Source organism: Dermochelys coriacea, chromosome 3 (genome assembly GCF_009764565.3).
Source record: "Dermochelys coriacea isolate rDerCor1 chromosome 3, rDerCor1.pri.v4, whole genome shotgun sequence".
NCBI classification, from domain to species: domain Eukaryota; kingdom Metazoa; phylum Chordata; order Testudines; family Dermochelyidae; genus Dermochelys; species Dermochelys coriacea.
Genome location: NC_050070.1, coordinates 173,784,179 through 173,928,357, shown reverse-complemented (window position 1 = coordinate 173,928,357; position 144,179 = coordinate 173,784,179). Strand labels below are relative to the sequence as shown.

Genomic DNA, 144,179 nt, shown 5'->3' with positions numbered 1-144,179 from the left:
GTTTTAAGGCTCAGGGCCTGCACTACAGACAATCCAGTTTAATTCTCTTCTGCCTCAGGTCACCAGAGCTATTTCTGTCTCAAGACTTGAATCTGGAATTTAGGGTTAGGACTCTCAAAGCAGTGAAAGTAGCCAGGTATGGTAATATTTCTCAGCAAAGCCAAGCCCTGCAGCCTTAATATAATTACACATGTGGAATTTGGTTCTGAACTTTGATTTTCTTCCCCACCCTTTTTCTAAATGTGTGTGTCAAATATCCCACAAGTAATTGGTGAAAAATGATGTATCAGAGGTGGGAAAAAACACCCCGTCCCAACTTCTGGCTGGAGAACTAGCCAGAAAGTATGGTTTGTGGCTTAATAGTTTGCTCCATTATTTATCTCTATTTTATTTTAATTTTACAGATGGAGAACTGTCATTTGACTCCCCTCCCCACTCGCCTTTTTTTTTTAACTGTGAAATGCAAATTTTGTCATTAAGTACAATGCCCATGGAATGGGATCTATCTGGGCAAGTGCCCAGACACAGAAAAATACAGTGTCCTTTGAAATCAAAGAACTTCTGGACCAACAAAATATACTGCATGGCCTTCATGTGTTGTTATAACATGGAGATTGGTAAGTTTTGTGAGTTAAAGGCATCATGCAAAGTCTATTGAAATTAATGGAGAAATTTCCATTGAAGTCAAATGGGTCCTAAGAGAATTTTCCAAGAATGTCATGTAAAGTGAAAACTATACCTAAAGGGCCATCTAGCAATTTCACAGTTCTTATTATGGGACACATCATAGCATTCTGTACTTAATGGAAAAAAGCTGGAATAAAACTCAGATCTTTTTGTATGAGTCCCAACCATTTGGACTAAAGAGAAAATCTCCATTAGCTGTTGGAAGTGCAGAAACTATGACATACAGTTGAGCAGCTCTGATTACATCTAATAAAAGCCAGTGATATACATACATGTTAGCCAGTTTATTATAGTCAAATGATTGGTCATCAGATGGTAAGTAAGTATAATTTTACTATCTTTGCTCTGCTAGAAACACTAGCAGTTTGTAGCCTAGTAAAGTTTTACTCCTGATTTACTGCTGTCTTGTATCATCAGACTTATGACAGAAAGTTAAAGAAATGTGGCTGTGGAACCCATTCCAATAATATCAGAACGTTTGCATCTAACTTTATAATACACTAATCAGTTGCAGACAGAATTTTTCTGTCTTTGTTTATTATGCCAAGGAAGTGACTGTCTTCTCATGGGACACTAGCCCATCTGTTAGAGAGTCAGACAAGATCTGTTTTGTTAGATTAAAGAAGGCAAGACCTTATTTTCTAGCAATGTTTTTTATGTCCACTAAAAGTAATTGACAATGCCTTACCAAATTCTCTCAGCTGAACAAAAAACATGCCAGAAAAGTTACCATACCTGGTAAACTACTATATATAGACATACTCTATAGTTAAGCATAGTTTAACAGATTGGACTAGTCCACAGAATCTTTTAACATTCAATTTCAACATGAATGTGTGTTAATAAAAAGGACTGAACTCATTAATTAAAAAACAGTTACAAAATACAGCTGGATAGAATTTAAACCACAGTCTCATCCACATCAAGACTTGTCCAATTAAGGGAAGAAGCCCTTTGCTAAAATTGGGTTTCCTTAGCACAAAGCTGGGCAACAGGAATGTAGAAACACAGTGAAGCTACAAAGCCCTATTCTCAGAAGAGATCACATTTTTCCTTTTCTGGAGGGAGCAGGCATCCTGGGAGATAAAAGATGGTCCAGTCATTAAAGGGATCTCTGGAGTCTCTAGGTACCGAAGTTCAATTCCTTGCTCTGCCAGTCTTTGTGTGACACTGGACAAGTTGTTTAGTCTGTCTGTCTGGATGAACAAAAGGAGTTGGGCATCTAAGTCCCAGTTTCAGGACCACCGTGATGCACAAAACTCTCACTGAACAGTGTAGCCCCCAAGCGAGTCTAGGTGCTTAAGATTCTGCAGTAAGAGTTCCCTAGGGTATCTAGGTTTCTGCCTCTGGGCAGGCACACTGAATGAGGGTCTGAGTTAGGGAGGAGCATAGGAAAGAAAAGTTTGAAATACTTTCTACCCTTAATATAACATTATGGGCTTAAATTTCCATCCTGACTCTTGACTTGGAGAGTAGATGATAGGAACATACTCAAATCCATCCTACTCTACTTATAGTAAAAGCCTTATGGGATGAATCCTGCCCACATCACAAGAGCCCGACTCTGCAGAATATTGAGGCATGCTGCAGGACCTACTGAGAGTCTCTACACAATTTAACTTATTGACAGTCTTTGCTCAGGAGAAAGCTAGGCTCTGAATAGCAGACAGTGGTGCGGGTGAGAACTAAGGTCCATGAGCAGAGTCATGTGGTGGAATTATATTTGCCTAAACTGTGTTGGAATTCAGCCAGTGATATTGAAGGAACTGACTTAAGAAGAAAGATTAACAGACCTAAAAGTGCAAAGCTAAATGGATACCTAAGGGCGGGAAAGTGATAACTATCTATGTGCATAACTTATGAAGGATGAAGACACCAGTGATACAGGGAGGGTGGGCTGGTGTTACAAGAAATACTGAGATTAAATTAAGAAAGATAAAATTTTTAGACTAAATATAGGGAGATATTCCTTATCTATTAGACTGTATAGTAGTCGGTCCAGGTAGATGGTGTTAGACTCATTTGGGACAACTCAAACAAGACTGGAAAAAGCATTAGAATGTACACTGTAGGGAAGAATCCAGCACTGGCAGGAAGATGGGTTATATCAGTATCTCTCAACCCATCTGGCATGATCTTCAGATCTACTGAAGGTACTGTGCTTGCTAAAAAATAAAAGCTCAGAACCACATGGTTGCTAGGACCCAGTAGGAACCAGGGAAGGGTGCAACATGATCCTTCCCTCTTTCTCCTGCTGCTACTGACCCAGTGCTCCATCTTCTCCAGTCCCTTAAAAAAACAAACAAAAAAACCCAAGTGAAGTGGAGCTGTCCCCTTCTCTTACCCACACAGCCCACAAGTAAACATAGCTTTTATTCTTGGTCATCTGAGTTCAAGTCATGTGATGAAAAAAGAAATGCACAAAAATACCCTGAGAAGGAGGTATGCAGTTGTGCCTGATGAGCCCGAGAGGTGGACAGACAAGCCAATGCTCAAGAAATGGGTGTGCAGCTTGCCCTTATCAAAGCAGTGAGCTAGTACTTGTCATAAAAGGTCCCAGACTAGGCTCAAATTGATACCCAGAAGAAGTGTGTGAATCAGTGCAGGGAGAGCTTTGTAGCACAGCACACATTGCTCTGGACAGCAGGGATGTAGGAAAGAGAAACAGAGCAACAGGAACTACAAGTACCCACGCTAACCGGCAAGAGTCTTCAGAACACACAGTAAGCCCTAAGTGTCTTATAACTTACAATATAAAACTCCTCCCCCACCCCATGTGCCCACCCAGCCAGTCACAGCACACACAGCTCCCCCGACACCCCCCCCACACACACACTCTATTCAGGTTCTGCTCTGAAATGTGTACTACCCTAGCACAGGCAGGCAACACATTTTTGTAAGGACAACATACACCCCCGTAGCCATGACTCTTTTCCTCCACACCGTGCCCACTTTTTTCATGATACGGTAGTGGTATGTGTTACTGCAGTGCATTGCTAGCTTAAGTACAGTGTAAGCACAAACATATGAAAGTAACAGCTCCTTTATTTCACGCAGGCTTCATATTTACCCAGGATGCACAGTGCAACTTCTACCCTTTTTAGCTGCTCATTGGCGATTTGAGGACTGGGCCGACAGACGACTGACGGCTTATTGAGATTGCTTGTGGAATACCTATGAAGTAGCTTTTGAAGCAGAAGAAACTGGTCAAAGGTTTGGCAGGGAGACTACTGCCAGGCAACATTTTTCAGACATCTGAAAGGAGAGTTTATTCTTTAGTGTTTTACTATTTGTTTGTTACTACATACAGATTGGCACGTTCATCTCCAAAGCATGCTGACAACATTCTCTGTATTTTGGATATCAGTTAGGATTGAAACCATCTCTAGAAAGATACCGTACATAACAGAGTTGGCACAGAGTGAACAGTTGTCTTGGGCACAAGTACTTTTTGAATCAAGGCTTCAGCATTTCTTTAATCAGAGAGCCTGTTCTAAGGAATGCCATCCATATTGAACAGATGTTCCATTGAAGAACACACTGGATCTTTTGCAGAATATGGATCAGGCCCATTTCCACTCAATGGTTGGACAGGGCTGATTTCTTTATATTAGGAAAAGAGATATAAAGCTACTTCCCCATGCAAAAGTTGTTCAGCTATCTATAATGAAGGAGGAGATATTTTCCAATCTGGGATTTAGAATTTCATTTTCAAATAGTTCACGTTTCTGTACAGTTTTCCGCATGCTAAAGGGCATCCTTAAAATAAAGAATATAGTTGGACATATACAAATTCTTTTTAATGTATAAAATAGCTGGGTAGTAAATTTGAAAAAAAAAATTGTCCAGTGAATTTAGGCCTTTTTTCTGTTCACAAGTTGTCTACAATCAGGATTTGCTACAGATTTCTTCGGTATAACTCATGGTTAGAGATTTTATGCAAACAAATTTCACCTTATTCATTATGTACAAACGGCTGATTGTAAACATTCCTTTTAATATTTAATATGTTCACTAGTTGATAGCTTCAGGCTGTGCAATTGGTTGTCTAAGTCACATGGTATTGTTTATGTTCCCTCAGTGCTTCTGCCCTTAATGATTTCCATATGGTAATGAAATAAACTAAATAAATTGTTTTGTAATTAAGTAACTCTTGACTCATCAAAATTCATTTTTCAGGAACATTCAAATTAACAAAAATTCCATGAAAAAAGTATGTTTGAAGGGGGTATGAGCACATTCAAAGCAAAGTTCTATTTAGAAAGTGCCAAATATTCCAATATTTCCCCCCTTACTGTTTTACCAGCCATGATAAGTTTTTTTGTGTCAGCTCCCCAACTATCTTATACAGTGATTGTATTTATTTTAATGTGTCTATATGTAAGACGTGTGTGTTTTATATAAATTTGCACAAAATGTAATTTCAGTGAAAACCGAATGTATAAACTCACAGCACAGTTTGCCTATAAATATTTCCAGGGGCAGCTGTTTGTCTGCCAACAGTAGACAATAAATTTGTTGTTTCTACTTTTCTAGGAAAGCAGTTTTCTCTAAAACATAAACTTCACACTATGTGTTGTTTGCTATCATTTCAAGGCCACAACTCCAATGGAAAAGAATGTGTTAAATGTAGCATTATCATGCAGGTCAGGCAGGGCAGCCTGGTACACATTTTCCCACAATCTCTGCTCATTAACATCTAGTTCCCCCATTGTGCAGATTTTTGGCTCTGTTCCACCAGGGCAGAGATGAAAAATGTTTACAATATGCAAACGTGGAGGGAGGGGAAAAAAGCTTTGAAATGTTAGTCCTTTGGGATGAAAAGTTTCAGAAGGGAAGGTAAGTCAAAGGTTACTAACGGGATGTCAACAACACCTGCTTTTTAGTGGAGGTTTTCATAAACAAGTTTTACTTAAGTACAGCTTGGGCCATACAAAAATATCAACCATATATCCCTGGCTAACCTGATCAGCCTAGTATCCAGAAACAAAGGTCAGGCTTTCAATACCCTACCTGTAATGAAATTGTCCTGCTCGCCATGTTAGACACATTGCTTTTCACACCCTAGGCCAGAGGCACAGTGTGCCCAGATTCAGTGGGGGAAGACTGGGAAAGAGGAGATGCTAAATCTAGCATCACTCTAGTAGAGACCCCTTGTGTCTGAGCAAGGAGTCACAGTGACATATGAGAAAGTTGTTACCTTAAGTTTCCTAATGCAGTTGAATAGCTTCTATGCTGCACACGGCTTTTAATTACGGTGAGCAAATTTCAGCATCAGTCATCATCTCATACTAAGTCACAGCCACTTGTTCATTTTTTCATTAAATTAATGGCCAAATATTTTCAAGAAGTTTTGCCTAGAGTCTACAGAAGTGTAAGAGCAAGAGTGAAATCTACCTGGGAATACACAAATCTCTTATTGCTGTGGCACCCAAGCACTTCACCATTTTAACAGTTTTTATCCTCAGAACACCCTCATGAAGTAGAAAAGTATTCTCCTCATTTTACAAATGGGGAACTGAGGCATGAGGTAGATTAAGGGCAAATCATTTTTTTTGTGACTGACTCAGGAACTGAGCCCATTTCTCCTCAGACAGGGTCCAGCACCTGATCCAGTAGACCAACCTTTGTATGCTAAGAAGCATGCAGTGGCTTCCAAAAGGACTTACATTTTAATATAGCTAACCACTGGAAGCAGAAAAATAGACTGGGTAATGTTTTGGTGCTTGGGTCACGTCAAATACATGATGTTTGATGCAGATTTTGAAACTTTGTTTCATCTCCACTTATATCGCAATGAAGGTTACTTACAGAAAGTGGCTTTGAAAGCATGAGGTTCAGTGAACAGAGTGAATTTTCCTTGAGTATAAAGGTTATTTAAAAAAGTGCTAAAACCTTCTGCATCTCTATTCTCAACATTTCTATGTTTCTGACCGCTGGTATCTAATAGAGTGGCCTAAGCAAGTGCTGCATTATTAACAGTCATAAAGTAATTTTTTTTTAAAAAACATACTTCTTGTATGTACCATCTGTTAAGAAGGAATGAATACAAGGATGGATATTGCAGCAGGTACAATAGATTGTTATGTGGGAGCCTTTCAAACACTAAAGGAAGATACTGTTCCTGGCCAAGACGTTCAAGAATTACCACTAGTGTCGGGTGCCCAACTTGAGGCATTTTTAAGGCAGCCTGAGCTGTGGAGGATGAGCGTTCAGAATGATCGGGTTGTGGGGGAGATCAGATCCCATGAGTGTACTCTATTTGAGCACTGAGTCACTTTAGAAAATCCTGGACTGTTTAATCATGGAATCCTTAGCATTGTGTTAACCACAGAAGTAGCATGGCTGAGTGCCTAGGGCTGTGTATGTACAAACCTGTTACTAATTTAGTGGGTGGAAGCACATAAGGTGACATTTTTAGAAGTGCTTAAGTGATTTAGCAAAAAGAAAAGGAGTACTTGTGGCACCTTAGAGACTAACAAATTTATTTGAGCATAAGCTTTCGTGAGCTACAGCTCACTTCATCAATTTAGGTACTTCTAAAAGCTTTACCCATAAACTTCAGTTTAAAAAATAATATGAAGTTCCCCTGGTAATTGTAAACACAGGACTTGATCCTATTTTCAGAAATGCAGCTATTACAACTTGATAAACCTGATTTTTCCAATTACCCAGCCCACACATCAAATTACAGTTTCGTCCCCTTTCAGCAAGTGGCAGGTTGAAGAGAGTTACTGTATTAAAATAATGGACCAACACATGCCTTTAACGTGGTTTAGCACTTGCAGTAACTTTTTGTTTTACATGAAGAATATGCATCTGCGCACTGGGGTAAACATGAGCACACTGCATGCCTTGTAAACGTAATCTAAACAAATCTGTAAATACACTAGAAGCTAGAAAGTATCTGTAGTAAGCTATTTGCTTTTCTTTTCCTTTACATTTGCAAACGTGAGAATTTAAAGTTCAGCTGGAGAATCATAACGTTTACACAATCTGTGAGCCTGGCTCTGACCTTACCCAAGACTTCCAACAGCATAACTTTGTTGAATTCAGGGAGTTACTCCTGCTTGTTACCGGTGAGAGATCAAAATAATGCACATTGTAAATGGTGTGTGTACATATGTTTAGAGCCATGGCCAACCTTTTGAAACGCAAACTCCGCTTTTGGTTACATAATTACATGTTATGCAGAGTTAGTTTCCTATTTTATTTTCCTTCCCTACCTCCCATACCACCCATGGCTTTTACTCTCTCATACCACTCTGTCTCTTTTCCACTTCATATTGCCGTTACAGACGGCTCCCTGCATTTCTTTTGTACCAGATTAAAGAGCGTGTGATATCTGTTTGAAATTCCTACTTTTTGACTGTAAGGACATTCAGTTGCCAGTAGGACTTTAAGTTCAGGAGGTAGCTCCATCCAGGGTGATGGGTTCACGGTAATTTCAGTAGTGTGATGAGAGAATCATTGAAGGAACCCAAGTCCTGGCTCAGCTTAAACCATTTTGTAGGCCTCTTGCAACTGGAGACTAGTTCACAAAAGAGGGCTATATCCTGCCCTAATTCAATCCCAATGAAGTCACAGGAATCATATGGACTCTAAGACAGCACAGGATTGATTATAATGTTTGTGCCAATCTCATTTGGCTCAAAAATAACTTTTCTTAGTTTCCCCCAGCCTTAACTTTTCTTAGATTCCCCCCTAGATAATAGGGAGATAAAGGGGTAATTTCCCCAGAACTCTAGTTTAACTGCACAGCTATAGACTGAAACTGACTCCTGTACAGAGGTCTAGTACCAATCCCCTGCACCACTTAAGTCTCACTTTTAAACCCTCAGAGGAGGATACGGGGTGAATAGACCTTGGGCTGGTTCGCACAGCAAAGTAAATTTCACCCATGATGGAAATTGATAAAAACAACCTGTTCCATGAATTACTGAAGGCCAGATATTACTCAATAAACAACCCCAAAAAGCAGTGATCATTATTCTGGTAGCTACACCAGTTAAGAAGTGGGTACTAGTGAGAAATGGAAGATTATTTCAGCATGTATTGAGCTGGATAGGTTATTTCCATTCAGTAACTACTGTTTGTTTTATATATATTTGCACGGGGGGGGAGGGGAGGATGCTGTTGAAATGGGCCTAAAAGTAAAACAAATATATGGCTTGGATGGTCAGAATCAACACACAAAGGCTAGGCTTTTCAAAGGAGCCTAAGAGAGTTGGGCACCAAGCTTCCTTAGGCCAAAAATATCAGCCATAGCACATTGGCAGCATGTTAACTGTAATGGCCCCGTGTTTCTGATCACAAGAATGCTGTGGTCAACAAAACAGTGAATAGACTTCTCTTTAACAGTGATGATTTGCTTTGTTCCAGCTAAGTGCGAAACTGCTGACAATATTAGGGATAACATCCTCTTACATTCATGTAGTGCCTTTTATTCAGAGAGATTACAAAGGAATTTGTTACTTATACAGTGTAACTATTTTGCTAGGTGTGAGTCAGGAGCAGAGAGGGCCGGGGTTCAGTTTTTTAGTGGTTCCTTCTGAAAACTTAAACACCAGGTCAAGCCCCCCACCCAGAAACCTGGGAGACTGTATGTGTATCCTCCTGGACACCCTTTTCCCCACTTGCAAGCACTGAGTCCAGGGGTTTAAAAAACAGAACTTTATGAGGCAGGACAACAGAATAAACTTTGAAAAGCCAGCTGTTAATTACCTAATTGTATATATTAGGTTAGACTCCAACCCCTCTGCTACTCTTAACAATAATCCCAACCTCAGGTCTCCTCTGGCAGTTGTGAGTGCCTGGTGCATTCTAGCCACTTCCTCCCCTGCTCATCACTCACAGTTTGCTGTCCAGGGCGGGTGGAATCCAAGATTTCTCACAGGTCTATCTCTAGCCCTTAAGGGAATCGCAATCTGGGCTGCTCCACCACCTGGCCCATTGATTCCAGATTTAATTGTTGGGTAGGGAGGCCGACTCCGGCATTCTTCTGCTCTGAGGCTTCAGCTCAAGCCACCTCAGTGTTGTCCACTGCCTCAGCTCAGCTCCGCCTGCAGGACTGTGGATGGCTTCAAGGCTGAAGCTGCATCGTGTGGGAGAGAAATCAGTGGTAGAGGGCATTCTTACTCTCAGAGAGGCACTCCCAGGAAAAGGTAGAAGCCCTCTCCCTCACTCTGTCCCTGTCCAGGCTCCCTTATCCAACAGTGCCTGAATAGGGCCTCAGTCAGGGTGATTCCTCACCACAGTCAATTTGGTGCAGTTCTCTTGTCCTTTCATTTACCAACTGGGATAAGAGCATTTTATTACTCCCAGCCTTAAAACTTAACTGAATTTTGACCAAATTATGCCAAATGTCACATAACAGAAGCAATTCAATCATTTCCTCTTGGTCACCATCTCAAAAAGTTCTGGGCTGCTCTTCTAGACATTCACCAACTGGTGTCAACATTTAGCTCTCTGCTCCCTAGGATTTCAGGTCTGGCTAGGGCTAACAATAGCAATCAACTCACTGACCACTAGAATAGAGCCATGTCTGTGATAGAATGTAGCAGCTAGTATGTAATAGTGTAAGACAGAACAAGTAGAAGAAAATCCTATCTAATTAAGACTGAGGGAGGAACTGAAGAACACCAAATATAAATTACTCTAACTAGAAACATGGGTGGGGACACTAGGGCTAACCCTGAAAAATGTTCTGGGACTGTAGTGAATGATGTGCCAAGCAAGAATGAACTTTTGGGACCAATATGCCAAGCAGTCTGTTTGGGGAGCTCTCTGGGTTGGTGAATGCAAAATTCCCCACTTTTAGTTATGCAGAAACCCAGCCTTTTGAAGCTATACCCTGAAGTATACCATTTTCTGCTGATTTCTTGGAGTCTCAAGATCAAAGCCATAAGCTGCATAAAGGAAAGACTGAACTATTTACGAGGGTGCTAGTTCTGAGAAAATGCTGTTATGAACTCATAAACCACAAAGAAACCCTTTGTGGGGTTTGAAAGATTGACTCCTTCCAGAGACCGTATTGGACTTGGGGGTGATTTCTGGAAAGTTTATTAGCATGGATGTTTTCTCTGTAATGCTTTCACCCTAAGAATAAACATGCTTGCTTATAAAGAGGTATAGTGCGATAAGTTATAACTGGTGGCAATTATAACAGTTCATAGCCTTTGAACAGAAAGCAGAGCACAGATGCTGGCCTGTTTAGACTAGCTTGCTGGAGACATCACAGTGTAGGCAGAGAACTGTACAGCCCAGAAAAACCCCAGTCAGGAGGAGGGAGACAGACACATGTCTCTGCCCAAGAGAGGTGATAGCTGAGGAGCTGGGAGCCTAAAATGGGTGCCCTTGACAGATCACAGAGGGGGAAATACAGGTGCAGTTGCCCTGAATTGTGACAGTCAGGACCTTCGTTTTAGCGCTGATCTGAAAGAAGAAACTCCAACTACATAGTACCCCGTAGAACCTGAATAGATCACAGCCCAAGGTGGCACACGTACAAGCTAGAAAGTTGCATATCTTTATTTCTCTTCATATTCAGAGTAATCTCACACCTGCTCTATCGATTCTCCATATTTTCAAAGTAGATTCTGGAGCATCTAATATATTTTGGGGAGGGGGAAGTTAATTCAGTTAGTTACTCAATTTTGATCAAATGTAGAACTCAGAAGTGTTAAGTGTTTTATGACCCCTTCAATTTTTACAATTCCTGAGGTTTTGCAATCTGTTATACTTCCATAGATTTCCCATGGAACAAACTATTCGTGATTCCTGGCCCCTGCTGTATTTATCTATATACCTTCAGTCTGTCCTTAATCAAAATAATATTAAAGGATCACTCATAAAAGTTGTATTGTGTAATCCATTCCCATATTGGTTTTTTAGCACACACAAAAAACATAGTACTGTATTATTTATGACACCCTTGAATTGCAAAACAGGATCAGACTATCATCTAAGACAGTTGCTCTCAAACTTTTTCCACAAACCACTTGAAAATTGCTGAGGGTCTCGGCGGACCACTTAATGATCTTTCCAAATGTTGTTCATACTGTTAGCTAACTATTGTAAAGTGCTTGGGATAAAAGCACTATATAAAAAAACTTTAATAAACTTTTTGTTCTACAAATAAAAGCATACAACTAATATTTTAATATCAGGTTTCAGCGTAGCAGCCGTGTTAGTCTGTATCCACAAAAAGAAAAGGAGTACTTAGAGACTAACAAATTTATTTGAGCATAAGCTTTTGTGCATCCGATGAAGTAAGCAGTAGCTCACAAAAGCTTATGCTCAAATAAATTTGTTAGTCTCTAAGGTGTTACAAGCACTCCCTATTTTAATATCAGTAGACTTATCTTTCTAATGCAATGGATGTGCCCTCTCTTCCCTGCTGTGGCAGCCCCCGAGCTGGGGCTGGGAAGGAATGGGGTTGGGGGGTCCCTCTGCAGCTGCAGCCCTGAAGCTGGGGAAAGTTGCCTCTTTCTCTGGACGCCTCAGCCCTGCATGTCCCAAATTCGCTCCACCCCCTCTTCTCACCCCACTGTCCCCTCCCACCTACCCCCTATTGACCCCAAGGCCACCACCTCATCTTACATGTGTGTCTTCTGCAGGGTCCAGGCACCTAATTAGTGGAGCCACATCTGCGTGGCTCCACTAATTAGGTGGGTGGCCCTTCATTCTCTCATATGCAGCCACCCTGGCACATACTTAGTGGGAATTTAGAGGGACCACCTGAACGGAGCTCGCAGACCACTAGTGATCCACAGACCAGTTTGAGAACCTCTGAGCTAAGACATAACCCTGTTGTCTAGAATGTAAAAAGGAACAACCCCCTCCCCACCACACACACACAAAATCCCACATCCCAGTGTGCCTCTGATGCAGCAGCACATTCAGGGTAACCTCCACCCTCTGTATTTCAGATATTTTAAATGGATTCTAATTCAGTGCAAGACTTGGGTGTATTATCTTGCTCATCGTGCTTTGTATGAATTAGCAGACAAAATATTTAGTGTGCAAAGTGACGTAAAAAAGCGTAAGTATAGTTTCTTGGGCCCACTGGAAGGTCTGAGGCCGGAAGTCTTCTCAGAGGGACTGTGCATAATAAACATTAGCCAAATAGGGTAAGGGCAGATTCTGTGCTAAATACACTTGTTTCTGGGTTCCTGCACCAGCAATAAGCCCCTCCACTTGAGCTCCCCTGGTGAAGATTACTGTAATGTTGGGAGTTACTAACTGGTTCACACTGGTATCAGCACTACTTACACCATCTTCCCCATGGTCTCCAAGAGAGAGCTTTCTTGAGATCCAGCCCATGATTGTGGAATCTACTCCTACAGGAACTAAGGGCCATTACCACCTTCTGCTCCAAGTGCAAGGCTCATTTCTTTTACCTTGCCTTCTACAATACGAACATGTAGCAACAAGACACTCTGCTGTACACACTTCTCCCCATGGGGAGAAGATGAGAGAACAACCGTGACAGATTTTAGTCATGTTGTTTATTGCACTACCGCAAGGGACTCAGATACAATAATGAGCACAGTGTAAGAACCTATATACAATATAGTAGAAAGCATGACTGGAGTAATCCTAGAAAGGTGAAGTTCTGGCCACAGTGTGCTGCAGTTCAGCAATCTGACTGGGAGATACGGCCTCAGGTGTATCCTTGAGGCTTCTCTATACTATGCTAGGCTGCAGCAGCCATTCACTCAGCATTTTCTGAAAAATCAGGCCCCTAAAAGATGTTATACGCTGGGCACTCCGAAACTGAGGCATTGACCTCACACCTGGTAAGGCAATTCCAATCTTTTCATGTATTTATACCTGCTCCTGTATTTTCCACTCCATGCATCTGAGGAAGTGGATTCTAGCCCATGAAAACTTATGCCCAAATAAATTTATTAGTCTCTAAGGTTCCACAAGGACTCCTCATTATTTTTACAATGACTAGTTATCTTTGGAAATCTGGGCCACACATCTATATCTCTAATATATATAAAGTCACAACAATATATATTTTCTTTATTATCCTTGAAAGAATTCACAGCTGACCTCCTATGATGCTACTGATTTATTTTGTTTAGATTTCTTTTTCTGTATTTTTAACATAAATTAAATGCAGGTATTTAAGAGAAAATTTAAATGACCCAGCTTAAAAAGGCACTGAAATAAAACTATCTGCTGTGTTCAGATATATACTCTTACTGTCATTAACATAAACCTGTGAAAACCATCACAATGTTTTTGGAAGAGTAACAGCCCCCCTTTTATTTTTTTTTTAAATGCTGTTTGCATTTTGACAGCTGCTCAGCTATAACAAATGAAGCTTAAAAGGGTGTGTATCAGCATCAATACAAGATGTTCTTCAAGCTTGAAAATAAAAGCAGAGCTGGATTAAGTTCAAACATTGGTATTAGATGAAAAAGAGGAATAGTGTTTTTCCCTCTTGCTTTTCTGGAGACAGACATTATTTGCCAAAGAATGTAAAATTCAATTCCCCGGGGAATGCCAAAAGCCTTTGGCAGACACTCTGAAACTCAAGTTGACTCTTTTCTGTCAGAACGAACATTAGAAGGAAAAAAGAAGAGGAGGCATAATTACTTCAGTGTTTACATGGCCATGGCTTCTTGATTCTGAAAGAGTATCTGACTACAAGGACTGGAATTAATCTAATTTTAAAGAACTGCCAGGTGAAGTAAAACTACCCTTAATTAGTCTAAGTGAGTCTTTATTTGTATATCGTAATTCTTAGAATAGTGATGGGAAAGAGTACTCAAGATTATAAAGGCAAGTGCAGTAACTTTTTTCCTCATATTTGTACTGTTCAAACTATACAGTCTAACAATATCAGCTTTAAACCTAGAAAGACCGGTAATGATCCTATCTTCAGGGTGGGAAAATATTTCATCACCACCATCTCTCCAAACAGCATTTAACAAACATGTTCCTGTTAAAGCTGAACAGACTGAAGAAAAATTACTGTTGTGGGGAGCAGAATACTTACATAGACATAAATCACACAGGTGCTTAGGAATTGGAGTAATCAGACTCAGGAGAATAGATGTTGCTATTCATGTCCATGATATAACCCGGTCAGTGTAATCGCATTCCAAAGCCAAACTCCCACCACCGTAAGGAGATGTAGACTAACAATGTTCTTGTATATTCTGGACATACACATTCTTTCTTACATGTTCATGTAAGTCTCGAAAAAATGTGTGTTTTCAATTGAAAGAAATTCCATACATGGGTCAAAACCTCAAAAAGTTGAAACCATGATAACCATGCCTCTCCCAGAGTTTTATTTCATTTTCATAATTGAAGACCTCTGAACTAATGGGATTTTTAAAAGGGGTGCAGCAACGGGTTGGAAGCCTTCAGAACCATATTTCACACTATCATGATATTCCAAGTCAGTTCTCTCATCCCTGCTCATAGTCACATACGCCTATAGAAATTGTAAAGAAGATAATCTGCCTTTGAAAGCAACTCTGATAGCAAAGATACTAGAACTATAGAAATCTGGTTATCTGCAAATGGATGACTCAAGGGATTGGTAACAGGATATCAAGTCTTTTAAATCTAGGTAACCAGTTTATATCTATCCCAACTCAGTGACTAAAAGTAGCGACTGAAAGTAGTTACCACCTGATCTGGTTTAATGGCATTTGTGAAATCATTTGCTGGTCTCAGATCATTTCTCAATTAACAGATGGTCAAATGACCAAAATAAAAGGTGTCATAATTGGCAAGAGAAGGGAATAATCAAAAAGATTTGTCCAAAAAACCTGGGTTTGGTTCAGTTGTATTAACTCTTTGTGCAAGTAGCTCATGAAAGCTTATGCTCAAATAAATTTGTTAGCCTCTAAGGTGCCACAAGTACTCCTTTTCTTTTTATAATATTTGTAACAAAAAAAAGCAATATTCTTGTGAATCAGTGTGAGACTTCATTATGGGTGAATGTGAGTGAATATTGAACAACCATTTTGGGGGTAAAAAACATATGAGCTGCCATCTTGAAAACTCTGATCTATGAACATGCAGAAGTTTTTATCATCCCTACAAGGAAACATTACCATATAACTTGATAATCATATGCCAAGAATAACTGATAAACAATTAGTACACAATTAAAGTGAATAACCAAGAAGCTGAAAGTGGTTCCCATAAACTGCTCATTGAATAGTGTAAAATAAGAAACTAGTTGATAAAAGTGAAAGTCTTGGGATAAACTGAATAGTCTAAACAAAAGAGGTCTCAATTTGTCAAATAATTTACAAATAGTTCCGCCATGTATAAGGGGGCCAATTGATACACTTGTTGGTAGTCTCAGCAGAGACTAGGGTTTGATCAAGAGTAGGGCAGCTAGGGGAAGCAAACAGAGTGGCTCCTGTATCTGGTAAGCAGTATGTAGATAATTCTGGAATGGCAGTTCCAGCACTACCAGTTGCCAAGAAGCATTTCTGAGGAAGAAATAGTAGAATGGCTATTGGACATCTCAGAGCACGCCACCAAGTGAACATCAGTTCACACAGAGAAGAAAATAAGAGGCATTTGTTATTCTGGTCCATCTTTAAAATCAGCATAAGAAAGAAGAGTCAGACGTGTTTTCTGTTGTTCTCTCTGACCAGCTATAGAAATCTTTTGCTCTTGGGCTGAAAATTGTACCACTACAGTACAATTCTTAGTTGCCAGAATAATGACATTATAGTGCAATGTGGTTGGATACGCAAGCTACACAGATAGCAAACACATTCCTATTTAATCTACCAACCAAGAGGAGCAGGAGAAGAAAAGAGTTTCTTTCACAGACCCTGATGAGTTTACAGGCCTATCAGTTTATTCTAGCTACGTAGTCAGGGTTACTACACTAGGGATTCATATATTTATCAGTTAATCTGTCCCAAAGCCATGGAAGCTAATTACGAGAGAGATAGTCAGGCATGGCTTCAGGCAGTAATTTAATACTGCCCTAAATCTCTGCATGGGCAAACCCACTAGCCAAAGAGGAAATGCATACTGTACAAGGACACTTGTGTTCTCAAACATGATACCCCATGGAGTTTTCAGATGAAGCACTTTTCCAGTGATTAACTCTGTACATTTGAATTTCATTATTTAATGCCATAGGAGAGTGGTTATTTGTAGTGCATAGAGGAAAACAAGTTTCCCCGTGAATACAAAAGACCGATACTTAATGGATAAGCCATCTTAGGTCACTCAAAGCTTCATTGTCCTTTGCTGATCCTGCTGGAAGGATGAAGTCACTGCTCTTATTAAATGATTATTTATATAATAATGTTGTGCCTTTTGTACATTCTAGAATAATTGGACCCATAAACAATATCACTTGATCTATATACTAGGACAAGAGTGTGCTTTCCATACTGCCTTAGTATGTAAATACAGTTCTCCCTTTGGGGTAGCTCGGGCATGCATTGTGCCCTCCCAAAACTCATGGCCATGCAATGACAACACCCCGACTACAACAGCTTTTAGAATGGTGTAGCATGCGTCCTTGCTCTGCTGACCTGTATGTGGGAGAGGGAAGGGAAGGGCCCGGCTTATATCCTCTCCACCAGGGTGTTTTGCAGCCTTCTTGAGGAAAGCTGGAGTAGTTTATTTAAAAATAATACATACACCCATCTGAGACACAAAGTGAAGTCATCTTCTGGGGGGATTCCCAAGAGAGGCAGCCTTAGAGCCAGTGAAGAATTTGCATTCTCTGTTGTGTACTTCACTTGTATATTTATAGTTATACAGAATTCCATAGTCTGTTAAATGATGCTTCTTGTATATTCAAGTCAATTAAGCAGTGTATAAATTTTTTTTCTATTGAAAACATCAGAATTAACCTAAACTCAGAAGGTTTAAAGTTTTCAACTGTCTTCTTACTCCACTGCTTATACCAATATAACATGTGTCAGAAATTATCCAGATTTCCCTCAGTAAAAAAGAAAGCCAAAATATGCTTCTATCTAGCAGCATACACAGGCCTGAATTTTCCAAAACGATTAGTGATTTTGGACAGTCCATTTCAGGTGTTCATTTTTCAGAAGTGCTAGGCACCTACCACCTGAAGATCAGGCACCTTTATGGTGTCTCAAGTTGGGCACCCAAAACACTGAGATACCCAGCTCACAAAACATCCTAATGTACATTTTCATTTAATGTAGAAAGCTTGATGACAAGAGTTCTCAGCCATTTAGCCTCTTTTGGAACAACATTAGAAACCCCAATTGACACTGTGAAATAGAACTGGGTGAATAATAAAAAAAATTTGTTGACTAACTTATTTCATTAATATTTGACTAGGTGGGCCCCAGGTAAAGGTCAGCTTCAATAGATTTCTATTATTCAGTAAGAATAATAAGCAGCAGCCAACAAGATAAAGAGTATGTTTTTAAGCAATATTCATCTCAAAAAGAATATAATCACACAAATGCATGTTTTTGTTGTAGATATACATGTTTTGTTTTTGTACCATAAACCAGATGGAGGACTTGCCATTGCAAATTACAAGTGCTTTAAACATGAACTGTAGTCTGCAAAGGACAACAGAAAGAGTAATTTCTCACAGCAATCATCTCCTTAGAAATATGAAAAGGAAAACTGGATGAAAACATAACCTCTCTTCTCCCCTCCCCCCCCCCCCCAGTCAGTCAGTGCAAGGTATAGCCAATTGCTATTGATTGCAAAATTACCACTTTAGCGCTAACAGCTTCATGGCTCTGCCATATTTAAAAAGCCAGCCACAAAATGGCATCCTCATAAAATGTTTCTACAACAGGGTAACTCTACAATGGAGCAGCAGGAATTCACCAGGGAAGATGTTTCTGATAAGGGGCTTTTTGTTGTTATGACTATCACCACCACAATTTCCCAGTTTAATGCAACCAAGAGCACAGTTCAAATTCTCTCCGTTCCCAAGAAAATTATCTAATTGTTTTTTGTTTTAACAACGAGGAACATCAAACATGTTTTCTGGAGTACTCCTTGGAAGAACAAAATGAGACAAAAAGATATCGCAATAGAAAACTGGAGCTCAGGTTTTGGCCTGATCTTTCCTACTCCAGTTCTTTAGGCCTCCAGCAATTCCTTCAAATAAAGCAGGGAAGATACTTTCTCCATATTTCTGTTGTAAGAAAAGGAAAACAAAAAACTCAAGCAGACGACATTTTCCCCCCTTTCTTTCTAATTTTATATTTTCTGGTTCTCTTTATTGGCGAGGATGATAAGGGAAGACTTTCAGTTCATAGAGTGCTTGTTCTTTATTTAGTCAGGCTAGATCTTCAAGTAGTTAGTGTGATCGCTGCTATCCTGGCTGACATACTGGGGAATGAAGTGGGGGAACTCCAGAGCTGAAAATGAGAGTCTGCAGGGCTTGAGCTATGGAGTCAAGCTGTGTATCTGTGAGCTATAACAGACTCACATTTGCTAACACAAATGGACCAGTGGGCTTCTTCTCTGGAGAAAGAAAGCTTATTCTGAGCATCTGAGATTCGTAGCAGTTCGAACCCTGGTTGGGCCCCCACTCATATGACAGCTGCCATCTTGGCTAACAGCAGAAATTAAACTGGGGCCTTGAAAGCTAAAAACATCAGTTTCTTACAGCTTGAGTTAAAGAGCCAGGCTCTAAAGTAGTGAGTGGTACAGACTCACATCTTCTGTGGATTGGGCACAACACACACTGATCAGGGTCTTACGTCAGCACCCACAATCCACAAATTAAAGGTTTTAATTATATATTGCTACAGCTGCAAAATCAGGAGCTGGGTTTTGCTCTCAATGAAGTCAATGACAAAGCTTCCATTAATTTCAGCGGGCTAAGAGTGGGGCCCTGTTTGTTATAATGGATATTTTGCACTGAGAGAAGCCAACACTATACTAGAGAATTAATGACCGTTTGAGGTTTAAACTGAAAAGTATTTTAAAATACTGAGACAAGGTATAGCAAACAAATGTTAAAGGGATTGTCTATGACCTTGCATGATTTAGCTTCATGCTTTTCTACCATGAAAGTTGGAGCTGCTGCTCCTTACAATTAAGCTAGGTCCTGTATTTTTCACACAGCCATTCTTTTTCTCCTTGTGAACAGGTGATCACTCTAATGCTCAAATAAACTAAGTTCAGTGTTTGGCCACATTGCATTCTCAGCTGCCGTTTACCCTCTGCATTCTGCATGAGCTTGGAGGCAGAGACAGGTCAAGTGACTTGTCCAAGGTCACACAAGAAATCTGTGGCAGAGCAGAGAAATAGTCTTTCTAAGTCCTAAGTCAGTGCCCTAAACACTGGACCATCCTTCCTCTCTGCCAAAACTGGTCTTGCAGCCTTGCCAAGCTGGGTCTCAATGACAGGTTTGATCTGGGTGGAACTCCACAACACTGCATATAGCTAGCTTTCCTACCTGGCTTTACCCAACCAAATGATCATGCAAAAGAAATGCACATTAGCAGTCAGACATTGGACACATGATTTTTTTTTCCACTAAGAAATGATGGTTGTGTTGTATTCTGGAAGCAGGAAATACCAGGGATCTTGCCAAAACCCCTTTTCTTGTGAAATTTCCAGCTCAGTTTTGCAGCCAAGAAATTCAGATAAACTTTAGATTAGCATCCAAACTAAAATCAAATTTAAAACCTTTTGAAGTTCTCTCCTCACTTCTCAGGTCCTACATCAAGGTCCACTAGCATATACCGCACACCTGTGCAAAGTCAAGTGTGGCTCTACATGTGGCCAGGAGTCCACACTAGCAGGTACTGATTCTGCATTTGGATCTATGTATCATATTTTGCACTGATATATGAGGTTAAAAACCAGCATCAAAAGCATTTCTCTTTATATTTCCTTTAAAGAGGGTTTTAAGATTATTTTTTCTCTTCTGCCCTACATATGAGGGGCCCAATCCAAAGGCCATGGAAGTCATTGGATGCCTTCACACATTTCAATGGGCTTTGGATCAGGCCCTAACTACCCGTTATCAGAATGTGGTAGTTTGAGCCTGTGCAGATATCTTTAATTTAACACTGTTTTCAGGGGCCTCATTTCACTTTCAAAGATCAAACAAAGTCAGACTGCACTGGCAAAATTAACTCGGGATGTCAGCCACATCACACATTGACCACAAACAATATTAAATATTTTAAAAGACAAAGCAACACAAAAGAAATTCTATACTTATCCATTAAAATGTGAGATTTTCCAGTTCCTAATGCTTATATTAAAATAGCCATGCTCAAGATCTTTAATTTCTTAGATTAATAAATAGCATCCTTCTCCATTCCTAAAGGTTTTTTTTTAAACATTCTACATTTTAGGATATGTATATATAATACTGAGTATTAGCCCCAGATAACAGGCCCGTCATAGCTACATCTGTGTTTAATGAGGCTATATACAACAGTGCACATTAATTTTTCATGTTGCCAGCAGAATTTCAGGTGAGTTTAGCCTAAACCCTGCACTGAACTTCATGCAAGTGGACCCTGTTCCTGTGCAAAGCCATGCAGCAATCATGCACACAGAGGGGTATTGCAAAGCCTTAGTCAAGTCAATAGCTCCATGTAGGGGTCGAGCAGAGTAAAGATCTTTATAGGGCTAAGGCTTTTGTGCCCCCAAGAGTTAGTTCTTTGTTTTACCCCGTGCCTTGCAAACTGCACAGAACAATATTGCGTATGCAGAAAGCAAAGCTTTTGAAAAAAAATACAACTGTTTGGTTTCTAATCTGACAGGGGATTTTGGTTCAGGGATTTTTTTTAATCATCACTGGTTCTTTCAAAGCTTTACATTGCTGGGGACAGGGGAGGGGATAATTTACAGTAACTACAAACAGTTGCTCCCTCTCATTGAGTCAGCTGCTGATTTTGAAAGCTTGTTCTGTCTTACTCATATCGAAGGTTGACATCAGCCACAAGGAACACATGGCAGGCTTTAAAAATGACAACACTTTAAGCCTGCACTCATTTCATAGCTTCAATATGTAAAAGCCCAGCCATCTTGCTTATTTAATTCTTCTGGAAATAAATATTTCCATTTACTCCATCCCAGCCAATCTAAGCAAGGAATCTTACAGATACATAGGGGAAAATATGTCATAGCAATTCTAGCTAACTCTGCTTTTTGTATCATCAATACCTTTTGGTTTCAAAATGAGCAGTCAGGGCCGTATCAATTCAAAATGAGGCTCAAGAAATGCCAGAACATGGGTCTCAAGAACACTCTGACTCCAACCCCAACACAATAGCCCTTCCCCCTGCCACAATCCCCACTGGGAATGGTAACCAGGGGGGTACCATCCCTTCACAGGCAGACAGGGGAGCAGCCTGCCTCCTAAAGAAAAGAGCCCTCCTCAGGAACAGTAGGGATAGTTGCAAGGGGGCCCTGAAACCAGAATGTATCTGCTTGGGTGGGTTGGGCCTGTAGCACTCTTTTCCTACTGTATACTTCTGCAGAGGCGGTAATGGGAGGACTCCCTCATGGAAATGAATGGATCAGTTCACAGAGGTATTGTTTCAGGCTTTGAATAGGCTAGTCACCTCCTTTTGCACCCGGTCATGGCATAAGTTCACACTGCAGCATCCTACTTCAGTTTCCCCACTTTCAGGGCTCTTTCTCAGTCAAAATACTCAAACTCTTCTCATTCAGCAACACCCCTCCTTGGGGGTGGGGTTATTAAGATAACAAATTTCAGCATGGTAGCCGTGTTAGTCTGTATCAGCAGAAAGAACGAGGAGGACTTGTGGCATCTTAGAGACTAACAAATGTATTTGAGCATAAGCTTTTGTGGGCTAAAAACCCACTTCATCCAATGCATGCAATGGGAAATACAGCAGGAAGATATATATATATACACACAAAGAGAACATATGAAAAAATGGGTGTTGCCATACACACTATAATTACCTTAATTGATCACTCTTATTATAGTGTGTATGGCAACACCCATTTTTTCATGTTCTTTGTGTGTGTGTATATATATATATATATATATATCTTCCTACTGTATTTTCCACTGCATGCATCTGATGAAGTGGGTTTTAGCCAAAGAAAGCTTATGCTCAAATACATTTGTTAGTCTCTAAGGTGCCACAAGTACTCCTCATTTTGTAAGATAACAAAACATTTCTCAAACTCCATACTGCCCATCTTTCCCACTGGGGTCTCCCAGGCTTTCCCTGCCTGGAGTCTTTTCCCTGAAAACTCAAGGTTCCCTTTGGAGCCTACTTATTCCTTCACAATCTTCCACAGTTCCCACCTGATACCTAGAGGTTCCCTGCTGGAATACTTAGTCCCAGCAACCATTCCTCACTTTAGCAACCCCCTACCACAATCCCTCTTCCCCACCCTTACAGCTTCCTGCTCCTCTACACAGAGGAATTGGCTCCTGGTACCCAGCTGGTTCTACTCATTAAACCCCACACCCCATTCCAGGTGTGTCAGGCAAGGTCAACTGGAAGGGGTTGGCCAGCTCCAGCCTCTGGCTCCTAAAGGAATAGGCCACCTCATCACACAGGCTTTCTGCAGACTCAGGTAAACATCACTGCAGTTATGCTCAGTTCACATTTTCAAGCTTCACTTTCACAACCATGTGTGCAAGACACTTACCTTCTTTTTAAATGGAAGTCTGTCTCCACTGGCCTATAGTGCCTATGCTTTATTCCAGCCCTGGGGCTGGATTTTCAGGAAGTGCTGAGCATCTGTCCTCTGCTTAAACTTGCTTCACCCTCTCCACGTCACATCCCTGTGCATAGGCCTACTGCAATCACAGCCCGTATGCTCCTCTGACCCCAAGGAGTACTCTAGGCTCACACTGCTGCCAGATTCTCAGGAGAGGTTAGGGAGTGGATGGGACCATGCTTTGACCCCTCTATACTTAATAGTGAAACAATTATTTCCTTATGGCACAGTTCAGCCCTTCACCTTGCTGTATCTCATTTTACCCTATTGTCAAATGACAATTTTGAGATTGTCAGTTCCAAGACTGCATAAATGCTAAATTTTAGCATGTAACAGTAGTAAGTAGTAGAATTAGGCACTCGGTAAAATAAGACACATGTTTAAATAACAAGTCAAGTTAAAAACCCTGCTACAGATTTCAACAAAGAGATTGTTTCCAAAAAATAAGCCATCAAAGTGAGAAAAAAAGCTGACAAGCTGGTATTACTGTGGTGACCATGTGGTTTCCGCATATGCGTAAAATATGTACATCTTATTAGAATGAAAACTAGAAGATGCTCCGGATACTTCCTCAGTTGTTGCTTAATATATCTGGAACATGTTAAAAAGTTATATTCAGTTATAACTGACATATTGAACATGTGTCCTGAGTGATACTCTGCACATATAAGATTAATATATACTCAGGCCCAGTTTTGGAAAAGGGCATATGCCCCATCCGTGTGCCACCTCACCCAATGTGCACATACCTACTGGGGTTGTGTGTGTGTGTTTTGACTGCCTGGGAAATCTGAGCCCTAATTCAGGTTAGGAGTGAGGATTCCTTCCCTTTCTGTCCAGGTTCCTTGGCAGTTTTTATTCACATGCACAAATAAATCCCCATTATCCTGGAAAGAGTCAGAACTGCTACTCACCAAGCTTGATCCTCCACTCAGTTCCAGCAGCTTTCCATTAGCTTATTTCTATTGAAGTCAACAGTGTAAAACTGATGCAACCGAGTGGTAGCTCAGGCCACTGGGTGTTTCTGTAAATTAACTAGCACTGTCAAAGTTCCACTTTGCTCACATGGCGTTAATTCGTGGCCCTATTGAAATCAATGAAGAACTTCTGTTGATTTCCAATAGTTCCAGGATTTCAAGCACAGGCTCAGGATTAGACCTCATATTTCAAGAACATAATGTATGAACACTAGGAACACATATTCTGTAGCCACCACATTTTTCTACTAAAGATGCACTGGAAAATAAGCATCATATAACATACAAACACACTACATCCCAGTGTTTTACTCCCTACGAAGATTTCTACTTTTCTGTGAAAGGAGAAATTGAAGGACACAGTTGTTTAATGACTTGAATCATTTGGCTCTGGCTTGGCCTCAAACCTGAATCCTAGATCAAACCTATTTATACACAGACCAGAAAGAGAGCATCCTCCTTGCCTAACGCTAGTGCACACTGGTCAAAGGATCCCAGAACAGCAATATATGTTCCTCTTAGGGCCTTATCCACCTTCCATACAAATAAAGGGAAAGATGCTCACTGACTTCATTGAGGGGGTGGATTGGGACTTTAGGCCCAGATCATGAAAATTGTTTAGGTATCTGATTTCCCATTGAAAACAGTAGGAATTGGACACCTAACCTTTGAGGATCTGTGCTTTCATGACTTCTGGAATTGTATCCAAAAGGCTAATGCCATAAACCTCCACTATATTTCTTTCTTAAATTTATCCCTCTTGCCCACAACAATGTTATCTCACACATAAACACACCCACCCATTGAAAACTGCTAAGCATGCATTCAATGCCTTATCCCTATAGGTTTTCCATACATTTAGGCAGTACAGTTAATCTACCCATCGATAAAGTGCACTGGAAAATATTCCTCTCATGATGAGCAACAAGAAGAAAGAGCAAAACTACTAAACACATTGCAAGTCTATTGTAATTATTTATTTTTCCCTTTCAACAGTTTTATTATTTCCTTGTTATTTAAGTGCAAGCCACCTTAATAAAGGCAGAAAGTAATAAAGCACTCTAGTAGTACCTGCGAACATTTAACATTAAGTTGGCAGAAGCAATCTATTTTTAATAACAGTCTGTTTTGATAACCTTGTATTCTGACCTTGTATTCACCAAGGTGAAAGGTGAAGATTAAATCTTCTCCACCTTTCTGAATGCAGCTGCTGTGCACACAGACTTTAATTGATGTGAGACCCAGCTTTGTAACTCAAGACCATCTCCCGCCTGCAGCACTGAAAACATGCAATTCAAGGCTCAGTTTCAGCTGATAACTGGTCCCTCTCAGCTGATGGTCTGGACAGGAGAATGAAGTCTTTGTCATTATCTATCCTCCATCAGCATAGCTCTTTTTTCATAACTCTGGTATTCAAGTCAGGCCTATAATGATGGCCTCTCAGCAGGAAACATGATGAAGTGAAACAAAACTAAAAAGGGGATAAACTTAACTCACTGCTGAACAAAGCTGTAAGATGGAAGCAGGAAACTGGCCCAACTGAAAGTTGTGAATTTTTTTTAAAATCTGCACAGCCCGTGATTCATTATGTTTTATTCCTGTATAAAATAAAAATTCCATTCATTCATTGCACTATACTGTTTCCAACATAGCTCCATGACTTTACAGTAATTTCTTTTCTCTCCCCATGTACTATTGGATCATTAGTACATCTCAATAACTTATCTGGGTCCTGTTATAATGGGACTTCTGGTTAGTTTCTTTGTGGGAACCAAATCTGGGATCTCTGGTCTTTACCTAGGTTTGCCAACCCTCCAGGATTGCCCTGGAGTCTCCAGGAATTAAAGATTAATCTTTAATTAAACATTATGCGATGGGATGAAACCTCCAGGACTACATCCAACCAAAACTGGCAACCCTAGCTTTGCTGCTTGAACTAAAGTGCTCAGTCTCTTATATTGACACTAGCAACAAACTCTTCAAAGAAAATATAATGACATTTTGGATCCAGTCCTGCAAGTGCTTAGATGTGGAACTGCCTCTCAAATCAATGGACCAAATTCAGATGTGAGGTATAAAGTAGTGTAAGTTAGCCTCTCTTAATGAATTTAGACTTCCTTAAACTTACATCAAATCTACTGATGTGTAAGGTTGTCTAAATAAGGAGTGACTAATTTATACCACTTTACATTTGACATCTGATTTGGATTAACAAATATGGAGGGCTTTCAGGATTGGGCTCTTAGCGTCTTTCCAAGGACCCAAATATTGCCATGCATGATGATCCACTCACAGAATGCATCTCTAGCATATGGCAGCCAAATATGCATTGTTGAGTTTAGATTCATATTCTTGATGGAGAACCAGCATTTGATATATACATTGGACTCATTATTTCAAAACTTTAAAAAAATGGGTGTTTTAATCTGTTTTACCAATGTTGAAAATTGTGCAAGAGTATTCCCACAATACCACACTAGCTCTTTATATAAAGGACTATAAAGTTATCATATTTAATATTCTGCATGATCTTAAATATCTGTATACATTGGAAAAAGCAAGAAAAAAGCAAATGAGAGCTTCCCCCCCCCAACTTAGTCTTTTTAATACATGTCCTGATAGCTCTATTTATTTTAGAGTAGCCTCGCCTCTATTGTCCTGTGGTTTTAATTCCACTACTTGGTAAAATTTAGGTTTCCAGTCACTGGGTAAATTCACACAGGCCAGCTCCCAAATTATCACAGTGAATGTTTTCACCCTCCTGCTACTAAAGGTGATGAGAACGTATGTGCTATGTGGTTTATATAATTCCCAAAAGTCTGTGTCACTAGATAGCATCATGGTTAAAGGCTCGTGTAGTGTAAACTGTGCTTGAGCTAGGGCGACTTTTCTGATGAGTCTCAAACCACTCTAGTAATCCCTAGATACCCCAGATGTTTTCACAGAGCTGCATTACCAAAGAGTCACTATAGGCTTAGCACAGGCAGTTTAGAAGTGCCTTTTTTTCCCCAAATGGAATGTTTTCATGTGGAAATTACAGAACCTTTTAAAAGAAATCATCCAGTGATGATCCCTTATAATATACTAGCTGAAAACCCATGTTGGTGCATGGATGTAATTCATAAAATCGTATGTGTAAAAAAGCCAAAAACTGCTGAGAACTTTGCTATGTATCCAAGCGTATGAACTGACTCTATCCATGTGCTATGAAGAGATTCTACCTGGCTGCATGTGCATGAAGATAAAACTCTAATTCCTCTTTCTGTTCCTTGAACAACAGCATGCCATAGAATGGGATTGATCCCGCAGAGGGTCTGACATTTTTGTGCTGTGTAAAGTTAGAAAGAACTGACTCATTCATTGCTCTCCTACTTCTCACCCTAAATGGGCCAGTCTTTTGTTTATTCCTTAATTGAAGACAGGATATTACATTTTTAGAGAGGAAAAGTAAATACACCCCTCTCACCCAAACAATCTACCACAGAAATGTTCACTGTCATTTGCGGGGTTTTTTTTAACATTCTATTTGTATTAAAATACAATAAAAGAGCATGCCTGATTTCCATGGCCTTGCTCAATCATAGTTCTCTTGATGGGGTTCCAGACCAGATTCTACCTTTGACTCTCTTTGTGACCTCAGGCAAATCACTTAGGCTCAGTTTTGAAAAGTGGTCTCTAATTTTGGGCACCTCAGTTTTTAGGGTGTCCAAAGTTAGACATGTATTTCCAAACTCTGGCTTCAACTTGCAGTTATAGGTATCTGTCATGACTGAAAACCAAGGCCTGGGTATGTAAAGTTGGACACCCAAAACACTGAGACACGGTAAAGACACTTTTAAAAAGGTGAATCTTAACTCTCCTGGTGCCTCTGTTTCCCCACCAGTGAAATGGGAATAATAACATTTATCGACCTTTGTAAAGTGTAAATAATAGAATTGCTTGCCTTTTATTTTGCATATTCAAACAGTCATTTAAGTGTGTATGTTTGTGCTAGCTATGCACAACATGGTTTCATGCCCACGTTTGCGGGAAGAATCACATATACACAAGAGGGCAAGCAAAATTAAAGGCCATTTAGAAGCTATACAGGTTGCCCTCTGTTTCTATTGTGAAATAAAATGTGACAGTTTGTTAAAGAAGATATAAAATCTCACATGCAATGAAGGAATATTAAGTTTTTGCTGTATCAAATTAATTTGGACCCGGGATTAATCTATGATGCAATATAGCGAGATGCAAACTAAACTCTTTTCTGTGGAGGAAGCTGATATCTGCATCAGAGTCTCTTGCCTCTCAACTCTTCATTGACTTAAAAATGTACTTTGACTGCTTTATTCAGAAAGAGACTTTGGCATGAAATAGCATCTTTGTAAGAGGATTAGGAAAATTCCATTCTTTCAATGACCGGCTAGGTGTTTGCTCTTACCTCTCACACTCTCTGGCCGTTATTGTTAATTATCAGGGCAAATGCTCTCTATGAAAATGTAAAAACAAAACAAAAATAAATTGTGAGTAATCTATCATTTCATCCAGGGTTTTCTTGAAAAGTTCCTTATGACATTTTTGGATAATTTATTTTTTTAGAGATCCATTCAACTAAAGCCTCAGCCCCACACGTGTGGAGGACACCTTGACCACTCAGCCTCTGGAAAGTCCCATCACTACTCATGCTGCCAAAGTTCCATTGCACTGGCCCAGCAGAATTAAGAACTTTACTGGATGATTGATTCCCACCTTTCTAGTCCAATGAAGCTTAACACAAAGTGTCTCTCCTATAATCATAGATGGAATATGGCCAATCTGCAGCATGTTGCATGACCCAGCTGATGATACTTAGGGAGTTCTTTGATATAGGTGGCCTGATTTTCAAAAGTGCTGCAAATCTAGCTCTCCCATTGAGACCTCTTCTGGGTGCCCAACAATTTTGAAAATGAGGCCAACTGTTTATGTCTCTAAAGATGGATTTAGGAGCATAACTTTTGAAAATCTTGCCCAAGATTAATTTGGTCCATAGTGCTTAGTCCTATATTACACGGTAGGAAAAACAGCCTTTTAAAAGTGCCTAGATGAGGAGTTATAATTTAGAAAAAAGCTCTGAAGAAACATTTGTCAGGCTAGTGTGTACAATGCAGGTTTACATAAAGGAATTAATTGCAAGGGCTCTGCTGGAATGATTTCATTCAGGAGAGTTATTCGAGGTATTGAAAGAGGGATTTCACATCTGAAAGAAAGGATTTTTCCTGAGACTGGTGGAAGTAAAACACATTTAAATTTCTTAATACAGTACTTCTGCCTCAGTGGGACTATTGTTTTCATGTCTTGAGATTGAGGAGATACCTTTATTCACAAATCTATTCAGGAATACCTTTAAAACATTCAGTGCCTTCCTAACACAGGTGTTTAACATCTACAGGTGGCAAAGGAGTACATTTACTTGTTAAAATGTGAGCCTATTGAGTTACAAAGAGTTACACAGAGGTGTGTCACATCCCTACAAAGGTAGGGATGTAGAATAAATAGAAGAGGTGTTTCTAGCATGCAAGGAGGATTTGGGCCTTTAACAGGTCAGATTGAAGAGACAATAGAAAAGGTCAGATGGTGAAAATAGAAAAGATCGGAGGTCAGTCACTGGAACAAGGAAAAGAAATTGAGGGTCATCATTTCAGCATTCAAGGCTTTATTTCCGAATGCTAATGATGACCTTTAATATGTAAGTACAGATTTTACATTGGGGTTCTGCAGTATTCTATATAACATTTTATTCTAAAATATGTTGAAGCAGACCTTTTATGATCTCTATTGCTTAATATTAACACCATGGGGCAGGGGAAAGGTTTTACTTTCAGTCCATCTCCTACCAATGTTCTCTCATCCTCTGTCTTTCTGGGAGAAGGTAATTTTTACTTCTCATTGCTTCTTTTATGATTGCTTTTAATAGAGATCCTAGTTATTTAGAGAAAACCAAAAACATTTTGCACATTTGGGATTTTGTCCTAACAAGATTCTCTAACATCCAACTACTGCATAGCATAAGAACAACAGTGTTGTTGATATCTGGCAACAGCAAGTGTGAAATCTCTGTCTCAACATACTTTATAATAATGTTTAGAAAACAGTTTGTGATTCCATATGGCTACCTCTCTCACGGATGGCGTCTTGGCCAGTAAGCTTTGCTGATGATTAGAGAGCTAGTCTTAACAGACAGGAACAAATTACATGGCCACAGATGCAATAGCACGTCTGATGTGCTCAGAAAAGGAACAGGTGGGATGAAGGTCCCAAGGCTCTGACCAAGACTGCATCAAATAAACAACAGTAGATAGTGTGACATGTGTAAAGAGTGTGAGGCAGTACAGTTTGACATCTTTGCCATAAGGACTAGCTGGGCCAATTGACAGCTCGTATCTTTTCCCCCCTCACAGCTGCAGTTGCCATATTGTATGTATTCTTTCCTTAAAATTCTGCTCAGTATTCAGTTTGCAAACACAGCAATCTAAGATCTAAACAAGAGGTACATTTTTAGTGCATGCTGGAAATGTAGACACAAATTCTGATTTTTTTACAGGATTAATATCCCACTCACCACATGGAAACTTTACCCATTATTATCTAGACCTTCATTAGATATTTGCAAATACATGTTCCAATATAGTCAATTCCAAGAGCTTTGTGTATGTGCCAATGTGTAAAGTGTTCATTTGCCTACTGCTTCTTAGGCCATAATTTTCCCCAGGAGGAAAAAAAGGTTAAACCATACTTCTTAATTAGTAGCCTAAAGTGTTATTATGGTCATGGTCATACTAAAACTATCAGAAACCGAGTTATCTCTGCAGTGTGATTTTAAAAAAAACAACAACATAATTATGATTGTCTTTTGGTAGCAAGGTAGGTAATTATACTCTGTATTTGTGCCACTTGTAATTCTACACAATTTGTTCCAATTCTGTTATTTGACAAGTGTAGGAAAGGAAAACCACAGGTTGATATTTAAGGGAGTGTCTTGGGAACTGTCAAAAGGTAAATAAATGTGGTGTATCCCTATCCCAGATGGCTGAACCAATCTTCAGAAACTGGGCTCCGTTAAACATGGGATTCTTGCCAGCAACAAGCCACCCGTAGTACCATGAAGAGCCAACTTGCTTAGAAGAAAACAATGTTGCAAAGGAACCCAAGGAAACAGTCTCAGCATGCAGAAAATGTATTTATAGTTAACTTTTTCGAGGAGGGTACAAATTCATTATTTAATATATTTTTGTTTGATGCAAGGGGGAATAAGTATTTTAGGAATTTTACTCTCCTAACATGGATTTTCTTTAAAGGATTCCAAACATTAGAAAAAGAAGAAAAATTAAAGTCCATGTATCTCAAGGGTTTAAGTTACATTATAATGTTAGACGTGACATAAAACGTCGACAGTTCCTTTAAAAAAATAAAAGCTTTAGAAAGAGAAGACAACTGGTGTCGTGTTACTAGAAAGAATTCTGCAGCTAGTACATTTTTAAGTTATGTTCCATTGGAATGTAAAAGTAGTGCACATATTATATGGATAGATTAAAAATTACCCTGTATTACTTTGTTTATAACATTTCTCTTTACATTCCCCAAAGAGAAAGAGAGCTTGTAGCACTTTTGATATGTACTTTATGACTAACCTGGGAGGTTAGTTCAAGATCTTGTAATCCCAACATATGTCTTTCTTAAGGAGCTGCAGACCAAAGCACTGAAAATGCCAGCTGGAAAAGGGGTTTGAATAAATCTGTTACCAGTCCAAATGCAGTGATGCATATTCAATTTCTTACTGGGCAGGGACAAATATTCAATATGGGCAAAATGCACCCAGGCTGCACCATGCCGCAGTCCCAGATTGTATAACGAGTAGCTACCCAAAGTGCCTAGGCCACAGAGCATAGAGAAGCCTTCATAAGACTCATATGCTATTTCCATATGGGAGAGGATGGTAAAAATCTGTGAAACAGCATAAGCTCTAGCTCTAGTCCTCCCCTCCTAAATACCTCTCTGTCCCCAGAGGCTGAGCAACCATTCCCTATTGTGCACTTCTATTGTCGGGGGAGCCCCCATAGATGCAAAAGGCAAAGATAGGTTTTGTGCTAAAAAAATCCCAACAAATATTAGAATACAGCCCTTCCCCTTGTCCTTTGTAATATAATTGTTTGTAGACATTGTGTTAGTGAGTTAAAATGTATTGATATTTAGGCACACAAATGGTCCAGATTGGGTACTGCCCCTTCTGACTGTAATTTCTTCCCATTAGGCTTTTGGCCTACATGACCTGGTGTGATGGTCATTGTAAGACCTCGGAAAACAAGTCATGTTGGTAGTAAAACTCCATTTGGTCATAAGACTGCTATGTACATACTTTACACATGAAGTGGGAAATAATTTTCTGTGCCCTGTGTACATCTTATTTGATGTATGAACTGGTTTTAAAGCCACCAGCATTCCAGTGCAGCATTCTCCCACGTTGCTTAGAGTGGTTGATGAGGGATAAGACACTTAAGAACACCAATAGGACTCCTCACTGAGAAATGACAATCCATATTTTTCTGCATACTTGCCTGTGGTCTGCTAACAGTGACTGGAAACATCAGCACCATAAAAATGGATCACAATGATAGCTGAGTTATGGTACTTTGCGTCTCTAGCTTGATTACTCAATGCAGTTTCAAAATAATCACTCTTCAGTGTCAGGCAATGAATCTTAAATCCTGTAAGCAGAAATAAACAATGCAAATGAACAAAGACCCAGCACTACCCCATTAAAAGACTCTTTATCCTCAAAAATGTTGGGGTTTTGGTTGTCAAAACAAAAAAAAATAATTAATTTTTGACAAAAACCTGAAAAATGTCATCAAACAATGGAACAATTTTCATGAGAAAGTTTCCATGTAATCAAAAAGATGTTTTTCATTAAAAAAATTATGATGAAATATTTTCAACAAGTTCTACTAACCATGTCTGAATTAATATTTCTCTCATATGGGAAGAATTTACACTTTTATGTCAACCTGCAAATCCAACAATGGAGAAAGTGATAAATATAATCTAGTTCTAGTTCATCAGCATATAAAATATAATAAAACAAGGGAAAGAGGGGACTTGTATCAACTGCTCAATGTTTTTGTAAAGTAAGTAAGGCTAAAATGACCTGTAATCCCCTCAGGATAGGAAACTTTTTATTCCTAGAAATATTAAAGTGCTATTTAGGTGAACTCTTTTCTCTGTACTGGGTTTTCCAATTTCCTACCTTAACGGATGTGCTGTCAAGATAATGGATTTTTCTAATAGTTCCTCTGTGAATTACTGATACCATCTTGGCTTAATTAAATAGAGTGTTTTGATAAATCAATTTACTTTACACTGTTAATTCTGTTGGTTTCTTTTGCATTTTGTTCCTGTGTAACTAGTTTGCTCAGTCTTATTTTTGTTCCAGGTCAGTTTCTAGCCAGTCTCAATTTCCAGTAATTGTGCATTAGACAGTGTTGTTATTTTGGGCTTTCCAGCACTGAGGAAAAGTGTTTACAGTAAAGGAATGCAACCAACTTGAAAATCACATTTCTGTCTGGAAGTTTTGTACCTACTAGAGTTACAAGCAGGACCTAAGATTACTAAATTGAGCCTTTAGGCTCAAGGAGCCATGACATGCCAGGAGGAGCACTGAAGGGAAGTAAGTTACTAAAATGCTGAAAAGCTTGAAGCTTACTTACCACTTTGCACCCAACAGCACTTTGTGCCAATTTCACAGTTCCTTCCCTATGTCCCGTTAGCTACACTGTTTTCCCCTTGCTGGAAATACCCTTTTATCAAGGTTTCAGTTGTGCCTATTGGGCATATCCTGTGTTGTGAGGAATGCAGGGTACTCTGCCTCTGTAGATACTCTCCATCATACAATACATAGCAGAGGATCCAGGCATGAAGAAGCAAAGCTCCCACTCCCCTGTAGTTTACTATTCCTCCCCACTACATAGCCAGCTGACTCTAATGGCCAGTATGTTGGTGAGGTGGAACCATGACCTTACCTTCTTCTCAGCCTCTCCCTTTCCTGGATCATGAACCACCATTGGTGGAGTAAGGGGAGGCAGCCTCTCTACTCCCTCGATCACAGGGGCTGGGGCTGCAACTGTGCTGGATCCTAAGGGCACACATGGGAAGACCCCTTATTTCCTACTTCCTCCCAGCTCCCTTGTAAGAACCTGACAGAATGTGATCTCAAGAGAGCAGCAGATTAAAACCATCAGGAAATACACTTTAAAGGGGAGCATTATCAGAAACAGGAATGTTTTGAAAAGAGTCAGTTCTAAAAAAAACCCCAAACCCATCAAATTTAAAGGTAAAATGTTTTCATTTCAATGTAATAATGATCATAGTGAAACACCTCTAGATCATACAACACCGACCAGATGAAATCTAAACTGCATGCTGTTTAGGGCAGAGACCATGCTTATATGTGGTTCTGAACAAACAATACATTATTAATAATAATGCATAACAAAATACATATTTTAAATATATACATGTGCATATATAATATCTATTTACAAAACCTATATTTTGGATTTAAATTATAGTTTTTGGTAGTGTTGCTTTAAAGCAACCTCTTAAAGCAAAGATAGATTTTCTGGATTGTATCTATTTAATCCCATTGAAGTCAGTGCAGTTACACCAGGGATGCATGTAGCCTGATGTTATTTACAAAGATTTGCAAGAGATTTGGGGCAAAATTTGGCCATTAAATCAATGGGAGATGTATGTGCATATTGGAGAAATGTGGAATTTGACTCTTAATTTTGTTTTAAACCAGTATTTGAAACTCAGATTGGAAAATGCTGAATGAGGCCATTAAATGCAGTAGCCTTAATACTGCCCTAAAACAACTTATCCTTTTAGAGAAATGGGTCAGGTTTAGAACTCTGTCTCTCTTATGCAAGCTCACAGTTAAAGATCAAAGCTGAAACATATAAAACAGTTAATTGCAATCGGTTATTTTATGCCAAAGCAAACAGTGATTATAGATTTCAGACTGATACCAACATACAATAAGCCTGCTGTAGTTTTGAACATGGGTACACAAAGAGCCAGATGTCCAAGTCCCACAAAAGGGACACATAACATTAACGGTTATGCTCTAACACAGAGTGCCACAGTGGAGGGTTTTCATTTCCTAGTTCTAGCAGCCACCCATTTAAAAATTGTGGTTGCCATATGGCCCACATTTCAGGGTAAACCCCTTGCACAGGGAGTTGTAATTTCAGAACTGCATACATTTTAGTGAAGGGGGTTCACACACACATCCCTACCCATGAAAAAATGACAAATTCATGTTTATGTTGATAATTCCTCCCCTCCCCCAAAGAATATATTCTAAATCAGCGGTGTCCAATACATTCATCACTAGCCACATGTGGCTAATAGGCTACTGAATTGTGGCGAATGCATGTGGCTTTTTTATAATGTGGCTTAATGTGGCTTTTGAATAATGTGGCTAATAAGGAAAAGTCAAAACCATAAGTGTGGCAAGCAGTGTGGCTAGCATCGAATTTCTATTGGACACCGCTGCTCTAAATACTCTCTACAGATTTCATCTCCCCTCGACACACACACACATGAATCTCCTATTTGTGTCAATGCAAGTTATATCTGCATATCATGGGGAGAATAGACCCCTAAATAATTCAGTACTACATAAATTAGCTTCCCTTGACGAATAGCTGCTATCAACATTTGTGGAAAGGTCCCTCTTGAAACATTTTCAGAGACTAATCAAGAAGTTCAATTCTTAAGACTGCCCTGGAAAGACTTTTCTCGTTTAAACCTGCCAGAAAACATGTGGGCAGCTCTGATTCCATAGGATTTTCTATTGTAGCATTTTAAAAATTATTGATATTGGCTTGGACATATTACCGAAAAAAGGCAATCAATGGGGCTACATTTTGGCTTGATTTTACTTCATTAATTATTGAACCCAAATAGGGCTGGATTGCTCAGGGGACTGTTAATGGGCTGCAGAGCCTTTCACCTCTAGGTCACCAGTTTAAAGCCAACCCTGCTCAGAAGTGAGTGAGAGTCATTACTATCTATCTGAAGACTGTTCAATGGCCCCTGTGAAATAAGTCACAGGTCTCTGTTTCTCTCCTAATGCTTAAGATTCTGATTCAATAAGACCCTTAAGCATGTGCTTAATAAGAAGCAGATGACGAAGTCCTTTTGAATTTAATGAGATTTAAGCCTCTGCTTACAGTTAAGCATGTACTTAAGTGCTTTGGTGAACTGGGATGGACTCAATCAGATCTTAAGAGCTTTGCTGAATCAGGCTAAGTGTCTATATCACACACAAAACAAACAAAAAACCCACCCAAACCTTGCTGACTGACTGTCTCAGCAGGGATATCAAAGACCGAATGGGCATAGATACTGAACTGCTTTCTCAGTCACAGAACAATTCCCTTTAGATATAGTAGGACAGAGTGGGAGAAATGTGCTACCTTGTCATATTTGTTCTGTGTATGTCATTAAATAACTTTTCACTGGCCTAGTCTGTCACCCTGATATCTTTCATGAGTCCTAAATGTACTTGAAAAAATGAATACAAATATGGCATTTTGTACACCCTTAATTGAGCTTATAGATGTTTCACCCTTCAGGTATTCATGTAGTCCAAAAAATTTGGCAACATTATAAAAAACAACAGTATCATCCGCTGATTACATACATAGAGAAGTTTATTTGGTATAAAGTAAAGCTTTTAAAACTGAAAAGTTGTTTTGCAGTTTATAACATATGCACCATCTATGTTTAAAAACATGTGGAATGGCAAATTTAGGTCTTTAAACTCAGCAACTGGAGCAGTTGTCTGACCTGCTAGAGCAAATAACTTCTAAGATTACCAGTGGATCAGATTTTGTTTTGCTTCTTTTAAATTGAAGTGTATTATGGGACTTCTCCATGGTACACTGATCATTGTTTTGCACAATCAAGGTTAACTGCTGTGAAATGTAAGCTCCTGTTTCAAACCATTGCAGGCTGAGACAGCCACCATTTTAACACCACATCTGTGATTCTAGCAAAATAATTTGAACTTTACCAGATTTCTCTCTCTCTCTCTCCCCCTAAAGGTCTGTCTGGGTGACAGCTAGCTGTACAACATAGATTTGGTCTCCTCATTCTGGAGTGATTGAGGACTACAGGACAGATTCTGATCTCAGTTCCACAGTGCATCCGTTGAAGTCAATAGAGTGATTCTGGATTTATATCATGTAAGTGAGATCAAAATCTAGCTCAGTATTTCTTAAATTTTCTAGTGCTTTTTCACTTGAATAACAAGGAGTTAGCTGGTCTTCAAATAGGTGCATAATGGAATGATCACACCCAGTTTCATGAGACCTAAACAACAGTGTTTCAAATGTTTAATCTCAGGAGATTCCTATCCCACAGAATTTTGGATAAGATTCCAATAAACATTCTTAGCTTAAATGAATGAAACCACTGAACTTTTAAATTTGTCCATTACTAGTGGAAGATAAACCTCAAAACAGTTAGTGCTAATTGTTTGGCTCAATTAATACTTTTTCAGCCAGCAGGAATGATCAGAGAGTGCTCATCAGATTATGAATCTGTCAATTCACCAATCAAGACTGTCATATTGTATGGATATTCCCTCCATATTCCTGATCAAGATTCTAGAATAACCAGAAAAAAATTATCCCCAAAGAGCTTTTCCTGCATTTTACACTCAGCCCAGTGCATGCTGGGTTATTCCCTTGGTATCTTAGTGGTGCCATGTGGATACTTCACACTTGTAAAGTGAAGTATATTTGTAAGTATTTGCAGGATCAGGACCTTGATCCATAAACTCATGATTGGTCGCAAATAATGTATCTTATATATTTACCCTTTGTTCCCCATTCACAAAATACTCACAGGAGATTTGGATTGATGACTGCATTTGGATTGATGACTTGTAATTGTTCAAACAACACTTTATACAAATTTCAGGTTTCAGAGTAGCCGCTGTGTTAGTCTGTATCCTCAAAAAGAACAGGAGTACTTGTGGCACCTTAGAGGCTGACAAATTTATTAGGGCATATGCCCACAAAAGCTTATGCTCTAATAAATTTGTTAGTCTCTAAGGTGCCACAAGTTACTCCTGTTCTTTTTACTTTATACAAATGTATTTCAACCTGTTGGTGGTTTGGAAACTAATCACTTCATCTATATCTTTAATTACTTGCTATTCATTATTAGTTTTTTTTGTGGTGCATGATTAATCAGCCTCGTCACATAATATAGAACAACTCAGCCTTCATGTAAATAAAACCAGCTCTCACAGATGTTTTTGGAAACCCAACCAGAGACCAGTTTCAAGGCTGAACTGAAAAACAATTCAGAATTCAAGAAAATAGGGTCTCAGTGCATTTATTGAAGTAGCTCCCTGTAAATAGGGACACAGCTACCATGCTCTGGCACCTCATATTGGAAGTATAACTCAGAACCATGACTATGTTCCTTTGTCCTGTTCATGAATGTTCTTGTCTGGATACTTTTTAATATTTTTACTTCAAACTGCCATTGCTATTAGCCCCAGAAGCCACAGGGAATTGCCAGTATCACCTAAGGTCTAATGATGAAAAATAAAAACTTGGAGCTGCCTTTAAATTGACCATCCCTATTCTCCATACACATGGGGAAATTGTGTCTGACATAGCAACACTGCTGACAAAATCAATACCAGAACTTACTTTGTTCCAATCCTCTAATGTGCTCCAGACACTTGCTGTACCACAACAAAAGGGGACATTCTCAGCACTAGCGAGCTTTATATTCATTCACATCATTCTGAATACACTGAATGAGAAAAGAAAGACTGGCAATAGATTTTTGATAAAGGAACACCTGTTTTTCCTGTAACACCGTGCTACTTAAATGAGGCTAATGAAATGACAGCGCAATTGGGGACAGAAGTTTAAATCCAGATTAGCAATTGGAGTCAGACTGACAACAAGTAGGGGAAACAGAAGTTTGGTTCAATCTAATTTTGAATGCTTCCTAAGTGTAAGAACTTGATGGGAGAGTGTCACCCTCCAAACTCATAAATGAGGCATTGTGTATTATAGTTTTCTACCATGATTTTTAGTGATATATTGCACTCACATACATTGTTACTGTTTGTATTACATTGGTGCCCAGAGGCCCCAGATGAGAATGGGGATTCACTGGATAAGATACTGTGCACAGATACAGTAAAAAAGATAGTCCCTGCCCCAAAGCCTAAATAGACCAGACACGTAAAGTACAAGACACAGAGACTTGTCCAAGCTCACACAACAGGTCAGTGGCAAGGAATAGATCCAGTTCTCCTGACTTCCAGGCCAGTGCCCTAACCACTAGACTAGGCTGACTCTTTAATAGTAATATATTAATTTCCTTTACGCTACATACCGATCCTAGTTCAAAATCAAAGTTGTTAGGCTTGATGCAGAGAGCTCCTCATGAGGCTTGGGAATAGAAGAATCCTTTTAGTTTATGGAGTGGCAACAGGGATGCTTTTCAACTGCTACCGCAGCCCTGAAGCTGCAGCAGTCTATGCCCCTCTGGTGACTGCAGGGTTGCAATGGCCGGTGGATAGTGGAGCATGGATCAACTGTTTTGGGAGCTGCAGGAGCTGCCATGGAACTGAGCTTTGTGGTGTCCATGGGGTGAGGAGACACACTGAGGCTCCCCAAATCTAGAAGAACAAAATACTGATTCCACTTCATTCCTGTCCCCTGCAGCTCAGGAGAAAGGGGCAAAGACTAGAGAATGACAAATAGGTCTTACGTTGTAAGCAGCTTTACTTTTCACTGGGAATATTTTTGCATGACATTAGTTGGAAACAAACCAATTCTGACTGCTTCTCTTGGAAGATCAAGTTCAGGAAATGCAAAACTCCAGGGAACACTCCCATCTCAGACCTTTCTCTCCATTTCCTCCTCCCAAAAAGTCTAGAGACCCCACCTTTTTACCTAAGAGGTTTTGAGTAGGGTTTCTTGGACCTGATTGGAGAGAGACTTCTCTAGTGAGAAAGTTCTGTGGGGAATTAAGGAAGGCCAGCTAGAGTGGAGAAACCCTAGTTGATGGAGTAAAACCAGTTCCCAAGAAAGTAGAATCATTAAAAATCATTTTTGTCAGGTATGAGGGCACCTAATAAAAGGAGCCTGCCTATTAGTTTTCTTTTCTATTTGAACTATTAAATGCTTTAACCAACAATATTTTGTAAGCCAACACTTGTAGCTTTTAGCTGACAGCTAGTACCAAAAGTGAAATTTCTCACTTTCATCTGGTACTGGCAGCTTTTCCAAGTCCATTTTCATGTAAACAGAGGTCAGATCTGCAAACAGGTATGGGGAACATTTTTTGTTAAAATCTTGCCTTATTTTTGCCAGGTGGGTGTCCATTTCCAAGGCCACAGGAACTGAGAATCACAAAGTTGTCTTATTTCCATGGATCCAGAGCCAAATTCTACTCTCATTTACATCAGTACAAAACCAGAGTACAGTAAGTCCACTGAAATCAATGGAGTTTCACCAGTATAAAGCCAGCACAAGAGCAGTATCAGCCTCCATTCTCCATTATTTCTGAAATATTTCCAGAAAAACTGTCATTAGTTAACCATTTCAAAGAAGTCAGGGCCATTTTGTTTCAGCCATTACTTTTTGTTTTCAGATGTCTCTGCATATCCTGGTTCTGGGGTTGGAACCAGGATCAAAAATTGGTAGTGATAGAAATTTTGAGGGAAAGTCTGATTACACAGGATTTCCAGACCAACTTTGAAGACTTATTAGGAACTTCTACGAAGCCCATTGAAGTCAATTAAAAAAATTGGTTTTGGGTCAAGCCCTTAGTTCACACATATTCCGTTTGTATATAGTTCAAAAAAGCATCCATACTTTTTCAGCCAAACAGATTAAATTATTAGAAAAATGTGCATACTGTATCTGTGTATGGATCTTGAGAAGGGTATTGTTTTGCTATCCATCCATCCATTCTATGGTTTTCTATAGCACCCTAAGAGAAAGACAGTGCATTGTAAAATAGAACCCTGATTGATTTATTCATACATTGATTTATAGTGGCACTTATAAAGGTCTGACCCTACTCTCATTTAACTCAACAACAAAGCTTCCATTGTTTTACATGGTGCAGGATCAGGCTCTTACAGAGTTGCAAAAAGGAGTGACTTCAGTGAAGGTATTAGGATTATGCCAGTGTAAAACCAGTATGTGGGGCCTGATTCTGATTTCACACATATGGAAGGCCACTGATTACAGGGGAATTACTCCTGGTTTACATCAGTGTAAGTGAGAGTAGGATTGGGCCTTAGATCAGGTTTATTTAGTTGATTGCTGTTTCTCTGCAAACAGAAAAAAGCGGCACGGAACAAAGACGTTAGCATAGCAACGAGATAAGACACTATGAAGCCATTCATAGGTTACTTGAATAGCTACACTTTAATAGCAAAGTAGAATGGAACAATGACTGCTAAACTGTAGCACAATATTGATGGCTAATTTGTTTACTATTTTGGCTGAAATGCCTTCCAGCATTCTAAGTCAATTTTTAATCCATATAAACAGCCAAGGAATGCTCTATCGCAAAAACATGTAATTACAGGGGATTATATTACACCTCCAGCATTTTGGCAAAAGCACTCAATGGCAAAAGATAAAAAGGTAGCACCAAAGTCTTTTTTGATTTTGTACTAACAGCAAACTTTCTAGTTAAGACTACAATGCATTCATTGTTCAATGTCTTGGCTCCTGTTCTTCAGATTCAGAGCTATTGGCTCTAAAAGAAACACACACAAAATTAACTTCCTACATTCTCCTTTGCTTTGCTCATATCAGTTCAGAGATAGACACTCTAGCAAAGGTAATATGAATTCTGAAAAGTTACAACTGTAGCAAAAGTAAATTCCAACAGAGCTAACATAGTGATACTGTACATAACACTACCAGCAGCACTACTGTTTAAAATAAAAAGGACACAGTAATATATATATATATATATATATATATATATATATATATATATATATACAGGACTTTCTGCTTTTGCCAAGAATTAAGTGGCTGTTTTGTGCATTATCTGTGAGTTAAACTACAGCAGTTTGAAATACTGACCACACTTTTAACTGCTATAGTTCTTTTAGCCAAAACTTGATTTAAATTAAAAGAGCCTTCCCATAAGCATTCATCATTTCCTCTGAAGGGCGAGAGCTTTCTGAAGAATCCATCAAATCAGGAGGCTCTAGTCACAGAGATACGGACAGACAGGAAAATACACATGATTTAATTTCGTTTTATGTGTTCATTGGAATTTACTCACTTGGAATAGATTGGCTGAAATGTTCTTTATTTTTAGGCCCATATCCTGCAGTCTTTGCACAGGCAAACTCCCAATGAGGTCAATGGAAGTTTCGCCCACTGAAGGATTGAAAGATCAGCCCCCAAGCAATTTCCACGTTTTATCCAGCTCTGCCCACGGCAAACACTTAATAAGAGAAACTGCCTGGGACACCTGTGAGGCTCTGGTTTAGATTTTGTTCCCACTCGCACTCAGGAGTTATGCTCTTGAAGACAGTTGAGTTACAATGGTTTAAAACTGGTGTGAGAGGAGAATCATGACTTCTGTGTTTAAGGTTGCATGGAGGAGACTTTAGCTTACCAATAAGGATGGAGCACTCTGCAGAAATCCTTTTTTAAGCCACACACTTCCATTCAGCCTTTCTCAGCAAGTAGGGTGACCAGCTAGCAAGTGTGAAAAATCAGGACGGGGAGGGTGATGGTAATAGTTGCCTATATAAGACAAAGCCCCTAATATTGGGTGTCTGGTCACCCTATTTGCAAGGCAGGTGGCCACAATGTGGGGCCTTTGGGGAGCAGGGTATCAAAAAAAGAGGGTGGGAAAGCCCTCCACTGAAGGATAATGAAAAAGGAACTTTCTTTTCCTTTTGTCCTCTCTCGCTCAAAGCAATATCTTTGTTTGAATATTCTAACACTGTAATTCAAGCTAACATCTGCCTAGATCCACAGTGAACCGGAGAGTTAATGACCCTTCTGAGATACAACTCAGTCCATTCTTGCACAGTCTGGGCACCTGGTCCTAGCGACTACCAGCCCCTCCCCGCCCCATGCATTTTGTTTTGCATTTACTAATGGGTTTCTTTAGGGTGCACATTTGGAGTTAACTGAACCTTCCCGCCAACCCTAATGGAATTTGTTTATTTTGATTCACACATGTTGCTTCTTGAGACTTCTACAGAGCCTTTGCAAAAAGTAGCAACCCTGCTTTCAAACCATCCTAGACGTAATATGTGACAGTTATCAATATGCTCTGTTTTTCTTTAAATTGCTCGGAGCTGGACTGCTAGTTGCTCCTGTAGGCCCAGTACAAACATAACCTTTTACTCCCCCAGTTCCAGCTTGCTTGGACTTCTTGGATTCAGAATGATGGGCTCCTGCTGCACATATTCCTCCCCTCACCCAGCGGACCCTCAGACATTGAAACATCAGGTTATGTGCCAGCCGGGGCCAGATTTTCAATATAAACCAGCTCCCTTTAAGTGCTTATGTAAGGATCAGAATTTGAAGAGGACACTCCCAGCACTGCCATTGCCGCATTTATGGCCAGGTTTTCAAAGAAGTTCAGCACAGAAAATGCTGAGCTCCCATGGAAATCTGGCCCTAAGTTGTTAAAGCATTTGTTGACCTTCTATTTATTGTAACCAAAACTAAAGAAAAAGAAACTCTTCAAAAATAATGGTTTGAAAAGTACAGGATTTCTGGTGCGGATGTTTTAAATCCAAGTCTTCTTTAGTTTTGGCAATTGCATAACCATTTTCACTTCATTTTCCTGACATAGTGCCAATCGAACCATAAGTGTGTTTAGCAAAGTGAATTAAAGAGCACCTTTCTTGCCAGAAAAAATGACATCTGCTGTTATGAAGATAACATGGTATTTCCGATGTTAAAAAAATTAAAATCCCAATCTCATTTGCTGTCATCAAGACCAGGAAAATAGAGATAAACACAGTGTGCTGTCTTCACTGGAAAAAACTACTTCATTTGGGTCAGATTGTGCTTTCATCAAATTCAGTGAGCACAGGATCATTCTCTTTATACGCTGCTTGTCATACAAATTTTACTTTTGAATGCTAAAATGCGTCTTGTATTAAACATGTTAGATTTGAACCAGTGATTAAGAGAAGAAAGGCTCTCTTCCCACTGAGTCATCCAGTTCCCCAGTTAAAAAGTGGCTTTCTTGATTGTCAGGTTTTTGTTTTGTAGATAGTCCCTTCACTTTTCTGGGTGAAATTCATCCTTGTTCAGGGAAACCCCAGAAGGCCTACATGCCACTTGACCCTCATTTATGCACAAAAATTGTACCAGTGTAAGTAATTTTTTTTCAATCAATTTTGTTAAAGAATACAAACTCCTGGCTTCTGCAATCAGTTTACATTGGCTTATATTGATTTAGATTAAGGCAGTAAATTGATTAGAAGTATTTATATATATACAGTTAAACTGGTGAAACTTGTGTGTATAGAGAAGGTCTCCAGAGTCACATAAATCTTGCAAATAGAGCTTATATGGTGCATAGGTCTTGTGCTGCTCTCTGCACAGGAGTGACTTCTATCCTCTTGTGAAGTAGCTCAGGGTAGGGAAGAACTATATTTTTTGTGCACTAGTGCACTGTACAGTATGTGCTTAATATATATGAATGAGAATCATAAGATGCTAGAATCTAGCTATACTGTAGACGAGTATGAGGGCCCAGAGCAGTAAGTTAGGGTTAGAATTTGTGGCCAGTAGGACTCAGAAGCCAGCAATAGAACAGTAGTGTGCTGGGGTAGTGTATTAGAAAGACATCCAAACAGACATATGATGGGTTTTTTTATGGAAGCAATTGACTTCAAACTGAGGACAGAATTTGGCCAAAATATTTAAAATCAGAGACAGCTGCTTTCCTGGATTCTTGTGTATTTTATATTTTTCTTTTATTGGCATTTGAAATGCAAACTTTCCTTTGGCTATTAGTTCCATTTCAGCCCTGTCCTTTGAAGGGAAAAACCTTGTGGGAAGAACATAGTGCCTTGCTTGTCTCTGTATACCACAAGTGAAAAGAACTGGGACAAGCTGAGCAACATTGAGGTCTAGATATGAATTAAACACGTTTCAAAGAGACATTTGGACTATATCAACTATAGTTTGAAGCTGCCTATCATCAGTTGGAGACATATTTCTTTCCAGTGCCACCCTAGTGGTCTTTATCATATGAATTACTAGAAGTTACATTTTGCCAACAAAGAAGAAAATATTCCAACAAGAAACCCATTGGTCGAGGCTAGTCCAGAACCTTCAGCTATGTGTGTTCAGGGAGTAGATCTATGTAGCATGGGCCAAGTGTTTATTCAGTTTGTATTCCATTCATGCTCAGGGAAACTTTCCCATTGACTTCAGCGGACGTTTTTCCAGAATAAAGAACGAATTTAAACAGAGAGCCCAATCCCTCAAATCTTGCACAGCTTTACTCACAGCATTAATGCCAACAAGACTACCTCCAAATCCTAGGGTCTGGCCCTTTGTTAGTTCACCATCAAAGAAGAAAATGTATAATGATCTTTCCCAGTCTTTTAATGCTAACAGAAAAACGTGACAAGTAGTTTAATTAACAAACAACAACTATTTGACTATTACCAAAAGTTTCCATGGCATCTTTGTTCCTGGCTGTTCAAAAAACAAACAAACAAAAAAAGTCCCTGCTTGCTCATGTGAGAAATGTAGAATTTCTATAATTTATTGTAATTTTGTCAAACCATTCTCTAAAGTGCACATACGTTGCTATTTCTATTCCTAGCTTCTGTGGTTAAGTTGCCACTAGCCAAGTTTCCAAAATAAAATATGAAGTTCCCTCAACACAGAAAAGTGTCCAGTAACATTCTGTGGAATATCTAGAGCATAAGCCAGTCAATAAAAATAATAATTTATTGCTCATTAGGTAAAAAAAGAGTGATAGCAAGCCCAGGTGGCAGATGGGGTCAGAACTTCCCATATGCTAACATAAGGGTGCTAAAATAGTGCTGCAGCAATTTTAAATCAAAGTTTCACAAACTGGCAGTACATCAAGTTGCAACATTTTCTTTTATTAGACACAATCTCTGACAGCGTAATGGTGAAATCCTAACCCCATTGAAGTCAATGGCAAAACTCCCACTGAGGCAGGATTTCAACTTAATAGAAAATAATTAACTTCCCAATTCCTGCCAGTGGTTCGGGCTTGAGGCACCAACCCATTAGCCATAAAACCTGCCTGCACTATGATTAGCAGTTGCAAACATGTGCACAGCACAATATGGCGGGGGAAAGGTTGCTGTGGGGAGGTCTGTAAGCAGTGGTGTTGGGATGGCTACAAGGGAGCCAACGTCAATGATAATCAGCAGTGATGTGAAAAGAGATGATGAAAAGTATACAATGGTATTTCAGACACAGTTTTGGTGGTAGTCCCAATTCCCAGCTTCCATTATTGGCAGACCTTAAAACAGCTCTGTTCAGAGTGGAAATGAGCCCAATTTAGTGCCCTCAGATCTGAATACACCAGCATTTGGGCAGGAGAGCTTTGTAATCTGGGTCCCAGTGTCACAGCTGACTCATGTATAATAGATCAAAATACCTCTGAACTTTGGGGAGATTCTACATCAGGATCTACATTATGCAGCTCCTGGCAAGCTCTAGTTCAAAGGTGCCCATGCATTGTCCCCTCTTCTTTATGATGTGTGCCTCTGCACTGTGACGTTCCTCACATGCTGAATCAAGCTCTTTCACTTCTGAGAGCTGTAACAGGTGAAGAAGGAGAAAGGAGCAATGAAAATAATTCACAAACATTACCAGAGAATATAGAAAAAATGGCAAAGCTTCCTTATCTGTATGAACATCATGCTCCATTATTGTTTATTAGGACAGCACAACAAGAACTGTATCCTAATATGAACAAACCATAAATTACAAAGGGACATTATGAAGGCCCCCTATAAAGCCTCAGTGCTGCATCAGGATCCCCTAGCAAGACATCTGTGCCTGTAAAGAGTCTTATTTGCCAAAACTGTCTATCCCTAAGCACGCAGCACTCTTTATGTAACACCAGCCTAGGGTTGAGAGTGATGTATCCTGACGCAACTAGAATATCAGAATGTGTAAAAGACGACAGCTAGCAGCGACATTGTCTCCACCTTTCTTGAAGGCTCACAGGCCCCATTCATCAAAGCGATGTGGTCCTGTTTGACTCTCTATTAAGCTTGGATGACCAGGTAGAATCAGTAGCTAAAAATGCTGCCTTTGACACCTAGCTTACTAGGAAAGTTTATCCCTTCCTCCCAGAATAAAACCTGATCCATGTATTTGTAACCTCCAGGATGGATTGTAATTCACTGTATCTGAAGCTAAATGTGAAGACGACTCTCAGGCTCCAGCTGGTAGAGAATGCAGCTGCCCGTCTTCTACATGGCTCAGGCTGCTGTGAGAATATGTGGCCCATTAGTTCTCACTCAGCTTCTGGTGCCAGGTCAAGGTCTTGGTCCTTATTTTCAAGGCAATTAATAGATCAAGCCCCAGCTACATCAAAAGACCGAATGCTAATCTATGAATGGTTATGACAGCTGTGGTCCTCTGGGTTAATGCAGTTCACAAAGCCCAGGACAGAGTGCATAAGAGGTGGGGACACAGCATTCTCAGTTAAAGGCTCCTGCTATGGCACAAACTTCTAGAGGAGAGTGGTAAATCTACAGTATGACTGTTAGGAAACATTGCAAAACCTTCCTCTTTGAAAAGACCTTTTCATCATAATAATCACACATCACTGACATCCTCCCCCCCCCCAAAAAAAAACCAAACAGATTTTTTTAAAAAATGAAGTCAGTCCAGTTAAAATTACCATACAAAAACATTAATAAAAATCTTAAAACCAAAAGCACAAAGCCTATTCCATGCAGAGATTTTACTCTAAAAAGGGAGAAGTACAACAGACTCCATAAAATTTGGCAGGGACTTCATTATTGCTATTGATTTTATATGGAAGGTGTTCAGACACTGTGGTGATTGGTGGCACTATAAAACCCTTATGTAGATAAGATGAGTAAAACCATGAAAAACTGTAACAAAATATGGCTCATCTGATTTGCCAATTTATTATAAATCTCAATCTCAGGTAATGTTCTCTCAAACATTTGCTTATGTAGAGGAACATTTTCTTATGGCTTGAATTTTAAACATTGTTCTAGTCTTTGAATCACAGTGAATGTTGTAAAATTATGGAATTTCTTTGGGCCTGATTTTAATGTCCTTACACAGTTGTAAATCAGGAATTGCTCCATTGAAGTCAATGGAGTTTCACAAATGTAAAATTAATGGGGGTGATATTAGGGTCAAGCCCTTTATTTCAGCATTGCAAGGACATTTGTTACATTTAATTTTTTTTTAAATCAGATGTTTACTTCTAATGAAGAACCTACACATTGTACTGTCTTTATATCTGATTTGCAAGCTGACTTCATTTTCCATATGTTTTTATACTGTTAACATCTAGAATGTCCTACTTTGGTGGCCTTGAAATGATAGTGTTTTGCAGCAGAGTTTCCAGTAGATTTTTTCTGGTTCAATAACTGTAGATTATACAGCTCTCAGGCAGATGAACATTACCCAAATTGACCTGATATTAGATTTCCAAAGGATATGTTTGCAGACTTGTTGGCTCTGATCATAAATATGCTTGCCTTCATTTTAAGAATGCAGTTCACACATGGGGTGAAACCTCTCCTGTTTAAAATTAGTGTATATTGTATTTAAAAGTGAATGCAGAATACCTATGAAGGGAGGATAGCATGTTTACATGTCAGAAATATAAACATTTGAGGAGAAGAAGATGGGTGGCTATAAATAATGTGTATGGTGAATACTACATGAAAGAGATAGTGCATCTGACCTTTTGGCTAAAGTTGACTAGTTTCGTAGACATTTTGCTGCACATACTTTAATCTATTATCATCTGTCTGGCCAGATCTTGCAATCCTTGCTCAGATAAAATTCCCATTGAAGTCAATGGGAGAGTCGTTTGAGTGAAGATCACGGGGGAGGTTCCGTACAATGTTTCATATGATATTATAGCAGCAGAACAGCACCTTAAAAACATTTCAAAATGTTCTTTTTGAAATACCTCCTTTGTGATTGTCCATGAGGTGATAGCTCAATCTGCTAATATTTGTCACGTCACTAGAGCTGTGGAGATGATATCCTAATTCCACCTGTTTTGTAACTTCCTGACATTTCTTTCATCCATAACAGGGATGCAATGCCTACCTGAGACTTGATCTGCTCACATCTTTCTTTGATGTTCTTCACTCTGCGTCAGGGATCAGAGTGTCAACAGACATGTCATTGGTATGAATGATTTGCAGCAACAGGTGAAAGTCTTTAAACGAGTGTATTTACTACAGGCTTTCAAGGATTCTGTATCAGCTATGCCTGATCGTATTCCATGTGTACTTTCCATTGTGTTTCTGTTTATACAAGTAGTGGCATGGTCACATTTCATGCAAGTTGAACTATTCAGTGAATTTCTCATGCTGATCCTGTAAAACTGGTCTAGCGTGGATGGTGCATCTCTTGAGCTTTCATCACTCAGTAATGGACAGATGCACTTCAGTGTAAGACAAACTAATAATACAACTTTAGTTCAAGGCTCCCCATGAATCTACCTTTGCCTGCATCTGATATGGCCTTCTGTGCTCTATTACAAGCTCTACACTATGATCACCTTCATGCCCCTCTGCTTCCTTTCTCACTTATGACTTTCTCCGGAACTGGAGCTGGTATCCCTTCCAATGTGACTGCACTTTCCTCATTCAAATTGCTCCTCAAAGTCCATCTCTTTTTGGGACCATGTTATGCCATGGACTTTTTTAAGCACAGCTTGCCACTGATGGCATTGGTATGGACCTTGGCTAGCATTCCACCACTGATCTATCACCACAGCTGTTTGTGCAATTTAAATAAAAACCTTTCAGTCGCCTCACAGGATGGTTGTTATTGCAGGATATGTCAGTGACAGTAACCCTAACTGTGCAAACAATCAAGCAAGACAAAAACTACAAACTCCCATAAAACAAGAAAACAAACTAACAAATCGCAATAACGGTAAAGTGCTAGAAACATCTATTGTACATAAAATATAATACCAATAATTAAAAATAAGTGTGGCAACTCTGAGAGTATGAAAATAAACTGCTGTGATTCTGTAGAATAGTGCATATATAATGCTAGACTGTGGTTTTTCTTCTTTTCTCCATCTCTTTTCTCCATTTCCTTAAATCATATAATGAGGGGACTCGATGTGCATAGTTAGGACCAAAGAGTCTCTGTGAATACAAACTACTCATGGGTAACAGATTGATTAGAATCTTCTTTCTGTTATACTGGGGTGAATGAGTGGCATAGTATGCAGGATGCACATAGAATAATAGACTAGGCTCTTTAGTCAGTGCAGGGAGTAGTTTTCTACTTTTAAAATAATATTGATCTCTTATATTCAGTGGATAAAATTGAAAAAAATAAGTGAAAAATAAATACCTACTCAAAACTAGAGGCATTGGGGCCAAGTCCTTAGATCTCTGGACTGGGAATCAGGAGACCTAGATCTACGCAGCCTGCTGCATGATCATTCCCCCTTCTGTGTGTTTCTATAAAGTACAGCATAAAATATGTACACTGTTTTTAATTAACTTCTCCAGTAACACTATTATGTACATGAAAGTGCACAAATACAATCTGGAGCTCATGTTGATATCCCTTAGCACGTCAAGAATGAATATATTCAGGTGTATTTAAGGAATAACTAGCTTCAGATTTCATTTGCAAATTACTAGTGATGGGTATCCATAAATGCTCATTGCCAGTGAAATATGGGGTGTGAGGGGGAGGGGGAAAACGGTTGTTTTCAACAATGTGCAATGGCTGCATCTGCAACAACAACATTCGCAAAGCATTGGCATCAAGGAGCATTTGATGTGAGCAGAATGACATGAAAGGTTAATTGGTAGAGTGCCTTTGTCTGCAATACATCAAGGCAGCAATGTCAATGCTTGTAATACTTTGTGATTTTAAGACAGACTGCAAGCACTGCTGCTTGTGGATTTGTCGTCTTTTGTTGTTTGTTTAGTAACTTTCATGTGACAAATTAGTATTTTCCTATAAATAACTCCTATTCTTTTTAACTCTTCGTTTCCAAAGAAGAAAAGGGGTCTTAGTAGAATGGTGATGGTTGGAAAAATATTTTTTTTTCCCCGTGGGCATTTTTTGTGTTTTAGTTGAAAAACAGAAAGAAAGAAAAAAAATCCACCACCACCACCCTTTTTGGGGTTTCAGTTTTCTGCTGAAGAATCTAAAATTTTAGAGGAAAGGAGACACTTTCTGGAAAAAAAATGGTTTAGTTGAAAACCCAATTTTCCATTAAAAAAAGGTTTAGAGAAAAAAATTTCAAGCAGCCCTCCTCAGGCCCTTTATGCATACAAGGCCAAATTGTGATGCCATTGAAATTAGTGGCAAAACTTCCAACAACTTCACTAGGAACAGAATTTGGTTTGCATTGCATGATTTAATTGCACAGGGCTTCACTTATTCAAAACTGCTATTTAATTTAGCATCACAGTGCACCTGTTAAATGGATTCTGCAGCCCATCTCTGAGAGGTAGTGACATTTTAGCCAGTATCTTACAGGATTGTTATATGGTTTGTTTAGTACCTCACTAACTACAAAAGAGGCAATTGGGATGAGTAGGGACTATTTGTATGTGTGACTCAAGGACCCCTGGCTGTCAAATGGCAGAGGGCTCAGGGTGCATAAGGGCTACAGGGATCCCCTGATATTTACATACTAGTTCACCAAAAAGCATCATGTAAAGTCTCTACTGAAAGCTTGTGTCACCCGGGTCAACATAATAGTTATGTACATGATAGCTAAGAGGCAAGTAATAGGATTTATTATTTAGTTTTTAGCTGGTGTGGTTAGGAGGAAATAGAATGTTAGTGGGGCATAAGATTGACAGGTGGGTATTGACTTATTACAGAAACAAATGATTTAGTATAGATTAAGGCTGGAACACAAGGCCTCAGGCCTAGAAATAGGTTAACATGAGGATAACTTTGTACCATAAAATGTGCTGTTACAGTAAATAGCTTTGTTAAGTGCTTCTGTTTGGGAAAAATGTATCACACTGTGGCAGTTAAAACTGCAAGATGCCAATTAAAATGGGTTGTAACATTTGGGGGAATTTTTTGTAAATATAGAGTGTGAGTAATAAGTTAACCTCAAGTTGCTATGGTGATTAATTGATGTAAATCTTAATGAGCATATGAGGAATTACATATTTAGCCTATAAAAAATGGGGCACCCCAAAGTTAGTGGGCTGCGGAAGTACAAACAAGGGAAAGAGGTGGAACCTTTTGTGCATATGTATGAACCTCAGTGGGCGTTAGTATAACTCATAATAAAAGGCACCACTCTGTGTCTGTGCTGGGAGGGAATGCATCAGGAGATGCTCAACTGATGACCACCTGATGATCATCCATATTCCAGTGTACCCCACATGGAGATGTGAGTAATGCACATATTAATGCTGTACATTCTATATTATCCCACTTTCTTCTGTTATGGATCAGTGAGTATGGTATTTACCTGCTTAGTGAAATTCTTAATAAATGGATGTGTGATTACTTGTGACTGTTCCTCAGGTACTCCTAGGGTCTCTCACTCTAATGATCTGGTGATATTCTCCTTGTTGCTCTCAGTACTATAGCCAATCAGGAGACCCAAACCTCATCAACCGTCACCACACTATAGGGCATAAGTCCCAACTCTGTTAAACCCTATCAATTAGGCCATAAAGGTTACAATATATATTTGAAATTCTGCTCATAAGGCCTTGTAGTTAAAGGCAGGTCCACCCAGGTTACGTCTACACTACAGTTAGATACCTGCGGCTGGCCCATGCCAGCTGACTTGGGTTAACAGGGCTTGGGCTAAATGGCTATTTAATTATGGTGCAGATGTTTGGGCGTGGGCTGAAGCCCAAACTCTGGGATCCTGCGAGGTAGAGGGTCCCAGAACTCAGGGTACAGCTTGAGTTTGAATGTCAACACTCCAATTAAACAGCCTTTATCCCAAGCCCTGTGAGCCAGAATCAGTGGGCAAGGATCAGCTGCAGGTGTCTAATTGCAATGTAGACATACCTCCAAAAATAGCATGCCTTAAGACAAGTTCCAAACCACAGGGGTGGGAAACACTTGTCTCCCTGGTGGACAGTTGCGTGTCTTATACTGGGAGTCTGTTTGCATACTGAGCCAAATGCTGATGAAAAGATTGCCAGGGACTTAAAGAGAAAAAAAATAACAGCACTGGGAGAGGGGAACTCCATTTTCAGGTAATGAACAAAGGACTGGTCTAATATAGCCAAGGGTGCAAAAAGACACCTTGGCATTCTTCGTCTGGGGAGAAAATCCATCCTGACTGAAAAATGCTGAAATTTGGGTTGGGTTTACTATAATTGCACAGAGAGGTTCCATTTGCAGCCACTTAAGCTATTGTAACTTCACTGTAAGCTGAATGCGTAATTTGCTTACCTTAAATATGATATTCTAAGAAACCTTGTTGTCTAAAGTAATTCTAAACCTCTTCATTGCTGTATTCATTTATGATAAATAAATCTGTGCCCTAGTCAGTGTTTGTCCACAAGCAGTTTCTTGTAAGATTCTCACAGTGAAATTTGTTTCATAGGAGACATTTGGTCACTGTAGCTGAAGCCTCTTTATTCCGCAGGACAAGTCTGTTTGGTGTCAATGACCCCTGGTGAAACTGCACAATATTGGCACTACTACAATTTGAGCAAAGAGTTGTGATTCATTATGAACAAGACTTCCAAAACTGTGCAACTTGATCTGCAATACTAAAAATAACAGGTGTAAACAGCACCCAATCCCAGTGAGCTCAGTGAAACAGCAGGGGCTAGACAGGCATGGAAGAAATCCAAGGGGAGTCTCACTTCCTTTGTGTATTTAGAATTAAATCTCTCAAAGATTCTCTCACTACTACAAATGATCCCTCTGACATCCTCACACGAGTAATGCCAGTTTGTAGAATCTGGGCCTTACGTTGCAGGAGGTAGCCACTGAAAAGGGATGGAAATGGTAAGAGATTTGAAATCTAGTTTGAGACACTTAGTCTCTGACCCTTACCAAATTTCTTAACCTCCCTGGGACTCCACCAACCCAGTTATAAAAATGGGCCCAATGCTGCCACTGTGACTCTTGCAGATTAGTTCTACTCACATGAGTGGGATATCTTTAGGGTTACCATATTTCAAGTTCCCCAAAAGAGGACACTGCTGGGGGAGAAACTGGGCGGTTGGGGGGGGGGTTACTTGGAGGTGCTGGAGGAATGTGTGTGTGTGTGTGTATACTGGGAGGGGTATTCAGGGGGAATTGGAGAGGGTACCTGTGGCAGGGGTACTCACTAGAGGTCGGGGGCAGTGTCACTCTCTGTCACGGTGGCAGGGCGGCTGGTGCAAGCCCAGGATGCAGTGCCAGCCGTCAGTCAGTCCCTCCCCGCAGGACCCCCTTCCCCAAGGCTGGGAGCTGGGGCTTAGGTGGGTGGAATCCGGCAGCTCTGGCTTGCAGGGGAATGGACCAACCATCTGCAGAGGCAGGGGAAGGACCAACTGGGAAGTGGACCTATCGGGGCTCTGTCTGAGCTGCAGCTTCTCTGCTCTGCAAAAACCACAGACATTTCCTGTTATTTTTTAAATGCCCCTGGAGAGAGAAAGGAGGCTCAAAAAAAGAGGCTGTGTCTGGGAAAGCACAGACATATGGTAACCCTAGACATCTTGTTGAGTAAGGTATTATTCAGTGTGAGCAACGGTGGCACAATCTTGCTCTTAAGCACTCTCGTGCTATAAACAAGACGCTGCATCACTGCTCTGCTATTCTAATAGATTACAGAATACTAAAATGTTATCTGTGTGTACATTTTGGGTTTGAAAATAAAAATTCTTCACATTTTACTTATAAATTTAGGCCCTGTTTCAATAGTGGACTGAAACATATGCTGAACTTTAAGCATGCACATAAACTCCTCCCAATTCTGCTAGATTTCTGCACCTGCGAGGGTTGCCAAGCATCCGGTTTTCAACTGGAATGCCCGGTCAAAAAGGTCCCTGCCTGCCCTAGCCCTGCGCGGCTCCCGGAAGCAGCTGCCAGGTCCTTGCAGCCCTTAGGTGCATGGGCGGCCAGGGAGGCTCCGCGTACACTGCCCCCGCCTCAAGTGGTGGTTCTGTGGCTCCCATTGGCCAGGAACCGCGATGAATGGGAGCTGCAGGGGCAGTGCCTGCGGGTGCAAGGGCAGCACACGGAGCCTTCCTGGTTGCTCTTGCGCCTACAGGTTGCAGAGACCTGGCGGCCACTTCCTGGGAGCAGCGGTAAGCACAGCCAGGGCCCTGCACTCTGAACCCCCTCTTGTACCCCAACCCCCTGCCCCAGCCTGGAGTCCCCTCCTTTACCCACACCCCTCATCCCAGGCCCCACCCCTGAGCCTGCACTCTGAGTCGAGCCCTCACCATCCCCACCATGCCCCAGCCCCCTGCCCCAGCCTTGAGCCCACTCCAAAGCCCCAAGCCCAGAGCCCCCTCCTTCACCCCAAACCCCTCATCCCTGGCTCCATCCCAAAGCCCACCCCCCAGCTGGAGTCCTCACCCCCTCCTGCACCTCCTGCCCCAGCCCTGAGACCTCTCCTGCACCCTGAATCCCTCATTTCTGGCCCCACCTGGAGCCCACACCCCCAGCCCAGAGCCCATAACCCTCCCGCACCCTAATGCCAGAGCCATCACTCCCATCCTGTACCCCACCCCTGCCCCAGCCCGGTGAAAGTGAGTGAGGGTGAAGGAGAGTGAGTGGGCAGTGCCTCGGAGAAGGGGCAGGGCCTTAGGGAAGGGGCGGGGCAAGGTTTGTGTGATTAGAAAGTTGGCAACCCTAGCACCAGCGTAATTCCTATTGATGTCAATGGGACTTACGCACATGCCTGTGTACTGGGCTGAGTCAAAGCCTGAGTGCTTCTGACAGTTGCCGGACCTAGATTTATGGCTGAACAGGTGCAGCACAGCCTGTGGAAGTGGTAGCTTCCCCATATTGCCCTACCACTGTGACTCAAACAGACCTGGAAGGACCACCAATGGGTGCAGAAGGGGAGTTAAATCTCTTTGGCCATTGAAGCCATGGTTTCTATGTTGAGACTACCAATAGGGAAGCAGTTGTGGTGGTAGTTTTTAAGTGGACACCAGAAATGAGACCACCCTGTGTGGCAATTAGGGTTGTGCTTTCTGTGATGTCACAGAAATCTCTAGTGCAATGAGAAGCATTCTAAAATTATGATCATACTGGACATGTGCAAGAAATGTGTTCCTCACAATGACAGCGCACAGCAAACATCCACTATGACATGAAATACAAAGAACAAAGGATGTGCTGTGCTGATTCCAGTAATGTACACACAATATTAATTAGATCAGAGTTAAAAATAATACACTATGCTATGTTTGTTTCAGAGCAATGCCTTTTGGATAGTACAAGGTGGAGGGTATTGTGAGGATGATCATAATGAAGTTTAGTTTTGGGTGGGAAATAATGCACATGGAGAGAGAGAGAGAGAGAGAGATCCATTCGAACACTAATAAAAACAAAATTATGTAACTAATCCAAGAGCTTTTTTAGATTTATAATCAGTTTCAGATCCTAACATTCATTCCTTACTATGCCCAGGTAAAAACAATTTGGGAGGTTAAGAGTCATATGTGTATTTGGATGTAAATAAGATGTTTGGATTAGGATTTCCTTCACAAATAGACTAGTGGGTTTCACAAGTTTGCAAGATGGTGCAGTTAGTGGGTATGGTTTAGTCTACGCAGTACCTTAGTGCAGCATAATCAGTTTTTAATTGCAGACTATGATCTCTCACTGAAAAATATTTGAAGTCCAGCTCCTCAGCTGATGTAAAACAATGTGTCTCCCTTGATTTCAATCGAATAATACCTGTTCTCTCCAACGAAGCAGTTAGCCTAACCTTTTGCCCCAAATGCTTAGAGAATTAAGATCCTGCAGAAATACAGAATCAAATAAAAATTGAAGATATGCATTCAATTGATCAACAACAGATATAAAAAAGTGTCATACAATTATAAATTACATACACACATGGCATACAAATATACTATTTACACATCTATAGCATCCTAACAAAGCACTAACCACCCACTAAAATGCAGATGTCATGTGTCCACTTGCTGGCCCAGTATCAGTGGATTTCATGCATGTAGAGATCTGTCTCAGGTATTTTCTTTAGAAGATGTGCTTCATTGTTTTGAAGCACGATCTGAAAATGGTTCTACCTTGGATGAGCCATTAGCACATGGCCTATGATATCTGAGAGCTCTGCTTAACTTATCCTCTCTGGGTTCCCCTTTAGTTTTTCAGTCATGAGAACAACCATATAAGATTCTAAGTAGATTTCAAACTTTGTCATGTGGCCAGAGATTTTATCCATTCATCACTATGGTACTTGGATATCACCATACTGCCCCCTTCTGCTGAAAGAGTTAAGTGAACTATGATGGCCTCTTCCAGCCTGTCATTCTGTCTTCCCAGAATATGTGGTGGGTGGCTCTTTTCATAGCTCATTTTCCTTCTATTTCCCATCCCTATACACACACTGAAGCAGAATCCAGGACAAGGAAGGCAACCTAACTCTTCCTGATTCTTCTCTAGTGAAGGAGAGCTGAAGGTGGTGGGAGACAGGGAAAGACCCTTCAGGGCCAGTTCTTGCATCCCTTTATTTGCCTTCATATCACAGAACTGAGCCAACAAGCCCTTGAGAAAGAAGCTGCTCTCAATTCCTGTTTGCACTGACAGGGTTGGAGCTGGATAACTTTACTGAGCAGATCCAGAAGAATAATGATAAAAGAAAAATGTTCTCCCTTTATTTTATTTTATTTTATTTTTTTAATTTAACTCACTAATCTTAGTGCCTTCTAGAAGTCTCAATGTATAAAACCCTTCCAGGCACTGTCATACCAACTACTATATCTTAGATTACAGGTCTTTTTAGAGCTGACAGAATGTAAAATTTTTGCATAACAGATGTGCCTTTACAGGCTGAGTTCACCTCCATCCCTACTGATCACTGGGTGTAGCATGAGCAAAATCCAGACAATTTAAAATAATGCATCGAGCTACTAAAACAGAAGCTTCCTGAAATTTACAGAAGAGGTTATAAAACAATCTGACCCCATTGTGAGAGCCAGTGGTAGCAGTGAATGCTGTGACTTGGAAACAAACTGGAGAACACTAACTCCTCATTTGAATCCTTTTTAAAATAATGTTTGCTTTAAGATGAAGGGTGCTGGCAACATAGGGGAGAGGAACAGGTATGGAGGGAGTAGAGGACACAAGGTGTGGAAATGGACATGGAATCAAGCCAAAAAAGGTTTGGTGGAATCATTTAGTTTGCAGTGGGAAAATCAAGCAGATCAAATCCCATCACTGGAGATACGTGGCATGAATTTGACCAGGCATCTTTATTCCTAGGGTCAAAATCAACGTCACTGATTGAGTTACGAAACTATGAGCTGGCAAAGTCTTTGATCTCATAATGTCATGGCTGTGACGCTGGCAAACTAGGTGCCAGCTCTTGCCAGGACTTTCGGCCTCAGCTGAGCACTGACAAATTTATTGCTGGAAACCAGTCTGTTTCATCAGTGTATGGGTAGTATGGTTAAGATGGGTATTGAACTTATAACAATGTGTTTAGACTTTATCAAAAAGAAAAGAAGTACTTGTGGCACCTTAGAGACTAACAAATTTATTTGAGCATAAGCTTTCGTGAGCTACAGCTCACTTCATCGGATGCATTTGGTGGAAAATACAGAGGGGAGATATGAAGTGAGCTGTAGCTCACGAAAGCTTATGCTCAAATAAATTTGTTAGTCTCTAAGGTGCCACAAGTACTCCTTTTCTTTTTGTGAATACAGACTAACACGGCTGCTACTCTGAAACCTTTAGACTTTATGAAATACTTGTAAGTTGCTGCATGCATTAATCTTACTTATAGTTTCTTTCTCACATGCTATAAGGTAATATTTAAGTTTTTGCTTCAGAACTGTAAAAAAATGTTTGCTCTGAAACTGTGAGCCATGTCATGAAGGATTGTCTTCTAACCAAAGTGAAATGGGCCATTGTGGGACATCACAATACACTGATGAAGAGGCTATGTGCAAAAGGTCTCATCCCATCCGCTTGAATTCTGGAAGGAGGAAATAGAAACAGCCGACAAGAAAAAATTTGATCTCTCTCTTTTGCTGTTTGAACTCTCACAGTGCTGGAGTAGAGATCCCCAGGGCCAACCCAGACATTCAGAACTGACAGATTACATCAACTCTGTCACCTTTTAAAACTATAGACTAACTCATTTGTGTATTTATTCTTGCCTGCTTTAAACCTTGTAATAACTGTCTTTTCTTTTTCTGAAACTAACTATAGAGTTCTTAATTATTCAGGATTGGCTACAAGCATTGTCTTTGGTGAGAGATCTAAAGTACAAATTGACCTTGGATAAGTGACTAGATTGGGAGCAACCTGAATATTTTGTGATCTTTGGGGTATAGCAACCAACTAGCAATAAGTGCAGCTTGCCTAGGTTGCGAAATACTCCCCTTGGGCATTCCAGTCTTTCTGACTCCATGGTAAGACTTGGTAGTGCTTCAAGAGTTCACATTGGTGATTGGGTTGGTAGTCTAATTATAGAACATACCACCAGTTTGGGCTCTTTGCCCTGCTCCTTGACAGTCTTCCTTGAGGTTGACAGTCATGGTAATGAGGCACCGACAATGGCATGTCATGTTTTAAAAGGTAGCAGGTCTAGAGGAGAAAACTCAGGGTTAAAACAAGAGTCCAAAACTCGTGGGTTATAATCCTGGCGTTTCCACTGACTTGCTGTGTAACCTCAAGTAAGTCATTTTGTCTCTCCTCTGTAAAATGGGAATACTACTACCCTCCCCTCACAGTAGTGTAAGAGGAGTCAGAGAAATATCTTGGTAAGAATTGCCAAATCTGGGATAAAATGGGTGAGCCCCTACTTCTGTGGGTACCAGGGCCCCCACTGACCAGGTTGGTTTGAGACAGAGAAACTCATGGAAGGAGCCAGCCAGAGACTCCAGCTGATAGCAAACACAGCTGCAGTAAAGGACATTAGTGATATCCTCAGGTGCTTTCCCCAGCTTTTACTCTGGCCATTTCTCTCCTCTGTGCTGATTGGATGTTTACTCCTGCACAGTCAATCCATTTCAGCCTCACCCGTCACCATGCTCCATCACTGCTTTCCCTCCCTTCTTGCCTCTCACACTTCACAGTCTCCTCTCCCTTCCTTCCTTTCTGTTTCTCTAATCCTCCTCTAGCAAAATACTTCCTCCGCCACAACAAGAACAACAAAAAAGTGCATGGAACGAACATGACTTTGCAAAAACATCACGTTGTTCACTCTGCTTGCATGTTTTATTCCTTTCCTCCAACCATTGCCTGTCTTGTCTGTTTAGACCAGTGGTAGGCAACCTGCCATCAGGATAATCTGATTGCAGACCGCAAGACTGGTAATCTGATTGTGGCCTGCCACTTCCATTGGCCAGAAATGGAAACCATGGCCACTGGGAGCTGCGGGGAGCTGTGCCTACGGGCAGTCAACATCAGCAAAATGTCTCGCCGCCCGCTATCAGATTACCCTGATGGGCTGCTAGCCGCCTGTGGCCCGCTGGTTGCCCACCACTGATTTAGACAGTGAGTAGAGCTATGCAGAGAATGCAAATTCCATTTCATGAAATATTTTGAGATTTCAAATTTTGTCTTTGTTCCAATTAGGAACAAAACCTGAAAATTTCAAAAAAGTGTCTGCAAAAGAAAATTTGGCGAAAAATTTGTGAAAAAACTGAAGCATTTCATTTTGCCTTTTTTAATAATATACACTATTTAAAAAAATCAAAACAGAAAGTTTGTTTCAAAATGAAAAATCAAAACTTGTACTAACAATGTCAAAATGGGACATTTTCAGAACTTATTTCCCCCTTCTTTTCCCCCATCCACATCTAAAACAGCATTCAGTGAAATTGGCAGGATTTCACAAAGCATTTCAGTGTTAACATAACTGTACTTTCCAAAAGGAGACGGTTCCTTCAAAGTTTTTCTCCCAGCAGTAAGATCTTTTGTAGAGGTACTGTCTCTCATTCGCACACAAACTTTCCCACCACATCAAGATGCAATCCCTATGGGAGGGCAGAGGCAGCTACAGTGGTTTAGCTATGTCATCAAGCTACCCCATGGGAGAAGCACAAGGTGCATCTTAGATTGAATTCCAATCTAAGGGAAGGGAAGAGAAGGCATGGAGGAAAAAATATAGCCTATTGCAGGACAACTGCCAACCTGGAGATCACTTACTCTGGACAGAGAACAGTGGGACAAACATCTTGTTCTGGTTAGCAAGAGTGGGAGATTGGGTGACCTCATGTGCTACTACCCACAGGAGATTCAAAGACTCAGGGTACATCTTTACTGCAAAAAAAACACATGTGGTAGTGAGCTTCAGAGCCCAGGTCAAATGTCTCGGCTCATGGGCTTCACACTACAGGGCTAAACACAGCAGTGGACTTGGGCTTAATCCAGTGATGTGGGATGGTCTCAGAGCTAAGGCTCTAGACTAAGCCTGGATGTCTACACTGCTATTTTCACCCCTCTTAGTGCAAGCCCGACAAACCTGAGTCAGTGACCTGGGCCCTAAGACTCACTGCTGCAGGATTTTTTCGTTTTGTGTTGTGTAGTGTACCCTAAGTCTAAATTACTGACCCTGACAATTCATGTCAAAGCTATGCACCCAACACCACAGGAATGAGGGAATGAGTTCTGATATTTAAAGCAGACTTTCCAGCTGCCACAGACTGGGACATAGGCTATCATGCCTAGTGGTTGGAGCCAGGGTGGTCGGAGCCAGGGTGGTCAAGAACCAGGAGTCAGAAACTGAGTAGGGCAGGAGCAATCCAAGAAAGAAGAACAGGACTGGAGGAAAGCTCAGAAGAAGGCAGGCACAGGAGCGGCCACATCTGCAGGTGTGAATATTGAGCAGGCACTAGTCCTACTGCTGGCCTTAAAAGCAATCCCAGCACTACCACTCAGCCAATCAGGCAATCTGGCCAATTAGTTGTTTCAGCCAAAGTTAGCTAGCCGATCCCAGGCCCAGCTGCAGGCCCCCATTCATGACACCAACATCCATAATACTGTGGCTTTGTCTACACTAAGAAAGGTGAGACCTCTAATTCTTCAAGAGTGTAGCTTCTTTAGTGTTAGCAATGCATCAATCTGTGGTGTAAACAGGGCTCAGACATTTTTGGCTTGGTGTCATCCAGACCTGGTGCAAGTAAGTTTACATAAGACCAGTCTACATTGCCACCTCCATCTTTGTTACCCAGGGTCAAGCTGCACCCATGGAGAATTACTGACCCCCCACTTTTCCCAGGATGGACACCTCCTATGAGGGTTGGCAAATCAGAGAATCCTGCATGCGTCCTTTAATGGTATCAAAAGGAGGATATAAAAGATGCATTTTGCTGATAAACAATGTAGTCATTGACCCTATAGGAAAGTAAATACTATTTCAAAAATATCCAGCTAGAAAGAGAAAAACCAAAGCATCCTCTAGCCTTGTTGACAATTCTAAATAATTCTGCTAATGGTGTTTGCAAGGGCTGGCCAAATGGCAAACACAACTTTGAAAAGTTCTTGGTTCCCTATTGTTCTGAGCAGTGGATCTAGGATACCAAAGCTGTTACCAGCTTCTCTTACTCAAGGTATAACTACAGCAGTCTGGATGAAGAGTGAAAGAAATGAAGTGTAACAAATGAAGAGCAAGATACTCAGCAGGGTATATGAAAAGAAAACTGTAGCAAAACAGCTTTATTCATTCAAAGAAAGTCTTATGGGTCTAATGCCAAGGTAGATCTTTGAGTCTATAGGAAAAACAGTTTATGGCACAACTGGTTTTTGTTTTCTCTGTTTAGACATTTGTCTGTCTTCACAACATCTTTGAAACCTTATTTACAAGGAAGACAGGTTGCACCAAAGCAAATAAGACTGGAGCTGTTGACAGACAGGATGCAGTCAGGAATTTTTAATCAAGAGACCATGTTTGCTGGAGTGACTCTTCACATCTTTCCTATGAAATAATTCAACTATCTATATTTTCTCTCCCATTGGAAGTGAAGGTTGCTGATGTGATGGCCTCCTAAAATGATGCAATGGCAAATAATTCATGTTTTCCTCTATTTTAATGTATGGGTTATAGCTCTCTGCAGGAAAGAAAAAATGTTTCTAAATCTGGTAAATTGACCTTTTGAGGACTAGCCTTAACAACGTTTGTTCATCAAATGCAAACCTATTGCACATGTCTGTTATTATACATGCAGTGGTCACTGTTAAAAAGGCAACACAGCTTCTGCTATCACAAAATAAGTTTTATTTGATCATGAGATGATTTTCTTTTTGTGATTAAATGAATCTCAATTCAGCGGTGGGCCTGAAATTTGCTGTCTCCAATAGTTGTGTGACCAACAGTTCACTTGCACAAACGTTCACTACAAGTAAATAAAATGTGCATAAACATGGTTGAAGTAAAATTCAATGTAGAAGTCACAGAAGCATTCACAAATATTTTCTTTCCGACTATTCACTGACAAATGGGCATGGAAACCACAGGCTGACTGAAGGTTGGAACACAAAACTCTTTCTGGTGCTGCATCAGAGCACTATGAGCCACACTCTGCTTTTGGCATCTAACATCGTTGTTGAGAGTGTACAGACCTGCCAAAAATTACATTAGAAATACAGTATCCTGCCTCCATGCCAACACATTCCTCTTTCAGCAAGGAAATAACCTACTCCTTGAGTCCAGTCTTTCCTGGTGGCTTGAAAACTGGGACATATTCATTACAGATTAAACTGAGCTTTTGCTTTGGACGAAAGGACTATTGCTGTTATCTTGATGTGATTTAACACAGTGTTGTAGAAGGGAGGCCATCTTGGAAAAGTGACTCAAATTGCTCTTAACAACAACTGCTATTACTATTATTACTACTACTAAGGTTTAGCACTTACATACCACTATACACTTCCCAAGGGCTGTTAAAACATTAGCTCCCTGATATTGTGTCTTCGAATCCCTTGAAGCTATCACTGAATGAAGAAATGCCCAATTTTGTGGTCTCTAATGAGATGATTTGTTCCTTTTCAGAATACTGCTTTGGAGTATGAAACATTTTACCGAGAAGAGGAATATGCAGCCTTTGTAACTTCTCCTTCTTGGATTGCTATACAGTCTGGGTTCTCCTTTATGTTTGTTGCAGAAGAGCATAATTCCATCCCCTGGGTTAGCAATGAATGCTCGGGGTGGAATATGCTACTTAGAATGAGAGCAAGTTTAGGGATAGATTAATAGACATTTGTGTTAACTTTCGAGTTCTTGGCTGATAACAAAAATATTTAGAAATACAGGCAAAAGAATCTTAGCATTGACATTCTCTTGAATCCAGCATCTATAAATCCCCATATAAACAAACCATCCTTTTAAATGCATTTTGTGCAATTACATTAATTCAGACCTTGGATCCAACAAATGGAAGATTTTGGAGATATTTTTGCTCTTCCTTTACTACTGTTCCATAATTAATCATTAAAAGTGTTTTCCTTTGCACACCCCCCCACACACACACCTTAATTTGCAGTTTTTAAGACAGGAAAGATGATCTTCTAGTTAAAGCACTATACTTGGACTCAGAAGATCTAGTTTCAATTGCCAGCTCTGGCACAGACTTTCTATAAGGCATTGGTCAAGTCATTTAATAATGATAGTAATTAATAATACCTTTCTCCCACTCTCTGCCTGTCTTGTTTATTTAGAATGAAAATTCTTCAGGGCAGAAACTGCCTCTTACTATTCATTTATAGAGTGCCTAGTATAAAAAGGCCCCAATCTTGGCTGGGCCCTTCAGTACTACTGCACTGTAATCAATACAAACAAACAATAAATAATAGCCAGTATTTCCCTTACAAATGCCTTCTCTAAGAGGTCCTGAGACATATTACCACAAAGCTGACACCTACAGGTACCAACTTCAAAATGGCTCTCTCGTGCCTATAGTCACTGTTTGCTTTTGATCACTTGAGCAGCGTATCTTGTGCCGGGGGACAAAAAAACACTTGTCCCTCTCTGAGGGTAACTGCTCTTATCGCAGAGAACAATCCCCACCTGCCACTGTGATCCACATCAGGAAACTAGATTCGAGTATGATCTTCTGTTTAGGGTCCTGATGGGCACTAAAGTTAATGGCATTGAGAGCAGAGGTCTGAAACGACCGGCAGATTACTTTACTGTGTTGAGCAGCAGTGCCAACTTGCAAAAACATTTATCTTCACGATTTGCCTAGCTTTGCAAACCAGGCTTTGTATTTGTATGCTTTGAGACATCACATACAGACATGATTTGCAGAGCTCAAATCAAACTATTCCTTTAGAGAACGGCTGAAGCAGAGCAGTTACCTTATGAGAAGGAAGCACTTTCTTAGTTCTGTTTTGATTTTCAGTATGATACATTATAGTAGTCATCTGTGCCCTAAAGTGAAGAGATTTTTTTCCCCTTTAAAGAAAGCTTTCTCCTCGCTCCTGCCTGTACGTTCTTAGCCATTTTATAATTCAAGCTATGACACATGCTATCTGGAAGCAATGGCCACAGGATTGGTCTGCCTGCCAATGTGCCCTGACTTATGTAAAAGAACAAACCCTGCATTGTTTCCTGAGCACCATATGTCAATACAATAAAATCACTGTCTTCTGTATTCAAGCTTACATTTGTTTATGATTAGTGTTTACTTCTTGGCTGTTAGACTAAAAATGTGTGTTCTTTTTCTTGCACTAAAATACTTTTTCTATTCACCCACCTCCACCCCCAGCAAGAAAATGTGTAGCCAGAGGAGTAAAGTTCTCTCATCAATTGCACAGTTTTAAAACCAAATCTTATGTTTCTTTTTAAAAATATAAGTAATTTGGTTATAATTTTCATAGGTAAGCACTGGCATAACCCTACTTGTATACATGTGTAGGCCTAACCAGAAAAATGCAGGTTAGTTCTATGGAGGCCCTGATTTAGGACAGTAATTAAGCACATGCTTAACTTTAAGCAAGTAGTCCCATTGAAGTCAACTGGAATAATCACATGCTTAAAGTTAAGCATGTGCTTAAGTGCTTTGCTAAATTGAGGCCCTAGAGAATCTAGCATGAAGCTGGAAGTTAAGAGACCTGGATCCAACTCCCACTTCTCCCACTAACTTGCCTTTTGATCTTGGGCACCTCAATTCTTGTCTGCACGCTCATGACCCCAGCCATAAAAGGGGATAATATCATGCAACCACTTTTTTAAAGTGCTTAGCAATGTGGGAATGGAAAATGCTACCGACGTGTAAAGTATTATTAGAGGAAGTAAAGGTTTTTTTTCCACCAAATGCATCCGATGAAGTGAGCTGTAGCTCACGAAAGCTTATGCTCTAATAAATTTGTTAGTCTTTAAGGTGCCACAAGTACTCCTTTTCTTTTTGCGAATACAGACTAACACGGCTGCTACTCTGAAAACTAAAGGTACTTAAGTTGCCTTTAAGCTTGTGGAGGCCTGGGCTTTATATTTAATGGCGAGAAATGTTCACCTTAAAGGAGAGCAGGTATATTAACTACCCTCCTTTAGGGTTTCTGTCATAGGAGGGTGGCTTTATAGTCTCCTTGGGATCCACATGAGCCCAGCTGGCAGAAGCAGCTGAAGGTGATGCACTGAAAGTTCCCACCCACTGGCTACCCCACTTCCCAGGATAGTCCTGGCTCTCCACCCCCTTTGCCTCATGGATCCTACACCCAGTTGAGGGGAGATGACAGAAAGTGAATGCATCTGTTTCTCTTCTTGCTCACGTCCATTTTATCCCTACCTGGGTGAAATTAGTCCTGGTGTAAATGAGAGGGGAATCAGGTTCACTGGGGTTTATATGCACTTAATCTTGTAACAAGTAGTTCCTTTATGCCTTCAGCTGCTCCAGAAAGGGTGCAGTACTGTCAACACCTGCCCCAATGTTAACCCACCTGCCATTATACTCCCACAATCATAAAATGTTTTCTGTAGTTTCCCATGGGGTGATAAGTCTTGTTTCCCTCCAAGTGTTATCATTACTTCGTCCTGGGCTCAAGATGAAGATATCTGCCAGGTTCCACCCACCCACACAATATACACTTTGTCCAATGTACTATAGCACAACGCTAGGTACAATACATTGAAAGTAAATATTTGGATACTTAAGTAACCATGCTGAAAAGAGCCCCTATCTTTATGAGCTATATCAAACCATAATGAAATGTGTAAATTATCTGGTTGTTATATCTCTGGAAACATTCCCTCCCACTGGTGCTCTGGGAAGTGATTTTCAGTTTGTGAGCTGGAATAAAGTTAGAGAAGTAAAACAAAATCCTTTCTACCAAGCTACAGTATTATATTATTTGTTGGCACAAGGAAGATTGCTAAAAGGTAAGTAGTCAAAAGCAGTTGCATATGAAAAATCAGGCACATAGGTGGCCCGACTGGTTTTTAATATAGATATAATCTTTATCATGAAGGAACAAAGTCCTTCATTTCCAGTTGATGATGACCATACAATACCAGTGCAATTTAAGCAATCACAGCCAAATATTGACTGTTTGTGGAGCACTTTTAAATCTGGAACTCTTTGCATATGAGGTAGTTATCTAAAAAAAGGTCTAAGCTGCACCTGCTATGCAGACACAAACCTTTACACTGAGGAAAGGGGCACTGAGTATAAGAAACATCCTGAGTAGTTGTCTTTCTCAGTGCTCTTTACCTCTGCTGCCAAGGAGAGGTTGATTCACTGCCTCAAAAAAAAATCAATGCAGTGAGGAAAAATTGCTGAGATATGACTGAGAAGCCAATAGTAAACTATTGGATTTCTATTTTTCCCGCCCAGCTGCTTAAAGAAATTGTTAACTTATTAATTGACTGGATCAGGCAGGTGGGACCAAAAAAAAAAGTTGAAATTTTATAGTGAGTAATAAAACATCAAATATTTACTTCTAGAAATGATAAATAAAACTGGCTACAGGTGTGACTCAAGCAGATTTCACCTTTAATTCCTACCACCTTCTCTTCTGTCTGAGCATGAGCTGGCCATGAAGTTAAGGTCAAATCAAGGAATGGTCATGAAATCTACAAATATAATAGTTGGAAATATATAGCATTTTGGCCCATAGGAGTATCACAAGGAAGGCACAATGGGAATTTCTCTTTCTGTTTTCAGTCACGTACAACATGGACACTACCCATTGTTGTTGGATGTTTCTATACCTTAGCATATCAGTTCGGCTTCCTTGCTTTCAGAAGTCACTGCTGCTCAGATTTCCAACTGAATTTCCAGGGTTTCATAGTTTAGAATTTACTCACTCGACCAAATGAAAGTGGTGGCTTGTTTATTGAATCTGTATATAAAACCATTAGTGGGTAATTGAGTAGGTAAAATTTTTAAAAGTACCTAAGTGATTTGGGAACCTAAGTTCCATTTTCAAAAGAGATAGGGCCAGATTTACAAGGTATTTAGGTGTCTAATGATGCAGATAGGCACATAGGCCTAAATCCTCAAAAGTATGGATACACCTTTGAGGATGTGGCCTCTAATGGGATTTTAAGTGTCCAAATGAGTTAGACGCCTAACTCCATGGAAATCATTTCTTAACTATTAATACTTATTGCCTCCTATATATATTTGCAAACATATTAAAAAGCAAATATTAAAACATATTCAGATAACATTATTTTGTTTAAATAATACTTTTCAAGGCACTCTACAATAAAAACATTAGTCTTGGACATTTTTTACCCCAGACATTTTAGCATTTTATTTGTAACTAGTTATGTAAAATGATAGCCAAGTCTAAAAAGATAGGAGAAAATGGAATATGTCAAAGGTTGATGCAATTTGCCTGATTCTCTACTGAGACCTGCATTTTGTATAGTGAATTACATGGGTGCAAAGTGAATATAAAAGATTTGTTGAGTTTTACACCCATTTTTCAAAGATATAAATGGCTACACAAGGTGTAAGGGGCAATGATTTTACCTTCTATACAATATTTAGAGGTTATGTGACTTGCCAAAGTCACATAGTAAGTCACTGGTAGAGTGGGGAATAGAACCCAGGGGTATCAATTCCATGCTCTCCCCAGGATCTCATAATTTATAATACTTGTTTTCTTGGTTGTTGCCAGGAGATAGTATTTCCTAATACTGAATGTTGCTATTATGACATACTGCATTTGCACTTAATGGTAGGGCATGTTTTCCAAAGGCTTTAATATTATAATGCTTAGATCAGATCAGAAGTATCAAATGAAAAGGAGTGAACATCAGAATCCATGAACTTATCAACACTTTTGATAGTGAAAAGGGCATGCCCCATACAACCTAGGCTACCTGACTCACCAAAGAGGTCCATGATGGGATAAAACAATATAACACTGTGGATGGCAAAGTGACCCCATCCACCCAAACTAAAATCAGGTACTTCATGAGCAATCAGATATCCAAGATTCTCCACAGACCTACAGCAGGTTGAAGATCAACTCACAGTATATAAAGGGGAGTAGTGTATCTGGGTTATTTCCAGATAAGTAATTATCTGTACTATTCCTAGAAGAAGGAGACAGATTGGAGAAGATGAGTCCAAATAATGGAAAGACAGAGCAACAAACGTGGTGTTGATTTGATGTGATGAGCCGAGTTTTTCCCTCTTGGACTTTGGCTAAGTCATACAACATTATAAAAATCCATCACTAGCAGATATTTCAGTGACTGAGTGCAGTGCTCAATGCATAGCTGCTGCTGCTTTTTTTTTAACATCAAAGCTGAGGACAGGAAAATAGTACCATCGACGAAGGTTTCAACATGCATGTAAGAATTGTTCTAATAAAATAGGAGTAATTAGTTTGGAAAGAAAGAGAAAATTGTCCCTTTAATTTCCCAAGATGACCTACGAGATCTCATTTCCCACCCTGTGACTCCCCCCAACCTCTGACCACAATTGGGATGAAGTTTCTGCGGGGCATTTACGAATACAATGAGACAAGGGTCTTATTTCGAAAGGAAACAGCAGTAGAATTATAATTAATATACGCTTACAAACTTAATTCAAGATCACATGACCCTCTTTATTTTGGAGAAGGTTTGTGTCAAGCTGTCTTGCAGTGGCTCAAGAACATGAGTACCAACCTCAGGCAGACTGTTGGGGACCAGGGTACAAACCCCAAATTGGCTGTGAGTTCTATACTTCAATTTCACAGATCAATTATCACGTGAAAATCAGGCAGTATAACTGCCTTAACATGGAGTCAGAGACAGGTCCCTTGGGTATATCGATCTGTCTTGCCATCCACGAGAGCCTACCTTTGTGATAGATAGTCCCTTACACCACAAATCACAACAGACCTAAAAGTTGCAATTCTTCAACAAAAAAAATTCAAAAACAGACTCCAATGAGAGACTGCTGAACTGGAATTAATTTGCAAACTGGACACCATTAAATTATGCTTGACTAAAGACTGGGAGTGGATGTGTCATTACACAAGGAAAAACTATTTCCCCATTCTTATTCCCCCCCCCCCACACACACACACTGTTCCTCACACATTCTTGTCAACTGCTCGAAATGGCCCACCTAGATTATCACTACAAAAGGTTTTTTTTCTCTCCTGCTGGTAATAGCTCACCTTACCTGATCACTCTCGTTACAGTGTGTATGGTAACACCCATTGTTTCATGTTCTCTATGTATATAAAATCTCCCCACTGTATTTTCCACTGCATGCATCTGATGAAGTGAGCTGTAGCTCATGAAAGTTTATGCTCAAATAAATTTGTTAGTCTCTAAGGTGCCACAAGTACTCCTTTTCTTTGTGTGGATACAGACTAACATGGCTGCTACTCTGAAATCTAACAATATTCAGGTTACTTTCAGTCCCAAAGGACCAATCCCTTACCCCAGATCAATTGCACCTTATAAGTTCTCACACCAAAGACAAGACTTGTAGCCAATCCTCTAATAAACTATATACCGATTTATTAATAGGAAAAGAAAGCGAGAAATATTTACAAGGTTAAAGCATGTAAACATATATACACAAATGAGTTACAGTCTTAATTTTCCAAAGTAAAAGAGGCTTCTGTGATAAGCAAGATCTGTATGTCATTTAGGGTTAACGCAGGCTAAGCACTGGGATCTTACACTTATGCCTAGTAATTCTTGTCCTCCCGAGTCTAAGCAGCATAAAGATACAGTTCCTCTTTGTTCCGGGTTTTTATTCCCTTTCCCCTTTTTTGCTTTGAGTCAACTGATGGGAAGAATTAACTTGCAATATTCATCTTCCAGGGGAGGAAAGGAGACAGAATAAACAAAAAGGTATTTTATCCTCTTTAATATCGCACTCTACTCTGTCTGGTGTTTATCCTTGTTGGCCAGGACATAGCACCTTCTGTTGGAGATCTGTATTAGTTATTGTTTCTCTCCAGTCTGGTGATTTACACAGTTACAGAGGTTTATAATGCAAATACTCAGATATTACCCTATAATATGGTATACAGATGTTATAAGTGAGATTAATGTATGCAGCAATTTACAAGCATTACATAAAGTCTAAACACTAAACACATTCTTATAATTCTAATATCTATTTTAACAATACTAACACACAGGTGAGCTAGACCAATTTCAGCTCTGGATATGCCAGTATCAGACATTGGGCCCTTGGCATCAGCTGGCAACTGGTCTGCTTTTAATCTTGGGCATTAAAAAACCTTGCTGTGATAATATTAAAAAGTGTTAAACATTATGAATGCAGGACTCTTTTTAAATTTCAGAATGTTTAACACTTTTTAATATTATCACAGCAACCATTTAAGAAATCATTAAAGCTGTGAACATTGATATTGAAGAGCAGAAGTGATTCTATTTTCATCACTTCCAGAGTCAATGTTTTAAGATGTATGTGGATTTATTTAAAATCTGTTCCCTGAACAGTCATGTAACTGACATATCTGTCAGAATGTATCAGATTGAAGGACTATGAATTTCTGATGTTGGAATAACTGGTTATTTTTTCTTCCTTTGTAATACATAGTTTCCTATGCAATTTTGGCCATCTTATTATAAAATTGTTCCCCTTTACAAAATCCACTTAGCTCAGTGCTAACAGTACATATTGCTAAATTTCAGAGAATTCAGCAGCTTGATTTATATTTTGATATCATGGGACACTTCTGTTGAAGTTCACAGTACAAAGCATGTATTCCCTGAATTGCCAGTTAGCACTGACAGAAGTGGAAAAACGGGTCTAAATTCTACCATCAGTTAACATTATTGTAAATCCAGAGTAACTCCACTGAATTCAGTTCAGATACTGTAGATTTATATTACTGTAACTGAGCACAGACTTTGATTCATAGCGTTGATGTAGATTGGGAACAGCAAGACCCAGACACTAATGAAAGGGTCATGCTTTAAGGGTCATGAGTTCAAAAATAGATAAGAGTTTAGGACATGTTTGCCAAAGTCAGTTTATTTATTAACCAAAAAAAAATAATAAAAAATAGACATATGCTTCTTGTTCTAATACAACCATCACACTGGGTATCACGGGGCACTGAATAAACCACAGCTGCTCTGAATTTCTTTTGAAGAGAACATCTTCCCACATTAAAAAACCTTGGGCCAAATTTTCAAGGTTGGCACCTAAATGCAAGTCCACAAAGTGTGTGCTCACAAAGACAGGTTTAGCTTGCATAAGTGAACACTTATGTATTTTTTTCAACACAGCCTTCCAATGTGACTCTGCACCTTGTGTCCCATATACTGGTATGTCTAAAGAAAATGATAAATTCCTTGGGACTAAGTCCTTGGGGCAAATTCATTCTTAGTGTAGCTCCACTGAAGGTAATAGAAGCAAACAATGGATAGATTTAGCTATTTGTCTTCCATGTGTTTATAAAAAAGTTTTCTGCACACTCAGAGGGCTTTATCAACAAATAATGATAACACACACAATTCTATTTTGCATGAGGTAAAACAGATGTTGCTACTACAATTTAGGCTCCAACCTTTGGAAATTTAACTGTGGTTGTAACTGATCAAACTAAAAGTTGGGGAACCCATTCTCAAGGTCTGAGTGCATTTATTGAATGGAATTCTGCTGAGGATACAATTTAGTGAAATGCCTCAACATAAACAGTTCAACTATCACTTTCACTACTCAATGTAGTTCTAATAATGTCTCACCCAAATTTCTAAAATACACCAGTAATCCAACAGAGGGGATCCTTCTCCTAAAGATACGCAGCTAACAATTGTATTTCCCAATATTTTGACAAAAGGTTTGCTGTTGCCTGGTTTAATCCCAGCCAAGCTGTCTGTGGAGGTACGCTCAGCATGCTCTGCTTCCTATTGCCACATTTTTAATATTCACTATATTTCATCTTTTAATGCAGTCCTAATGAGTGCACATTGGAACACCACAGAACCAGCCTCAGAAGAATGTGGTTCTGAAATACAACACAGAACAGGGGAAGCATTGTATGACAGCCTCTGTTAATGTTTTAATGGTTGAGAGATTTCCAGCATGTTGGCAATGTCAGGACAAACCAATTTAATAAATTATTAACACTAATCAAACATTTTTATGATGGAAGTCAAGACTTCCTTGGCAGTTAAGGTTAATTCTGTTGAAGTTTGACAAAGATGTTACTGTTTGATGAAAGCCATGTTTCAGCTATAGCCTGCTTTAAACCACATCTTTGCATTTCACCGAGAAGAAATGGCTGAACAACATGGTCTTTAAGTGCATAAATAAATAGAGAATTTGAGGAAAAGCAGGAGCTGATAAATGGCCGTGAAGTATAAATTGATGATACTGTATATAATACACCTGCCATTTCTTTGAGTAGAAAAGAGAAAGACAGAATGTCATCGGGAAGAGATAAAACTCAGCTATCAAGGGATTTTGCTAAATCAATACTACAAAATCTAAAAAATTCAGACATTTGACAATAGCACATAAAAAGGCTCACCATTTTCTCATGCTTGGAACAAACTCGACTTCAGACAAGGAAAATATTTTAAAAGCACACTTTTGTTTAACAGATAAGTAGGAACAACAACAATGCACAAACAGCATGCTTTCCCTCCCACTATCAGCCTTGTCAGTTAGTTCAATTCCAGCACAGTACAAGCTAGTGAGGGATATGGCCTCCTCCAGGGCAATCAGAGTCTGTATAGCATCGATCCATGAAGAGGGTCATGTTTTCTAGCACCAGCTACCAAACCAGGATCTAGTCATTTATCTCTGAGTTATCAGCGCAAGACTCCGTTCCACTGAACCGCGGTCACGTAAAATTTGCAGTTCCCGAGGTTTCTAGTTAACTGAGTTTCAGCCACAAAGCTCTCTCTGTTCTCCTCTTCATTCACATAGAAATTGGCATCTCCTCCTCTGTTCAGTGACATTAATTTTTTTTTCTCTCTTCCAGGTGATGCCATCTTGGAAACTTCGGGCTGAGAATCAAGAAAAACATAGTTCATACTAAGTCACTGCTAATTACTTCAGTCAAATAAAACTATTAGTGACCAGTAGAAATATGTATTTTATTTAATTTTCAAAAACATATCATGGTTAAGAAAAAAAGTGATCAAGCCATGCCTGTTTCCAAATGAGAAGGTGATTTTCTCAGGTTGCCATAAACTTTCATTGGACATTGAAGATTGTTACTGAATAACAACAATGCATAGTATTTTGTGTTTATATAGCACCTTACATGCCTCAGAATTTCAAAGTGCTTTACAAATGAGGTGCCCAGTCCTGCAATTCTCTCTACATAGGTGCACTACAGCCAGTTGACCCACTGAAGTCATTGAGGCTCCATGCAGGTGCAGTGGTGTGCCTCTGTGCAGAGAATCACAAACTTGGGGCTGATTTAGCATAATTGAAATGCAACCACCACAGTGCGAAAGGACATTAGCCAGGCAAAACAGAAGGGAAATGTTTGGTCACTAGGACACCTGGTGCCTGAACTAAAATGCATGTAAGTCATTGGAGAGACACCCATTGATTTTAGTGGGTTTCTGATCTGGCCTTTGGTGAACCCCCTGCTGTTACAGAAAGTGCCTAAACCTCAAACTGGTAAAATTTGACTTAGCACCATTTAAGTCTGCTGTGAATAGTTCATCTTGAAGTTAATGGAGCTACAGTGATTTACACCAGCTGAGAATTTGGCCCGGAAACTCTAATATTATTGGAGAGTACCTCCATGTTTAAGTTCTTACCTGAAATACCTTCAGACTAAGTTACATGGAACTTAATGTGTTTACCTTGGAAGGATGAAAAGAGTCAATGCTGCCACACATAAAACTTTGGTTCAAGGAATGCTGCATACATTAAATCTGATGCTAATGGCTTATCTATACAAACACTTAGTTCACAGCAAACTGGGAGGTAAATCTACCCCATATTAGCCTGCTGTGCACTAACTGTTCATGTGGACCCTGCTGCCACACACTAAAAGTTCTCTAATGGGCTTTAATCCAGACTTGTTCCAAAGCTGGGTGGACCAATATGCACTACAGAACTTTTGGTGCGGCAGGAGGGTCCACAGGGACAGTTAGTGAGCAACAGGCTGAGTGAGATAGATAAACCCTGACCTCCTATGAACTAAATGTTCATATAGACACACCCTAAGACTTCTAAAGCACCCTCTGCATTTTAGCTCTTCTTTAGTGCTAATGACTGACTATGATCGAACATAGTGGTGGATGAAGTATTGACAACAAATTGTTTGATTCACAAACTTTGGGTTTTTTATTAATGTATTACTTATTCAAAATTTTTCTACAAGTGTTTCATATTAAAACATCTTAGAGTATAAATTGTTCACCAAATGTTCATTACAGCCAGTGCTTTGTAGTATTCGCTCCTTGTGCTTTGCAACCAATGATCTAATGCACCCGGTCTTGTTTCTGCTCTTTGTTTGGATGACAAGCTTTAATAACCATGGGAAAGAAATGAACATCTTGTGGTGTGAACATTTTCTCAAATGTATTCATACAACTATTTCGGAATTTCTCCTTCTGTGGGATGTTCTTTGAGACAAAATGCCATATATACAAATATTCATGAAAAGCAAATAGAAAGATTCATAAGTGATTTCACAGACTTTATTTGATGAATGCTCCTGGATCCTTCCCCCTCCCTCCTTTATTCACCCAGATTTCTTCCTGTATACTGCTATGAAACTTCTATACGACACCCAATCTTCTGAGGTGCTGAATGATCTCAATTCTCATTTTGGGCATCTGGACTTAGGGTCAGGAGTTTAGTTCAATTCAGTCTGAATAAGACCCCAAAAGTTTGGATGTTTGTTCAAAACTTAACTAAATTTATCTAGTTTAGAACTCATCATGGAAATCTCAAAAGTAATTGGCTTTTTCTTGAAAGTTCCTGTGTTTCCTGGTCCTGGACTGGTAAGCAAAACAACAATGGGCAAATCTTGTTCTCATTAAATCAATGGAATTTTGCCACTGACTGCAATTGCACCCAACTAAATTGATAATTCTGTTGGTGGGCCCAAGAGAAAAATGGATACAGGGATAAAGATAAGCTTGGGCTCAGTCTTTATTTTTGAGACTCTTTGCCTGTTGGGAGAACTATTTATTGTCCACACCCATCTGTACTCTACAGCAAGCATGGGCAGACACAGGACAAGCAAATGTTGACTGGGAAAGCCAAAGACATTACAAAAACTATCTTCATTGCTTTAAATAAATCACCTGAGTTACAGCAGTTGTCACAGTTTTGTACTGGCAACTCCACAATAAGGGATGATAAATTCTAACCTCTGATTCTAAAACCAGGCTGCTCTACTGTAGGGCTATATTCCTTACATTCAGCCCTCTGCTTAAAAGTCTGATCACTCTCTGTTTCCTGACGCTCTATCTGTACAGATATGTTGTTACTGGTATCAGCTCAGCAAATGGAAGCCTGTCCTTTTTACACTAGATCTGAAAACAAATGCTGCTTAATTTAAATATGTCAGCTCTTGAATCATAATAAATCAAGCTGTTTTTGTCTGTATTGTTTAGTACAGAGAAGTCTCTAACCCTGTTTACATTAGAGTTCACTAAGCCCATTTGCAGAACAATGCTGTTTCTTTTCCTACTCTACAAGTTTTTTCCTGATTAGCTTCTCTTCCCACCTATCTCTATCTGGCTACTTTCCCAAGGGCAGCCAAGAAGCAAAACTCAGTGCTGTTCTCTGAATGTCTTATAAGAATTAATTTCATATGAGACAGCCAATTCTCTTTCCCCTATCAAAGATAGAGGGTAGATGCACCCTGCTGGGATAGAACTTGAAAATATCTCACTTGCCCCTTCCCCCAGCTGCTGAATAATTAACTGAGCAGAGAATATATATTTTTGCTTTGATATGAACACTACAGTTAACTTGCTTGTTTGTAGTTTCAAGCTAGGAAATTCTCCAAATCATTACAAACCTCTTACGATCTTGGGAGTTTAAAAAAAGAAAGAAAGGAAGAAGAGCTTGTAATTGTGAGCTCTGAAAAGTTTTAGTTTTTCAATGAAACACACCACGCCAAGTAAACCTTGAAGAGATTCCTTAACCTAACTTGCCTGAAGCTAGCTACAGTTTCTCTAAATCAAAGCAGAGCCTCAGCTAACAGTTACAGTATGTTAGTTCCTGGATGGGCTACTTTATGAAGAATTATAAAGTGACACAGCAGTCTGGTTGGAAAAAAAATCGTGCTTTGATGTTTTTAACCACAGACTTCAAGAGGACCAAGAAAGACTGTCCTGTTTTTATTGCAACCTTTGTCAGTCTTCCTCCCACCTTTTTGGGGGGGGCAGGACTGTTATCTTTCAGTCACTCTGTAAGTTTGACTTATTTACAGACTGAATGACTCTGTTTATAAGTCTATATCAGAGAACGAACAGGGCAAGTGTGACTTCCTAGTATCTGAAATATGATTCCTCTTCCCTTTTTGGGGTGTGCATGGGAAGGAGAGAAGGATGAATCCTGTGAATTTCCTTCTTTTTGCTGATCTTTCTTGATTACATGTATCCCTAAAATACAGCAGTGAAAAAATGGGCCCATTCCTGAATTGGTAAACAGCAAAACTCCCACAGAAATGAATAGGAGTTTGCCTGGGTAAACGTATCTCAGGACCTGGCAAGGCTTTTTTCATTGTAAGACATGCATTATAGCCCCTAATTATTCCTACCCTATTATGTTAGAGTTGTACTTAGCCATAGCATTGGGAAATTGCATATACCTCATAACATTTCAATAGTGACATTAAAGGGGCACTGACAACTTAATCATATTGGCTTAGATACCGCAATGTTAGGTGTTTTAGAAAGTATTATGGTCCTGATTCAGATGGTCCTGAAATGTTTCCACCAAATGCATCCGATGAAGTGAGCTGTAGCTCACGAAAGCTTATGCTCAAATAAATTTGTTAGTCTCTAAGATGCCACAAGTACTCCTTTTCTTTTTGCGAATACAGACTAACACGGCTGCTACTCTGAAAGCGGTCCTGATTCAGATATCCTTTCTCAGCTTGAATAGTATTTTACTCCAGGAGTAGTCCCACTGAAATCAGTGGGATGGGTCCTGGAATGAGCTATTACTCAAGGGGAGTCAGGATAGCAGAACTGGACTCAAAGATAGGTAGGTATGTTGTAAACAAACAGTCTGCTTGTGTTACTAACACCATAGATTATTACAAATTAAAGGAATTTCAAAAATCCAGTGAACATATCACTATTTATGATCTATGTTACATTTTGATTTTCCTTTGTCTTGGACAATGAAAATCAGTGCAGTTAGTCTCTTTCAGGATCTTGGTGATGGAATGTTTGGGTTAAAAACATCACAGGGGAATGTTTATTTATTTTAAAACAATTCTTTTCATTGGAATTTTTAATCTCAATTGTGGGAATATGTTTATAGATCCCAGGTTTTAAAATCTTGTTTTTACAAACCTGAGATTTTGGGACAAGTTGACATTCACAGTATCCCTTTAAAGGCATAAAATATTGTTAACTCCACAGACATTGTTGGCTACTTTTTGAAAAGTGAATGGAATACATCTGATGAATGATACTGGGTTGACATCCTTAGACAGGAAAGGCATTTGTATGGTCACTGAATGGTTACAGCACAACACTGGCATGTCTCTCAATCTGGCCAAGGAACACCAAAGTCTCTGGACCTCATCTAATGTTCCAAATGAGCACATTATTATTGACCTAACAAGCTGCCCTCACAGTTTAGACTTGCCATGAAGACATTGGACCACACTGATCCGCATCTGGACAAACCAGGGATGATGTGGCTACTTGATGCACAAGTGGAAAATCAAAGACTCCCCTTTGTGTGACTGCGGTGAGAACATCCAAACCATTGAACATATCATAACACAATGCCCCAAATATGGATTCAAAGGTGAATTGGATGATATCCACAAAGTCACAGAGGAGGCCTTAAAAGGGCTTATGGACCTACAACTGCATCTACAGCATATTGCTCTGTAGATGCCATATGAATGAACGAGAGAGAGAGAGAGAGACTGGTAGTGCAAGCTTTCTCGATCTCTCCCACCAATAAGCCTGACTTTCTATTGCTTTGCACCTAGTGTACTAATTTATACTTGTGCAAAGGGAAGGTAAAATGCTGCTACAGCTGCACGTGAATGGAGAATTCTGACCGGAGAGCATTGTACACCCACTTTGTGCAGATGGAAATAACCAGTTAATGTGTAGGGCAGTGGAGAATCAAGCCCACGTGGGCCTCACTTGGCCTTTCTGTACAAAGGGAGAATTAAGTCTCTGTTAGTGATTAAAAGGTTCCCAGATCCAGTTTGAGTGAGCACTTGGAAGTTTGAGTGCCTATGTAAACCTTATCCAAACTCAGTGACCATCCTGAGTGAAGCCCCGCTCTGATACTTTCCTTCACTCTGGTTTTCTTCTCCTTTATGGTGGCAGCAGCATTTCTTCACAGGATGTTTGGCAATGCTGTAGGTAGTCTTCTTGGGCGAGGCTCCAGAAATTTTACCCTCCTTCCCACACTGGCAGTAATTCTCCTAGAAGTGACCATGCATCCTCCCACCGCTGGAGTCTCCTTGGGGAACACTCAGCTCTCTCCTACCATCTTCAGTGCTCTCCTTGTGGAAGGCATTGGTTTATGGCCTTTTCTGAGCAATAGGAGGTGATGATATGAGCTGCTGCTGACCCTTTGGAATTTCACACCTTAGGGCTTCTTTAGAAGAGAGAACTTAGGCTGTACAGTTTCCTGTGTGGGTTATAGCCTCTGGGGTGTCATTATGCGGGAAGACCCAGATAATAGCAAATTCAGTGCACTCCATTGCTACCAAAGGAGTGAGTGAGGACACAAACAAATCCTTCACAAAGCTCTGAAATGATTGACTTCAGTTTGGTTCCAGGACTGTGCAAAGATTTGGGTTGTTCTCGTTTTAACTGACCTATTTTCTCCATCCCTAGCCCTTTCATCTGTTGGTCTCTTCTGAGGCTGCCAACTAATGCCAGCTCCAGTGGCAATGAAAATCCATGTCTACTAGGAAGTGGATTGGCACCACCAATTTATTCCACATAGACCGTCATGCAGCTGTCAGATGGCAATAGCATTCAGACACCACCCACATGCGTTAAAGCTGAGCTGGTTGCACAAGCATATTTTCCATGCTCAATTTTACTCTACAATATTTCACAAATCTGCAATTACTTTCCAAAAGTGTATTTTATATCTTGTAAATTGCACAGCCATTTTTCATTTTTTTTTCAAAATGTGAAGAAATTCTCTATTTCAAACACAGATTGGAGGGAATGGAGAAAGAAGGGAGCTGGATGATTGCTACAACTTGCAAAATTGAAGTACACCAGTGATTCCCCCACTTCCCCCCCTCCCCGTACACCTTTTTCCAAAACTGACAAAAAGATAAGAGCTTGACCCACTGAAGTCAATGAGAATCTTTCCACTTCAAAGGGCACTTGATCAGGCCCCAAATGTGATAGCTTCTCGTAACCATATGTACTAAGCTCTTCCTACAGCTCTGTTTAACAGACTGTTATGTAGGGATGGGTGAACCCTTTCAGACTAACAAAAGAGCTGGCTTGAATCCTAGCCCAAAGTTCATACAAACATTTTCTGAAGCTGAAATAAGTTTGGTGAACTTTTCTTTTGTTTCTTTTTTTCTTTTTCTTCTGTTTTTTTTTTTAACTTTCATGCCCTGCTTCATGTCCTGGTTTCTGTTGTACTTTTGGCCCTTGCTCCTCTGAAACATGTGGATGGAAGAGTGGAGAATGTAGTGTGAATAGCCAAGCATATGGTTCCTGAGCCATTCTGCCTGCTCAGATAAGCCGTGGTAGCACATACAGCAGTGCCCCTTGATTCTGCTCCAAAGGGGAGCAGCCTGTGCTCCCCTAGCACCAGCTGCTGGATGGAACTGTATGCCCAGCAGGACATGTGGTCTAGCCACACTCTCAAGGAGAGTACCATCGCACCACCCTCAGAGCACAGATATGCTGTTAGGTGCATTATCTGGCCTCCAGTCTATCCTTCAAGGGAGAGCTAGAGCCATATCCATATTTTACCAAATTCCCACGCAGGTGGCCAAGCAACACCCTGCATGTTCCTTCCCCTCTGATACACCCACACACATGAGGGCAGAATTCTGCCATCTATGAAAGGTAGGGATATGACCCCTATTACCACAATAACTGAGCACCTCACAATCTTTAACATAGTCCTTACCACTGTAATCCTCACAACACCTTTGTGAAGTAGGGAAGCACAATTGTCATCATTTTACAGATGGGGAACTGAGGCTCAGAAGCTAAGGCCCAGATCCTCAAAGGTATTTAACTCATTCAAATCCATAGGAGGTAGATGCCTAGGGGACCCTTGAAGATCTGACCCTAAGTGACTTGCCTAAGGCCACCCAGGAAGTTTATGGCAGAGCAGGAAACTGAACCCAGGTTTCCACAACCACTGCCCTAATCACACAGCATACCTTGAGAAAAGCTGATCTCATGCTATTACTCACATGGTTGAAACCAATCAGGTCTAAAAGTCCAACAGGGAACTCCGTTTCACAGAAGCTCCGGCCTGATTTCCCAAGTAGAGATTAGATACATGTAGATAACAATCAAAACTGAATGACAGAGGAGTTCAGGATGAAATTTTTTAAAATGAATAAATCGATAAACATTTAAATTGTAAATTGTATCTCTCTGAACGTTTGGCTTCACTCAGCACTACTGTTATAGTTAATAACATCTTGCCAGGGGAACTAGGTGGCACAATGAGTTCAGACAAAACGGTTATCTTTTGCAGATTTGCAGCCAAATTCTCTTTAGGTTACATCGTAGAATCATAGAAGATTAGAGTTGGAAGAGGCCTCAGGAGGTCATGCAGTCCAATCCCCTGCTCAAAGCAGGACCCACCCCAACTAAATCATCCCAGCCAAGGCTTTGTCAAGCAGGGCCTTAAAAACCTCCATCACATCCTCATCCCTGATGTGCATCTGTCCCTAACTCACACCAATAATAACTTGGCATCCCCATCATCAGCCCACTCTCAAGATCCAGAAAGGACTCAGACCTAGTACAACAGGGTAAAGTTTGTGAGTTTAGATCTCAGATGAGCTTTACTGGCCACTTTGTATGAGGAAGGCTGAATACAGCCTGCTTGCGCTATTGCTCTTAGTACCTCCCTTTCGTGCACACCATACACGCACTTTTTTTGTTAGAGCCTATTCCTGCAGGCTTGAGAAGGAAACACCATGAAGCAAAGCCCATCTATAAACATATGTCACATGATTATATGTTCTAGAAACACAATGTATAATTTCCTTTCTTGTATGATTTCATGAGCTATATTACACTGTGAAATTCAGTCATGACACAACTAGACAATCCATGACTTTAGGGTTGTTCTTTGAGTACTCAGATGCCAGCAATGGGTTTTGTGTTCTCATCTGCATACCCAATGCTCCACCTCACATCTGTGTTTCTCAGTGGTGCTGGGATTGGAGCACAGAGCCCGCTAAGGCAAAGCAGCATGCTGTAGCAATTAGGGCACTGGACTAGGAGTCAAAAGACCTACGTTTAATTCCCTGCTCTGCCACTGACCTGCTCATGTGCTTTTTAACTAAATCTACATCCCTCTGTTTCCCACCCCACCAAGCATCTATTTTGATTCTGAGCACTTTGGTGCAGGGACACTATTACTATGTGTTTGCACAGTGCTGAGCACAATGAGGCCCTGATCTATGACTGGAAACTGCCTGGCACTGCCACAAAACTAAAATTAATTGACCACAATCCTAAAGGCCTCCGGTGTTTAATTCATTGAGTTCTTTGCCTTGTGCAAGTAAAACAAAACCTGTAGCAAGGTTTCCCCACTTGTAATCACCTTATTATTATTACTAACATGTTAAGGTGAAAATTCATAGGCTAAAACAATTTATTTAATATGCAAAATTAATACATATTTTGAAAATTTTAGAGGGGGAGATTCCTTTCTACATATCTCATGGAAAATAAGAACTCATCATGAACTTGTTTGCCTGTTCTGCTGGGCCAAGTTTTAATAAATGATTAATATTATTGAAAAGGAGCTTAACGTTGCTGCAGTCATATCCGCCTATGAAGTGTCACTTTGATATCCTTTGTCACAGGCATTCATTGCAACTTTCACACACTGTAAACTAAAGGGTATTTACAAATGCAATTAGTGTTAAATACATGTCTGAAGAACTCCTTGAGGATTTAGCAATTAGTGGGCAGCATGGTGAGGCCTTTGTATTTACCACTTACGATGAAAATTGGCTCCTTGTATTGCACAAATTACATAGCAGTGTAACCACAGTTCTGTCAGGAAGGGCTTGGCTGTGTTGCAGAGAGCAGCTTTTAGTTCTGAAAAACTTTCCCCACCCTCTTCACCCCCATGTTTATTAAAAGAGAAAGTAACAGGGATTAGGTAGAGAGGGTAGATCTATGAATAGGATAGCATTCCACATTGATTATTAAACCACTGCCTTTGTGAAACAAATCCAGGACTCAAAGAGAACTTTGATATTTAAAGCTCCCTAGCTAAATTCAAAATCTCTGGTTGGAGAAAAAAAAGTACCTATATGACATATATAGAGAACATTTGGCCACTGACTGGAAGAAGCCTTAGTCCTTTCATCTCCTCTATACTCTCTAGTTTATGGTGTGTGAAAGTTGTCACATGTTTTCACTACAAAAGATGCAAATGTGATTCTTAAGGGCTTTTGTATAATAACTGCTTAAAATACTGATTGCCTTTACAAGCAGGAGCATGTGTTTTATTTGTTTGTAGAATACCATACACACCTATGGCACAGTGCAAACAACAAGGAACAATAATTTACCCTTTGATGCATGTGCAGACCATTCACTAACATTATGGGAAGTTATACGCCCACACATTAAGGGGGAGGATAAATTCCTGCACCTTTACAGTTAGCATAAAATTAGTTATGAAAGTGGGTCCACATTATCTTCTGGCATAAACATTGTCCACGTGCAGCCCAGAAAGGAAGGTAGTTTTATGAAGTTTAGCTTAATATATTGATTTGGTCACTAAGGAGTAATCTGTAAGTACAGCCAAGGCATTTAAGAATTATATTCAGATTTCTGCATCGAGCATCTGTCACCGCAGCACCAATAAGCTGCATGCTGATACAAACGTGGGGGGAGATCTGATTCTTCATTGCATTGTCCCCTCAGTGCTGTTGAAGTGAAACTCTGCTCAGGCAGGTCACCAGCAAAGCACCCTAGTTACAAAGAAACTCACTGTAGTTGAAAATCAAGGAAAGCCGTTTTGTGGTGGGATACAATGAAGGTGGGGTATGAAGTGATCCAGTTGAAGCAGTACATCTCCCATGAAAAGCACAATGGAGGACTCTTTACTTTCAAAGGAGCAGGACTTCAGTGTGGCAGTTTCTATAAAAAAGAAAACATATGAAGCAGCTGTAGGGAAGTTACTATTTTGTTATTCACTTGATGCATCCTATAGAGATTGTTTTAAAGGTACCCATGTGGATCTGCAGTTGCAGCCTTTGAGAAATACCAATCTCAGAGTGATGGTGCCACCTTCTTGTCAAGTAGGATAGTAGCAATTTCTGAAAGTGTTAAGAAATAACAGTGAATACTAGTGTCTGCCTCTGTTGAGTCCAGCATGGAATTCTGGCTAGCAACATCAAAGGCATTTTAATCTGGACTACGAAGCTGATGTGGACTGGTCCCACATCCTAATGTTTCCTGGCAACCAGTCCTTCCTAGGTTTCCTGAGTTGCAGTAAAAAGACAAATCAATCAGCTTCTTTTCACTTCCATAACATGCTATATCTACAAATTCTGTCTTATTTGATGGACACAAAGATAACATTTTTATAACTCATGGAACTGATTTAAAAATAATTTAATTTGACCACACAGGGAGCAGAAAATTCAACAAGGGAATATTATTTTTCTGTTCAGAGGTTTTTCTATTCAGAAAATGAGTTTACTTTATTGCGTGGTTTGATGTAGGGAAATTAATTCTCCTGGCATCTTTACTCAACCAGAGACAAAATGTTTCTTTCATAAAAGTAATTTCACAGCTATATAAGCTGAAAGCAGGAATTTTTTAAAAAATCATTTCTTATGGGTCATTTAAACTATTTTATAGTATTTAGATTTGTTAGAATTTGTATCTGAAGGGCTCTAATATTTTGTAACAATAATGGTCCCATCACAATAGAGAACTGTGTTACATATAGCAGGGATAAAATTGTGGGGAGCACATGGGGAGGAACACACAGAAGGGAGCCATAAAAGGGAGAAAAAGGATTTGTCAGGAAAAAAAATTAGTTTTACCTTGGAGATAACGTGATTTTTTAAACTCTTGAATAATAACAGATGTTAAGGGGTAAATCCAGGAGCATGATTATATTTCATATCCTCTTCATCTGTTTCCAGGTCTTAAGACTCCAGTTCTTTAAGTTGCTTAAGCATATGCCTAACTTTAAGCATGTAATTAGTTCCAGTGCCTTCACGTTTTATTGTGTACATTTGGCTTCAGTGGGATTACTCATCCATTGACTTTGATAGGTTTGCTTGAGTAAGGAGGACAGGACTGGGTCCTCAGTGACTGCCAGATTAGCCACAGTATTGGTAACCAAAGAAAACTCGTGCAGTTCATGTCAAATGTGAATTTCATGCCCACCATGTTACTGAGAAAGCACTGCCTTGATGGAGTTTTTACATGGTTCATAATAAACAGCAGATGTGGTCAGCCTACTAATTATTCTCTTAAATCCTATTTCTCATTCAAATCTGCCATTTTGCCCATTGCAAAATCTTATTGTGTTTTCATTTTTGGGGTGATGTCCCTGGAAATAGTTCATTATTGGGAAATTTCTCCTCAGTACTTGGCAGCTTGCTTTGATAGCTGAAGCAGAAGCGTGCTTCATCCTCCCTATTTCTTTCTTTCCTTTTTTTTTAAAAAAATATCAGTTTCAGGGAAGACTGGGCAGTCTTTCAAAATTCACTGTCAGCATATTGTACAAACAGGAAGCAGCATTGCAGAAACAAGTCATTAAAAAGTCTGCAGACCAACCTGGAATCATCTGGAAATCAGGACTTTCCCACCAAAATTGGAATATTCTACATCCCATATAGCTTTATATCCTCACAAAAGTGAAATGTGTATTTCATGAAACTATCACAGTGAGTGGCATTGTAATTGAACACATATTTTCTCATTGCCCTTTCCTAGGGGTGTGTGTGTGTCTCTCTCTCTCTCTCTCACACACACAGTCAATTCACAAAACAGTTTCAAGCATTCTTTACTTGTTGGGAACATTTCCAGAAAGGAAGGCACCTTGAAATAAATCATCTGTCTTCTCCCACCTTCCCCCTTCAGGCTTTACATTTTTTCTTTTTCAGCCTCCTACCTTGAGATGACATTATGAGGGAGACACAGTGGAAAGACACAATTGATTCATTTCTCAACAAGCTAATGTGGAATCCCGGGGATAAGACTGCCAGTTAAAGGTAATCCAATGGTAAAATCTCTGAACAACCAAAATTCTTGCTAACTGACAAAGGTACTACTAAAGATGTACAACCAAAATTCCAAGTACCACTGTAAGCACACACAAACTTTAAAAGGAAGATTAACTTTCATTTGTGCATCCTATCATGTAAAAGAGTTGAAAACAGAGATTCCAGACTTACTAAAGTCAACTGAATGGCAAATTTCTTTCACTTTTACCATTCTACTTTAAAAAAAAAGCAAACTAACCATTCACCATCTTGTAATCTTAGTCATCTCAATGCAGCATAACTATGCACAACTGGCTATGTTTTTAACATCTGCTTTTCATTTGCTTAACAGGAAACCAGCACAATTTCCATGATAAAGGAGGATTCTGGTGTTATACTCTCATTTATCTGTCATGTGTACACTTGGCAGCATTTGATCTTTATTCTCTTGACTCTAAGAAATAATCTATGAATTATTGCTTTTTGACAATGCAAACAAATAAGGCTATCTATAAATAAACCACAGAAAGGACAGAGTGAAGGTCTGCTCAGTACTCACACACGGACTGCCTAAGGGCTAGCACTGGTTTATTTTTTGGCCGTAGTAGCGGATCAAGAGGTCACTTTCCTGTGAGAGTCCTTTTGTGTAAGCCTGAGTGAGGGGAACATAGTCCCTCACACAAAGCATGTCTGAAGAAATTCGCTGCCTTTTTTTGCTTCTTAGAGCATATTGTCTGACACCACAAAGAAGAATGACCACTGATTTAAAAAGTATGGTGGCAGGGCCAGGACACATGAATTGCACTCTTGTCACTCTTACTGAATGTGCATTAACACTGAAAGCTCCATTTTTGTGAGTATGCAATAAGGAATTTTGAAAGTTGAGAGATAATAGCACAGCGAGCACTGTAGCAATGGCAACTTGGAATATATTTTTCATAGACGGTCAGAGAGTTCACTTTCAAACCAATTTTCTGCTGAGGAAAGAGAAGGATTCTCATAAAAAATAGTGAAACTATTCTTATTCTTACTGAAAGAGTCCATTTTGAAAACCTGTGCTAACAGAAATATACTAACAATATTTTAAGAATAAATTGGAAACATATCAACACTGAACCTGATTTTTTGTTCAGATCACACTGGAGTCATTTGATGAGATTCTCACTTGCAGCCTCATTAAGGCGTTTTGTTGTAAGGAGTTTCACTTTTATGTAGTTTTCTAGCACAGGATATTCCACAGCAATTTGGGCTGAATCCAACTCCCATGAAAGTCAGTACCAAGATTCCAGTTGACTTCTACGGCTTTCCCAATCAAATGCATTTTAATGAAATTTTATGGTTTTTTTGCCCCCAAATGTCTCTCTTTATAGCTGGCAGTGTTTTCAGTTGTGCCCATTTGACTTTCTCCACTATATCCCAATTAAAGAATCAGCAAGGCCAAATAAGGGCCTGAACCTACAAACGTTGACATGCAACTGAGATATTCAGAGGAGCCCAAGGGAGTTAGGAGCACCAGTGCTACTGAAAGTCAATTGGACTTGTGTACCTAAGTCACTTAGGCCCTTTTGAAAATCTCACCTTTTGTGCATAGCTTTACTCATTTAAATACTCCCAATAGGACTTCTTGTCCCTTTGCACTCACCTCGGGGGGAGGTGGGACACACCCGAGTCCAGTCCAATGAATGTTTAAATATTTATACAAAGGGAATAGCTTCAAAAGGAGAGACCCACCTCAGAATACCTGATAGCCTAGTCACAAGGGCGCCTAAAAAGGGTGAGATGTTGGTTCAAGTCCCTGCTCCAGAGCAGGGATTCAAACATTGCTTTGTTGGATTCCATGTCACAGCCCAATTCACTGGGCTACCAGAGGCAGGGGCAGGAACACCTCCTCCTCTTTGTTTTTGTGAACTGCACCTAAGTCACCTTTCTAACCTTTTGTTTCCAAAATTCCTTTGCTTTTATATTTAAAGAAAAATGCCAAAAATTGAAACAAGCTTTTTCCGAATTTTCAATTCGCCAAACATTTGGAAAATTTTTCTTTTTTCTTACAGCATGCAATCCAGCTTTCATTGAAGTCAATGGAAGCCTTTGTTTGACCTTAATGGGAGCTGGATCAGTCCCATACCATATTTATTAACATGGTATCACAACGTCCCTTTGGGTCACAATAATAAACATGTTAGAGCTACATTTTCAAAATTAAGTGCAACAGTCAAGCCTCCAAAAACATTCATTCATCCATTGTGTCCTGTGTTTAAATGTTCAAATTTGGTAACAAATGCACAAATAAGGCATGGGCCAACAGCCACTATATTTCTTATGGATAAACCTATTTATAGTCACCTTACATTAACTTGCTTCCTTACTTAAAATATATATACATATAAAGCTATTTTTGTCCAAATAGATCTGTTGCAGATTTGCCAAGCTACAGCAATAGAATTTTCTAAAGGAAAGACTTGCTGCTAGAGGTGGTACATTAAAAGGAATAAAATGAAATCACAAAAAGCCCCTCATTTCTGTAACTACTCTAAAAATAGAAAAATAAAAGTTCAGTCAGCTGGAGCCATTTCTAATAGACAAAATCTTCCTTGGGGAGTTGATGGGGGCATCAAAAGATGGGGGCTCTAATTCTTTATCGATATTTTTGTTAACAAAGAATAAAGAGTAGAAATGAGGAATTTAAATAATTGACAGTATTTCCTTTTTTCATGATTGTGAGCCTGTTATCCTCACTGCTGGTCACTTACTTGTATGAGTAGCCCCACTGAAGTCTTGGGTGAGTAACTGCTTAGCATGGTGAGTAAGGGGGTCATAGTCTGTCCCACAGGGAGTATAGTATGGACAGAAATGAAGAACACATGTATCTGTACAGGTGAGTCTTAAAGTTTGTGACCTGATCTCTTCGAATACTCCTTGTTTCTTTAACAATAAATCTAACAAATAGTAAGTACCAGCTGGAATCAATAGAGGCTTCCAAGGTGTCTAAAAAGCTTTATGAAAGAGCCAGAAATGTTCAGAAAGGAAAAACAAGTATGGAGGATTTATCTTTAAAATCCATTCATAGTTTAAAGCGGAAGGATTGGAAAGAGCAGGATAAGAGGGAAAAGAAATAATGATTTTGCCAACATATTTTGTTTTTCCATCAGGAAAATATAAATGAAATATTTCAGCTTGGGTTGGGTCGATCTGCGCGAAACATTTCAGTTTGTCGAACCAAACTGAAACATTTCATATTGAGTCAGTTTGACAGTAATCTGTGTCTGCCTGAACTGTAGCTCATGGGAGTTGCAGCTTTGGTCCCTCATGCCCTCCTCTCCTCTATGGGTTACTCCCAACTAGACTACATCTCCCATGATGCACCACAGCCTCCTCTATATCTGAATCCACCACGGTGCATCCTACCAGTCCCATGACCACAGAGGGTATGGCTACACTGCAATTTTGAAGCAGCTCACTTTTGCAAAAGGCTTGATTGGTTCGCTCTCCATTGCAAACCCCAAAGGCTCTCGGATAGTGTGCTTGCAGATCAGTAATCAGAAGAGAATGGGTTAATACTGACCCGAGCTGCTGCCATTTGTCATTGCACTGACCCGAGCTGCTGCCATGTCCGTTTTCAATAGAGTGGGCTGCAGTGGGATAGAGGGGAACTAACAAATTATCCCTTGGAATTGTAGGATATTTCTGGCTGATTCCCAGAACACGAGTCAAGCGAGGCTGCACCTACGCTGCAAAGCAATAGGTCTTAGACTCTGGATCCTAGCTTAATTTGAGCTTGGATCCTCCAGCCCTGCAGATCCTGGTACCCTGGGTCCAAGCCCTGGGTTAGCGCAATTGCAGTGTAGAACCAAAGGGGGTTAGGCTTGAGCCTAGGCTCAAGGCCAGGTTTACGTAGCAGTGTACACATATCTAAAGTATCACAGGAAAAGTAACCGGGCTGGGGAGCTTGAACAACAGAGAATGACCTCTAATATATTTCAGACTTCAAACACTTCAATTTTTCTGCTTACAGGTTTCAGTCATCTCAGAATCTTCCATGTTTAGCTGTCTAAGTGTGGTCCATGAGTCAAGTACATAAGTAAAGTTTACTATACATTGGATACTAGGGGGATGGTTACGGTTTTATCATTCAGCCCTAATCCAAGCAACCATATTGGGCCTTAAAGATAAAAGGAGAAGAAAATTAGAGTTAAGCAGAACTGTGTAAGTAATTCACGGCTGGGTTTGGGAAATACAAAAGGATCCATAAGTAGAGGATCTTAAAGTCCTATCCCTCACCTTCCTAGCCGCATATGCCCTCAGTGCATTGATGTACAGGTAGCCCCAGAAGAGTTTGGCTCTGCCATTAGAGGGACCTCTATGGCTGTGGAGCTGTATTTGGGGTTTAATGGGGATAGCACTGGTTGCAAGGGGGTACTAATTTAAGTTACAGCAACAGATACTGGGTATCTGTATTTTATTTGTTTTTACTTTATTTCGATAGTTTAATAAAGTAAGCTATGGGGGGGTGTACTATCTGGGCGTATGTGTATACATATGTAGACTACATATATGTAGTCTACTTTGTTAAATTGTAAGTATTAGAACCTGGAATATATATATAAAATCATTTTTATTATTACTGTCCCAATATGATGTCTCTGTCCACTGTGGGAGTGGTTGTTTTTAAATTCAATATAAGCATTACGTCAAATGTTACAGACAAGTATGTTAGTGTGTGTGTGTGTGTGTGTGTGTGTGCATGCACATACACAAATGCACCTAGATATATAAAAGTGTGCACGCAAACCTGTATATATGTATATGCACACCAACACACACATGCTCCAAAATCAGGACAGTGTGCTTGTGGCTCACAGACAGGCTTTCTTGCCATCTAAATATGGGAATGCATGAATCATGACTGCAGCAGAAATTTCTGCTGTAGACTGGTGGAAAATGCTATGAAAGTAAACAGAACCTTCTACAGTTCATCTGTATTTTCATCTCTGCATGAATTGCCAGCCCTCTGTAGAAGGTTCTGTTTACTTTCACAGACTCAGGAAATATATTTTACATCTACATTTAGTTTGTTTTAATCACAGTGGGGCTAAAAAGAAATAATTTATTATCATATGCTGTACACACATATATGAGATTGATTTATTTCCATGTTTTGTGTATCTGATTCAGTAAGACACCTGAAAAAGAACTTTTCAAACTGTGGTCATTCATCTCAGTGAGCAAATAATATTGGTCTCTTCTTCACATATAAGTCAGCTAAGAATTATAAAATAATCATTGAGAGAAATATTGAGCAGAAGTGTAGAAATTAGCAGCATTAAATGGAGGAAAATGTCTCAGATCCTCTGCTAGTATAAATGACGTCAAATGTCGCTGCACCCATGTACACCAGTTTAGGATCCGGCCACAAATGAAAAACAAACAAACAAAAAACCTACCACCTGTTTTAGCAATGTGCATAAGTACTTAGTTCACAGTGTAACTGGAGAAGGAGACATGATGGACACAAATAAAAAAATCTGTTTGATCTGAACAAAATTCATATTGTCAATCCTTGCATTTCATTCTAAATGGACTAGAAAACACAGGCCAGTAAAGTTGGATTCCTACAATTTAGAGACTGCAAGCTGATCTATCTACCTATACTATAAGCAACAGTTATTTAGGAGGCCATGTGACAGCCCAGACATCTTACTATTCACATACATCTGTTTGGATGCATAGAGGAATTGATCAGAATTAGTACAATGAAAGAAAACTTGCATGAAAGAATTAGATTTGTACTACTCTGCCAAACTGAAAATAAATTATAACAATCCACAGAAATAGTTCTCTCATCCACTCCCTCCCGCCACCCACCACAGGTAATTACAACTATACTGACCCTCTGCCTAAACAAGGATATTTTCCAAGAGCTTCAGTAGTGCTGCCACCAAGAGGAGAAAATACAGGAAAACTCGTGAAGTAGACATCAGAATGGGAAATATTGTCTTTTATATTGTCAGACAAAGATACTCATTCTGAAATAAATGCAGAAGAAACTCTAGCAATAGGATTAGTTTATTTTATTGATTTGTTTTTAGATATACATTTTTCAGGAGATACAGAATCACAGAGTTTCAGACCAGAAGGGACCATCAGACCACCTAGTATGACCTCTGGGTTCTCACATCACCCAGCACGTGCACAATAAACCCAATTAGAACAAAATATTACGGCTGATAGGAGACTAGACTAGTATGTGCCACAGGAAGAGAACAGACGGGACTGAGGTGCACCAGTGTCTGAGGCCCCTGCAATGGCAGTGAAATGAGTAAGTGAGATATACCCAAATAATCCTGGCAAGTGACCAGCACCCACACACTGCAGAGGAAGGTGAAAAACCCATGCAATTGTGTTGCCAAATGATTTTTTAAAAAATGTTCTTAATTACTGAGTACACTAGCAACATTGTGCATTCATCAGAGTAGACTGTCTTTGGTTGGCCTCTCATGATGTTGCACACAAAAATGGGCCAAGAGCAAAATGCCAGATTTACATACCCCAGAACTTTGGCAAAGTACAAATATAAACTTTGTAGCTCAGGCCTTTCTCCCACTAAATTCAAGCTACTGTGAGCTGTCACCTTATGTAGCTGACTCATCTATGCCAGAATGTTCTGCTTTTGTAGAAATGCTGACTTATCTCCTCTCACACAAATACATCCAGGGCACAAATGCCGCATTTATGCCCGGTGGCACCAAAGTGAGGCTCCTGAATAGATCCATTCATATCCACACTCATGTAAGAAGAATAATATAAAGAGGGTGGACAAGGGGAGAAGACATATCCTCTGTTTTGGTTTACCAGTTTCCCCGCAATTTAAACTGAGGTTACACTTAATGGTGTCAATTCTTGGCTTCACTTCTGGTTGCTTTGTGATGACAGAAATTTGTCCCAAAAGAGCAACTTAAGATTCCCCTTATGAAGGAAGTCCTCAAGTTGTGCAAAGCTTGCCGTGTGCCACCCTTGTCCCATAAACAGATTGGGAAGGGAACACAAGGGATTTGCGAGAGGAGTGAGGGGATTGAGGTGGAGAAAATGATCTGAAATTCACCACAGCAGCCTAGAGTAGACGGACCTAGGACTGCTCTAAGATATTCTGGAGGCTTTTGGGGGCAAAGGACAGCCCAGGATTGATGAAGCAAAAAGGTGGCTTTTAACCACCTTTATCCCACAACACCACCTCAGCTGTGCCAAGCATATACTCAGCTCAGCTGAAGATTGAGTGTACTACTTCCATTTTGGGATGGGCTTGAGCTAAACAGTTCATATCTGGATCCAAAATTTCCTCAAAGCTCTGGCCATATCCCAGAGCATTGGTTCAGAACAAAATATTTTAATATGTTAGATACTGTTGCTAAAACCAGCTAAATGCTACCTGCAAGTATAACAGTTACTTTCCTTAGGGTATATCCACACTGGATTAAAGGACCCATGGAACGCCTGCGGGTGGCCAGGGTCAGCTGACTTGGGCTCATGAGGCTCAGGTTGAGGGACTAAAAATTGCAGTGTAGATGTTCAGGCTTGGGCTGGACCCAGGCTCTGGATCCTCCCCGTCATGGGGTCTCAGCACTTGGGCTCCAGTTGAAGCCCAAACATTTATACTACAATTTTTAGCCTTGCAGCCTGAAGCCTGTGTGTCCAAGTCAGCTGACCCAGGTCAGCCATCAGTGTTTAATTGCAGTATAGATGTACCATTAGTGGCTTTAGGGATGTGGAGGACCGCTCTACTATGTACAATGGTTCTCTCTTTTCACATCTTTGGACCCTCATCTACTATGTAAGCAATACCAGCCTCAACACCCCATTTCCCCATGTTATTTCTCCCACCCCACCCCACCCCCCACTGTTCCTCAGATATTCTTGTTAACTGCTGGAATTAGCCTACCTTGCTTGTCACCATGAAAGGTTTTCCTCCTTTCCCCACCCTGCTGCTGGTGATGGCTTATCTTAAGTGATCACTTTCCTTACAGTGTGTATGATAAACCCATTGTTTCATGTTCTCTGTGTGTGTATATAAATCTCCCCTCTGTTTTTTCCACCAAATGCATCCGATGAAGTGAGCTGTAGCTCACGAAAGCTTATGCTCTAATAAATTTGTTAGTCTCTAAGGTGCCACAAGTACTCCTTTTCTTTTTGCGAATACAGACTAACACTGCTGCTACTCTGAAACACCCCATTTGTTCACTTCTCCCATAAACATTTCCATGTCATCTTCTATGCTTTCTTCCATGCAAATCATACCTTTCCTGAACCAACCTGCAAGGTCACTATACTCTCTGCATTTAAATCCAGTCTGAAGGTCCACTTTTACTGTAACACCTACAAGAAACCAGCCAATTAATTAGAACACGTACTGTGTGATATATATGTAGAACCAGATGGTCCATTAGTCTAATCTGGATTGGCATTTCTAATAGCTCTACATGTTAAATTTGGTGACAGTGACTTTCATGGAAGCAGACTAACAACAGTAAAGCTTTTGATCAATCCGGATGGGAGACACAGTGATGATCTTACTTGATAATGAAAATACTCCTGCTAGAATTTCAAGGTCTGCATTACATATATGCTTGTACTCATGACTGTTAGAGTAAAAAATAATACAAATAGGGTGAAATGCTGCTCTAAACTAAACTGGCACAATTCCCATTGATTCAAATGGAGTTATATCTACTTTTCCCAGAGTGAATTTGGTCCACAGTGTGCATAAATAAATTTCGGCTGTTAGTCTTTACTGGCATATCAGATACCAACAAAGAAATTTCTATTAATTATTAAAAGGAAAAACTTTTGAATTCCTCTCCGACATAGGCTTTTGCAGATCTTTTTGGCACATAATTGAATGGATTGCATAACTGGAACTATCTTATTGTAGTTGCCGACTGAATTCCTGGTTACTTATGTTTTCACATTTGGATTAGACAAAAGTTCAAACAGAGTTCCACTCTGACAATCACTCAACATACAACATGTTCCTGTGAGGATGAGAGAAAAGGGAAAGAAAAGGTACCCCTAGAGCTCTATATGAAAATCATTGCAAGAAAGATTGTTTGGGAAGTTTGCCAGAGGTGGCTGGTGAGCGTTGTGGTGCATTTGCACTTTAACCTGAAATGTGGGCAGCAGGCAGCTAGTTAGCTGGCTCTTTTGACTCACAGGCCCGGACTTGATGAAATACCTTTGTTAGTAAACTTTGGTTTCCTCTCACAAATTTTCCAAATGTAAAAACATTTCATAGAGCAAAAACATACAGGTGGTTTTCCTAGCTCTAGAAGCTGTTCTCTTTCCCACTTACATAGTTCTTTTTCTGATCTAGGAACCTCATTCCCCGCTGCCTTGCTCCTTGTGTACTCATTTTCACCTCTGTGAAGTGAATGCAGGGCAGCTGTAAAAGGCTACCAAATCAGAATGACACCAATGGCAGCATAACTACACAAGGTACAAGGTTCTGGAGAATCAGGAACTAGGACTATACACTTGGGCCAGTGTAAACTTGTACTTTGGGAAGCAAGTATATTTTATATTGTGTTCTTTACACTGAAGCTTTGCAGACCCATGACCTATCAGTGGAACATGACTTATTTTGGGGAAACAGTGTTTTTTTTTGTGTGCAGGTTGTCATCTCTGGCAGAAGGATATATCTGGTTAGTGAGGAGACCAGAATCTACAGTCCAACCCTCCTCTCACGTGCACCACAGGAAAAGCCTGATCCAAAGGCTACTGAAGTTTTTCAGTGGGCTCTGGATCAGGCCATAAATCTGGAGTAGCTCAATTGGGATTAATGGAGTAACACTGGTGTACTGCAGGCATGAGTGAAAGGAGAATCAGGTCCCAAATCCTAAAAACCTTGGTTCTCAGAATTTCCTGCCAAAAGTGAGTATACTCTTCATTCTAAAAAAATTAAGATCACACCTAATACTTTAGTACATCCTTCACTGTGGAAGAAGGGGTCAGTTGGAAGATTCCCATATTGGGTCTGATCTGAACCCCTTGTCCTCACCATATTGTTATAATTCATCCCCACAACAGAAGGAATAAATTCTATTTTTTTTCACAGTGGAAAGAGGTAAATAGTGGGGCCTTCCAATGATATGTTCTAAAACCAGTGCAGTTCAACATATTCATAAATGACTTGGAAAAGGCAGTCGTGGGGTGGCAAAGTTTGCAGATGATACAAAATTACTCAAGGTAGTTAAGTCCAAAGCTGACTGCAAAGAGCTAAAAAGGAATCTCACAAAACTGGGTGACTGGGTGACAAAATGGCAGATGAAATTCAGTGTTTGTAAATGCAAGGTAATGCACATTGGAAAATATTATCCCAATTATACATCCAAAATGATGGGGTCTAAATTAACTCTTACCACTCAAGAAAGAACTTGGAGTCATCATGGATAATTCTCTGGAAACATCTGCTCAATCTGCAGCAGCTGTCAAAAAAGCTAAGAGTTTGTTAGGAATCACTAGGAATGGGATAGAACAGGGGTCCCCAGCGCAGTGCCCATAGGTGCAATGGTGCCTGCCGGGGCAGTTGTGTGCTGCGCCGCCAAAATCCTGCTGCTGATCATGGCCGCCGGAGAACTGCCTGCCGAAAATGCCGCCGAGAAGTTGCCATTTCTCGGCGGCATTTCGGCGGCAGCGCTTCTTTCCGTTGCCACTTCTTGGCGGCATTTTGGCGGCAGGGTGTCTGGCGCCTGCCACAGTCTTCTGGGAATAAGAATGTGCTATTCCCAGAGAAAGGTTGGGGACCACTGGGATAAAAAATAAGAGAAAATATCATAATACCACTATATAAATCCATTGTATGCCCACACGTTGAATACCATGTGTAGTTCTGGTCACCCCTATCTCAAAAAAGATATATTAGAATTGGACAAAGTATAAAGAAGGGCAACAAAAATGATTAGGGGTAGAGAACAGCTTCCATATGAGGAGAGATTAATAAGACTGGGACTGTTCAGCTTAGAATAGGGATGGCTAAGAGGGGATATGTTGGAGGTCTATAAAATTATGAATGGTGTGGAGAAAAAGTGTTATTTATCTCTTCACATAACATATGGATGAAAGGTCACCTAATGAAATTAATAGGCAACAGGTTCAACATAAGCATAAGGAAGTACTTCTTTACACAATGTGCAGTCAACCTGTGGAACTTATTGCCAGGGGATGTTGCAAAGATCAAAAGCATAATAGAGGTAAAAAAAAAATTAGATAAGTTCATGGCTATTAGCCAAGATGGTCAGGGACGCAACCGCATGGTCTGGGTGTCCCTAAACCTCAGACCCCTAGAAGCTGGGACTATACAAGAGGGGAAGGATCACTCAGTAATTGCCCTGTACTGTTCATTCCCCCTGAAACATCCAGTACTGGCCTTTTGCCAGTCTTATGTTATTATGCTCACAACTTTCTTTTCAGCAGCATCCTACCACAAACACACTTATCCCGGCTCTCTGGCCTTTACAAAGGCTTCACTGTAGAAACCACTAGGTCTTCATTTCTCTATTGAGCTGGGCAGCTACTCATTCAACAGCACATTTGCTTCTGAGGCTTCTTATTCAAATGTGTCCCAGAGTGGATCATGACCTGGCAGGGAAACCTGGCTATGGGGATTTGCTGTGTGGGCTGGGTGCTAGATTGGCATCTGGGGAAGTCTTGGAGGAGGAAGGGAGAAAGGGTGGCCTGTTGAGTTCATGAAAAGATAAAGAAAGTGGGAGAGAACATTTAAGATAATATGAAGCTTAGGTCCAGAAAGAGAGCAGAGGGCTTATGCATAGCCTTGTTTGGCTCAGTTCTCATTAATATTCCTTTAAAAGCTGTAGGGGCTCTCAGAAGTTTCCCTCTTTCCACTGTCAAGGTGGCAACATGTGAAAGTAATATATAATCCCTGTTGATTGCTGATCCGATCCTACTAACCTACTAATAATTTCTTGCACTTTAAATAATGCTTTTCATACATAGTTCTGCAAGCAGGTTACAAAGGTGGGTAATTTACAGATGGAAAAGTTCAGATGTTAATTGACTTGACCAAACTCACCCACTTTGTAAGTAGCAGAGCCAGGAACAGTACACAGATCTCCTGGATCCCAGTCAACTATCCTATTCCCTAGACCATACAGCCTGTCCGTTCATTGTGTTCACACATACAGTATATCCACCACTTGTTATAAGTTGGGGACGCATCAATTAGAAGTAACAGAAGAGGAGAAGGACCTTGGAGTATTGGTTGATCATAGGATGACTATGAGCTGTGAAAAAAGCTAATGCGGTTTTGGGATGCATCAGGAGAGGCATTTCCAGTAGGGATAAGGAGGTTCTAGTACCATCATACAAGGCACTGGTGAGTCCTCACCTAGAATACCGTGTACAGTTCTGGTCTCCATGTTTAAAAAGGATGAATTCAAACTGGAGCAGGTACAGAGAAGGGCTATTAGGATGATCCGAGGAATGGAAAACTTGTCTTATGAAAGGAGACTTAAGGAGCTTGGCTTGTTTAGCCTAACTAAAAGAAGGTTGAGGGGAGATATGATTGCTCTCTATAAATATATCAGAGGGATAAATACAGGAGAGGGAGAGGAATTATTTCAGCTCAGCACCAATGTGGACACAAGAACAAATGTGTATAAACGGGCCACCAGGAAGTTTAGACTTGAAATTAGACGAAGGTTTCTAACCATCAGAGGAGTGAAGTTTTGGAATAGCCTTCCAAGAGAAGCAGTGGGGGCAAAAGATCTTTCTGGTTTTAAGATTCTACTCGATAAGTTTATGGAGGAGATGGTATGATGGGATAATGGGATTTTGGTAAGTAATTGATCTTTAAATATTCAGGGTAAATAGGACTAATCCCCTGAGATGGGATATTAGATGGATGGGATCTGAGTTACTACAGAAAATTCTTTCCTGGGTATCTGGCTGGTGAATCTTGCCCATATGCTCAGGGTTTAGCTGATCGCCATTTTTGGAGTCAGGAAGGAATTTTCCTCCAGGGCAGATTGGAGAGGCCCTGGAGGTTTTTCGCCTTCCTCTGTAGCATGGGGCATGGGTGACTTGCGGGAGGCTTCTCTGCTCCTTGAAGTCTTTAAACCATGATTTAAGGACTTCAATAGCTCAGACATAGGTGAGGTTTTTTGTAGGAGTGGGTGGGTGGGATTCTGTGGCCTGCGCTGTTCAGGAGGTCGGACTAGATGATCAGAATGGTCCCTTCTGACCTTAGTATCTATAAATCTATGAATCTATGAACCTGCCTTACGTTTGTTGGTTTGTGCACTTGCATGTGCACACACGTACATACACAAACCCACACACATGCCTCTCAATGTACACATATTCACTTGCAAAACAAAGGATGTTAGTGATGATCCATAGGGATGAATAAAAGCAGTGACATGAACCCTGCAAAAAGAACTCTGTATCTTGTGATAGGTTTAAACTGTCCCCCTCTCCCTTTGTGTAATGGCTTGAAATTATTTGAAAATGTCAGTGGCTTCTTTTTTTACAAAAAAAAAAATCTGGCTAGCCATTATATGGATTAGTTCAGATTACATAGATTGTGGTAGTATTTGATAGAATTTATTAGTTTTAAAAACATCAGATGAACATTTTATGAGATTTTAATTTCTCAATACTGACCTATATTGATTTTGGATTTATTAGGATAATTATATTTAATTTATGCTTCACTGCCACTGACAAGGATATGATGTATGAAGACAGTGGCGGATGATGTGTAGTTTGTCTATATTAAGGTTTATTCATTCTACTTATTTATTTTCTCTGGAAAAAATGTTTTAACTCTGTACATTATTTGCCTGTTGTAAATAGTATGTTCCTATACAAGGAGGTGTATTTCTGTGAAGTTTCCCCTTTCTGTGTAACTTCACTGAATCTGTAAAATTACATATATTATATGTATAATTTTTTTCCAAACAGGTTGTGCCATATGACATTATACCTTGTTCTTTAATTTGGCCTATGAAATATTATACTATGATTTATGTTTCATTATGTGATGTAATTTGACTTAAAGAAAAAATATTAACTGTGAAGACAATTTAAGTGAATGTGGCACTACCAGCAGTGAAAGGTCCAAATGGATTGACAATCTTCAAAACCAAGAAAGTAGCAGTGCAAGCATTTTCACATTCACAGAATGACCAAAGTTCAGGATTAAAGCACAGCTCCCCGTGTTCATTCATTTAGCCCTTGGCATCTTCATTGATAATGCCATCAAAGGTGCCAACTGTGATTTTATATGGACATCAGGGAATAGACTCAAGTCACCTACTCATTTCACATAGGCCACCAAACAGTCATCTGATGGGAACAATTTCTGAACCCTACCCACCAGGAACAGAATTGAGCATCTGATTTAGAGACAGCACCGTATCCCATTATTAATCCTCAAACTGCAATTCTTCTCAGACGCCCAGTTCTCCACCTACCTATAGAATTCCAGAGCACACAGCAGTGTTCTAAATATACCCTTCTCTCCAGTGTTTGTGAAGTGACCCCTCTCTGGGATCTGCTTGTGTGCTGACAATAGCCTAGATTCTTTTCTCCTATTCTTCACAAATAATATTTGGGTACCTTGAAATCCTTTCTCCTTTCCTAATCCAAAAATGATATGGAATCAAAGGCTTAATTTGAAAGACATCTGAATGCATTTTAAAATAGTTGTATAACTCTGTGAATTTAGTAGTCAGGAAATGGATACAAACATGGGTGTATTTTGAGGTAGGAGGAGTAGAGAGTAACTCCAAGGCATTCTATTGCAAACAGTCCCTAACGAATCGTGATAGTACTGTTCCCCTCTAAATCGGTCCTAAGATCTGGCTCCATTCAGAAGAAACCTGATAAAAATGGTATAATGGATTTGGATGCTTGTTGCCTCTCACTGTATTCAAATCCAATTTGTTCAGTTTACAAGGAACATGCTAGTTTTTCTAATGTGCAAATTCAATACCAGGATCTAAAATCCAAATTGTAGTCTTTCAGATTTGCATGTCCATCAACAGTCTTCAGGTCAGAGACTAAGAAAAAAATGGCAAAATAACCAATTAAATATTCTGCAAATAGAGCTCTCCTTTTCCTGTCCCCTGACAGTGGCCATCAAAAGGTTGCAGCCATTGAAATTGCAACTCAAAGTAATGGACAAATGGAGACAGTGCAATACCCCATTTTCACAGTGTGCCTGATGGAAAAACTCCCATTCACTTCAGAGGCCTTTGGAGTAATACCCTAAGTAAACATAAAACACTATACTATCCCTTCAGAATACATGGTCTTTCTCCTCCATGGTCCCTTCGACTCCACGAATGGTGAATGCCTTCTATAGGCATTGAGCAAAGAAAACATGCACAATACAGAAAAAAAAATGTTTTCAACTATTCTTTTAAAATATATAATGGATTTTCCCCAAGCAACCTAGATAAGGGGCTTGATTTTTTCTGCAGTCTTGCAGTTGTGTGATCATTTACAGTTGTGCAAAGTGAATGTTAAACATTACCACTTGATTTGGTAGCATTTTGCAACTACTTTGCACTCATATTGAATAGGTATAAAGGAGCATGCAAGAAAAAGACACTGGAGAATGAGGCCCATGAAGTTTGCATTTGAGATGGCTTAATTACGGCTCTTGTAGGTCTCCGATGAGCCCTAAAGATTGCATCTATGAAACTGTATCCATGTTTATACACAGGCTACAAATGATGTGCAAGATACACAACAATCTGAAGTACCAACAACAAAAATAAAAATATCTACCAAGAAATTATGTACAGTATAAGAGAGTCTCAGATTAAAGTCTTGTTCCAAATTTTCAGAACAAGTACATGCTCACTTTAAATGTGCCTGATTTATGTGTGAAAATCCCTCATTGTAAGAGTGCAGGTTGGTGTGCACATGTGTATCTGCATGCATGCATAAAACCCTGACTTGTGTATATGTACTAGAGTTGTGTGGGTCTGAAGTGCGCAAGCACTTAGATATGCACTTGTTTAAAATTAGATATCTTTTAAAAATCCATATTTGTGTTACTAATAATACCTTTGCATATCAAAATGGGAAGAATTTAACATTTATGCTTTGTTTGTTTTTAAATTCCACTAGGCTTGAACAATAAAAATAGACTAGTCAACTGCACTTTCGCCTCTAGTCAATGGCATCTCAAAGTTTCATCTTCCAGTTTTCATGGAGCAGCAAAATATTTCAGGGACAGATTCTGATAACCTTGCTCACATTCAGTAGTTATATACTGTACAGGCAAATCCAGTAAAGCCAATGGGAATATTTGTGGCATAATGTGCTAGTAATCTTCAATAAGGATATCAGAATCTCATCTTCAGTGTTTAGTATCCAGAATTTGGAGGGAGATGTTTAAATCTAAACAAAAATGTTTTTATTTAATCAAATTTTGTTAATAACAGAGCTGTACAAAATTGCAAAGAAAACCTTTAAATTTGAGGTCTCATGTTTCATTTTGATTACACAAAACACTTACTCAGTTCTGCACAACACCTGATAAATTGCACATCTTTCCTCTCACGAATAGATCTGTTTAGTTTTCATGAGCTTCATATTTAAAGAAAAAAATTAAGGGAAAAACTGCCATATTTGCAAACATTCTGCAGAATACAAAATTTGGGGGCCAGGAGATAGCTATTTAAATTTCCAATTTTTTATTTCAAAACTTCATGAAATTCTATCCTGTTTCCATCTTAATATCACTCCTTTCTCCATTGTCTCTCCCTGGATCCTCAAAGATATTCAAAGAATTTCCATTGATTTCAATGGAAGTTAGAAGCCAAAATTCCTTTGAGGATCTTGGCCTGAGTCCCTTAAAGACATTCATTAAGTAACATTTGTTTTTCTAATTTTTCCATATCTGAATTTTGGGCCCTAAAATACTTCTCCTATAGATCCTCTATTACTGTTTGTTTAGCAAAATCTTTTTAGCATATAAAAAAGGAGTGATCATCAACTTCCACAAAAACAGGACTGGGCCCAACTGCAGGTATTCCTTAAATCCTGATTCTCCAATAGGCCTTTGTATTGGCAAAGGCATCCCCATTTGCAGATCTGAAGGCAGAATCAAGGCCTTAGACCCTAATCTTTATGCGCCAGGTTTCAGACGCACATATTTCACCATGTGTGTAGTTCCATTGGGCTTGATTCTCCAAAGCCTTGCATCTTGTGTTGTCATTTACACCAGTGAACAGGTGGTGTAAACATGATACAAAATAGAATCACAGGTTTCAGAGTAGCAGCCGTGTTAGTCTGTATTCGCAAAAAGAAAAGGAGTACTTGTGGCACCTTAGAGACTAACAAATTTATTAGAGCATAAGCTTTCGTGAGCTACAGCTCACTTCAAATGCATCCGATGAAGTGAGCTGTAGCTCACGAAAGCTTATGCTCTAATAAATTTGTTAGTCTCTAAGGTGCCAAAAGTACTCCTTTTCTTTTTACAAAATAGAATGATGATGATTTACAGCCATTTGGCACTGGTGTAAATGATGACACAAGTTGCACAGTGTGGCCCGTAGACTTGAATGGGACTGCGCGTACATCTTTACAGGATTAGAATAGTTGGTTGTAAACTCCTTTGATCATGGACTATGTCTTCTTATGTATCTGTACAGAATCTAGCACAGTGGCGCCCTACTTCAGATCAGGATTTCTGGGTGCTGGTGTAATGCAATTAATAATAACTAATAATATTACAGGATTAGCCATGGAAAAGCCTGTTTTTTCTCCAAGGGATGGTAAAAATCCTCTACGGCATTATAACACAACAGGACCACAAAACTTCTTTGGGCCAGAAGTTATGTTAACAAGGTTATTTTCAGTTGGACTCAGGCCATATATTTTAAACTACTATTTTTAGGTGTTTATCCCTTGGCCATGAAAATTCACTCAGCCTGAAACATGGCACATAAAGTTATGGCACAGGAATGTTAAAGATTGTTGGCTTTTTAATCCTTAAAAAAAATCCACTGTGACTATTTTTAAGTCAAACATGTGCAAAGACAAACCAGTAGGCTTCCCAGTTTGAAATGCATGTGTGTGCGTGTGTGTGTGTATGTATGTATGTGTACATGCACTTGTATAACTCAAATAGACTGATTTAAACATGATATTTTCCAGGATAAATCACAATCCATCAATGATGGTTTGTTTTATTCATTAAATAATATGATTTTTTTTGAGGCCCAAATTCAGCAAGATAGTTGAGTATGTGACTACCTTTAGGCCCAGGAGAAATCTCACTGGCTTCTACAGGACTATTTGCTTGCTTAAATTTAGGCAATTGTTCACCTACATTGCTGAATCAGGGCCAAAATGAGCTTTAATCTGAATTTCTTCTTTAATTGATGTTCCAATCTATCGTATTAGGAAAATAAATGGGCATTTTAGCCAACTTTCAAAAATTTATATGTATAAACATATCTTTAAACAACATTGGAATGAAGCAACCAGACAGAAAAGAAAATGTTACAGATGAGAGACACTGTCCTTTTAAAATTTACTTCACTGAGCATTTTGTCCAAAATACGTTAGGTTAATGTTGGACCATTGGCCTTAAATTTGAATTTTCTGGCTTTTGTTGGTGTGGGTCACAAATTTAACTTTGCTTAAAAATAGGTTTGGGGCTAATTCTTTTAATGTATTTAACATGTATTCCCTTTGGTTTCATTAAGAAGCAACATTTGAAACAGTATAAATCCTGGGAGTTTTACTACCTAATTAAAAACATATTCCTGCTCCATATGCTGGTGGGAAACTCATTTCTCAAAGGGTTAATTAACAGTCTTTACACATTCTGTAGTTAGCTCAGGGTACCAAGCCAAAAACATAAATAATATCTCAGACGGAAACAGAAAGTGCAGATGGTTTTTAGCTTTGGTTCTCAGTGCATTTTAAACAGGTCAAATATATGTACAGTATAAAACCGAAACAATGACTCAGTAACCATATTTAATGTACAGTTATATTTAAAGTGTACTTCCCTTTTGCAACTCCATATCTTTTAGACTTTTTTTTGAAAAACCATAAAGCTTGCTGCAGTAAATATAAGTGCAAATATCTTGGAAAGGAGGAGTGTTACTGCTATGGGCCTTGTAACTCTGACAGAGACAAATGGCAAGATATGAAACCACATTGACATGTATGGGACAGATAGTCATCTGACAGAAACAAAATTAAACAGTGGGGACAACAGAAATTACCACTTTGATTTACTGGCGCCATTTACAAAGCAAACAACATGTCAATTAACAGTAATATGGGATTAACTCTAATTGAAACAAAACTATAGGATGAGATTATTGGCTTCAAAAAAAATTAGAAAAGACCCTAGTCTTTTCAAGATGCAAACTTTGAATTGTGCTTTTATAAAACCACAAGTGGGACCCTTAACCCCAACTCAAGAGTAGTTCTTGCTCACACAAATATCCTATTGAGTCCCATAGCAAAGGAACCTGGTAAAGGCAAACTCACCCAAGATCAATTGGGGTAGCTTAATGGACCATTCAACTAAGGACTATTTATTGGTTAAGTATTTGCAGGTTTGGACTTGAATGCCTTCTGACTATGGGATAGTGGCTATGAAAGAGGCATGATCTGAATGGAGGGAGCCAGAAACTCTCTCAATTTACTTTCATTATTAGCTATCCTAGTTCTGATAAATGAGTGCTGTGGCCTTGGGCAAATTAGGTAATTTATGCCTCACTTTCCCTATCTATGAAATGGGGTTAATACTTACCTAACCCACAGGAGTGCTGTTAAGATTAGCTAGTTAATGTTTGTAAATCATTTTGCTAAATGATACATGTTATGCATATTTTTCATCATCACTAAAGGTTAATTACATTATCGAAGTAAAAATTGTGATTTAATGTCTACCAGATCCTGGCACTGGACTTGGATTTAAAGGACAAAACTATTTCTTTGTAGAATAATTATGTAGCATCTTTCAGATTACTGGAATCTCAAAGTGCTTGACATAGGAAGGAGCTAAATCGTGATGGTGCAAGTTGTGACAGTAACTGAGGACTCACTTCAGTCAGAACTGTGCAAAAAAGGAGGCTGCATATTCTCTGAAATGTGCAGGTCAACCAGAGACATTCTCTATATTCACACCAGAGGGCCACATCCACACTTCCTTTGCAGAAGAAAGCTTTCTTGGGTCTGTGCAGAGCACAGAGATAGTGGATCAGGCTTTGTGTAGGAAAATGAAGCATTTACCGGGAAAATTAACACACAGCCTTGGTCATTACACCAGATTTTACTGAAAGAGAGGCAGTTGGTCTGAACTATGAGGTATTCCTCTCCTTTTGTTAAGTGTGTTGTGATTTTCAAACATAACTCCCAGTCTTCAGTGACAAGCAGAGGTGGTTCATTTTGATGCCTCACCTTGAGCACACCACCTCCAGTAGTTTGGCAACCCCTACAGATACACTGCAGCCTCACCATTAGGCATGGGTCTAGGACTTGTTTGGTGACTTGAAGTCACAACTCTGGTCAAGAAGCGAGCATGGTGATAATTAAATCATACTGGTAACTGTTAAAATTATAGATCCATAGACTCCAAGACTGAAGAGACCATTGTGATCATCTAGTTTGACTTCTCACTTAACACAGGCCATAGAACTTCCCCAAAATAATTCCTAGAGAAGATCTTTTAGAAAAAGGATCCAAACTTGATTTAAAAATTGTCAGTGTTGGAAAATCTACCATCAATCTTGATAAATTCTTCCCATGGTTAATGATCCTTGCTGCTAAAAATATATGCCTTATTTCCAATTTGAATTTGTCTAGCTTCAACTTCCAGTGACTGGCCCATGCTGTATCTTTATCTGCTAAGACTGAAGAGCCCAGTATTAAATATTTCGTCCCCATTGTAGGTATTTAGTGACTGTGATCAAGTAGACCCTTAAAATTCTCGTTGTTAACGTAAATAGATTGAGCTCCTTGAGTCTATTCCTCTAAGGCATATTTTCCAAATCTTTAATCATTCTCATGGCTCTTCTCGGAACCTTCTCCCATTTGTAAACATCTTTTTTGAGTTGTTGACAACAGAACTGGATATATGATTTCCAGTAGCCATCATACCAGTGCCAAATACAAAGATAAAATAGATGAGCATCTTTGAAAAATATAAAGCAAGTTTCACCAAAATTAAACCAACAAGATTTAAAAATGTAGGGTGAGATTTTCAAAAGAGCCTACAACTTAAGTGACTTATGAACATGTCTCACTGATATTCAATGGGACTTGTGCTTCTAAATCATTTAGTTGCTTTTGAAAATTCCATCCATTTAAATTATATCATTAATCATTTGTCAGGATCATGACAGGTTTCAGAGTAGCAGCCGTGTTAGTCTGTATTCGCAAAAAGAAAAGGAGTACTTGTGGCACCTTAGAGACTAACAAATTTATTAGAGCATAAGCTTTCGTGAGCTACAGCTCACTTCATCGGATGCATTTCTGAATGATGAAGTGAGCTGTAGCTCACGAAAGCTTATGCTCTAATAAATTTGTTAGTCTCTAAGGTGCCACAAGTACTCCTTTTCTTTCTGTCAGGATCATGACACTGAAGTGGGAGAGATACTATAGCTGCTTCTTAAGATGCTAAAGGAGGGACATTATTGGTCACTTCATATATTTTCTATTTTTTCCTGTGGTCATTATTAAATAATTAACATTTGTTCTCTAAGTTCATGGACTAGCAATTCTGCATATTATACACCATACAAAATAAAAGTCAGATCACCAGTTGGCATAAACAAGCATAGCTCCATTGACTTCAGTGGAACTAAACCAATTACACCAGCTGTGGATCTGGCCCCAAACATCTTAAACTAATATAGTACACTGAACATACAATGAACTTTGATACTCAGAATGAAAAGATCCCAAAGGCTTCATAACCAGAAAAAGAAAACCATGGAGAGGTCAGAGGGAACAAACAAAGGGAGGGGGAAGAGAGGGGGAAACAGAGTACAAAGGGAGGATTCTTCCTTTGCTTCTCAACTTCTGAAGGACATGAGAGCAAAGGGGAGAAAAAGGGAAAGGGGTGGGAGGTGGGGAGAGTCAGAGGTGGATAAATGATAGTCCCTTAGTGAGCTTTGGCAGATCCAAAAGGAAACATTTGTGAACACTGGAGAAAAGCTGAACCTCTTGCAATAAGGGGAGTGTAATTTGTGAGATGTCCATTTTTAAAACAGACTAGAAACAATGTAAACGATAGATGGAATAATAAGCAATTATGTACACATTTGCTTAGCAAAGAAAAAGTTAAGGAGTGACTTGATCACACTCTATAAGTAACTACACAGGGAACAACTATTTAATAACAGGCTCTTCAATCTAGCAGAGAAAAGTATAACCTGATCCAATGGCTGGAAGTTGAAGCTAGCCAAATTCAGACTGGAAATAAGCCACACATTTTTAATGGAGAGTGTAATTAACCATCTGAACAATTTACCAGAGGTGGTGATGGATTCTCATCACTGACCATTTTTAAATCAAGATTGGATGTTTTGCTAAAAGATATAGGAATTATTTGGGGGAAGTTCTATGGCTTGTGTTATACAGGAAGTCAGATCAGATGATGACAATGGTCCCTTCTGACCTTGAAATCTATGAATCTACAAAGTTCATTTGACTTTACGAGATATAATTGTTCACAGTCAAAATCAAATATCCACATTAACCTGGAAAAAGCCACCAGTGCAGTGATCACTGCAAAGGATTTCCCCAAAAGATGCCTGCTGGGGCACTTATTTTAGATCCTCATTTAGCAGTTCAGCCATATCAACAAAGCTCTTAGGCATGTGCTTAAGTTTCATTGGGACTTAGGCACATGTGGATTTAACATCTATGCTGTATTTAAGCACATGGCTATATTTAAGAATGTGCCCATGTGCTTTGCTGCACAGTGATAACCTTAAGAATGTGCTTAAATACTTTGTTGTATTAGTGTGTTAACCAATACCCAGTTTTCCTCAAGGGGCGCGCAACATGAAAACAGTGTTGAACACTGCCAGCAGAGCAATAGCTGTTAGCTGGAAAGACAATTTATGGGAAAAAGAACGTTTATTTCAGAGTAGCAGCTGTATTAGTCTGTATCCGAAAAAGGAACAGGAGTACTTGTGGCACCTTAGAGACTAACAAATTTATTTGAGCATAAGCTTTCATGGGCTACAGCTCACTTCATCGGATGCATAGAATGGAATTGCTCAAATAAATCTGTTAGTCACTAAGGTGCCACAAGTACTCCTGTTCTTTTTGCAGAACATTTATTGTTAATGAAGAGGGCTGGTAAAGGGGCACAGAGAAAAATGAGGAGGAGTAAGAAAAAGGAGAGGGGAGGAAAGGTAGAAAAATGGGAAATGACTGAAAAAGAGAAGGAGGCATAAAAGGGTGGATTGGAGACAGACTGAGTGGAAAACAGAAAAGGAGTACTTGTGGCACCTTAGAGTAACAAATTTATTAGAGCATAAGCTTTCATGAGCTACAGCTCACTTCATCGGATGCATTTGGTGGAAAAAATTTGGTGGTTTTTTTTCCACCAAATGCATCCGATGAAGTGATTTGTAGCTCACGAAAGCTTATGCTCTAATAAATTTGTTAGTCTCTAAGGTGCCACAAGTACTCCTTTTCTTTTTGCGAATACAGACTAACACGGCTGCTACTCTGAAACCTGAGTGGAAAACAGTACAAAACAAAGAAGAGGGAGGGGAAAATGGGGAGTACAAAAGAAAAGAAAAATGGGAGTTAAGCATAACCTTCCTTCATTCTTCTGGCCTTAATCCTTTATTTTATTTCTCCCATCTTCTCTCCCAAGTTTCTCTCTCAAGTTTCCCTTGTACTGCACACCCTAGAATGAGCCAAAAACTGTCTCCACTCCTCTCCATTCTCTTACCTATGTAACTTCACAAGCTGCTGGAAGTTACTCAGCTGTTCCCAGCCTATGTAGCCCTGTTGAGCCGTCTCAATGTAAATACATGGATATTTATTTAAGATCGTAGTATGGATATTTCATTGAGAAACATCCTTAATTCTAGGATGGGCTAGTACTACCCACCAAACCTTATGCATGTCATGTTTTATTTGAACCATGAAAATTACAGCTAATTTTGAAGAACTGTTTGTGGCGGGGGGAAACTGGGATTATAACATTTTGTGCACAGTATACGTGTTAATGGGCCACAATACAGTAATCCTTAGGTGTTCAGTTATGGGTTCAACATTATACTTGATTTAATGGTGAGGGGGTATTTTTCACTCTTATTTTTACCACTCCCATTTCCTTTTGTTTGTTTTGATCTCCTTGTCTTACCTGTTTGCTTAAACTCCTTTGTTTCCTACATCTCAGGAAAACTTGTTGGACAGCCTGAGCAGGGGCAGACAGAACTCTGCACTGTTTTTATCACAGCAACAAAAGTCATCTGGCCATCTGCAACCTGTTGACATTTTTTTTTCCAGCCCGGGGCTTGAATCCAAAAGATACAAAGATCTGTCCTTACTCCACATTGACTCTTCCTGATCTGTGCTGGAGACTCCCTGTGCCTAACATAAGATAGAAGAGGTCGTATCAGCATGCAATTTAAGTGATTACTCTTGAAAATCATATACTCAACAGGGTAGAAGTAAGCCTTGTAAGGTAACTAGAGGATCTTCATCCTGTAGGCAGAAGGGCCCAGATGAACAAAGGTACTTATGTACCTAAACCCAAAATTTAGGCAGCTCAGTCTGGGTTTAGGTACCTAAATCCTAATTTTAGGCTCTACTGCAATTCACAAACTCCCACCAAACTCTGTAGATGCCTAAACTCACCCAAAACCTTATTTTTCAGGGTAAAATTTCTCTAGGTGCCCACAGTTCTGCCTCCCAAGCATGCTCACTGCTGCCTCCCACTAGGCATCTGGATGCCAATCTCCCACCTGAGCCCCAGAGAGATTCGCAGAATAGGGAAAGATAGGTGTTCAGATGCTAGGCTGTGTGAGGGGCCCAATCTGCTTAGAGGCCACCAACTGGATCAGGTCCCATTCAAAATCTGGCCACTGGAGGAAGTGGCGATGGTACCCACCTCATAATGTTTAGCCTAGTGGTTAGAGCACTCGCTTGGAATGTGGGAGACCGGAGTTTAATTATCTCCTCTCTGATTGAAGGGTAGAAAGAATTTGAACAGGAGTCTTCCATCAGTCAGCAAGAGAGTTCTAACCACTGACCTGTGGCTCTGATGGGGGCTCCCTTATTCTCTCCCATAGAAGGTGTTCTAGTCTGGATAAATAATTAAAGGGGGAAACAGGGGGACTGGACCCTGGGTTTTCCATCTCCCAGGTGGGTGCCCTAAACAGCAGGCTATAGTCTTCTCTCCTCTTCTCTCCCCGGCCTCTCTCTCTTTGTCCCAACGATGCTTTAAGTATCTGAAGCTGTTTCTGTGTGTGTTAATAAAAGAAATGTAAAAATTAAGTTCAAAATGGATAGTGCTATATTTCTTGGCTTTCCAATGGACAAATAAACAAAAAAACAGTGATTCCATTCAAACACATGTTATGTGCTCATCCTAACTTATGCATGTGTGCCAAGAACATTTTCTACTATATAATTCTCTTACTATGTATAAATATATATTTCATTTCGCCTAGAAATAACCTCAGAGCATCACACAGTAGAAAAACAAAGGCCAAAAAAATTAACTACTCACATATCAACACTGCTGCATAGGCATGGAAGCCAGCACTCCTGGTGATTGGGAAATCCGAGTCTATTTTTAATATCATATTTGTCCACCAACTGTTGCTTCATAACCATGATAAACAGTATAATTTGTGGTTTCAAAGAAAAAAAGAAAAAGAAACCTACTCTGGCAATACCATATGTTTGCAGTCTTATAAGAACCCAGAAAGCAACATGTGTATCCATGAAATTAAACAAAATTGTAATAAACAAACAAATGAGATATCTTCAGAGTTTTCACTTATGCTACATTGTGATATTATCTTTTTGTACCCAGTATAACAAGAGGGCACTGGATTCAAAGCTCCTTGGTTAGTTTGTACACACCCTCTTGTTGCCATAAGCATCTTTTGTTTATGTAATTTTTTTAGATAGCAAAATATAGACTATGGTTTATGAAAACACAACTTCAACAATATATTTTGTTAGTTGTACACATTATATTTACTCCTGAACTCTACTACTGAACTCAGAAAAACATGCAAGGCTGAAACATAAATCCGAAACATCACTTGCTCTCTCTATTTACAGAGGGCTACTGGGTGGATATATGTGCATTTTCTTCAGGAATACATCCTGGTGCCCAAACAGACTGAACATGGAATTACAATTGGCATGCAAAATAGAATACATAATAGAAATGTCTATACATAAATTTATTTACAGCAAGTGTATTTGTCATTGTCTAATCCATCTATCCCATTAGATAGCCTCTAGCTTATGTAAGAGGGGACCTTTGGTTATGGTGACATAAACCTTGGTTTGGGACATGTACAATCTGGGTGCCACAATGCCTGTGAGAATACATTCAAAATTGTCTGTCACTCCTTTGCCGAGCAGTAGCAGATTTGGGTGACTCATAGGTGGTTTCTCATTGGAGAAGAAATTGGTGATGCAAAGTCTGGGTACACTTTTAGTATACATATATGCTAGTGCTTGAATGGAGGTAGTCAAATAGCACACAGGTAGTCCCCTCATCAGCCTTCTTTGAGACTGGACTAGATCAAATCATTTGAACAAACTGCTAAAGTGGTGTCAGCAAGGTCCATGGGAACAATGACAGGTTAGTGCAGGGTAGATTTACACCCCAGCTTGTTGCAAACTAAATATTGTACAGACAAACCTTTACTTTAGCCAAAGCACCAAAACCAGATTCCCAGGGAGCATGCCTGCTGCAAGCATTGACTCTAGTTACAGAGATGAAGGTGGAATGCAAACCTTCCTGCTGCTTGCAGCAGCACCGCAAAAAGAACATAGGTCACAAAACTTACAATAATGCAGCATTTTTCCCCCAAAGATTGACCAATGGTTTGAAAGCTAAGAAAACTATGGCTATGTCTGCACCAACTCTAGTAGACATACTCAAGCTAGCTCCCATCGAGCTAGTGTGCTAAAAATAGTAGTATGTCCTTGGTAGCATGGGCAGTGGCAAGCGATGGCATTGGCTAGCCACTCTCAGTATAAACCTGCCTGGACACTGTGGGTACATAGTCAGGGCAGCTAGCCTGTGCTGCCAATCTGTGCTGATCATGCTACCATGGCATCAAGGTAGCCTGAGTAGTCTATGCAGGCTGGAAATCACACCTTTAGCTCCAAGTATAGATGTAACCTATGTGTAACAGCACCACCTGGTTACTCCCAACATAATGATATGTCCTACAAAATTAAATTAAAAGTCCCGCTGGAGAGGGATGTATTTCCCAATCTTTCTATTATTCTCTTGTTGATGTTTCCCTTAGAGCAGCTGCAGGCCCTGTGCGTTCTCATGGTGCATTCTAACCTGTGCAGATCCCTCAGACCTATGCATTCTCTCTCCAGATTTCCCCCCAAAATTTAGGGGAGAACTAAGTGCGGAAGGAATAGGAAGATGGAAGAACAAGGGATTTATGAATAAAGTCAACCACACTATCAGATGATGAGGAAACAATAAGACTTCTTTTCACTTCCAACCAGCACAGTTGCCTAATGCCAGAAGCCTCAGCATGTAGTCTTTTGTAAGTATAGTTAACAGTTTTGGAAGCCCTACATTTCCTTGGGAAAATTGGGTAGCCCCATGTTCAGGGAAAGGTTGGTGAGTCTTTAATAATAGAAATACATATAATGGGATAATACTGTAGCAAGAGGACAATTTGTTATAAATCCCACAACACAAAAAAGAGAGGCTACACAGCAGGCCCCAGGCTGTTTAGCGAGATGTGTGCAAACAAATGTCCTGCTTCCACAAATTGATCTGTGAAGAAATCCACGCACTTACAGTAACTTGAAGGATCGTGGCTAAAATCCCAACCCCATGGCTTCTAAAGTCTAAATATGGCTGTAAGAGAAGCCCCATCACTTAACTCCAGCGGATGTTCCCTTTTTTTGGCAGTTCAGGCTCAGTTCCTACACATTGGAATGCTGGATCAGATTGGTGAGAGGTTTGAATGACAAGATAGCAATCTGTAGGACCATTTGTCCTCTCTGAAGGGAAGAGTTCTGGATGAAGGCCCAAGAGAATATTATAAGCGGCTGAGCCCCATTGGTTCAGGACAATGTGCATATGAAGTATGTGGAATTCTGTGAGTTGTGTTAAGGTTTTATCTCCTTTTCCCAGGGAGGGTTTCTATTTTGTCCTCCTTTGACTTCATTTTTTCCTTCCCGTTCCCTTGGTAGTGTTATATGCCAATGATAAAAAACACAAAAAGAATCATTTTCTTCTAACACAGAAACAAGGAACATTCTTAGTGAAAGGAAAACATTGTTTCCTCTGATGTTGGACTGTATTTCTCACTTTCTGTTTAATCGCTGGACTTCTGAGTCAAACCTTTCCCATTCCCCTCCTGACTAGAGGTGGGTAAAATTTTCATATGAATTGTTATGTGCTGAAAAATGCACTTTTGGTTGACTCAAAACTATTTATGAATGTGACATGAATTTGCAAAATAGATTCAGCCCAAAAATAGTTTGCACTGAATGAGGCAGGGGCCCTGTCGAAAAAATAGAATATGATCATATTAAAGACTGTGCCACAATGCATATGCACAGGCAACCTTAATTTTGGCATTTTCTGACTTGTGAGTGCTTGACTTTCCAATGTTAATAATGTTCTTTTAATGTGGATTTTTATTCTGTGTTCAGTGGAAAACCTGTTGCATAGCCTGTCATCCTAATTATTGTCTCAACTCAGAGAAGAGGCTATTAAACAAAAGTCTGAAAAGACTAAGTGGAATAAAATACTGTGTGGAACAAAAATGAAAGAGCCAAAAATGAAAGCTATGCACCACTAAAGTCCTCCAGATCTCCTGTTTTGAGAGCTTAGGTAGGACTTAAGTAACACCTTAGTTTGCGGCTGCGAGGGGTGAATTTTACTGAGAATATGATTATTTTGTAACTTCTATATTAAATGTCCAGAGCTTAAAATTGCACACTTATTTAAACAACTGGTGAAATACCACTTAGCTGCTTAAAATGAATCCCTATTAAGCAGAGTGTTACTATTTCTGTACTGATTATACAGAAGTCCTTATAATTCACAATCATTAAACCAAACTGGCTTCCTGAGAGTCATCTGTCCTGAGGAAGAGTAAGGGCAACCCAAGAACACAGTACTACTAATAATTTGTATTTTTAGATTGCCTTTCATCCAAGGAGCTCCAAATACTTCACAAACATTAACTAAGCTTGTGAATGCCCTGGAAGGTAAGTATTAGTGTAGTTATTTTAGAAATGAGAAAGTGAGGGACCAGAATACAATCATCATTATAATGGTGTAAGCCTGAAGTAGCTTAGATATTAACTCTCCACCCTCCTAATTCTCCCCCAAAATGGATATACAGAATTCAGAGACACTCAGTACCTTTCAGGATCAGACCATAAGCAATTTGCCCAAGATCACCTGGGGCTCACTCATGCCATTTAGGTGCCAGTCAACCCATAAGGGAGCTCCAGGAAGAGTTCTGCCTACGGAAGGATGGACACCGCTTGGAACTGCCTGGCCTGAAATGGGAAAGCACACACTGCCAAATCCTGGGGAGACTGCAATTGTGATCAGCTGCTGAACAAAGCTACCAAAAGGGATGAGCATCAGCTATCTGGTCTTTAGTGAAAGCAATTAATATGATTGTATAAGGATTCTTTTTCAACACAAAATCATGAAAATGGATTCAAACCCAAGATTCAGATATAAACACCTCTGAATTTTAGAGATGTTTAAAATCTGAACCCAGATCCCGATCTCAATGTCACAAATTACCTTTACTTACAAAATAACCCCCTTCCCCTGGTTCCCCGATCCAAATACCTTTGAACTTAAAGGTTTTTAAGCAGATCTGTAATTCTTCTCTGCAGAAGCCTGGCTAATTCCACATACCTGACATTTCTTATGTGGTTGATGTGTTTTGCTTTCTAACTAGTTCCTTGGCAGTGATAGTGGAACCCGATAATTATATAATTCCCATCATCAAAGGGGCAAAAAAATCTTGTGTGACCTATTTTACAGTATTGACACAAATTAAAGGGCCTTTAGATTTATATAAGGCAAAGTGAGGTTGGGGGATGAGAAGGAGGTTGTGCCTGACAATAAAAAAATCAAATGTTATTTTGAAGTCTCAGAAAGTGGTCTCACAAGTAAACTGTGAGGGCTCAAACATGTGGTTTGTACTGTAATTATTACATACACACTATAAGCATAAAGGATGAACCAGTTGCTACAAGGGCCCAGCATTCTTGCAGTCATCCTCAAGTAGCAACAAGCATTTTGCATGCAACAGAGAAAGGCCTGGGAAGCAAGTCTCCCCTGTACAATACCAAGGTGGCTTTCTGTATCAATTAATAGGAGAAGCTGAAGTATTTTTCGCCCCTCAGAAACTGAATTAGTCCATGGCTTTGTCATGTGATACTGTCAACAGCCTTCACCCATCCGAAAAACTAAGGCTTTAGGATTATGTTTTCTACTATTCTGAAATTCAAATCTCTTGGCTGACACTGTAGTCTCACAGCTGTCAGACGACTGAGTTCTTTCTTTTCTAGGCTGTCCAATCAGAGAGCTGTATTATTAACCAACAAGAAGCCATCCAAATTCGTTTCTGAATCAAGACCCTTAATATCACACACAGAATGTAAACAGACCGCTTGGAAAGAGAAACAAGCTAATTTGTTCTTAGGGTCATTTTTCAGTGTTTCATGATATTTTAGTTGGTAATGGGAGTCACAGAGATAGGCACGCAAGTTTAGGTTAGATATGACCAACCACAAACCCTCCCAAATCGGTGTCCATTTTAAGAACCAGACTCGAACCAAATGTTCTTGTGGTCCTGGAGTTTCTGAAGAAATGTTTATTTTCCTAGTCTACCTAGAATGGGAAACAGAGGTGTGGAAAATAATGGGGAGAATGCCCCTCTAACCTAATTTTGCAGTCTTAAGATGTTTGAGTAGTTCTGATAAGCTTTGGATAAATATCTGCAGCTTTGTTGCTTTTCTGCTTTTTCCAATTTCCAAACCTCTGAGGTTTGGCAAGTTTACAAACGATTGCTCTGCTTTCCCTGGTAGAGGGGCAGATTAAGTCCTATAATGCACAGCTCTGCATAGTGGCTACTGCAACACCCTGTGCAAAGGTGTGGTGCCTCCCGTGCTAGTCTGGAGAAGGTAATGTTGTTCTTGGTACTAGGTGCATGGATTTCTTGTGCTTATGGGAGCAGCAAGTCCAGATTATGTCTTGGGCTAAGGGCCCAAGAAAAAGAAGCTTCTTGTACACACATTTTGCCCTTGAGAAAAAACAGAATCCAGCACTAAATGGGTCCTGGATCCATCACACCTTTGGATACTAAAATAGTTACTGTTTTTTTATAGAGGATCTTCCCATCCAGTCCCCCTCCAACAGGCAGATTTTAATTTGGCCTGGATCCCCTTTGCACTGGCCCTGCAAACCCCTGGACATTGAACACCTGACTTTTGTCAGGATACTGCTAGGATGACAACATCCTTTGGTGAAAAAAAAATTCAATTTCCATATAATATTATTCCTGGGGGCATTCTGCACCAAAAAATTAAAAATTCTGTGCAGAATATTTTAAAATTCAGCAAATTTTATTTGTCCAAATAACACTGCATAATCACGCCAGTTTCAATTATTTTGGTAATTAATTTCAAAATACCTGTCAGCAAGTATGTCTATAACAATATAGACACACACAAAAATTCCCCAAGGAGTAGAGAGTTAAATAAACCCCCATGATTACCCAGTTCCTGTTTCTCTGCCTTCTTCCCCGTCCCCCCACCGCCCCACACACAGAGCCCAGCCAGGGCCCCAGACACCCACAACCCAGAGCTCAGACAACCCTCCCTAGCCATGGGTCCCCCCCTTGCCCAGATAACCCTCCCACCATAAGCCCAGGGATCCAGAGGGAGAAATAGCCTGATGTTCGGTCGCAGGCTTGCACGGAGTTTCCTGCACGCTGCCTTCTCCTTCCCTCAGGGCATGCTGGGAACTGCAGCTGCCAGGAACTCTCTAGCTCCCTCCCATCCCCACTGCGATGTTTTCTATGTGTGAGCTGGGCTCTGCTGGGTCCAGAAGCCCCTAGTGGTGGCTAGCAGCACTGCAGCCCATTTCTGTGGGGGAAAGGAAATTCTGTGTGAACCTTAATTTCTGCAAAATTCTGCATTGTGCAGTGGTGCGGAATTCCCCCAGTAGTATTATATTCAGGCATGAAACCAGACCAACAGTGATCAAGAAAATGTAAGGATTTGGGACACAGCCAGATTTGTCTAACAACATCTTATCAATTGCCTTGAATACAAGCAGGCATGTTAGAGATAGCAATAGCAGTGAGATTGTCAATATTAATAGATTCTTTCTTGAGCCAGGATTTAAATGACCATTTCTTTGAGGGATGCTAGTGCTCTTCCTTCTTTGGGGAAGAACTAATACTGTCTCCTTAGCCCATTTGATTTTACTAGCCATGGGAAGCATGGGTTCATCTCTCATAGACCACAACAAAGCGCCCCCAGCATATCGAGAACCCTAATGAGTACGGCCATGCAAAACACAGCTACAGCTGATGTAACATTTGCCTCTTTTAGATATGAATGTTCTAGATTGACAGATATGGTTAATTCCATCTGAACATGTTCCAAAATTCATCACAGCAAAAAATACTTGGCCTTTTCCCCCTGGAGACTGCAACTCAGATTCACCAAATTATTCCCCTCCCATACACTCACCAGATCCATTGGCTGAGGCTTTGCAGATAGAAGGAGAAGCCCTTCTTCATCTCTATGACAGGCATAGGAAAGGATTTTAAATGTTCTCTATGCCCTAGTGTGAAAGAACATCATCCCATTCCTGTCTCTTTTCTGTCTTCATACTGCATGGAGGACTTTTTCTGGTCAAACACCTTGTGCAATTTACAGTGTTCTCCTCCACCCCATCCTTACCAACAACAAATTATCTTAATGTGACATCAAACCACTGGTAGAATTGGTCCTCCAGTTGTTGAGTACCATCCCTGTAAATAGCTCTATGAAAGAAAAGCACTAAAAATGGAAAGTGAGAGAAGTAATAGAAAGCTATCCGCTAAGGAGATCTGAGCGGTAGCAGTGCATTATATAGCTTTTTCAATGAAATACTCAAGAATCAAGTAGAAATGGGCTTGACTAATAACGTTTGGTTGTTATGCACCTATGCACTCTCCAGTATCCTATTATTTTAATAAAGCAGCCATTGTGTAAAGAAATTTAGTTACTTGCACAGGATAAAATTATAAATGCCAACTTACTTGACACTATTTGCTTTTTTCAACTCAGTGGCAGCTAGCCACTTTCCATAAATACTGGTTTTCCAATTAATCCTGACATTATTTTAGCTTGCTAGACATTTCTGGTGAGACAGCTGCTATCTCATAATAGCTATAAGCCCAGGAAACACCAAAGTCCTGCTTTAAATTTGATCATTTATTGGTTTTATCATTCAAACCTGTGTTGTCTGAATAGGCCTAATCCTATGAAGCGCTGAATACCCTCAATGCTCACTGACTTGATTGACCTAATGAAACTCAGCACCTTGCATGGTTGGCCCCATTATGCTACTGATGATGCAATATAACACAACATAATATGACATGAAGACTACGATTTAAAGAGGGACACAAATAACTTTGATTTACAAAGATACTATTGTAGGCACTTGAGTAATCATCTTCAGTCTGTGGAAACTTGTAAACCTTTGTGGTTTACCACTAATTTAATCATTTTAGAATTATTCAGCAATTTTCTAGACCAACCAGGGCAGGACTGAATGTACTGAAGCACAGACGGTAAATGGGTGGAGTGAGAGAAGCATTAGTCTCCTATATCTATGAATCTCCCTGAGGCCTTTGGTCTTGCATCTCAGCAAAATGCTGAAAGAATTAATGTTTTTTGTCGTATTTCAAACAGGAAACCCTCAAAGCCACTCATTCTCATAACATTTCCTCATGATCCAAGAAAGTGGTACTTTGAAGACTCGAAAACCAGGAAAAATAAATATTTGGCTTTGTGTCCTTAAAGAGGTAAACTGGAGGTGGGCCCTTCTTTGGCACATCTCAGACTTTCAATAGCTGACAGCTGTTCTTGGCAAACTGACCAACTTTTTTTTTTAAATGGTAACCTTAATGACTAGCAGATGTGAAATCACTAAATCCCAATTTGTGTCACCTTCAATAAAAGCGAAATGCCCCTTCACAGCTCACATAAAGTGTGTTAGAAGTGTTCTTTTGGAGGTTCAACATGATGGAAATAATGGGCTAGTGTCTCTATTTTTATAGTTTTCAAAAAAAAAAACCCCAAACACCTAGCCAAATGGAGAGAGAGAGAGAGAGAGAGCATGCAAGAGAACACATCGTTCCTTATAAGACCTGTCTAGTAAAGAAATATAGGGAGGAGCAGGAATATACCTGAATTTACAAACACATAACTAATCCAAAAAGCAGTTCTGCAGTAGCAGCTGAGACCATTGGGCCATATGGAGACTAGTCCCATTGTGAGTATACAAGGCAAGAAAGGATGCTTCCCAGCCTCATACACCTAAATCAGTGGTTCTCAACCAAGGGTACATGTAGTCCTGGGGGTACATAGAAGTCTTCCAGAGGGTACATTAACTCTTCTATATATATTTTCTAGATGATACTTAGTCCTGCCTTGAGTGCAAGGGACTGGACTAGATGACCTCTCGAGGTCCCTTCCAGTTCTATGATTCTATGCCTAGTTTTAATTTCACTGTTAAACAATAGAATACCAATTGAAATGTATTGAATATTTTTGAATGTTTTCTACGTTTTCAAATATATTGATTTCAATTCCACAGAATACAAAGTGTACAGTGCTCACTTTATATTATTTTTACTAGAAATGTTTGCACTGTAAAAATGACAAAAGAAATAGTATTTTTCAATTCACCCCATACAAGTACTGAAGTTCAATCTCTATCACGAAAGTGCAATTTACCAATGTAGATTTTTTTTGTTACATAACTGCACTCAAAAACAAAACAATGTAAAACTTTAGAGCCTACAAGTTCACTCAGTCATACTTCTTGTTCAGCCAATCGCTAAGACAAACAAGTTTGTTTACATTTACAGCAGATAATGCTTCCAGCTTTTTATTGATGTCACCTGAAAGTGAGAAGAGGCATTTGCATGGCATTTTTGTAGCTGGCATTGCAAGGTATTTATGTGCCAGATATGCTAAACATTTGCATGCCCCTTCATGCTTCAGACATCATTCCAGAGGACATGCTTCCATGCTGATGACACTCATTAAAAACATAAAGTGTTAATTAAATTTGTGACTCAAGTCCTTGGGGGAGAATTGTATGTTTACCCGCATTCTGCCATATATTTCATGTTATAGCAGTCTTGGATGATGACCCAGCACATGTTGTTCATTTAAAGAACACTTTCATCACAGATTTGACAAAACACAAAGAAGTTACCAATGTGAAATTTCTAAAGATACAGTACTCAACCCAAGCTTTAAGAATCTGAAGTGCCTTCTAAAATCTGAGAGGGATGAGATGTGGAGCATGCTTTCAGAAGTCTTAAAAGACCAACACTCTGATGCGAAAACTACAGAACCCGAACCACCAAAAAAGTAAACCAACCATCTGCTGGTGGCATCTGACTCAAATGATGAAAATGAAAATGCATCGGTCCGTACTGCTTTGGATCGTTATTGAGCAGAACCTGTCATCAATATGGACGCATGTCCTCTGGAATGGTGGTTGAAGCATGAAGGGACATGTAAATCTTTAGCGCATCTGGCACATAAATATCTTGCGATGCCAACTACAACAGTGCCATGCAAACGTCTGTTCTGACTTTCAGGTAAACATTGTAAACAAGAAGTGGGCAGCATTATCTCCAGCAAATGTGAACACACTTGTTTGTCTGAGCAGTTGGCTGAATAAGAAGTAGAACTGAATGGACTTGTAGGCCTAACGTTTTATATTGTTTTGTTTTTCTATGCAGTTATTTTTGTATATAATTCTACATTTGTAAGTTTAACTTTCATGATAAAGAGACTGCACTACAGTACTTGTAAATGGGGGAATTGAAAAATACTATTCTTTTGTTTTTTACAGTGCAAGTATATGTAATCAAAAATAAATACAAAGTAAGCACTATACACTTTGTATTCTGTATTGTAATTTAAATCAATATATTTGAAAATGTAGAAAACATCCCAAAACATTTAAATAAAATGATATTCTATTATTGTTTAAAAGTGCAATTAATTGTGCAATTATTCACGATTTTTTTTAATCACTTGACAGCCCTAAAACTAAAATTTCATACACACAATTACTTGTTTCTACTGCTCTATATACTATACACTGAAATGTAAGTACAATATTTATATTCCAATTAATATATTTTATAATTATATGGTTAAAAATCAGAAAGTAAGCAATTTTTCAGTAATAGTGTTCTGTGAAACGTTTGTATTTTTATGACTGCTTTTGTAAGCAAGTAGTTTATATGAGGTGAAACAAGACAAATCAAACTCCTGAAAGGGGTATGAAAGGTTGAGAGCCACTGTCCTAAACAAGATAGATAGCCACAATGTGACTGGGAGCTCAGGCCCTTCTGGCTAACTGGAAAGGGACAGAGTGAAGCCAAGGCTCTTCCCTCCCCATTGGCTAGAAGAATTGGCTGGATGGGGAAAGGGAGTAGTGTACCCTCTAAGGATGATGTGCATTGCCCGGCAGCCTCCAGTAGAAGTGCTGGTAGAATCATCATTATTTCTGGACACTCTTGCTGGACCCTGCTGCCTCCCCACCACTTTCAGCAGGGTCTAGTCCATTGTGTTTTGTTAATCCTTTAGAGACCACCCAATCAATTCTACCCAAGCAATTCCATTGCTATTGCAGTAGAGCACTAGACTTCATGTATTCTAAAAGCATTTAATATTGAGTACATCCAACCTTTACATTTTCCTCCAGTGGCTTTTGTTTCTCTCAGAACTTTTCCATTTAAATGAGAATGATGCTTCTTTCTGTATTCCTGGAGCCAGGAAATGGCCATAAGACTGAGTCATCTACATGCATTTGCATTTTGCCTATTTAATATTACCTCTTCTTCTGCAACATACATTGTTTTACTAGTCAAACCAAATGGGGTTGAGAGCTTTCAGCAAATCTGCAGAAAGGTCTGTTTCTTGAATATAATAACCAAATTGCTCATCAGAGTGGCCCCATCACATTTCTGTTGGAAAGCTAGTTGAAACAGGAAGTAACATAAGTTCTGTGCTCTACACAATATTCCCCCTTTGGAGCTTGACACTTGAAATTAGGTTATGCTCTGAAAGCACTCAGGCATAGTTTATAAGATACAGGGTATAACAGTAGGTATAAAGAAAGCCACTTATGTTGTAATTAAGTGACTGTGTAATTAAATGCTACTAAACTGATGGCTCATTGGGAAGGATTTGTAAAGCCACTGTACGGTACTTACTTTCCTGTGACTGTTCAAGTCCATCCGCAAACTTTAATTATTTATAAGTTTAGTGAATTAAAAGTATCTATCTTTTATAATAAAACGGATAAAGTCGCTCATACAGCCATTCAGCTTAAGTAGATATGTTGAAAGACACATTTGGAAATCAAGTACCTAAAGAGGATTTTTCATGGGATATGAAGCTTTCTGCTGGATCAAACACAGCCTAATTCAGTAATGATCAAAAGCTGTTATTACCAAATGGCTGTGTGCTGGCCCAGGTGGCATGACCCGCTGGCCTCAGTGTGCTGCAGCCAAGGGTTGGAAGGAAATGGAAACTGGACTAGTCTCATCTCTACAAGTGATTTCTCCAGAGCAGAACAAAGACACAGTATTGGGATTGCAGGGTTGGCTGTACAATGGCTCCTGGTGGTGGACCTGTTCTATGGATAATTAGAGGACCAAAGTCTCCAGGCACTTAGATATGATGACAATGAATATGGTATAAGAACATGAACAGAGTGGAATAGATGTCCTTCTGTCACCTTAAATGACAACACAATTCACTTTACATCTGTTTTAAAGAAGACAACATTTGTTTTGGTGGAAGCTTGTTCATTATTTGGGTGCTGCCTGGTAAGTTGAGGAAACTATACACCCAGTTCTGCTTGAAGTACCAGGCACTGCGTGCCTGATTCTACTGTCTGGAACACCAGTTATATACAAATATATTTCACTAGAGATACTCCCAATTTATGCCAGTAGAGTCCAGTGTGGCTTTTCCAAATCATCAACATTCTGGGGTGGCCTGGAGTGGCTTTTCCAAAGCATCAACATTCCCAGCAACGTTAACGCTCCAAGCAAATCTGCTGTGTTCATTCACTACACAAAGTGGGAATTGGAAAATATCAGTGAAGGGCTTAAACTTCTCCTTTCCTCCTTCTCCATTAGTTATTTCACTTTCAGGTTTCCCTACCTATTCCACAATCCACACTGCTTTACAAATAAGTTCCAGACAAACAGATTCTGGTTATCTAGATTTGTCGATGGATCAGTTAATTTTAGTTTGACTCTCATATGTTTCCCCTCTCAAAAAACAAATAATGTTCCTACAAACCTCTTGTGATACAGTGTGTAGGTGCTCTTTCATCAGTCTCTCAGAGTCACTCTGATTACTTTCACTGCCTGTATCTGCAGAAGCCCCTGTTTCAACTAAGATTGTTTAACATTCTTTTGTGACCATTTCTAAACATTTGCAACTAAATACATCCATTACGGGATCTTAGAGCCCTAGTTTAGCACCATAATGCATTGATTTGCTGGTCCTGTGACCCCACAGATGGGGATTTAGAGATCTGGCAGATGTTTGGTGTCTTTGTCTGAGAGATGGGGAGTTCTCCTCACTAGTGAAGAGTAAAGCTAGGAAAAGCAGAATTTCAAGCATTTGGCAATGTGTGAGTGAAGTGCTTTGTACTGTATGACACAATACCAGTGAAGAGAAATAAATCCACTTCGGTAACTTTTCTTTTTGGGTGGCTTAAAATGCCGATCACCTCATGAAGACGAAGACCCCAGTTTAAGAAAGTATCCCTGTACAACAACGGTTGCTTATGTAGATGCATAATTTAAGCATGTGCTTAAGTGCTTTCCTGGATAGAGGTGGACTTAAGCATGTGGTTAAGTGCTTTCCTGAATTAGAGCCAAAACTGAGATAAACGACTATAGCTGAATAAAAAAGAAAGTCATCCAGAAATACAACACACTCCCATCCCAAAAGTGTCTTGTTTAGACATACAGAAACATTTTTCATATACACAGACTGTATTCTATTTGCCTTCTTCAATGCAGATCTAAATGTCCTGTTTAGAAAATAATATTTTTGGATAACATGCAAGTTTCAAACATCTGCGTTGCTGTGGAGGAGGTGCTGTGCATAGGAAAGCTATATTTATAATTAAAAAAAAACAAAACAAAAAAGAGTCCAGTAAGCAATTGTTTCACAATGTAGTCTAAAAAGCTAGAACAATTAAACAACTAAAGATGTGTCAAATGATGTAAGAAAATCATGAGACACTTCCAAATGAGTAGGCGGAGGGTGTGATGAGACCATATCCTGCAGTATATGAATCTCAGATTCTTTGCATGCAATTTTTTTTAAAGAAAAATATCCTGGAGAATCTAAAGGGTTTCAGTTCAGCAACATAAAATAGATTTCTTTTTCTAATGTGGTGATTTTGGATTAGACCTGGGAATACAGTGTATAAAAGAAAGTACAGAATATATTTTGGAAAGATAAAAGGCCACATTCTGATTTCAGCTGCACTGGTGTAAATGAAGAGTAACTCCATAAAGATAATGGAACACATGTCTAAGTGAAGAATCAGGGTGGGGAGATGGGAAAGTGGCTTTAATTCACCTTTGCAGCACTCTAATTTGGGCCTTAGCCCCTGGCACAATTTAGAACACTCTTAGATCATTTGAAATTATGACAGCTTGTAATGATCTTCCAGGGACTGTTACACCTGTGTAGAATGGCATGGTCAGACATTTTCTCTCATTTCTTCAACTGAGAGATTATGCAGTAGCCACTCCTGTCTTCATTGCAGCCCATTCACACTGACTGAGTGAGGTGGATTCTGCACCAGATTTTGTGACCACAGAATTATAGAATACATAGGGTCCTGATTATAGCACACAATTATGCTAAATCATGTGAGCGATTTTGGATTATAGTAGTTGGGAAAATATATAGCAGGGTTGAACTAGAAAGAAAAAAAATCTCTTACTGAACATCATGGAGTTAATTCTCCTACAAGATGATAAAGCAACTCCCCAGTAGAAGATACACCAGATATTCAGCAGATACTACAGTTTCTCTTAACCTATTATGCTGGTTTGTCAGATGCAACAATGGTTACATATAGGAGAGGGAGTAAGACAGAAAGAGCAAGAAAGAAGGCTGGAACGTCGCAAGGATCCTTCTGTAGAAAGTGCTTGATTTCACATAGTGAAACCTTTTACGAAAATTGTCTGTTAGTGAGTGGTGCTATTGTTTTGCTTAAAGGGACACTATTAAGACAGGCAAACCCCAAAATATTACCTACTTTTCCTTTTTATGTGCAAAATATAAAACTCTTTATTTATATGTGGGGGGAGGGGGTTTCCCCAAAAGAATTTACACAATAGTCTTCATAAACAAAATTTAAAAATATTAAGTATTATAATCTCAGCATTGAAGAACAACCTGATAGTGCAATAACAAACCAATGTAAGCATGCATTTGAAGTGTGGAGAGATTTGTTAAAGGGAACCAATTTCAGTTTCAGGTGTCTAAGGGGCCATTATAATTGGAAGAGACACCTATTGTCAACATTGTGAAAAGTTTTTTTCTAGACAGAGGCCTGCACAGAACAGTTTTAAGTTTCATGTAATGCTAGAGAAAAGATACAATGTCCAAAGCAAGGTCTACCATCGGTGACAAAATTCTCACTGTCCTGAACTGGCATGAGAAATAAATGTCTGTGTGAAAAGTTGCTGTTTGCTGAGTGTGTTTTCTTTTCCCACCATCTTCCCATGGTCACAGGATCAGCAGACCAATGGAGCTGCAGATCTCTGAGAAATATCACAGCCAGAGGAAAAGATACATACCTGGTTTTCTGAACTTCTGTGTATTTAGTACTGGACTCTCTCAAAGAGAATGTCTTGCCAAAAATGCTTTATAAGACCATTTGTGCCTGAAGAATAAATCCTTCACTGCTTCAAATATTAATTTGTAATGAGTTTCACTCCTCCCCTTTTTTGCTATGTAATTAGATATTCCAAGAATCTATGAGCACATTAAAAGATTTCCTATTTAACTTCATAGCAAAATAGATGTGGGTATAAACAACAGTAAGTTGGGACCTAAATGGCACACGGTAAATCCATATAAGGGATTCAGATTAAATTTATGGCAAAAAATATTTTCTGAATTATGCTGTATAAAATGATGTTGCTTATGAGGCTAATTGTAAATAGTTATTTACTATTACCATATATGTGGTGAAATATAATGGAACAAAGTTATCAGGGCATAGCAAGAGAGGAGTTATACAAACACTTAATTTAGCTTTTAATCAATGTTCTATTACCATTATAAGACCAAACAGTAAGTGTTTCAGTTTATTTTAAATTAGTATTTAAGAAATCATCTGAGCCGATACAGCATTTTATATGAGAAGGGTGAGGGGTGATCTAATATTGGACCCAAACCTGGAATATTGAAGTCAATGGGAATTTTGCCACTGACTTCAATAGAAGTCATTCCCCTAATTCTGCAAGGGTAGATGAAAGATCATGTCTAAACTGTAGGCACCATGTATGACCCTAATGAGAGATGGAACTAAATTTTCCATGACAAAGTCAGTTCAGTTACAAATCCAGTTTAACTATAAAAGCAGGTATTTCAAACACAAGCCATTTAGAAACAAAATATTTAAGTTATCGCCTAACAAGAAGATTGCTGCATCATTTGAATTCTGAATGAAGTGACTTTATTTATTCAGTTAGTCTCTCTGATTCACCCACAGAAAGGCAAGCTTGCTGCATCAGAAGGACCTGTACTCTAACGGCACTCTTTTTCAATGCTTGGAGACCTGGGTGCTTATCCAGTTCCATTTTCTAGTTTACAGTAAATGTTGTAGCACACTGATCATATTTCAGATAAAAATAAATTGCAGATCTGGTAATGTTTCAAAACCCTGACATTTTGGTGATCAGACTGACACTTATTCTAGACATATCATTTTATTATCTTTTTAGAAATCATTCAATTAACATTTTTTTCATTATCTATGCAACTAATATAGAGCTGTGTAGATTGGCTGTGAATATCATTGAATATGGAAGTGTTCTTAATAAAATATTGGTGAATAATTCTTAATTCACTCACCTCTAATTTTAATTGTGGGACTTATACTTTAGGTAAGACTACATGTTATATCAATACTGTATACAGACAGTTACAGCACCAATCTCACACTTGTGGCACTATCCAAAATTTTTAATAATATTCAGGGCAAAACCACGCTCACCATTAATATATTAATTAAGCTGCCATATGAAAGTGGTGCAACTGGGCTAGTGTGGCACACATAGTCTGTAACTCAGCTTGTGGATCTGGCCCCAAATCTTCTGTTGCCGATATCCCGCAGGCCTGTATCACTTGAGCTAAAGGAAAATTTGTAACAACTGAAGCATTTAGACTTATGTCCTCTAGGTAGGCCAGCCAACAGACAATGACATGATTTCACACACTTGAGAAGTTCTTACATACATAGCCATTGTAGTGATTCTTTGACCATTCTTCCGCATCAGGCTCGGAGGGAGGCCACTCTGTTTCACTACCTCACACAGTAAGGGAGTCAGTTAGCAAGCTAGGACTCTGATCCTCTGGTCAGGGCAAAGCAGCACACAGTCTATTGCCCTGACCCTTGGGGCGAGGGAGGGGAGGGAGGCAAGGCAATGAGCAATCTTTTGATATAGTCTTTGATATATAGCAAACACAGTCTGGAGCTCTGGCCCTACGGGCAGGGCAGAGCAATAGGCAGTCTTTAGCCTATGTGAGTAGGCCTGCTGGCCTCAAGTGAGTAGGCCACCAGCCCCCAGAGTGCAGGGAGCAGGGGGTAGGGGACCCAGGTTCACCCTACTCCACCAGGTCCCAGCCCAGGGCCCTAACAGTTGAGGGTGGTTCCACCACTAGGTCAGCGGGGAAGTCACCAAAACACACTGAATCATTTTCTGGTCACACAACCAGACTAATGTCTGGTTTCCCTGGGTTACTTCCTACCCCTACCTGTTTGTAGGGCTCCATTGCTCGTGGGTCCTCAGTCTTCTCTGGGTACTCAGCAACCGGCAGTCCAAGCAACTCCTCGGGGTACTCATCTGGCAGCAGTCCCAGCAGCTCCTTGGGGTACTTCTCTGGGGGCAGTCCTGGCAGCTACTCTGGATATTTGGCGGATAGCAGTCTCGGTCGCTCCCCTCCCTAGGGGTTATCCTCCAGAGGAAGGGATTGGTCCCTGGTCCAGGAACAAGCAGTGAGGCAAAGGCATCTGAGTCCTTCCCAGACTCTCACCCAACTGAGCTAGAGGCCTCACCTCTTATACTTCCTGTTCCGTCTCTCAGCTTCAGGTGCAAGGGGAAGGGCTTGCCCGGCTCTGCCCACCAGCAGGTGAGAGTGGTTCCTCCCCGTCAGGCTTGGAAGGAGGCCACTGTGCCTCACTACACCCATAATTGTCTGAATGTTAGAAGATGGTACAATATTCAGTCTTTTCTGATCTGGCTGAATTTGGTCTAGGCCAGTGGTTCTCAAACTGCGGGTCAGGACCCCAAAGTGGGTCCTGACTCAGTTTTAATGGGGTCTCCAGGGCTGGTGTTAGACTAGCTTGGATCTGTGACTGAAGCCAAAGCCTGAGTCACACTGCCAGGGCCAAATCCCAAGCCCCACCGCCTGGGGTCAAAGACAAAACCTGAGGGCTTCATCCCTGGGTGGCAAAGCTCAGGTTACAGAACCCCTCCCCCATCCCTGCCTGGTACTGAAGCCCTTGGTCTTCGACTCCACCCATCCCTCCTGCCTGAGGCGGAGGGACTTTGGTTCCCTGTCCTGGGGTCGTGTAGTAATTTTTTTGTTGCCAGAAGATGGTTGCGGTGCAATGAAGTTAGAGAACCCCTTGTCTAGGCTCTGTGTCCTATTACTAATTCTCTAAACCACATAGCTGCCTAACCTAAGTTCCTTTTGTGCAAATGACTTCTGGTCAATTGTTGTTGCTGCTGTAGATATTGCTTTCTTACTATTAATGAGCTTGATTAGCTGAGAAAAAACCCTGTGAGTTCTACTATTTACAGGGTCCCTTTAACTATTAACCAGCTAGCAATCACAATTAGCTATCACAATACCATGAACTAAAATACAGAAGCTTTGGCACAGGATAGTTCAGGCTAACATCTAGAAATAGAAGACTAAAAGTTTTCATCAGATTGGGCAGAATAAGGAGCATGTTTCTTCACCTTTCAATGTTTTCTAGCCAGACTCTTGAAAACAGAAATTGTGAAAATAAAAGTAAAATGTAAGCTAAAATAGGAACATTTTTCAGATGTTGTCAGGTGTCACAGGAAATATGCCCAAGAATGCTCTGATTAAAGAAGAGATTTTGTTATGTATACACAGCTAATGTTACAGCTAGAGTTGTTCTGTTGGCTGAGAATGTGACATCACTTTTTGACCTAAAATAAACAGAAACCTCCACAACAGAGCTGGTCAGAAAATGGTAAGCTTTTTCCATGAAAATTTTGGAAAGCAATGAAAACTGGGAAAATGTGTTTTTGGTAAAAAAAAAAATTCAGCTTTAGATTTTTCTGCCAAAAATATTGAAAATTTCTTTTAAAAAATTAACATTTTCTGCAAAATATTTTTATTTTGAGAATAGATCATTTTTGGTTGAAAAAATTTTTTTTAATAAAAAAAATCAACTAGCTCTAATATGATGGGTATAGTAGACATTGAATTAAAGTAAAATTGTAGTAATAGGGTAGGAAAATGTTTTCAAAAGCACAACACAAAACACAAACTAGACATTTTGGTGTGTAGGAAAAATGTTAGCCCTTTATATTGGAAAAGGGAGCTGGGGTGCATGATAATAGTGACTTCAGAACACGTCTTTGGGCCATACATCCCACCATCAGGCTCATTTACTACCTTTGAACTCAGAAAACAGTTTTCCACAACTGATGTTAATAATAGTACATTTACAGTACAATATGTAAGTGTATTTATTTCACGTCTGACTTCCCTTCAGCTGCCTGTCAGCAGGAGCTCAGATAAAGCTTATGGTTATTTCTTCCTTTAAACCACAAAGGACTCACAGAATTGTAATTAAAGTCATGTATTTTCCTGAATGTACTATACAAAATATGTTAAGTATTTGACCATATACTGAAGGATGATCATTTTGATCAAAGAGATGGAGAAATAGCTCTAAAGGAAGAGAGTACTGGAATACTTTGGGAATCTGAGTGTTCATGTTATAATTTATACAAAAGCAGGACTCTGTCTGGCTACAAAAATGTTTTTAACAAAGCACTGGCTTTAGAGAAGAAAGATAGTAGTGCAATTTTCTTGATTTTAACTCACTATTTTGCAGACTGCTTCCCCTATTTAAGCAAAGATTACTTATTTATTTAAGTCTGTTTTAATGTAATTTTATGTTGGTGTGGGTTTTTTCCCCTTGGATTTTTAGATCTGGACGCATCACCCATTCACCAAAGCAGTTGGGTTTCATAACAAACTGTTTTGTTTCATGTTTTCCTAAATTCTTGTCAATCAAATACAAATAGAAAATATAAAGTTTAAGAGTACATTTTTATTGCAAGTCATAGGATTTAACTGCCCTGTTCTCACTAACGTTAGTTGGAATTGTATGGTTAAATCACCACAAAAAGTATTAAATTTTTACCCCTAAAATATTTTGCCTTTCTTAAAAAAAAAAGGATTGATTTAAATATTTTGTAATGGAATGTCTGAAGTTAAACAACCAGAAGAATAAAGAGTTTTGTATATAACTGGAGATGCTCACTCTTCTCGCAGGATCTTCTAATTTGAAGAAGCTCATATAAATTGGAAATGTTAATGCTTTCGTTTTAATAAAGTGTTTTATTCATCTTCAGTAACCAACAAATTGGAGGAGGGTTTGATAAAAAAATGACAATTTTAATAAATATATGAATAAATCTAAAAAAGGTTGGCCAATATGGGCTTTTAAATGTGATTCTAAACATACAGGCCAGTGTGGGTTTCTAAATATTAATTTAGATAATTTGGCCCATCTAATCTGATGGGCTAACCAGATATGATGAAATACTGTAGGAAATTATTCAAATCTTAGCTTGTTCCTCAGACTGAACCCAAACCAAACTTTTTTCTGAAATTTTGAATGTTTTGTTTCTTTTATTCATTTTTGTTACATGCCTCTTGACTTTCTGTTAGAACAAGCAGAAGTGTCAAAATACTTTAGGCCAATTCTGCAATTTTTTACTGAAGTAAAGAGCTCATTGATTGGCACAGGAATTTAGCTGTTGCTGGAGTAAGGATCACAGAATTGGTGCCTGTGCTATTGAGCCTAGTGTTTTATCTGGTGGTTCTAAAAATACAACTTACAAAATCTTCTCTTTGCTCTCTTGAACACAAGTTGACTAGAACACTGAAGCCCAAAAAGAAAGTAACAGAATACCACTAACCATCACCTACAGCCCCCAACTAAAACTTCCCCAGCACATCATCAGGGATCTACAACCTATCCTGAAGGACAATCCCTCACTCTCACAGACCTTGGGAGACAGGCCAGTCCTCGCTTACAGAGAGCACCCCAACCTGAAGCAAATACTCACCAGGAACCACACACCACAATAAAAACACTAACCCAGGAACCAAACCCTACAACAAACCCCAGTGCCAACTCTGTCCACATATCTATTCAAGGGACACCATCATAGGACTTAACCACATCAGCCACACCATCAGGGGTTCATTCACCAGCATATCTATCAAAGTGACATGTGCCATCATGTGCCAGCAATGCCCCTCTGCCATGTATATTGGCCAAACCGGACAGTTTCTACGCAAAAGAATAAATGAATACAAATCTGACATCAAGAATTATAACATTCAAAAACCAGTAGGAAAACACTTTAATCTCCCTGGACACTCAATAACAGACTTAAAAGTGGCAATTCTTCCACAAAAAAACTTCAAAAACAGACTCCAACGAGAAACTGCAGAACTGGAATTAATTTGCAAACTGGACACCATCAAATTAGGCCTGAATAAAGACTTGGAGTGGATGGGTCACTACAAAAACTAATTTCCCCCTGCTGATACTCACACCTTCTTGTCAACTGTTTGAAATGGGCCACCTTGTTTACATTGGCCTCATTAGCACTACAAAAGTAATTTCCACCCCTTCTTGTCAACTGTTGAGAATAGCCCACTTCCACCTTAATTGAATTGGCTCATTAGAATTGAACCCCCACTTGGTAAGGCAACTCCTATCTGTTCATATGCTGTGTACTTATACCTCCCTACTGTATTTTCCATTCCATGCATCTGATGAAATGGGTTTTAGCCCATGAAAGCTTATGTCCAAATAAATTTGTTAGTCTCTAAGGTGCCACAAGGACTCCTCGTTGTTCTTGAGATTCTATAGGATTTTTTTTTAAATTAAATATATTCAGATCCTTTCATAATGAAATGATGGAAAAGGTTGTATACGGTATGCCACTTAGTACTGTGAGAGAGGTATCAGAATATTCTAGGTGAAGAATAACAGATTTTTGCTTTAACATCCACTAAGAGGAAACCTGTGGTTGAACAGAGTTTATTACAAAATCAAAGTTGGAAATGAAATCCTTGGGAGATTAGAAATGGGATACAGAGCCTTTCACATTAAGGTCACTAGTTCAAATATAGCGTAGGTCACCACTAACAGAAAGTTATTACTAACTCATGGTTGGCCAACGGTCTGCCTGAAATGAATTGGTGGACAGGAATCCACACCACTGAAACCACTGTCACAATTGGCACCTTTGTTGCAAGTCTCAGTTAACAAGCCAATGACTGAATTGAGCAGAGACAGAACAATCCTTTCACCCTGAGAGGTGGTACCTCAAAAAACAGGTTAGTAAGGCTTGTGGTAAGATTGTCTCTGCTGGAAGTTTCTACTTGCATTCCTAAATAGTATCATGATAGAAAATATCTGGGTTGGATTCTTAGTGCTGTGATGCCCAAATAAATTCTGGACAAACAAGCTATTCTTGACTCTTTCATCAGGGTAGTGATTTCTCTATTACTTTAAGAAAAGAAAAGACCACATAATTACCTCCACATGTAGCCCATTTCTCTCTCCTACATGATATCTTTAAATGTTAACTTCAACACCAGGAAAAGTACTCAGTTTACAACTTGATGAAAATAGGATTACTATTATACACAGTATAATACACAGTATTATACACAGTATAATAGTTCTTATGCACAAAGTGCTTTACAAACTAATAGATCCACACAACACCCCTGCAAGCTAAGTAAGGTATTCTCAGCTCCTTGTGTAGTCTGTGATTCCCCCGGTGTAGAATTTGGTGCATAATTCACCCCTTGACACAGAATCATGCTTCAGAACCTCCACTTTCATTTAAATAAAAATTATTTTTCTAACCTTACCTTCTAGTTGCAGAGACAACCTTGAAAATGTAAACTGATACCTGAGTCTGCAAAGAGCCTGAAACACTTACTCTGAGAGGTGTGCATTACCACAGTCATCTCATGCAGGGCCCTATGGACTCTGTGATTGTGTGACCATGGAATTTAGCCTTTTTTTCAAGATATTACAAAATTCAGCATTGTTGCTACAGAATTGACTATTTTGCTGTAGCCAAACATCCAGCATTTTGTTCTGTCTCTCTGCTCTGTTGGGATCTATGTACACTTGCATCTTGCTCTCCACCTTTCCCCACAAGGGGAAATTAGTTGCATTACAGGGTAGGCTCCCTCTGAAAAGCCAGGCAGGAGACAAGACATTCCACAGCTTCAGAGTCACAAAAGTAAATACATACAGTAATGCCCAGTTTCTCAAAAGAGCTCAGACCTTCTTTTGGAAAATGGCCTGATTGTCAAAAGAGATCAGCACACTGGAAGATGAGGGTTTTTTTGAAAAAAATGATCACTAGTGTCACAATCAGCCAGATTCTCAAGTGCTCAGCACTGTCATGGGGTGTAGGTATGCTGGCCCAGCTACCTAAGGGTTAATACAGACACTTCCAGCCACTGCTAATTGGAAGCCTCACAGCAGCTGGGAGGATAAAAGAGAAGCAGAGTGGATACCAGAGGAGTGAGCAGGTTGGAGAAAGGAGTTCCTGCCAGCAAACTACTTAACAGCTTCTCAGAGACAACAGTCCAGGGGACAAACTGACCAATAGGCTGGAGAGCCTGTGAAGATCCAGGGGAAGATAGGAAGAAGCTTGGGGTGTGGTCAAAGTCAAAAAACCTTGATCCTACTTATCTAGCTCAAGAGACCTGAGCTGGAATCCAGTGGAGTGGGAAGGCTTGGGTTCCCCTACTAACCTCTGATGGACTTGGGAGAAAAGAAAGGGTTTTCAGATTCCTGGGCCCAGGAACAGACTAGCAGCCCTGATAGGCTATGTGAACCCAGGAGCTGAGCCGTTGCATCGAGGCACCACCTCAGAAGCATCCAGAATTGGAGTCAGATTTTCAGAAGAGCTCTGTTCACATTTAGGCAACTAACTAAGGTGATTTACAAAATTCTCAGCACCCAACAGCTCCCTCTGTGACACTTCTGGCCAGATTTTTAAAAGAGGTAAGTGTGCCAATACATTGATCTCTTTGCAAAAATCTGGCCATTTATTTTGGTACCTTCTTTTGAAAATCAGGCCCAAAAGGACCTGCTTGGTGTGAATGGTTAAAAATCTAGCCCTAAGCATTGCTGGTTCTGCAGTACCAATTACATTCCCAAGATCAAAAACCCTAACTCTTCAGACCCTCAACCATAAAGGTACCAGAGGCTTGGCAAGATAAACCTGACTCATTTCAGTTCATGAGGCTTTTTGAAAGTTAACAGCGATGCCTTAAAATTCAACACATGCACACTTACATCTAAAATAATGTGTCAAAATGTCATTTAGGAAGCAGTCAGTCTTATGGGAAATATTAAGTTTAGAACATATTTAATAGCAATCATTTCTGAGACAGCCTTACCAGTATAATTTACACAACCTTTCTGAATCTTGTCATCAGGACACAGTCTCTCTTAGACATCAGCTGTGCAGGGGGAAATTCTTTCTTTCAGAGAAAACCTTCCTCTGAGAGAAAAATCATTGTTTATATTCTATCACCTAATCTGGTCATGGTCATTGTCTTCTTTTTTTGGCTGGAAAGAGCAACTTCCTGGATTATGAAATATGTTGTTGGTCAACATATTGTTTCAAACTGGAACACTGGAAACTACTACAATTAGGAATTTTAAACAGGCCAGTTAGCAAATGGGGCTGATTTAGTTTAATTTTAATGTTAAGAAAAATATTTTAATGATTAAAGAATCCCTAGGTATTGGAATCTCTTCAGTGTGGGGAATGTGTTCACTAATAGAAATAATACCAAGTGGGTGACCTAGATAAACTGGAGAAAAAAACTTATCTTTGTATCAGGGACAATCTTTTTGTTATGTTTGTACAAAGCCTAGCATGAGCTCCTGATTCCTGATGACAGCCTCTCAGTAATAACACAATAAATGATAACAATACATTGTTGATCTATAATTGGGGTCATTGTCATACCTTCCTTCATTATATTTGGGATTAAAAGGAAAATATGGTCATATGTAATTATTATTATTAATTATTTGTATTAGAATAGCACCTGAGACCCCACCCGAGATCAGGGACCCTTTGTGCTATGCACAGTACATAAACAGCATGAGAAAGAATCCACGCTTTGAAGAACTTACAGTCTAAATAGACAAGACTGACAAAGGGTGAGGGGAAAGAGGCTTAGAGAAGTTGGCATGTGCAGTTTAAATGCTGAGGTAATAGAGGCCCCGACACACAAAGGGACTGAGGTATTATGATTCTGAGCATTGGGACACCTACATTTGCCCTGAAAATCACTGGAATGATACTGCAATCCACAAAGCCTGAGTTAAGCATGTAGGCTTCCTATAAAATGAATGGGAAGAAATGGGCACCTAAGAATTCAATCCATAAAAGCCAGCATGCTAGATGGGAAACTACCTAAGATAACCAATGGGAAATGCCAATGAGAAAGTGTGCCCTAAGTTGTGCCCCTCTCACAGAGAGAAGCCTCTAAGTCCAGGGAGGCACCTATCTCTCTGCTTGTGACCAACAACCAGCTCCTCTCCTGGAGTCAGGTCTCTTAGTCACCTAAGTTTGTTTCTGGTGAGAATAAGTAAAGGCACCTGCCTTGTTCTACAGTAAATGGCTGAAGAAGAAGTGCTGTTGTTGCTAGTGCCCATCCATAAATTTTAGCCCAGTGGATACAGCACTCCCATTGGATGGAGGAGAGACAGGGTCAATTCTACTCTCTGCTTGCAGGGGAGGAAGGATTTGAATAGGTGTTTCCCATACGTCTCAGGAGAGTGCTCTCACCTTTGGGCTAAGGGATATTCTAATGTGGGGCTTTGTGAAGGGACATGCCCTCATGCTGACCGAGAGACTAACGAGCTGTTCTGGGTCTGTTCAACACCAATGAGGCACATCTGCAAGTCTTGTTCTGCCTGGATGGATGGAGCTTAAAAGAGAAAACCTGCCACAAGAAGGGGCTGTGAACAGGAAGAGGGTTGTCCCGCCTCAGATAGCTGAGATAGGCTTGCTGAGAGGGAGACAGCAACAAGCCTCACCGCTCCCAAAGCTGTAGGAACCAGCCTCAGAGCAGTATGCCCAACAAGGAAGGGCTGGAGGTGGACCCCATTTAGACTCAGCCCAAAGGACTGACCCAAAAAGACTGCTTGAGTTCCAGGTCACCCTTATTCTCTTTAATTTCCTACAGACTCCTCTCCCCTATAAGGGAGGGAAAAGGGGAAAGGACTTTCCTTTTGTTTGTTTGCTCCAAGAATGGTCTTAGGTATCTGCCTGGTAGGGAGAGAAGAACAGTATAAAGTCTTGAGGTGGGGTCTGGAGGGGAGACCTGCCCTCTCCAGGCTCTCGTAATCTCTCCTGTTGAAGTTCTTTCACAGTGGATAAATAATTAAAGAGCCATTCAGCTGAGAGAAGTTGTGGGGAGTCTGTAGCCTGGTGGTTTGGCACCCACCTAGGTGGTGGAAGACTTGAGATACAGCCCTCCTACTGCAATGGCACTTTGTGATTTCTGTGATATATTGTAGAACTGGAAATATTTGCTGTACATTTATTCTCATTATTTGTAGCTGTTTTTAAAAACTGCTGGAAATAAAAATACAGGACATAATTCACCCCATTGTGGTGGGCCAATGCATAGTCTTCTGCAGCATTTAGATACTACTTAAATCCCATGTTAACAATATTGTCTGACTCATTGTATTTGATCTTATGAGGCTGATGCCAAAAATATGAAATTTCTTTAGACGATTATCTTGTGTTTTGATCTGTTTTGATTTTTTTAACTCCCCCTGCCCACCAGTGCATTTTGTGTAGTTCCATCAGTTCTTAATTTCTCTCTCCTCTGTCTGGAGGGGACAGCTGAAGTGGGATCCTTCTCTTCTCTCCCTGGTCAAGCCTAGGGATAAAGGCAGGGAGTTCCAAGTATCCTCCACCTCTATTTTCCTCCTTTTCAGGTCTGATGTTGCAGGGATGGAGAGGGGAGGGGCAACAGAGCAGACTGAGAGGAGTGAGCTGAGCCATTCTGAACTGATTGGCTCTTTCTGCTCACTCCTTTCCCCCTCCACTTCCCCTCATTTGAGAATGGTGTTGGCTTCACCCTCCCACAACCCAAAAAGTCCTCTGAGTTCCTGAGGAGAGGCTCTGTCACAGTGGTTACATGACTCCCATGATGCACTATGAGAGTTCCTCCAGAGGGGGATAACACAGTGGATCATGGGAGATATAGTCCAGGCCTATAGAGGATACAAGGGGCATGAGGCACTTCCTGTGAGGCACCACGGCAGCTTGGTCAGACAGAGATTAACGTCGAACTAACTCAAAACAAAAAGTTTAGATTCAATTTGGCGATGCAAAATGTTTTGATTTGGGTCAACCTAACTCAAAACAAAAAATTTTGTTTCAAATTTCCGGGTGGGAAAAATTAAAAAAAAAATCTGCAAAACTGAAATTTTTCTCACAGATTTTTTTTAAAACATTTCAGCAGAAAATTGCTGACTGGCTCTTGTTAGCATTGGGTGAGATTTCCAAATTTTTGTATTGTAAGTCTCTCTCTCTCACCCATTTCTGGCTATTCACCCAAAAGCCAGAGCCCACCCCCATCCTATCACCAAAAAAGCTGGAGGCAGTATCGAAGCATTTTAGATTGTTATCCATGAAAGATACCTGTATCTCAACCTCTTTTGTGTTGTGTTTACATGCTCTCCAGAAAATACAAAAGCAAAATTAAAATTCTAAAGTATTGCTCACCCCATTCTTTTGATTTCTGTATTGGTCTTTATCAAATCAAACTGAAACAGGCACTGGATCTTTTCCTTGTCTTGTCTACCTATCTCACACCTTTAGTTCATTTGGATTAGTTTTCCTGAGCATCCCAGTATCAGCTAGCTTTTTGTCTCTAGGGAACTGGTTTGTGACTGCTCCCCAGACTTGGAACATGTCTTAATAATATCATACAGTAGATTCTTATAACTTTACATGTAATATTGCCATACATTTTACTAGGACAATAATGGTCAGCAAATTATGAGTTTTCAAATGATACCTCACAAAGCATACTTTGAACAAAATTTATCATAATCCTATGAAAAGGGTAACTCTAGGGGGATATATTGTCACACAGCAAAACACTTAAATTCTGTCTACTGGAGCCTGAGTGAAGAGCGGGGGGGAAACCATTCTAATGTATTTGTCTTTTATACCCACCTTGTGCAGATATAAATGACTATACTAGCTACAAGATAGTGAAGAATCAGGCTCAAGACCTGCAGCAGGGACTACACATCCACAATGGTGAGCCTCATTTTGCACAATGAAACGTTACACTAACGTAGTCTCCACATTCTTAGAAATCTTGTAGCAGCATTGGGGGAAAGGGGAGGGGGACGGACAAGTGAATTCATATTGGTATAAATAGTGATAAGAAAAATACCAGTTCTGAATGTGAACTTGTGGATGAGACACATAGTGTTACTAACAACCAGTGAATGCCACGCTCATAGCACCATGTGACTCCAGAAACAGCATTCATAACACATTCTTTGTCATTCCAAGATGAGACAAACTTGGAGAAAATCCCTTGCTCTCCTGCAGAAAAATGAGCCTGGATCAATAGAAACTGAAACAAAGACCGAGAATAAACTGCCAACCAAGAAACCAAAAGGCTCACTAAAATCAGCAAGTGCCTATTTTCACACAGCTTTGTGCCTTGTATACTCATTAAATGGTCCTCCATCTTCAGACCTCAGTGTGAACGTGGTAATCATTTCAATTTCTGAAATACATTAACCACTTAGCTGTGTAATAAGAAATAATTTCCATCCTTTAGCTGTATTACTTCCTCACTCCTTCCTTAACCAGGAGTCTCCCCAGATCTCCTCTTGGGAGCTGGGTTCTGAGTTACCCAGTTGTAGGACTGTGATGGGGTGCACTTGGCCTTTGCTATAGGAGGCCCCATGGTCCTACTACACCCCATCCTAGGAAGTAGTGAAGTGACAAGAAAAGAGCAGCAAAGGTGGGTCCTCCAGGCCCACCTACAGAGGTAACCCAGAAGCAGCCAATCAGAGCCCAGCAGACTCAAATAAAAGGAGCTGCAGAGGTTTAGCAGGTCAGTTTCTGATGGAAACCAGAGGAGTAAAGAAGGGTGCTTCTTGCTGGCTAAGCATGACTGACAAGTAGCCAGAGTTTATGGTGGGCAGAATTTACACAGAATGCAGAGGGAAAAGGACCTTAGGATGGTGGCCATGAGATAGGGTTGCTGGAAAGAGGCAGCAAAAGATTGAACTTGACATATGTGGCTACTGTGTACAGGGTCCCTGGGTTGGAACCTGGAGTAGTGGATGGGTCTGGGTTTTTCCACCAACCACTGGTAAACTGACAGAAGGGGACAGGGTTTAATTGGGAGCCCAAATTGAGGGCTGATTTTAAAGGGCTGAAGATGCTAGCAAGGGCAAATAGATGATATATTTATTGGTCTCTTTAATACTCTGGAAGGGTTCATTTGGACTTTGTGACTTGGCCAGAGGACCAGATCACTCAATACCCTTCCGTGGTTAGCTGGCAGCTCGCAGGGGGCACCAGGGATTAGAAAAGGACTGTGATACCACACCCTGCCACTTGGAGATGCTCCAGATGTGAGCTGCAAACCAAGTTTGGGAACCCCTGTCATAGATGTAAGCTAAATCAGTCACCCTTTCCTTTTTCATACATGAGGTAGGTTTTGATCAAATATTAACTTTCAGTGTCTTCTGAAACGTACCTGGGGGAACATATCACTCAGCTGGTATAATTTGGGGTAATAGGTGTGGTTTGACTTCTATATTTGGAGGGGAGTCAGGCCAACGGGGTCACGCATGGGAGGGGGACAAATTCTGTGCCTGCCCATAGGGGCACCATTTCAGATTTGGGGATGGGGGGCAAGTTTAACCATGATTCCAGGGGCTACTTAGGCAACTGAAAACTCTAGTGTTTTTGCAGATAATAACTTAGAATTATCTGACAGGAGCACTATCTAATTCCTATATCAAGAAAGAAAATTAAATAAATATTTGACTCACTCAACTATAATAATATGTTCTGACATCTTGTGGCAAGTCACTTAAGGGACACTGGTTAGGTTTAAAATTCTAATGTATATTCTTACTCAGATACTCTTACTAAAGCCAGAAGGGACCATCATGATCATCTAGTCTGACCTCCGGCACACTGCAGGCCACAGAACCTCACTCACCGACTCTTGCAATAGA

General features: G+C 39.8%; 1 long non-coding RNA gene across 1 annotated transcript; it reads right to left on the bottom strand.

The window, feature by feature from the left end:
• Positions 1 to 71,709: 71,709 nt before the first annotated feature.
• Positions 71,710 to 138,425, bottom strand: LOC122459529. The gene is made up of 2 exons (XR_006280288.1): positions 138,323 to 138,425; positions 71,710 to 75,209 (listed from the first exon to the last, which is right to left on the bottom strand). It is a non-coding gene; the product is annotated as an uncharacterized LOC122459529 (long non-coding RNA).
• Positions 138,426 to 144,179: the final 5,754 nt, after the last annotated feature.